Source organism: Oryctolagus cuniculus, chromosome 8 (assembly GCF_964237555.1).
Source record: "Oryctolagus cuniculus chromosome 8, mOryCun1.1, whole genome shotgun sequence".
NCBI classification, from domain to species: domain Eukaryota; kingdom Metazoa; phylum Chordata; class Mammalia; order Lagomorpha; family Leporidae; genus Oryctolagus; species Oryctolagus cuniculus.
The window spans coordinates 139,564,351-139,708,529 of NC_091439.1; the positions used below are offsets into that span (position 1 = coordinate 139,564,351).

At 42.0% G+C, this 144,179-nt stretch overlaps 2 protein-coding genes and 2 pseudogenes across 4 annotated transcripts; 2 read left to right on the forward strand and 2 right to left on the reverse strand.

Moving 5' to 3' along the window:
• Positions 1–5,485: 5,485 nt before the first annotated feature.
• LOC138843607 (zinc finger protein 271-like) lies at positions 5,486–8,442 on the reverse strand. 2 transcript variants are annotated; one of them, XM_070048279.1, is made up of 2 exons: positions 6,308–8,442; positions 5,486–6,135 (listed from the first exon to the last, which is right to left on the reverse strand). In XM_070048279.1, the coding sequence occupies exons 1-2, from the start codon at positions 8,440–8,442 to the stop codon at positions 6,024–6,026; spliced, it is 2,247 nt and encodes a 748-aa protein (XP_069904380.1). In that variant the 3' UTR covers positions 5,486–6,023. The 2 variants fall into 2 exon arrangements, with proteins under 2 accessions (XP_069904380.1, XP_069904381.1); XM_070048280.1 differs by having other exon boundaries at positions 6,016–6,575; positions 6,744–8,442.
• Positions 7,956–102,272, reverse strand: LOC138843608 (zinc finger protein 717-like). Of its 2 annotated transcripts, XM_070048283.1 has the most exons (4): positions 101,244–102,272; positions 11,901–12,027; positions 11,566–11,658; positions 7,956–8,777 (listed from the first exon to the last, which is right to left on the reverse strand). In XM_070048283.1, exons 1-4 carry the CDS (start codon positions 101,244–101,246, stop codon positions 8,581–8,583), a joined length of 420 nt encoding a protein of 139 aa, XP_069904384.1. In that variant the 5' UTR covers positions 101,247–102,272; the 3' UTR covers positions 7,956–8,580. The 2 variants fall into 2 exon arrangements, with proteins under 2 accessions (XP_069904384.1, XP_069904383.1); XM_070048282.1 differs by lacking the exon at positions 101,244–102,272 and having other exon boundaries at positions 8,581–8,777; positions 11,901–12,487.
• Positions 102,273–121,316: 19,044 nt separating this feature from the next.
• Positions 121,317–124,031, forward strand: LOC127485224 (homeobox protein SIX4 pseudogene; annotated as a pseudogene).
• Positions 124,032–125,775: 1,744 nt separating this feature from the next.
• On the forward strand, positions 125,776–128,144 carry LOC100343933 (protein-L-isoaspartate O-methyltransferase domain-containing protein 1 pseudogene; annotated as a pseudogene).
• The last annotated feature ends 16,035 nt before the right edge of the window (positions 128,145–144,179 follow it).

The window sequence follows — 144,179 nt, forward strand, 5'->3', positions numbered from 1 at the left end:
AATAATTAATATTAGGGAAGAAATAAACACAATTGAAACATAAAATAAAAAAGATCAGTGAGGTGAAATCAAAACAGCCTGGTATTGGTTAAAAAAAAAAGAGATGTGTAGACCGATGGAAGGAGTAGAAACTTGAGAAATCATCCATGCATCTGCGACCAACTGATCATTGACAAAGGAGCTAAAATATATCCTTAAATCAAGGGCAGTCTCTTCAACAAATGATGCTGGGAAAACTAGATCTCCACATGTAGAAGTATGAAACAAGACCACTACTTTACACCTTACACAAAAATCTACCCAACATGGATCAAAGACCTACATCTATGATATGACCCGATACCATCAAATTACTAGACTATACATTGGAGGAACTCTACAACATATTGGCAGAGGAAGAATCTTCTTGGAAAAGATCCCAGAAGCACAAGCAGTCAAAGCCAAAATTGACAAATGGGATTACATCAAGTGGAGAAGCCTCTTCCCTGCAAAGGAAAAACTCAGCCAAATGAAGAAGCATGACAGAATGGAAGAAAACATTTACAAGCCAGTAATCAGCACACACAAAATGTCAAGAAATATAACGAGAAGAAAACAAACAATCTGGTTAAAAGGGGGGCAAAAGACTTGAACAGCCTTTTTATCAAGAGAGGAAATTCAAATGGCAATAAACATATGAAAAAATGTTCAGGATCACTAGCCATCAGAGAAATGCAGATCGAACTACAATGATGTTTCACCTCACCACAGTTACAATAGCTCCAATGTGGAAATCAGCAAACAACAAATTCTGACTAGGATGAGGGGGAAAAATATCCTAATTTATTGTTGATGGGAATGTAAACTGGTGCAGTTACATTAAAAGAAATCAGTGTATGAAAAATTTATCTGTATCCTTATGTTCATTGCAGCTCAATTCACAAGGGCTAAGATTTCAGATCAACCCAGATGTCCATCAATTGAAGATTAGATAAAGAAAATGTGTTATATATATACAAAGGAATACTATACAATGGTTAAAAATGATATTTTGTTGTTTGCAAAAAATGGATGCAACTGGAAATCATTATACTTAATGAAATAAGCCAGTGTGATTGTGGTAAGTAATAGAGTACCTAAAAAGTAATCTATAGGAATGAAGTTGACATTTTGAATTCAGTGATTTTTTTAAAGAATTGTTTTATTTATTTGAAAGACAGAGTTAAAGAGATAGAACCAGAGAGAGAGAGAGAGAGGTCTTCCATTCCACTGGTTCATTCCCAAAATGACCACAATGGCCAGAGCTGAGCTGATCCAAAGTTAGGAGCCAGGAGCCTCTTCCAGTCCTCCCATGCAGGTGCAGGGGCCCAAGGACTTGGGCCATCTTCTACTGCTTTTCCAGGCCACCAGCAGAGAGCTGGATAGGAAGAGGAGCAGTTGAGACTCAAACTGGTGCCCATATGGGATGCTGGCACTGCAGGCTAGGGCTTTAACCCACTGCACCACAGTGCCAGTCCTTGCAGTGATTTTTAAGTCTTTGTCTCTACTGTTCAGGTTCAATGCTCTTTTGTGTTTTTTTCTTCATACTATTTGTTGAACTCTACTTAGAGCATGGTTATTTTATGAGTATAACAAATTGAAAATAGATATTTGTTAAAAATAAGAATGGGATGGGGGAAGAAAAAGGGTGGGCACATGTGCTGTATGGAGGGCAGGGTGGAAATTATCACTGTTTCTGAATCTGTACATATGAAGTACATGCAATTTGTATAATTTGAATAAAAAATTATAAAGACTTCTATTTGTGATCTTAATTTTAATCTCATGATAAAATACTTTATATCCCAAATGGTCTAGTCCAAATCTGATGTGAAAATTTCATGGGTTAAATTGTTGTTCACCATTTTGAAAATGCCGTGTTTATTCACTATCTAGTCTCTGGATTTATGGTTGTACAATGCCATTCCTGAGAAGCCATGGTTGACCCCACCCAGAGCATCTTCTCTTTTGGACCCTCAGAGCTGAGCTACTGTATACCTGTCCATCCAGGGCAGACACATAAGAAATCATTGACTGATATTTTACCTTAAGGGGGACAGGGATTAGTAAACTTATGTATTCTTTTGGTTTTTGTAAAATTTATTTATTAATTTGAAAGAGTTACAGAGAGGGGCAAGGCAGAGGCAGAGAGACAGAGGGAGCTAGAGGTCTTCCATTTGCTGGTTCATACCCCAAATGGCTGCAATGGCTGGAACTGAACAGTTCTGAAACCATGAGCCAGGAGCTTTTTCAGAGTCTCCCACATGGATGCATGGTCCAAGCACTTGGGCCATCTTAAGCCGCTTTCCTAGGCACATTACAGAGTGCTAAATCAGAAGTGGAGCAGCTGGCATTTGAATCAGCACAGCTTAAAGCCAGGATGTTAGAACTCAATTTGGTCTTCCAATTTGAATGGCAAGATCCAAATATGTGTAGTATCAGGCAACTAGAATCAGAAATGAAGCTGGACTCAAATCTAGGTATTCAGACATCTCAAGTGCTTTATTAAGCACTGTACCAAAGATCTTTCTCCAAATCAACTAATTTTAAACTTGAATCCATAATATAATACTTGTTCACAACATTTCATTCCTTCAGTCTTGTGGCTAACTGTGTTTCTATTAAGTGGCCCCGTATAACCTGTTCTTCATCACCAGACACTTTTTGCTATAACAAATCTACAAAGATCTTTCATTCATCTAGATTGACTATGCCAGGCTCTCTTAAAGCTCACTAAAGTTAACAGAGCTATAAAAAGTTCACAGACAATATCCAGCAATTCACAATGGCATCAGACTCCAAATCTTAGGACATCAGTTGATAGCAAATTCTTGGCTGGATACAGTTACAATTGATATGGATACCAGCTGGCTCACATTAGCTACCAATTCACCAGCATTTTCTTCTGTGAACTTGCTTCCCCTTCTCATATTTTCTTTTTTTTATTTTTTTTCTTTTTTGACAGGCAGAGTGGACAGTGAGAGAGACAGAGAGAAAGGTCTTCCTTTGCCATTGGTTCACCCTCCAATGGCCACCACAGCCAGCGTGCTGCGGCCGGCACACCATGCTGATCAGATGGCAGGAGCCAGGTACTTATCCTGGTCTCCCATGGGGCACAGGGCCCAAGGACTTGGGCCATCCTCCACTGCACTTCCCTGGCCACAGCAGAGAGCTGGCCTGGAAGAGGGACAACCGGGACAGAATCCAGTGCCCCGACTGGGACTAGAACCCGGTGTGCCAACGCCGCAAGGTGGAGGATTAGCCTAGTGAGCTGTGGCACCGGCCCCCTTCTCATATTTTCTATGCCCTCACTCTTTGTCTGGCATCAAATCCCATATAAGACCCTCAGATATGCTTCTGTCTCAGCCTTGTTTTGAAGAAAAACAAAACTAAGACAGAAAGAAATACAAACAGGTCAAAATATCCCCCACCCTGATCAAGTCATAGATAATCAAACAAAGCCCATAGAGAAATAGACTCCTTAAGTATAGAGGAAAGCAAGACTCCCAGCCAGAAAATGTACAATTACTTGTCATAAGAAATTATGGCATCATCAGTCAGCAAACTAACCAGTGTCTCTTTCAATAGAACTCATAACACATGTTGGAAATTAACACCAAAACAAAAATTCAAAGAAATTAGTGGATTTCTGACAATAACTGTCCTCTCCCAGTCCCTGAGGATTATTTGTAAATAAAATAGATCACATTTAACTTTAGAAAAAAAGAATTTATTGAGGCGTCAGTGATTAAAAACATTGGAAAAGCAAAAATGACACAAAACAAATAAACCGAAAGAATTATATTCCATCCAGAATTAAGAAATGGCTTCTAGAGGCATACCGCATTATTTATATTCCAACAACGATAATTATAAGGACATAATTAGATGTTGATCAGGGAGCTAATTGATCCATCCGTTGACCCTACTAGCAAGTTTTGTCAATTTTCCCAGATATGATCAGTTTTTTTACTTCTACCACCAGATTGTGCTCATGTTTCATGAAATTTCAGTCACTTCCAGGTTAGTAGTAAGAGAATCTGGTTACCTATTGTTACTGTCAAAAATTATCACAAGCTTAATGACTTAAAAAAAGTAAAATGTATACTGTCACTCTTTGAAGGATAAAAGTGAAATCACTCTCTCTGGCTCAAACTGCAATGTAGGGAGTGAGGTCTGTGCTCCAGCCAGTATCTACAGAATAATCTCTTCATTGCCAACTTCAGCTTCTGGTAGCCTCTGTCTTTATGATTACATGACTTTCATCTTTGCCTTCATGATGATATTGATTTTCATTTTGAGTATAAGCCTCCTTTTGCCTTTGGAAAAGGATGAAACACACATTTTCAATAAAAATGAGGGTCACTTTTAGCAGTACGAAGTAATACTACCCAAATTATTGTCTCTGTGCAAGAAATTAAAGGAAGAAAAGTATAAAATAGGGGATTGTAAATGAAATATTTTAAAATGGATTGCAACTCAGTAATCCAAGAAAATTTAGGAGATAAAGAGCAATTTATAGGATTTGAGATAGTCCCATTATATAGTGAAGGTGATGTGTGCAAAAAGTCCTACTTGAATATTCAAACAGACCTCAGGCAGTATAGTCTAATCCAGACATGCACACAGATAACTTGAAAGTTCACATGAGTATACAGGTGACCACAGGCTCATTCCCTATACTGGACACAACACTCATCACCCAGGGCTGGAGTACAGAATTATGGCTGGAACATGTGTCAGTTCAGTTCACATGCCTGTGGTCACATTACTTCTTTGTACTACAATACTACAATAATGTGGGGAAAGAATCCTAGGCAGGTGGTAAAACTGCTATACAACAATAACTTTGTAATTGGTGAAGGTATTCCAAGTAACTGTTGAATCAACTGTTGAATATTTGTTAGCAAAATTTATACATGAAAGCATAGGTCATTTACTTGGTTTCACAATAATGGGAAACTAAAAACACAGGTTATATAAGAGAAAGAATTTCTGAAGAATGGTTAATCTGTCTCAGTCACAATTCATCATGTGAATTGCCTAACACTTGCTGAGGTGTGGTTGTATCTAAGAATTCTAAACACATGACGTTTTCAGAATCTTCTCCCTGTAATCTTGCTAAGTATTGCAGAAGTTTGCCTTACCTTAAAGGTTTTTTCCAATTACATTGCAATCAAAGGATTTTCTCTTTGGTGAGTTCTCAGCTAACCATTGAGAGATGACTTATGGTAATTTCATTTCTGAGTCACTTCTTGTGAACTAAAGACAGATTAACAGGAGATGAATTTTTTTAAACATTCCTTACATTTATTTTTTCCTTTATGGATTCTCTGATGTCTATTGATATCTAATTTCTGGCTAACTGTTTTGTCATATTTTTTGAAATCTGTATCAATGTAAGCATGAATTCCAGGAAAATACTTTTCAACATTCATTACACTTGTAAGAAAACCCCTGTGCGAATTCTTTGATTATAACAGTTGATTTTGGAAGAATGATGTTTTTCACACTAATAACATTCATTAGCTTTCTCCTTTACATGAGTCCCTGTTGTATGGGCCATGGTTTCTAACAAAAGGCTTTGTCACAAAGATTACATTGATTTTGGGAAAAAGCTCTTCCACATTCAGTATATTCTTAAACTATTTCCTTTGTTTGAATTCCATGATGTGTTATGGGGCATTACTTCTGACAAAAGGATCTCTTACATTTATTACACTCAAAAGTCTCTACTCTAAATTCTCTGATGTTATAAGGCATGATTTTGGCAAAGAGCTTTCTAACACTCATTATATCCATAAGGTTTCCCCCCCATGTGATTTCTGATGTCTTAAGAGGTGTGACTTCCAGATAAAGGCTTTTTCACATGCATTACATTCAAAAGGGTTTTCCCCTATATGATTTGATGATGTGCAGTTAGGGTTGAATTATAGTTAAAAAGTTTCTGAGTCATTACATTCATAAGGTTTCTCCTTGTGTGAATTCTCTGGTGCATTGTGTTCTCACTTATTGTCAAAGGCTTTTCCACATACATTACATTCATAAGGCTCCTGTCCTGTGTGAATTCTCTGGTGTTCAATAAGGTCTGATTTTTGGCCAAAGACCTTTCCATTAGTCATTAGCTTAATACGGTTTCTCACCTGTGTGAATTTTCTGGTGTATAGGAGTTGTGATTTTCACAAAAGACTTTTCCAGTCATTACATTCATGACATTTCTCTCCTGTGTTAATTCTCTGATGCATTGAGTTGTGATATATTTCCAAAGGCTTTTCCTCAGTCATTAAATTCATAAGGTTTCTCCCCTGTGTGAATTCTCTGATGCATTATTAGGCTTGCCTTCCGGCCAAAGGCTTTTCCACAGTTATTGCATTCATAAGAATTCTCCCCTGTGTGAATTCTCTGATGTCTAATGAGGTGTGACTTCTGGCCAAAGGCTTTTCCACAGTCATTACATTCATAAGGTTTCTCCCCTGTGTGAATTCTCTGATGCATTATTAGGCTTGTCTTCTGGCCAAAGGCTTTTCCACAGTGATTACATTCATAAGGTTTCTCCCCTGTGTGAATTCTCTGATGCATTATTAGGCTTGTCTTATGGCCAAAGGCTTTTTCACAGTCATTACATTCATAAGGTTTCTCCCCTGTGTGAATTCTCTGATGCATTATTAGGCTTGCCTTCTGGCCAAAGGCTTTTCCACAGTTATTACATTCATAAGGTTTCTCACCTGTGTGAGTTCTCTGATGGTTTCTGAGGCTTGCCTTCTGGCCAAAGGCTTTTCCACAGTCATTACATTCATAAGGTTTCTCCCCTGTGTGAATTCTCTGATGCATTATTAGGCTTGCCTTCTGGCCAAAGGCTTTTCCACAGTTATTGCATTCATAAGAATTCTCCCCTGTGTGAATTCTCTGATGTCTAATGACGTGTGACTTCTGGCCAAAGGCTTTTCCACAGTCATTACATTCATAAGGTTTCTCCCCTGTGTGAATTCTGTGATGCATTATTAGGCCTGTCTTCTGGCCAAAGGCTTTTCCACAGTTATTACATTCATAAGGTTTCTCCCCTGTGTGAATTCTCTGATGCATTATTAGGCCTGTCTTCTGGCCAAAGGCTTTTCCACAGTCATTACATTCATAAGGTTTCTCCCCTGTGTGAATTCTCTGATGCATTATTAGGCTTGTCTTATGGCCAAAGGCTTTTCCACAGTCATTACATTCATAAGGTTTCTCACCTGTGTGAGTTCTCTGATGGTTTCTGAGGCTTGCCTTCTGGCCAAAGGCTTTTCCACAGTCATTACATTCATAAGGTTTCTCACCTGTGTGAATTCTCTGATGGTTTCTGAGGCTTGCCTTCTGGCCAAAGGCTTTTCCACAGTTATTACATTCATAAGGTTTTTCACCTGTGTGAGTTCTCTGATGGCTTCTGAGGCGTGACTTCTGGCCAAAGGCTTTTCCACATTCCTTGCATTCATAAGGTTTCTCCCCTGTGTGAATTCTCTGATGCATTATTAGGCTTGTATTCTGGCCAAAGGCTTTTCCACAGTCATTACATTTATGAGGTTTCTCCCCTGTGTGAATTCTCTGATGCCTCATGAGATTTGATTTCTGGCCAAAAGCTTTTCTACAGACATTACATGCATAATGTTTCTCCCCAGTGTGAACTCTTTGATGAATTATGATGCTTGACTTCCGGCCAAAGACTTTTCCACAGTCAAAACATTTATAAGGTTTCTCCCCTGTGTGAATTCTCTGATGCATTTTGAGGTTTGATTTATGACCAAAGGCTTTTCCATATTCATTGCATTCATAATGCTTCTTCCCTGTGTGTATTCTCTGCTGATTGATGAGGTTGGACTTGTTCAAAAAGTCTTTTCCATAGTCATTATATTCATGAGGTTTCTCCTCTATGTGAATTCTCTGTTGTGTTATGATGTACGGTTTTGGGAAAAAGACTTTTCTACTATCAGTACACTCATGAGGTTTCATCTGTATGTGAATTTTCTGTTGTCTAATGAGATCTGACTCCTGGGGAGTGGTCTCTCCACATTCAATACACATATGGGGGTTTCCCTGTATTTGAGTACTGTGATGGATGTTATGGCAGGACTCACAACTGAAAGATTTTTCACAAGGTTTACCTGCATGGAGTTTTTTCTCTAAATATGGTCTCTGATTTATGGCAAGATGTGATTGGTAAATAACAGGTTCCACATATCTAATATATTCATAAAATTTCTCTCTTATGTGGGTTTGTTGATGCGTACTGAGGTTAGAGCTTTTGTGGAAAGCATTTATTATTTGAGTTGCCTTTCCAACAGTGATAGTTGACTTATTACAGGTTTCTCCCTTATAAACCTTCTCAGATTTAAAGAACATCTTCCTTGTGAAGCCTTTCCTTTGTCCAATATGCTCAAATGTCTGATTCATAGTCTGAATCTTGTGACACTGATTAAGAGGCTCACAGAACTGGAGAGAGTTCCCAGGTACCTTAGTGGCATCAAATTTCTCTTCAGCTTGTAGTTGATCAGACCCCCTTTGGGGATACACATTGTGACATACATTGCATTATTCAGGTTTCATTCTTAAATAATTTCCCTTTCTGATATTTAGTTTTGGAATATGGCTTGAACATAAATTAAATGTTTTTCTTAATTCAACTCTCTTTGGAGTTGATGTGTTGTTATTTTTCATAACATTAAGATTCAGACGTTTGTCCTGACATTCTTGGTTGGTCCTAATCAGGTCATCCCTTTTCACAGCAACTGAAATGAGAAAAAAATAAACAACCACTTCACTGAATCACATAGAACTTTCTCCTTGATAACTTATGTAAATGGAATCAAGTTACTTATTATTCAATTGGCATAAGATATTAACAAAATCAATACGAGAAAGTTATGATTATTATATGGCTTTTCTCCTTAACACATTAATATATTGAATAGTATCAATAGTCTCCCAATGCTCAATCATGATTGTGTTCACTACTTGAATTCTGTTCAGATATGCCAGTTTGAAACCTGACTACTCTGTCTCCAATACAACTCTCTGCTTTGAATATAACTCTCTGCTTATGTAACCTGGGAGGCTGCAGATGACAGTTTATGTGTTTGGGACCCTGTGATACACCAGAGAAGACTAAATAGAATTCCAGGATATTGGCTTCAGACTAGTCAGACCTAACTGTTGCAGTCATTTGCAGACAGTGAGTTAAAAGATCTCTCTCTACTCATTGACATTCTGCTTTTATCAGAGATGAAACAACTACACAAGATTTCAAAGAATAGACAAATATTTAGCAAAAATTTTCACCCCTTGCCTAGAAAACATTTTTTTCCTTGTGCTTTTGCTCCAGTTTATATTTAGAAAAATTGTGTATTTTGGGCTTCTCTAATATTTCAGAAATATGAGAAAGTTTTACTGGATCATTTACTTTCAGGTGAAGAATGAAATGTGTTTGTATTCCAAACAGGATCACATTTAAGGAATAGTATATGAGTGTATGTTTCCTCATGTTTAGTCTTCCCTGGGATTTGTAGGATTTTTCAAATGAAAAACTTTTATCTGCAATCTATGACAGCTTCCCCATATTCCTAAGTAAATCTGACATCTTCAGCTTCTCATATCTGTTACTGGTACAGAAAAGTCACAGTATACCATCTTGGGTATAAACTCGATACCAGTTTAAAGAATTTGTTTCTACAACCCACAGGGTGCTCACTTTCTTTGAAAAGTGTTTTCTTATTTTTTTAACTTTTATTTAATAAATATAAATTTCCAAAGTACAGCTTTTAGATTATAGTGGCTTTTCCCCCCACATATCTTCCCTCCTACCCACAACCCTCCCATCTCCCACTCCCTCTCCCATCCCATTCACATCAAGATTCATTTTCAATTATCTTTATGTACAGAAGATCAATTTAGTATATATTAAGAAAAAGATTAACAGTTTGCACCCACACAGAAACACAAAGTGTACAGTACTGTTTGAATACCAGTTATAGCATTAATTCACATTGTGCAACACATTAAGGACATAGATCCTACATGAGGAATAAGTGCACAGTGACTCCTGTTGTTGACTTAACAAATTGACACGCTTGTTTATGGTGTCAGTAATCACCCTAGGCTCTTGTCATGGGTTGCCAAGGTTATGGAAGCCTTTTGACTTTGCCAACTCTGATCATGTTTGGACAAGGTCATAGTCAAAGTGGAAGTTCTTTCCTCTCTTCAGAGAAAGGTACCTCCTTCTTTGATGCCCATTCTTTCCACTGGGATCTCACTTGCAGAGATCTTTCATTTAGGACATTTTTTTTTGCCAGAGTGTCTTGGCTTTCCATGCCTGAAATACTCTCATGGGCTCTTCAGCCAGATCCGAATGCCTTAAGGGCTGATTCTGAGGCCATAATGCTATTTAGGACATCTGCCATTCTATGAGTCTGCTGTGTATCTCGCTTCCCATGTTGGATCATTCTCTCCTTTTTAATTCTTTCAGTTAGTATTAGCAGGCACTAGTCTTGTTTATGTGATCCCTTGACTCTTAATCCTCTCATTATGATCAATTGTAGACTGAAACTGATCACTTGTACTAGTGAGATGGCATTGGTACATGCCACCTTGATGGGATTGAATTGGAATCCCTGGTACATTTCTAACTCTACCATTTGGGGCAAGTCCGATTGAGCATGTCCCAAACTATACATCTCTTCCCTCTCTTATTCCCACTCTTATATTTAACAGAGATCACTTGAAAAGTGTTTTCTAACTAATTCTGAAAACACCAGCTGTGGTTATCTCCTCTCAATTCTTTCTATAAACACTCTTCTGTGATAATTTGAGTTTCTCAAGGCTTTTGATTAGTTGCCTCCTATTTTCACAGAACACTTCATTTCCTATGCTGTTTTGTTATTTTCTTGTTTTTCAATGACAATGAAAAATAAGAATTCATAATTCAAACTCTTCTCCCAAACAAATCTGAGCCATTCAACATGAACCTATGAGGTTACTTGACCTTGGGATTGAGAAACTCATGAATTTCTTGGTGAGTCTAGGATCACTTATTTTCATGTTCCTATACAAGTTCATGCTTAGCTTTATGATTTTTGATGTCACAGCACAGAGGTTTATTCCTGATCATCTTTTAGCATTTACTCATTTATTAACTTACTTAAAAGCCAAAGAGACAAAGATTGAGGCACAAAGAGAATGAAAGAGAGGGTTGCCAGCCACTGAAGGAGTTAATAAATGCATGAAGGAAAAGGTATGAAAGTGTGGAGAATGACAAGTTAGAATTTGTAGAATGAATCTAACCTGGAAAAAAAAAACCTTTAGTAACATCAGAAAGGCATTATAATTTTTTTAATTCAAGAATATCTTCACCATGAAAAAAAGAGACAGACATTGGTATCCCCAGATATTCTAGAATACTTGATATACAAATCCAGATGTCATCAGGAGTAAGACTTGAGAAAAATTCATGGAAAGAGCACCAGTCAACATCTGCTGCACTGCTTCTACTTTGGCCTCCCTGCCCATTATGTGCAGACTGACCTGGAAGGCTCTGATGCAAGCATTCTTCCACCATCCAGGGCTCTGCTCCTTGCTCCAACTTCAAGATCAAATCAGGTTTGGTCATGCAGTGCCCTATTAATGGAAACAATGTCAGACTTTGTGAAATCACAATGTTGGGTTATTTAAAAGACTAGAGCTTGGTCCAGGTGCTCTGCAACAAAGGTACCAATTTGAATCCTTCCTGGATGTTAGAAATTCAGATTATTCATGTTCTCAAATTCTACACCTTCTAAACATTATACTTTATAAAGTGTTTACTTATTTGTCAAATAGCAGAAAATGTTACCATTGGGAATGTGATGGGTGTCACTCACCCAAGGAGAACAGGATGCTGTAGGTCTCCAGCATCACATCCCTGTACAAGATTTTTTGAGCATTGTTCATGTTCTGCCATTCTTTCCAGGTGAAATACACAGCCAGGTCTTCAAATCCTATCATCACCTGTAATAGAACACCTCTGGTCAACATATGAACTCTGTCACAAAACAAACACTAAAAGCTGTGTATGTTGTATACAGGTATGAAGGAAGAAGGAAGGATGTGGTTTCATTTTAGACTTGAGCATTTGGACAACCACATAAGAAGCATTAAACAGGGAGTCAAACTATTGTCTGAAAGCAGTGAAACATGCCCAAGCCAGAGGGAAACAGGAGTTTGAGATCAAAAGGGCTACATCTGTCCAGAGGAATTACATAACAGACTGAAAGCGGGATAATATTAACTTTGAGTGAGCAATGTTAAAGTGAAGAATTTAGAAGTATTTAGGGAAAAAGACAAGATCCTATCAGTGAAGCCTTAATGAGAATGAACACAGAAGAATTTCCAGGAAAACATCATCCATATTCACTTCAAATATGGCAGAGGACAAATATTTTAAAGAGAGGGCAAGCATTTAGTTTAGTGTTTATGGTGCCAGCTAAGAAACCCTAGTTCTACTTCAGAGTGCCCAAGTTGGATTTCCAGTGCCAGTTGTAGTTTCCAGCTCTCAGCTAATGCAGAACTGGGGAAGCAGTAGTGCTGCCACCAAGGAGGCAGGCATAGACTCCATTCCTAACTCCTGGATTCAATCCTGCTAACCTCTGCTTGGATGGTTATTTAGGGAGTGAATAAATGCATGGGAGCTCTCTCTCTCTCTCTCTCTCTCTCTCTCTCTCTCTCTCTTTCTGTCCTTTAACTTCTTTCCCTATCAAGCTCATAAATATTTTTAAATAAGAACATTGAGGTAAGACAGACAATAGAAAATAGCTTTTGGCTTTGTCCATGATTATTCTACCGATGAACATTTGAAGAACTGAAATAACATCAAATTAAAGGAAAACAATGGAATTATTTGCCTAAAAACAGTACTTGGGGAAGTCTGCACTACAATCTGCATTTGTGACTGATTGAGAGAAATGCATAAAGATTTAAGAAACTGAAGTAGGCATCTGCAATGTGATGTAGCAGGTTAAGCCTCCATCTGCAATTCTGTCATCCCTTGTGAGCGTACAATTTGAGTCCTGCCTCTCTATTGCAACCCAGCTCCATTGCTAATACGTCTGAAAGAGTACTGAAAGATGGTCTGGGTATTTGGGCCCCATCCCCTAATATGGGTGACCAAGACGGAGTCCCAGGCTCTTGGTTTAGCCTGGCCCAGTCCCAGCCACTGTGGACATTTGGGAAATGGAGCAGAAAGATGGAAAATATCTCTTTTTCTCTCCCTGTCTCTCCCAATCTCTGTAACTCTTCCTTTCAAATCAATAAATAAATATTACAAAAACAAAATAACCTGCACTAGATTCTTTTCCCCACATTTTGGGATCCTATACCTGAATCAAGTTCAGCTCCTCAGAACTATTAAGGACTGCATTACTCTAAAAATTCAGAAATGAATTTAACGGATATGTGTGTTAGTACTAGGCAATTTTTACCTTTGTAGAATTCTAAGTATTTATTTTCAAGGTAGCACTAAAATGTTGACCACTATGTCATGTATGTGACGATAAAGACTGGGACATCATGAACCAAAAGATTTAGGATATTTTGCTCTGAGATTCAACTCAAACATGTAATATATATTTTGTCATGGCAACAGAAAGAACAGAGACCAAACTGCCCTATCTTAGATGAATGTAATGTTTCATAATCATGACACATTTGTTATTCATCTTATTTGTGGATATTCTCTGAGAACAAAGTTATGTTTATTTTCCTTTTTGATTAATAAACAATTATAGATTTCCTAAAATGAAAGTGACTACAAGCTGAGGAATAATTAAGAAAGCACTGCCTACAAATTTTGTAAAATAATGATAATAGTAAAAAAAATTAAAACTTTAAGGGCGATTATCCAAATAAATGAGGTTATCAAAGAGATAAGCATTATGTTGTCACTAAAATTTACATTAGAGAAAGTCATTTTGAATTCATTCTTTTTCTATGATTTCAAAAATACCATATAGGATTCCATATATATGTGTGTACACTAGAACACTTCTTGTATTTTTAGACCTGAAAGTCTATAGAATGAATGCAACTTACAGCATCACATTTTTGGCCAAAATTGCATTGGAACAAATATACATAATATATATTTAATGTAGTATACTTTTTCAGTAATGATTTCAAATAACACCATTCCCTGTATCCATCCCTTCACAAGACCTTGGATTTCACCATTTCACTTCCTTTACCTATGAGACATCAGGACATGTGAGAGAAACACACATTGTAAAGCATTTGCCTTCTCAGATTTTCCTTATTTGACACAGTTATCTTCAGGAAAACCCTGGGGTCTGCTTGTGGAAGAGATAAGATCTAGCCAAGATTCACTAGAAATTACCATTTGAGTGGCTGCTCCCCTCCTGATTCAATTCCAGCTCCCTGCAAAATCACATACTGAAAAACACCTCCTGGGAAGCAATGCCTCAAGTAGGTGAAGGCCTTTGAGCCATGTCAGAGACTTGGATTGAGTTATTTCTTAAACAAAATTACTTATTTGAAAAACAGAGAGAGAGAGAGAGAGAGAGATCTTCCTTATCCCAAAAACTTACAACCAAAATTCACCACAAATACGGTCAATTTCTGTAGACATGCTTACTGTGGACATAACATATAGTGGAAGATGGGATCCATGAGTTCTCTTGACAAATACAGAGCCTCCATCATTCAGATAGGATGGGGCACTACTTCTCAGCCATATTCACCCAGGACATATTCTTGGCAACAGGAAACTGGAGTCAGAACAAATGAGGATGCCTTGCCCTTCAGTTGGTGGTAGAGAGGAGAAGGATCCTGATGTTTCCATTTCATTGTGTCATGACAGGGGATAAGAAAGCAGACCAGGTTTCAACTGGCACCAAATCTCTTTGCTCTTACTTTCTGTGGTATTTATTTACTCCCTATATGTCTTTGGAGTTTACTAGAATAGCTTCTTATTTAGATTTTAAGGAACCCTCATCAATTTTACTAAAAAACGTGTTCCCACTGCTACACACAATCATTTCCAAATTCTATGAATCATTCAATTTTAATGCTTATATGCTTAATTATTAATTATATTTGTAATTGCCACATACTAATGACAAATTAGCTTAAAAGAATTGAACTCAATCAAATGTAAGTCTCATATCTGATCCATGGTATTATTTCTATGTTTTGGAAGCTTTGTAGATGTTTATTATATGTGCCACTAAAATTCAATTTCATGTTCATTAAACTGGTAAAATTCAGTGCATGTTTTGAAAAACACACATAGTGATAAATTTGGAAAAGCTGTGAAGTACTACAAGTGGTTGTCAAAGAGATGAAAAATCCACAATGACTATTCTTTTTTTTTTTTTTTTTGGACAGGCAGAGTGGACAGTGAGAGAGACAGAGACAGAGAGAAAGGTCTTCCTTTTGCCGTTGGTTCACCCTCCAATGGCTGCCATGGCCAGTGCACTGCGGCCAGCGAACCGCGCTGAGCCGAAGGCAGGAGCCAGGTGCTTCTCCTGGTCTCCCATGGGGTGCAGGGCCCAAGCACTGGGGCCATCCTCCACTGAACTCCCTGACCATAGCAGAGAGCTGGCCTGGAAGAGGGGCAACCAGGACAGAATCCGGCGCCCCGACCGGGACTAGAACCTGGTGTGCCGGTGCCGCAAGGCAGAGGATTAGCCTAGTGAGCCGTGGTGCCGGCCCACAATGACTATTAATTTAGTATCTAGTGTTGAGAAAATCAGAAGTATTTGTGAAAATTTTGCTACAATGCATTACATTTATGATTTTCAGAATCTATCTTTCCTATGTATAATGTAGTTCTGTGCTAGCTTTGAGTAACAGAAATTTAAAATGTGAAGATTTTTCAATATTTTATAAAGATTCAATTTTTATTTGAGGAGCAGCTATGGACATAAAGAAGGAGAGACAGAAAGAGGGGTCTTCTATCCACTGGTTTACTCCCCATATGGCCACAATGGCTGGAGCTGGGATGATCCAAAGCCAGGAGCTAGGAGCTTCCTCTGGGTCTGCCACATGGTTGCAAGGGCCCTAGTATTTGGGCTTTCACTGCTTTCTTGGCCATTACCAAGAGCAGAACTGGAAGTGTAGAAGCAGGCACTTCAATTGGCACCCATATGGGATTCCAGCACTGCAGTTGAAGACCTAACATACTATGCCAAAGCATTAACCCAATGAATGGTTTTGGGAAGACATTCTCCATGCAGCATAGTCTGTAATATTGAGAGGTAAGATTTAGGTTTTATTTCCCATGCTATTTATCTATTAGCAACTATAAATATTGAATATCATATATACATATATTTACATATTTTTGTAGTGGCAGATTTTGTTTTTATTCTCTCCAATACTCTTTTTAATGGTTTGCTAATTTGCCACCTTATGGTTATTGTATTGATGTTACCTATAGATAACAACCATTAGGCATTTCCACTGTAGTATGTGTTTATATGTGCAAGTATTTTTGTTTCTGTGTGTGTGCATGCATGCACAATTTTCAATGGAGTTAGCTCTGAAAGTAATACTGTAAGAATCCTAACACTCATTTCAACATCTCTATCCTCCCCAGAGATAGCTGTCTTTGAGTCAGACCATGTAGCCCATATAAGTGTTATGGACTGAAATGTGCCTCCCTAAAACTCATACCTTTAAGTGCTAACTGCCAATATGACTCTACCTGGAGAAATTGCTTTTGAGCAGAACAAATATTATCATATGTGTGAGGTCCATTGGGAGAAAGGCCTCTAGAAGAAAATCAAGCTTGTTATGACTTTGATCTTGTGTTTTCAATCTCCACAACTCTGAGAAGTAAATTTCTCTGATTAAAATGACACTATCTGTGGTATTTTGTTAGCAACCTAATACAGCCTCATTTCTGCAAGCATTCTCTGCAGTCACCTAGAAGGTCCCCACAGTTATCAGGGAAACATAGAAATTAAAACTATGACTTCAGTTGGCCAAACATATAGAAACACAATAAAGATATCAGATAAGTAACCTACTATCCTTCTCAAGTACCCAGAAAAAACAAGAATAAGTCAAATCCAAGGGCAGTAAAAAATGAATAATAAAGATCAAAGCAGAAATAAATAAGGAAGAATCTTAATCAATACTAAAAATAAATAAAATGAAGAGGGACAAGCATTGTGGCATAGCAGGTAAAGCCACTGCCTGTAGTGTTGGCACCCCATATGGGAGACAGTGCAAGTCCTGGCTGCTCCACTTCTGAACCAGCTCTCTGCTATGGCCTGGGAAAGCAGTAAAAGATGGCCTAAGTCCTTAGGCCCCTTAACCCACATCTGAGACCTGGAAGAAGCTCCTGGCTCCTGGCTTTGAATGAGTGCAGCTCTGGCCATTGTGGCCATTTGGGGAGTAAACCAGTAGATGGAAGACTCTATCTCTCTCTCTCTCTCTCTCACTCTCTTTCTCTGCCTCTACTTCTCTGTAAGTCTGCTTTAAAATAAATAAATCAGTCTTTTAAAAAAATGAAGAGCTGATTCTTTGAAGAAAATAATTTTCTAGCTAAATTAAGAGAAATAGGAAATGATTCAAATGAATACAATCGAAAACAGAAAATATCCACTCAAACAGGAAAGTAAGAATTTAAATTTATATTTCTGTTTGCAGATAACATGGTTCTATATGGAAATAAATAAGAACATCATCAAGAGAATTCTGGAACTGATAATTTAATAAAATTGACAATACAAAATGAATTCAGTAGCACTTTGGTATATAATAATGAACTTAGTGGGAAGCAAATTTTAAGAGCAAACATATTTACAATTGTCACAAGAAAATCAAATATCATGCAATAAATTTAATCCAGGATATGAAAGCCTTCTACAATAAAACCTCTAAACTGATGAAAAAAATATATAAAAATTGGAAAGTTGTCTCATTATCCTAGGTTGAAATAATTTGTATGATTGAAGGAGGTGAAGAAAATTTTATTCTTTTCCTAGTGGATTTGTTAGATTCTTGACCAGTGCCTGTTAGCCTTGCCACAAACTTTTGTATCACGCTACTTTCCTTCTGCTGAACTTCTATTTAGTCTCTTCTCTGTGGCTTTAAAAATAGTATACCTGCTGTATACCAAGGATATTTTTTGTTTTATTCCTTATTACATTTCTCCAAGAAATTGTGATCCTCAAAAGATTCACTCATTTATACAGTCTGTAGTTTTCATGAGCCATGGTTTTCACATGTGAAGTAGTATATTAAGGGCAAGGCATAGAGCAGGAACTGAGCAAAAGTTCACAGTGATTAAAGCAGAGTTGGGGTCAGGGGCCACTGACAAAGATGAAGATGAAGAAGTAGGCAGAAGTGAGATGTGGAAGAGTCATGTGGTGTAGATGAAGATATGAAAGAGAAATAAGGTGACAGCTATTGTGTTTAATTTGCTGCTTGGGGAATGGACTGAAGTTGAGAGCGAGAGTGGGAACCATCTTAGATAACTATTGTAATTTCATTTATGTAGGTGACAGCAGATATAAGGAAGGTGGGACCAAGGAGGTAGCAGGTAGAATGAAGAGATTTGAAAAATAGGTAAGGAATACACTCATCCAGTCACAGGTAAGTGAACAAAAAAGGGAAAGAATTGATTATTCCCAAATATTTACCTTTTATGGAAAGTGGAATGTTGGTGACATATTCTGAGATAAGGTTTACCAAGGGGGAAGCAAGTTTTACTTTTACTTTTGTTCATATTGATTTTGAGGAACTGTGAAGCTCATAGTTGCATATATATGTGTTCTATGCTCAGGAGAAATGTAAATTTATTTAAAGTAACATAAAGTATGATGTCATGAGGAGTAGATGAGTTTAGCCAAGCACTACATGTATTTGTAAAGTGTGTAGACAACCACTGCAATGGTAAACATCTGAGAAATATCAATATTTGATTTTAAGCACATGAGACTGCAAATGGACTTAAAAGGAGTAATCAAAAGTACAGAGGAAATTGAAGGAGATGTGTTACAATGTATGCTGAGGGAGACAGTGTTTGAAGAGGGAGCTAGGAAATGTGTCAGATGATGCCTTCTAAACCCATTCTTTGTTCTGATTAGTTACTTATCCCATTACTATGCTTCATTTTCATAACACAATTTATTCTCAGTGAAAGTGTACTTTATGTTATCTTGTGAGCATGTTGTCATATTAACCCTTAAGAGAAAAAGAGCCTATATTTTGTGCCTAGAAGAGGGTTTGGCATGCAGTAGAACTTTACAAAGTGCACTCTGTAAATGAGGAATTAAAAACAAAAATTCCATTTAACAAACACAGTAATCACTAATGACCTTGGGAAGAGCAATATTAGGAATAGTGGAAATAAAAATAAAACTTCAATAAATTGAATAACAGAGAGAAAAGGAAATGGGGTGAATGCTGATGTTAATGACTTTTTGAGGACTAAAATGATAGGGAGAGGGGCTGGCATTGTGGCATAGTGAGTAAACTGCCAATTGTGAGGCCAGCATCCCATGGGAGTGCCAATTTGACTCTGAACTACTCCACTTCCAACTCAGACACCTGCTAATGCACCTGGAAAGACAGCAGAACATGGTCCAAGGACTTGGGCCCCTGCTTTTCATGTGGGAAACCCAGAAGAAGCTCCTGACTTGAGCCTGGCCCAGCCCCAGTTGTTGCAACTCTTTGTGGCGTATGCTATCAGATGAGAGATCTCTCTGCCTTTCCCTCTCTATATTTAACTCTTTCAAATAAACAATGAAATACTTAATAAAAAACAAATAAACAATAGAAAAAACCCACAATATTATAACTTATTCCAAAAATATAAAAAAGAAAATAAATGCTAGAGAGGATATGAGAAAAGAAAACTCTCATATACTACAGGTAAAAATGTAAATTAGTACAGGAGTTATGGAGAACAGTATGGTCATTACTCAGAAGAAAAATTAATCTACATGACATAGCTATCTTACTGCTGGCTATACAGTAAAAGGAAATGAAATAAGAATATCAAAGAGAAAGCAATTTTCCTACAGTCACTACAACACAGTTCACAGCATTCATGATTTAGAACAAATCTAGCTGTCAATCAGTGAGACAGTGGACAAGGGAACATCATTTGGACACAAAAAATAAAATAATTTAAGTATCTCTATGCTTTAAAAGATATAAAAATAACTGAAATAAGCCAGACACAGAAACACAAATGTCACACATTCCTTGTCATATATTGAAGTGACAAAAAAATGGGTCTGAATTGTGATGAGTAGAGGCTGAGAAGGGTGGCAGCTAGGGAGAGAGGGGTATTGCTAACAGGTAGCAAAGCACAGGGAAGCAGAAGTAACTTCTGGTGTTCCATAATACAGTTTGATGACTAGAGTGCACCATATTAGGTACTATGTAAAGAACTGGAGGAGAGGAGCTGGTAGGCTCAAATTATGAAGAGGAAATGGAAAACTAGTTATCTAGCTTAATTAGTTTCTACCGTGTATATGTGTTCAAATATTGCACTATATCCTATAATAATGTATGACTAGTATACATTAATCAAAATTGCTGAAATGCAACTTTAAAAAGCAAAAGCATTTGTACGTACTAATAATGAACTACTACAAAATGAAATTAGTAAAACACTTCCATGTATAACAGCATAACAAACAGTTGGAAAAATATCCTCCAGAACTCTCAGTGATTAATGAAATACACAGCTTAATAATCAAAAAAATCAAGGTGGCCTTCCCACTTTAATTTTTCTGATCAATCCTTACATGATTTACAACCAGATTAAACTGGTATTTTGAAAATGCCATTGTGGGGAAACTGGAACTCAGATGGATCCTTATACTGGTCTATTCATTGCTAATACTGTTATCACTGCTATCATCATGTGGCTTCCTCCTCCCTCCAATCAGACAAGGGGACTGAATTCACCTCCCTGGTGCCTCAAAAAGTCACTCAGTATTTATATACCCCTTGCAAATTTCATATTCCTTATAGGCACTGGCCTGAAGTGCCAGCATCCAATATGGATGCTGATTCGAGAACCGGCTGCTCCACTTCTGACCCAGCTCTCTGCTATGGCCTGGGAAAGCAGTAGAAGGTGGCCCAAGTTCTTGGGCCCCTGAACCCATGTGGGAGACTGGGAAGAAGCTCCTGGCTCCTGGCATTGGATTGGTGCAGCTCCAGCCATTGCAGCCAACTGGGGAGTGGACCATCAAATGGAAGACCTCTCTCTCTCTCTGCCTCTTCTCTCTGAGTAACTCTGACTTTCAAATAAATAAATCTTTTTAAAAAGTGAAAAAAAATATTGTGTCTTTTTTACTTGAGTGAGTTCAATTCCTGGATATGGATATGGCTCCTGAATCCATCTTCCTTTTAAAGCAGACTGTGGAAAGCAGTGGTGATTTCTTAAGTGATTGGGTACATGAAACTCACATGGAAAACCAGGATGGAGCTCTCAGCAACCAGCTTTTGCCATGGTCCTCACCATGGCATCTGTGGGCATTTGGGTAGTAAATCAGTGGGCAGGGATTCTCTAAGTCTCTTCAATAAATAAACAAGCAATGAATTCATCAAAGAAAAAGAGTTACAGATTTAGATAACAGGTCACAAAAAGGAGTGTAAAGTGCATTGAATTTTCCATTAACATTTTGCAGAAGTGGGAACTTTTTTTATTCCAGGGCCATTTGTATATTTATATCATTCATGGACCATATAAAATTACCAACTGAAAAATTAGCATACTGTAGATCGATTATCCATTCCCACCTGAAGTTGCCTTGGCAGGGCCAGAACAAATGATTTCATGGACCTTATAATGGCCCACAGTATGGAAATTCCCCACCTCTGATTTAGAGCAAAATGTTAACTAAAGCTCTGACTTTTTTGCTTTGCTTATTGGCCCAGTCAGAGCTGATGTCCAATAAAGGTCTCTGGAACCAATTGTAGTTAGAAGAAGCTTCTTTCTATTTCCTTTGTTTAACTTTAGCTTGTACATTTTCATAGCCACTGATTTCACTTCAAAAGTCTAATTATGGGGGCCTACACTGTGGCCTAGAGGGTAAAGCCACCACCTACAGTGCCAGCATCTCATATGGAAGTGGCTGCTCCACTTCCAATCCAGCTCTCTGCTATGGCCTACAAAAGCAGTAAAGATGGCCCCTGTACCCACATGGGAGACCCAGAAGAAGCTCCTAGCTTCAGATTGGTGCAGCTCCAGTCATTGTGGCCAAGTGGGGAATGAACCAGTAGATGGAAGACTTTTCTCTCTCTGCCTCTCCTTCTCTCTCTGTATAATTCTTTCATATAAATAAATATATATTTTTTAAAAAAGTCTATTGATGGGATAACATTGTGGCACACTGGGTTAAGCTACTGCCAACAATGCCAGCATCCCATATAAGTACCAGTTCAAATCTCAGCTGCTCCACTTCCAATCTAGTTCCCTATTAATATTCCTGAGAAAGGCAGCAGAAGATGGCCTGGCACTTGGATCCCTGCCACCTGCATGGGAGTCTCAAATGGAGTTCCAGGCTTCTGGCTTCATTCTGACCCTACCCTGGCCACTGCAGCCCATTTGGAGGGTGAAACAGACCTCTCTCTATCCCTCTCTTTCTATCACTCTGTCATTCAAATACACAATGTAAATGTTTTTTTTAAAAAGTAGTTTAAATGAGAAATGGAAGAAAGTTTATCAAAGTAATGATAACACAAGATAAATACTAGGGCTCATTAACTTCAAAAAATATACACTAAATAGAAATTTAATGAAACTCAAATTGTATCCAAAAACCATCATCTACTACAAATTAAAATCTTTATATTGAGAGTCATATCAGAAAAAAAATTTATCCTCCCCTTTGAAAAAACCCACCTGGGGCTGGCATAGTGAGTTAAGCAGCCTCCTGCAGTGCTGACATCCCACATGGGTGCTGGTTCAAGACCTAGCTGCTCTATTTCCAATCCAGCTTGCAGCTAATGCACCTGGGAAAGCAAGTGCTTCAGCCAAGTGCTTGGGCCCCTGTACCCAAGTGGGAGACCAGGAAGAAGCTCCTAGCTTCTGACTCCTGGCTTCAGCCTGGCCCAAGCCCAACTGTTGAAGCCATTTTGATAGTGAACCAGTGGATGGAAGACTTCTCTCTCTCTCTGTAACTCTGCCTTTGAAATAAATAAAGCAAATCTTAAAAAAAAACCTATACAATGTAGTATTTTGGTTATTCCCTCACACAGAGAAACCTTTGATAAACTGTATATGAATCCTCCTGGCTTAATGTAATTCAGAGAGGATTTCCTTCTCCTAACATGTGGTAGACATCAATGACTACCATAAATGGTCAGATGAATGGACATCACCAGAATGCTTCCTCACACGGCACCTTTCCTTAAAGACATCACTGCTACTTACCAGCTTAGGCATCTCATATGAAACATATCTCTTACAAATTTTAAATAACATGCCAGAAACTTATAGCAGTACAAGGAATGATGTGCCAAGGACAGCCAGTTAGCCTGACAAGTCTACGAGTCCTGCTCTTGGCTGTCCCCAAGTCATATTAATGGGCACACAACATGGTTGCTCAGAAAGTGGTCTTACAGTTGTTTCATGAGTGTGAAGCAGCTCTTCCCAGCAGAAACACAAAACTAGTTGTCCATTCACAAGCACTGTGATAGGAAGTACACTGGAGAAAAGGTCACAAACAACATATTGAGGTTGAGAGGAGAAAAACTGTCACACTAACACCTTTGATCCAGGATTCAGTTTCTATTTTTACTTCCTAGATGACCTCATTATGGTAAATGAGATTCATAAATTAGTAATCGGTGGCAACACCACTCTAATAGAATACATGCATCACTTAAACAGTTATTCTTGTGAAAACTTCATTATACTCAAAGACAGCAACAGTTTTCAAGGCCACATCTACACTATGTGGGCAACTCTATATGGGGGATGGGGCACTTTTTCTTTTCCCTCTTCTTTCTTACCCCTCCTCACATTGACAACTTGTATAGAGGCTGGCACAGACCACAGTCGTTATGAAAATCTATAACTAATAGCCTTTCATATCAAAAATGTCATGGACTTAAACACAAAACGTAAAATAAGCAAAGTAACTGGACTTCTTAATTAAAACAGTATGGTCTGTAAGATAATCAGCTTGGGGGCTGGTGCTGTGGTGTAATGGGCTAAGCCTTTTCCTGCGGCACCAGCATCCCATATGGGCACCAGTTCTAGTCCCAGCTGCTCCTCTTTCAATCCAGCTTAGTAGATGACCCAACTGCTTGGGTCACTGAACCCATGTGGGAGATCCAGAGGGAGCTCCTCACTCCTAGCTTCAGATTAGCTCAGCTCCAGCTATTGTGGCCATTGGGAGAGTGAGTCAGGGGATGGAAGACCTCTCTCTCTGTCTCTCCCTCTCTCTGTATGCAACTCTGCCTCTCAAGTAAAACAAACAAATCTTTAAATAGCTTGGTGAAGCATTGGGTGACTGTAAGGAACTGGGCAGAGAAAAAGTTACTTTTCTGTAGTATATGTTTCTAGAGTTCTCCACTTCATCCAAACCCAGATTAAAATAGCTCCAGTTACTGACCCACACAATAGATTTGCATTAACTTTGGTTCACATCTCACTTTGCAAAGAGTTCAGTGGCAGGTAATAAGAGTTGACTTCCTTGCTAACAGAAGAAAGAAGGATGAAGATAGAAACTAAAAAGCAGCCAAATAAATAATCAGCTAGGTTTTCATGCTGCAAACTCCAAATTGATAAGTCTGTTAACAAAATACAGAACAGACATCAAACCACAAAACTTCCGCATACCCATCAAGCTGCACTGCCTAGAAAATGTCAGCTGGGTAAGCAGATCCCAGCTGTCAGGTGTGCCATGGGGACCCCACCCTCTGGGCCTTTGAGGTGTAGGGTAGGGACCAAGGAGCAGAAGCAGATCCTAATCTGAGTCTCCTTTCCCAACCCCCTGCAGCCTTTGGCCCCTTGCCTAAGGCCACTGAGCCCCGCCCCGCTGAAACAACCTCGGGAAACAGCAGGAGGCCTAGCCAGATGGAATTCTGCAACCCATCCTACCTGTGAATCACGCTTATTGAAATATAGAGAATGAGAGGCTCATTGCCTTCCTTGGCTGTCCCTCTGCTTGCCCTGCTTGTAAAGCTCTCCTATCCCATGCCCCCTCTCTAGTAACCACTACATAAGACACATTAAGGAAAGTTTGAGCAAGGTAGCATGCAGGACTGATTGGGTGCAGGGAGGTGGGGAAGCAGTGGTGGAAGACTCAACAGCTCCTACCGTGCCCAGGGAAGCCTCCAGGTTCCCTGGGAAGCAAGCGAAAAGCGTCTGGGATCCGCTGGCCCCACTCACATCCACCCCTCTCCCACACATGCATCTGTGCCCCTTTCTGTTCTCCATACTTACAAAAAAAGTCCCAGGCGCACGTCCCCTTTCTTCAGGACAGACAGGGAGCAAAGCAGGGAGTGGGGGGCAGGAAAAGTCCCTGGCAGTGTGACCTACAGGCGGTAGATCCTGAGGCTTAGTAGCAGAGGGTGGCAGGCTGCAGGATGCCTGGGATTGCACTTCCACAGCAAGAGACCTGGCGAATGCAGGAGAAAGCAGTGCAGCCGCTCAGTGAGTGAACTCCCTCAGTTCCCAATTCCAGGCAACATGGGCAGTGATGCGCAGGTGCACACACTTTCTGCCACATTCACCCTCACAGGCATTTGGAGCACGGAATACGTAAGGACACCGGGGACTCTGGGAAATGGAGTCCATGATAGGGCATACCTAGAGAGACCACTACCACTTTCCCCACCCCAAGGACTTCAGTCTGGGTTGGAGACAGACTGGAAACCAAAGGGCATTTGCTTCTGTTTACATCCCTCCTGCCCTTCCTTCCCATCCCCAAATTTCAAATTGGTGTTTTTCAAGAGTGGTTACCCACTGCTGCTAATTGATCCCCAAATCCTGGCTCCTTCATAACCTCTTGTCTTTTTCCAGAAAAATCTTTCTTCTGAGAGAGCCGGCGCCGTGGCTCAATAGGCTAATCCTCCACCTTGCGGCGCTGGCACACCGGGTTCTAGTCCCGGTTGGGGCGCCGGATTCTGTCCCGGTTGCCCCTCTTCCAGGCCAGCTCTCTGCTATGGCCAGGGAGTGCAGTGGAGGATGGCCCAGGTGCTTGGGCCCTGCACCCCATGGGAGACCAGGAAAAGCACCTGGCTCCTGGCTCCTGCCAGGATCAGCGCGGTGCGCCGGCTGCAGCTCCGGCCATTGGAGGGTGAACCAACGGCAAAGGAAGACCTTTCTCTCTGTCTCTCTCTCTCTCACTGTCCACTCTGCCTGTCAAAAAAAAAAAAAAATCTTTCTTCTGAGAGACATGAGCCTGGATCAAGGTGCAACTATTTTAAAATAGGCCTTCATCTTGTAACTCGGGCCTGACCAGGCCCTGAACCCTGAGCCAGAAGCTCCTAAATAAAATAAATGAACTCCCCTTGCAGTAAACTCTCCCAGCAACAGCCAATTAGCAGATAACAGAGAAATACCTAGAGTTCCTGGTGTCTTCTCAAGGCAATTAAGGTGATTGATAACTTCCCGAGACCCTGCAGTTTGGCATTATACCCCAGCAGCTCAGACCCTATACTTTAGCCAATCACTTTAAGAGACATCAGCCCCAAAGCCATCCAACCACCTTTACTAGGGCCATTCCCACCACTGGATGCACTAATCAATTCTAAGAGATGTCCTTTGAATTTCCCATGGGATGAGATGATTTGCTAAATGGTACTATAATATATAGAATGTCTCTAAAAACCCTATAAAACCCCTGTTAACTGAAGAGTTGGGGCTCTCAATTCAAATCTGCTGTGTTGGTGATAGTTGAGAGCCCAGGCATGGACGTGTAATAGAACTCTCATGTGTTTTACAGTGGTATCGGCTCCTTGGTGGTCTTTGGGGACAATCAAACTGGGCATAACACTTCCAGGAATGATTCTCTCAAATAATAAATGACTATAATTGCAATACAATTTTTAGAGGAGTGTAGATGGAATGGTTTAACATCCAGATTTAAGAAAACAATTTTTATTTGTGTTTTATTGATGTTTAATGTTCGTTTCAAATCATTTGACACCATCCTTTAATTCACCAAGTACAGAAACGAACAGGGGAACTGATACAGAACTAGCATTGCTGAGTATCTTCTAGGAGCCAGGTTAAGATACTGAATGCCTTACATCACATCATTTATACCTTAGGTTAATTTTGGAGGCAGGATTATCATCAGTTTACAAAGAGGAAACTGAGGCAGAAAGAGTTTAGAATTTGCCCATAACAATATAGTTAAAAAGTATATGTTAAAAGCCAACCAAATTCTAATACTGGATTAATAAATCTTTCTTTTTTCTTGGGGTTCAGTTTCTAAATCCCAGATTTCTCATCTGGAAAAAAAAAGAGAGAGAGTACCTACAATGATTATCTACACAGAAAACTGCGTAGGTTTATACCTTGTCTAAAAAAGGAAAGAAATTCAAAGTTGCTATTATTCCAAGATCATTTTTCTTATGTTTAATATCAAGATAGCATACAAATTTTATGTATTCTTAGGTATATGTGTGTTGTTTGTTTCTTAAGTTTTAAAGTAGAAACGCAAATAGTTAACTGGATAACATAGAGTTCTATGTTTATGATTACTTCTCTCAATTATAGTTCATAGGATTAGAGCTGCTGGATTGGGAATGCATAAATCTTTATCCATTCACTTCACACTAGCATTTACTAGATCAGAACATTCTTTGGGTAGATGCTCTTTCTTGCCAGATTGAAAACCTCATCAGGACAAGAAAAATGCTTGCTTTGACATTAAAACTCAGCATCGTGATAAAGTAAGCCTCTTAGTTGAATGAATAAATGAGGATATAACAAATACAAATAAGATTTCTGACCTTCAATAACTATCTAATAGAGGATACAAGGAAATAGAAATCTATTTGATGACTGCCACAATCAGCTGAATATATAATTTGTTGTTCTGAGAAAAGTTTGATCATAAAAGGACCAAGTTAATAACTATACAAGATTGAAGTGTAGAAATAGGAACCATCCAGGACCAATCAGGTTAAATCTTCACCCTAGCAATGTAATTAATGCATTCCATTCATTTATTTAATATGCATTTATTGAGCATTCTTTCATGTGGTGATTTGAAGGAGCTGTTTTACCCAGTATGCCACAGCATACTACCTCATACAGTGCCAGCATCCCATATGGGCAACTTGTTAGAAACCTGCCTGCTCCAGTTTCTATCTAGCTCTCTGCTATGGCCTGGGAAAGCTGTAAATGATGGTCCAAGTACTTGGGCTTCTGCACCCACATGGGAGACCCAGAAGAAATTCCTGGCTCTTGACTTTGAAACAACCCAGCTCTGACTCTTGTGGCCATTTGGAGAGTGAACCAGTGAAGGAAAATCTTTCTCTCTCTCTCTCTCTCTCTCTCTATTTTACTCTGCCTTTCAAATAAATGCATGAATCTTTAAAAAAAAAGAAGAAGAAAGAACTACTACCTACTTGCTTTCACTAAAAATTGGAGTGAGATACTGAGCTACCAAATACAGCCAAGAAGAGTGGGCCAAATCACAAAAGTCTTTGGACACAAAGGTAAAGAAGACAAAAGGCAAGAAAGTCAATTAAAGAGTCCATTAGGAGCCAGCACTGTGGCGTGGCAGGTAAAGCTGATGCCTGCAGTGCTGGCATCCCTTATGGGTGCTGATTCTAGTCCTGGCTGCTCCTCTTTCAATCCAGCTCTTTGCTATGGCCTGGGAAAACAGTAGAAGATGGTCCAGGTCCTTGGGCTCCTGCATCTGCATGGGAGACCTGGAAGAAGCTCCTGACTTCTGGCTTTGGGTCAGCACAGCTCCTGACATTGCAGCCAATTGGGGAATGAACCATCGGGTGAAAGACCTCTCTCTCTCTCTCTCTCTCTGTAACTCTGCCTTTCAAAGAAATAAATATATCTTTTTTAAAAAATCACACAAAAATTAGCATTAAAATGCTTTTAAAAAGTCTATTAAACGTAATTTAGTAGGATCAGAACCAAGGAACTGTGGCAGTGGGAATAAAGAGGCAACAAGTGAGATCTAAAAAGTATAATCAACAGAATTTCAATGCTTTACTTAGGTAGATGAAGGCAGAAGGAATTTGGACTTCATTATTTAAAAGACAAGGTGTTGTCAGTACATTAATGTTCATCAGTAATAAAATGCTTCCTCCAACCAACTTATGGTGTCCCCATAAATCCAGGACACAATCTCATGAGTATATGCTCTCTATAAACTCTATGTCAATCATCAAACAAATATTATAACTGCTACCATATACAATGGCCCTCATTATGATATATTAACTTAGAAACTAGAAGACATACTCAGGGTTGATAACCAGGATCTACAAAGAAATCAAGAAACTCCACAACAACAAAACCAGTTAGAATGGCTCACATACAGAAATCTACCAACAACAGATGCTGGCGAGGATGTGGGGGAAAAGGGACACTAACCCACTGTTGGTGGGAATGCAAATTGGTTAAGCCACTATGGAAGTCAGTCTGGAGATTCCTCAGAAACCGGAATATAACCCTACCATTCAACCCAGCCATCCCACTCCTTGGAATTTACCCAAAGGAAATGAAATTAGCAAAGAAAAAAGCTGTCTGCACATTAATGTTTATTGCAGCTCAATTCACAATAGCTAAGACCTGGAACCAACCTAAATGCCCATCAACAGTAGACTGGATAAAGAAATTATGGAATATGTACTCTTTAGAATACTATACAGCAATTTAAATTCTCCAGTAGACAGCGCTGGGTAAGGCAAGGGTGGAGGTAGGGCTGGGTTATTAAGATGCAGGCTGCTGTATTTTAACCAATGGTTTGGGGAGGGGTGCCTGGAGAAAACAAAGTGACTTCCCTGTTTTGAAACTTGAAATTATTATTTTTGTTTGGTAAAAATGGGAGAAAATTCTAACATCCCTGGCCATAAGGGACCGCTTCCACTGAGAAATGAGCAGTGGGAACTCAAAACTTTGAAAACATTTGAGGAAAGGGAAAATTGGCTTTCTGTTGATTGGCAAATGTTCCAATGGGTCTCTGTTTTTGTTGGGATGTGTTATGTTGTATGTACACATTTATGGACCAGAGTCTACTGAGGTTACAAGGTTCAGGAAATATGAGTGGTAAAATCGGGATTTTTGTTCCTTTATCTCAATAAAAGCCCACTGGAACTACAAAAAAAAAAAAAAAGAATACAGCAGTAAAAAACAATGAAATCCGGTCATCTGCAACAAAATGGAGGAATCTGGAACACATCATGCTGAGTGAAATAAGCCAGTCCCAAAGGGACAAATATCATATGTTCTCCCTGATTGGTGACAAGTAACCGAGCACCAAAAAGGAAACCTGTTGAAGTGAAATGGACACTATGAGAAACAGTGGCTTGATCAGCCATAGCCCTGACTGTTGATGAGCAAGTTAATATGTAATTCCTCTTAGTATTTTTTTTGTCTGTTCTACTTAATACTATTGGTTTAATTCTGTAATTAATACACAGTTATTCTTAAGTGTTGAAATTTAACTGAAAAGTGATCCCTGTTAAATATAAGAGTGGGAATAAGAGAGGGAAGAGATGTACAATTTGGGACATGCTCAAGCTGACTTGCCCCAAATGGTAAAGTTAGAAACATACCAGGGGATTCCAATTCAATCCCATCAAGGTGGCATGTACCAATGCCATCTCACTAGTCCAAGTGATCAATTTCTGTTCACAATTGATCATAATGAAAGGACTAAGAGTCAAAGGGATCACATAAACAAGACTAGTGCCTGCTAATACTAACCAATAGAATGAAAAAGGGAGAGAACAATCCAACATGGGAAGCGAGATACACAGCAGACTCATAGAATGGCGGATGTCCTAAACAGCACTCTGGCCTCAGAATCAGCCCTAAAGGCATTTGGATCCAGCTGAAAAGCCCAGGAGAGTATTTCAGACATGGAAAGCCAAGACACTCTGGCAAAAAATAAAAAAATGTCCTAAATGAAAGATCTCCACAAGTGAGATCACAGTGGAAAGAACAGGTCTTCAAAGAAGGAGTTGAGGGCAGGGCAAGATGGTGGAATAGGGAGGGAGCACATTGATAGTCCAGGAAAAGATAGCTCAATAAAAGTTGAGATTCTGTAGTTTCGGGGAAAAGCCAGTGAAAAAATACTGCAGAGGAAACTCTTTCAGAACTAGTGAGACAAGGTGGACCTGTAAGGAGGGCACAGACATCCACAGTGCAGGACACCAGGCGATGAGTCTAAGCACCAGCACTGGAAGCCAAGGTGAGACAGGGCACTCACTCAGCTCTGCTGCAACAGCTGGTGCCGCCCCTCCCCCAACCCACTCTGGGACAGACACTGAGACATGCGTGACTGAGTTGGGGTGGAAATAGAAAACGGAACAGAGTGTGCAGTGCCTGCGGAAAGAGTACGCGATTCAGGGGCACTAACTGAGGGTCTAAACAAGTGAGGATCCTTTGCTGCCTCCACCTTTTCCCAAATTGGAGTTGCAGTGGGCGGGAAGCAGCCATCTTGTTTGTTTACATTCAGGCTTAAAGGAGAACTGCCTTTGCCTCCACACTAACCTTCGGAGGCGGAGCCCAAAGGTGGAGTGGAGTGACACAACATTCCTCACGCAGGGGCGGGCAGCGAGGGAGGGCAGCTCAAAGCCCTGACACCAGTCTGCTCAAGTTACTAGAAAAAAAAAAAAAACTACCCAGATGGAATGCCAAAAAACAAAACAAAAAACCACAATAAAAATATGGAAGAACATATAAACTCGCCAATGGAGCAGGCTAAACCAACCATAACAGAAGCTGAAGAAGAAGAATTTGAAGCCATGCCAGAAAAAGAATTCCAAAAATTAATAATCAGATTACTTACAAATAATGAGAAACAGTGTCAAGAGCTGAACGAAAAACAAGCCCAAGGATTAGAGATCCTAAAGAGAAACCAGAATGAAATAGTGGAAATGAAAAACTCAATTGACCATATAGAAAACACCGTGGAATCCCTCAGAAATCAGAGGAAATAGAAGACCGAATATCAGGATTCTAAGACAAACTTCCAGAAATAATACAGTTAGTTCAAACACAGGAAGAAGAAATTAAAAAATTAAAAAATATGGTCTGAGACCTACAAGATTCAATCAAATGGTGTAATGTTCAGATAATAGGAGTCCCTGAGGGGGTGAAAAGAGAGATTGGATTGGAAGGTGTTCTCAATGAAACAATATCAGAAAACTTTAAACAAAGGCAGCTGGATAACAACAGACAAATGCAACAGATAGTCAGGACTCCGAACAGGGTAGACCAGAAGAGAAATTCACCGCGACACATTGTGGCAACACTTAGTTCAGTGACACACAAAGAACAAATCCTAAAATGTGCCAGAGAAAAACAACAAATCACATTCAGGGGTAACTTAATCAGACTCACCCCAGACTTCTCATCACAAACACTACAGGCAAGGAGACAATGGCATGATATATTTCAAGTATTAAAAGACAAACAATGCCAACCTAGAATACTATACACTACAAAGCTATCATTTATGAATGAAGGGGAAATAAAGATCTTCCACGACAAACAGAAACTGAAAGAATTTGTATCCACACGTCCAACCCTACAACACTTGCTCAAAGACGTGCTGCACATAGAAATACAAAAACAAGAACTTCACTACAAAAAAAAGTGAATGTAGCCAGTTAGATTGGCTTACATACAGAAATCAACCAACAACAGATGCTGGCGAGGATGTGGGGAAAAGGGGACACTAATCCACTGTTGGTGGGGATACAAACTGGTAAAGACACTATGGAAGACAGTTTGGAGAGTCCTCAGAAACCTGAATATAGCACTACCACAGGACTCAGCCATCCCACTCCTTGGAATATACCCAAATGGAATTAAAGGGGAGAAAAAAAGAGCCATTTGCACCTCAATATTTGTTGCAGCTCAATTCACAAAAGCTAGGACATGGAATCAACCTAAATGTCCATCAACGGATGATTGGATAAAGAAACTATGGGATATGTACTCTAAGGAACACTATACAGCAGTGAAAAACAATGAAATCCGGGCATTTACAACAAAATGGAAGAAGCTTGAAAACATCATGCTGAGTGAAATAATCCAGTCCAAAAGGGACAAATATCATATGTTCTCTCTGATCAATGGCAACTAAATGAGCATCTAAAATGATACCCATTGAAGTGAAATGGACACTATGAGAGACAATGACATGATCAGCCCTTGTCTAGACTGTTGAGGAACAACTTACTATTTTATTCCTTTTAGTATTTGTTGTTGTTGTTGCTCTGTTTGTTCTCCATAAGACTACTGGTTGAACTCTGTAATCAATGTACAATCATTCTATGGTGTTTAAAATTAACAGAATAGTGATCTCTGTTAAACATAGGAGTGGGAGTAAGAGAGGGAGGAGATATATAAGTCGGCACATGCTCACTCAGACTTACCTCCAATGGTGGAACTAGAAATGTGCTAGGAGATTTCAGCTCAATCTTACCAAGGAGGCAGGTACCAATGCCAGTGCACTTGGTAAAGTGATAAGTATAAATACACAACCAATCAAAAAGATAGGGTAAGTGTCGAAGAGATTTCACAAATAAGACCAGTGTAAGCAAACAATGAAGGATGGAATTAAAAGGGAGAATATGATCCTGCAGGGGAAGCAGGACACACAGCAGACTCATAGAATGGCAAATGCCCAAAGCGGCACTCCTGCCTCAGAATCAACCCTTGGGACATTCGGATCTGGCTAAAAGGTCCATGAGAGTCTCACAGGTATGGGAAGCCATGACACGGCGGCAAAAAAAAAAAATCTAAATGAAAGATCCCGGTGAACAAGACCCCAGCAGAAGGAACAGGCCATCAAGGAGGGAGGCGCCTTTCCTGAAGGGAGGAGGGAACCTCCAGTGTGATATGGCCTTGACTGAACAAGTGCAGAGTTAGTGAACTCGAGGGGCTTCCATAGCCTAGACAGCTCATGGCAAGAGTCTCGGGTGATTGCTGATGTCATAAATAAGAGTGCCAATTGTTAAATCAACAACGGGAGTCACTGAGTACAAGCTCTCCATGTAGGATCTCTGTCCTTAATGTGTTTTACTATGAAACGTAAAAACAACACTACTAGTCGAACAATATTGTATACCTTGTGCGGTTGTGTGAGTGCAGCCTGTTGAAATCCTTGCTTAGTATATACTAAGTTGATCTTCAGTATATGAAGATAATTGGAGGGCCACGGGAGGGAGGGAGGTTGGGGAGGGAGCCACAACAATACAAAAGTTGCACTTTGTAAATTCACATTTATTCAATAAAAAATAACTATATAACAAACAAAAAAAGAAAAAAAAGAACTTAATACTTTACCCTTTTAGTATTTTTTATGTTCTACTTAAAACTATTGGCTGAACTCTGTAATTAATACACAATTACTCTTAGGTGTTTAATTAATGCTATAACTAGTACTCAAATAGTATTTTACACTTTGTGTTTCTGTGTTGGTGGCAAACTGTGGACATCTTTACTTAATATATGCTAAATTGATCTGTATATAAAGATAATTGAAAATTAATCTTGATGTGAATGGAAGGGGAGAGGGAGTGGGAGAGGGGAGCATTGCGGGTGGGAGGGAAGTTATGGGGGGGAAGCTATTGTAAACCATAAGCTGTACTTTGGAAATTTATGTTCATAAAATAAAATAGAAAAAAAGAAATTAATTACTAGCCCACCATGTTGTCAAACTTTAAAAAAAAAAGAAGGAGGTACCTTTCTCTGAAGGGAGGAGAGAACTTCCACTTTGACTATGACCTTGTCTAAATAAGATAAGAGTCGGAGAACTCAGAGGGCTTCTACATAGCCTTGGAAACTCATGACTGGAGCATAGGGATATTACTGTTGCCATAAACAGGAGTGTCAATTTGTAAAGTCAACAACAGGAGTCACTGGGAACTTACTCCTCATGTAGGATCTCTGTCCTTAATATGCTGTACATTGTGATTTAATTCTATAACAAGTACTCAAACAGTATATTTCACTTTGTGTTTCTATGTGGGTACAAACTGTTGAAATTTTTACTTAATGTATACTAAACTGATCTCCTTTATATAAAGAGAATTGAAAATGAATCTTGATAAGAATGGAAGGGGAGAGTGGGAAAGGGGAGGGTTGCGGGTGGGAGGGAAGTCATTGGAGGTGGGGAAGCCATTGTAATCCATAAGCTGTACTTTGGAAATTTATATTCATTAAATAAAAGTTTTTTAAAAAGAACAAATGAATTAAAAAAGTTAAATCTCAAATACTGAATGCACAATGAAGCAGGAAGTAAAAACAAATTCCAGAATAGCCAAAATATGCATTATAAAATCCAAGTGAAGTGCCCCGCCACTGACTCAGCATCACAGCTCTTAAATGAAGTCACTCTGTCTTGACAACTCTGGCAGGAGTGGATGGGCACATAGAGAAGAAGAAAGCAATAGGTACGAGCAGTGAATTACTAGAAAGGGCTCCAACAACAGTGCTGCAGAACTCTTTGGCCACTAACTGAAATGCAATATGCAGGCAGACATCTTCATTTCTGGTAGACGGCTAGAAATGAAAACAAGAACTCAGTTGTTAAGAACTGAGCACAATCAGAGCATTCAAGGCCAACATCCACAATTCACTTAGTGATAATAGAGCACAGTAGCTTAGCTTCATGGGTACAACTAAGCCTTATTCGCCTGCTATATCTTTTTGTTTGGAGCCACTGGAACTGGAGAGAACATGGCATTAGAGGAAATATAGGAGTGGGGTGTGTGGGGGTCTCATGGTGGTAGTTGTGCAGAGGGAGCTGTGGAGGAAAAGATCAAAAGCATCTAGCACTATGGAAGTGAGGAGCAGAGGACAGAAGGAGACAGGGATGACTTCTCTCATTATGCCTGGTGCTCTCCTAGGCATCACTGATACAATATGAATGATATGAATATAATGCTTACCCTAAAGGTACTTAGAGTCCTGGGGGACAGATGACAAGGACATAGACAATTATAAAGCCATGTGAAAAAAGCTCTAGGTGCATAATAGAATCACCTACATCATTTGTGGATGTAATGCCCTTGCCAGGTAGGAAATATTGGTTTAAGGTCAGATCTCAGAAGTAGCAGAGCGCAGAAATGACACCACTGTCTGAAATGGAGATATGCATATGGTGGGCAGAGGCTTGGTAACTGAAACTCGGGATAGAACATGGATGCTGACTGACTGGGAGGCTGCTAAACCCATCAATAACCTGGGCAAGACTGAGATCTCTAGTTTCTTTTTCTTTTTTTTTATTGGAAATTTTTTTAACTTTTATTTAATGAATACAATTTCCAAAGTACAGCTTATGGATTACAATGGCTTTCCCCATCCCCACCCTATAACTTCCCTCCCACCCCCTGCCCTCTCTCCCCTTCCATTCACATCAAGATTCATTTTTAATTCTCTTTATATATAGATGATCAGTTTAGTATATATTAAGTAAAGATTTGAACAGTTTGCACCCACACAGACACACAAAGTGAAAAATACTGTTTGAGTACTAGTTATAGTATTAAATCACAATGTACAGTACATTAAGGACAGAGATCCTACATGAGGAGTAAGTTCCCAGTGACTCCTGTTGTTGACTTAACAAATTGACATTCTTGTTTATGGCATCAGTAATCACCCTAGGCTCTTGTAATGAGTTGCCAAGGCTATGGAGGCCTTTTGAGTTCACCAACTCTGATCATGTTTAGACAAGGTCATAGTCAAAGTAGAAGTTCTCTCCTCCCTTCAGAGAAAGGTACCTCCTTCTTTGATGACCCATTCTTTCCACTGGGATCTCACTTGTGGAGATCTTTCATTTAGGTCATTTTTTTTTGCCAGAGTGCTTGGCTTTCCATGCCTGAAATACTCTCATGAGCTTTTCAGCTGGATCCAAATGCCTTAAGGGCTGATTCTGAGACCAGAGTGCTGTTTAGGACATCTGCCATTCTATGAGTCTGCTGTGTATCCTGCTTCCCATGTTGGATTGTTCTCTAGCTTTTTTATTCTATCAGTATTTGCAGACACTAGTCTTGTTTATGTGATCCCTTTGACTCTTAGTCCTATCATTATGATTAATTGTGAACAGAAATTGAGAGATCTCTAGTTTCTATCCTAGTGCCCATGTCTTTACAGAGAGGCATAACCAAGAAAGAGAAACTCACCTCTGTAATTTGGCTGGCTGCGGGGACTATGAGAGCTCCCCACAATTTGAAGCCAGAATAATTTACCCTGAGGTTTTCTCTTTCATAGGAAGGCTCTTTTTTCTTCTTAGTCTAAACATCTCTTGCCACTAGCTCTCTCACAGGCCCACATCAGAGGGCAGATGATAATGACTTGCTGAATGAACAGAATCTTGAGGTGCCATTTAAATAGAAGATACATGCTTTAAGTGGATACTCACATTATGAGTGTATGGCAAGGTGATAAAACTGAGGAAGGGGACATTGGTCATGCTCTAACTTAGAGTCCTACTTAAAAAACAAAATAAATAAATAATCCTTTCCATAGCTCAGAAGTGCCCAGCTGCTAACCTGCTGAGTACATGCTCCTAAAAAACAACAAATCTCCAAAGACCAGACGTGGGCATGGAACTATCTTAACGCCGTAGAAAACATTTCAGGAGAAGAAGCCCCACACCACTAGAACCCATCTGTCAAAGGATCCAGCAGAAGCCTCAGAGGCTAGTCTCATCACACATTTGCTGACAAGGTAGGCCAGGCACAAAACATGTGGTGGGTTGTGGGCATGTTGTGATGACTGCAGCAATTGACCCACCAGGAATTGGTAGTAGTAGGCAGTGGTTTGAGCTAGCCTCGCCTCTGTCTGGCCAGCTGCAGTATGCATGAACTGAGTCTGCACCTGGACTGCCTGCTAAGGCCAAGGGATACCTGGGGACTTGTAATCAGAGAAAGTCTGTTGCACTGGCCTCAAGATTGGAGAGTTGCCATAGCAACAGCATTTTCAGGGGGTGATGTGTCAGGGGCAGCCCTGGGGAGGTGGGCTGGTCTCTTGATCTCATGTTTTTCCCCTTATGCCCCCCTAAATTTTTGTGAGCCTGAATTTAATGCAACAACCTGTATGGGTGATGCTGAGAAGCCACAAGGTGAGATTCTGCTTGGTCCTGCAGAAACAATTGTATGTCATGGAAGAGATGATATGTGACTTCTGAGGCTGTTATAAAGACCATTCTCATCTGCCTTGGATCCTTTCCACTGGGGAAAATTCCCATGCTGCAAGGACACTCAGGAAACCCTGGGGAGAAGCAAGTGTTGTATAGAAATTGGGCTGTAGCCAAAATGCAGTGACGACTCATCAATCATGTGAGTGAGTTTTAAGTGAGTCCATCAGCCTCAGTCAAGCACTCAGATGATTATATCTCCAGTCAAAATCAGGAGAGACCCTGCACCAAACAGCTACTCAATCTTCTGCCACATTCCCAATTCACAGGATCTGTGAATAACAACAACTTACCATCTAATGATTTTTTAAAGTCACACTTGGGATAATTTCTTGAGAAAAGCATTAGGTAACCTAAATAAGTACACTTTTGGTTGTTGGAAAGGAAAATTTCTTGGCTTGCTTATTTCTTTTGTGACCAACTAAGCTCAAAGACTTTTCACCTCATACAGCAGTACTCCCAGAAGCCTGGAATGGCAGTAGAGAGGCAAGTGCACTGTGATCATGAAGTGCTTGGTGTTTACTTTGAAGGGTAACTTGGGGGAAGCTGTGGTAGTTACTGCATTGTGAATGCCTTGGTGGTGTCTCTAGGATTATGACTATCCTGCAAGGCTACACCACTGGGATGCAGACATCTATTGCTTTGGAAGATGCTTCCTTAGTAGGCAGGGGAGGGAGAAGAGAACCTCAACACTGGTCACTTTGGTAATAGGCAGGAATAGGACCCATTCAAAGAAAACTGGACCCCTGTCCTTTCTAGTGCTTTATTTTTTATTTGTGTTTATTTGTTGAAAAGACACAGATACAGAAAGAAAAAGAAAAAAAAAGGAGAGGTAGGGGAGAGAGAAAGAGATAGAGAGATAGAACTTATATCCACTTATTCACTCACCAAAAGGCCAAAATAGCTGGAACTGGGCCATGTCAAAGCCAGGAGCCAGTTCCTTCATACAGGTCTCCCACATGGATGGCAGGAGTTCAGACATATGGGATATACTCCACTGCCTTCACAGGTACATTAGCAAGGAGCTGGATCAGAAGATGAGTAGTCAGAACTCAAACTAGTACCCATAAGAGATGCTGACACTGTGGCCTCTGTGTCAGCCTACTGTGGCTCAGACATTGGGCTCATTTCTCGGAACTGATTTTCTGGAATATGTCTTGAGGAAAGTAGCCTATTAGGGGGCAACTTTACTCATCTGAAATTTGCCTACTCTCAGATGTGTAATCTTTAGAAAAGTATTTAAATGTAATCTGAATTTAATTTATGAATACTGAAGCAAAATCCTTCAAATTTAAGAAATTTTCTAATAATGACAACTACCTCTTGATTTATTATTAATACATTTAAGGCACACTTTTAGTCTAAACATTCACAAACTTAAATTTTACGTTAATGATTTTGTTGCATTTTAGGAAATAGTAATGCATGATGGTAGCATTAAATTAGTAAATTAATATTTGATGGTAGCATTAAAAATAAACATGAATTTTAGCAGCAAAATTTAGATTATTTTGTAAGTTTTATTTGTTCATAGTTGATAATTTAAAGTTATTTTTTCAAGATTTATTTATTTATTTGAAAATCAAAGTTACAGAAAGAGAAGAGAGACAAGAGTCTTCTGTCTATTAGTTCACTCCCCAAATGGCCAGAATGGTTAGGGCTGGTCCAGGCCAAAGCCAGGAAGGAGCAAGAGCCTACTTTCAGTTGGCAGGGACCTAGGTACTTATTCCATCTTTCTCTGATTTTCAGGTTTAACTAGCAGGGGCTGGATCACAAGTGGAGCAGCTGTGACTCTAACTGATGCCCAAATGGGTTGTCAGCACTGGAGATGGTGGCTTCACTCACTATGCCATGGTGCCAGTCCCATTTAATTGTTGTTTTTAGATCTTGTTTATACTCCTGTGGAACTGTGGTCTTTCTAGTTTTTACTTGTTAAGTATTATTGGTAGTGGTGTGTTAACCCTGTGATTATAGAGTGGATTGGAATTATAGTTTTTATAAAAGTAAAAAAAAAATCATAAAGGAAGGAAGGCATGGGATTGAGGAAAGGAGAAAAGGAAGAAGAGAAATATGGTTATCACCTTAGAATTGTACCTATAAAAACATGTTCTCTTTATATTAATAAAATTTTAAAAGAATATTTTATCACAAAGACAAAATACAATATTCTTTGAACACTATTGTAATGAAATAATGTCTGGCTTCTATGTCTTATGAAGGCATAAAGGGACATGTCTTTCTAGTTAACTGTTGTACTCTCAGTACCTTTCATGGTACCATACACTTAGCATACATTCAATAAATATTTGTTGTTTGTGTAAAAGTTACTTTTAAAACATGTACATGACTTCTGTCCAGAGGCAACACACTAGCTGCCCTATGACAAATAATATGCTCAATGACCAAAGCAGCTTTCAGAAAGGAACATTGATTCAGATGAACACTGTAACATCCATTTGTGAAGAGAGTATTGGTAGTACCTCTCTTTGTTACAGTAGTTTTTCCAATTAGTTTTGAAAAACATACAATCCTAGGTGTTTGAAAAAGAAAGATTTTAAGCAAGGGTTTGAATCACCAGTGTTTTAGGACACATGGGATCCTGCAACACTGTTCAATCACATGAAGCTCTCAAATTACATAAATTCTGAGTCACTGTGAGAACTGCTTATTTTCTGTAATTGCACACCCAGGTATGGCCCTAGCTCCATTCCTAGAGATGACCCTGGAATGTGTTCCTAAAGACAGCAAGATTCAGGGAAAGAGATATAATGTGAAGATGCCCAAGTCCATTTTTGGGAAACATAGCCCCAGTACTCAGGATGATGCATGAAATTTGATGTGGGAGGACTGCCTAGCACCCTGTGGACAGCAGCACACAGCAGTGGAAACATGGTAAAATAGCCAATGCAAAATGATCACAAAAAAATTAACTGAAAGAGTGGAGAGTCACATTTCTGCTATACAAAGCATAGATTGCACCTTCCTCCAGAAAGGGGAGCAGTTGAGAACCTAGTATTGGATAGCAACTCTGGAGCAAATTTCAGGGTCACCTAATAGCGCTGGATTAACATACAACCAGATGCAAGGTGCCTCAGATGTACTTTCCCACTCTGTCAGCCATGACATGGGGTGTGATCATAACAGGGCCACCAGCTTACAATTTGTTTCTTCCCATGATTCTATCCTTATACATCCATTCACCTCACATACAATAGGAGAGAATGGCACTGCCCAAGTGGGCTCATGGTGGTGGCCTGCTCCTAAGACACCTGCCTTGCATCAGTCTTTATCCTGAATTATTTTTAAAGATTGTGGGATGGTGATCTAAAGCAGCATCTGAAGTAAGTGTTGGAAAAGCCTTTGACCCTATGGCTTTCTGGCCATAACCTCTGGGAGTAAGTAGGATTTCAACATCAAAGCACCATGTCCACATTGTCTCTGATCAAGTTAGCTGAGTGGTGATTATCTCTTGATATGTACATGCCTGGTCACCAGGGTTCTAAGTTCTGTTGTCTTTTATCACTAAGAAAGTGGTATCAACCTGGACTCCTTTTATCTGACCACTCTCCTCTGCCAGGGTTGTGGGGTGGGAGTAGGGGTGGGCAGAGCAGGGCAAGTAGGCTTATTGTGACCAGGACCTTTCCATTGCCAATGCACCTAGTTATAATGAGTGACGTACCAGCAGGGGAAAGAGGACACAGTGGCAGAGCAGTGGAAAGGAGGAAGAAACTTCAACCTCTGGTTGCAACTAGAGGATTCCCAGGTGGGCAGGAAGGGACACAAGAGGTCTCTCCAGTCAGGATCTGAATCCAGATTGTGTAAAAATGGGGCAAGCCCCTGGGAGCAGGAACTCAGGGAACTTTGAGTCAGGGGCCTGGACCTAGTGACCCACAAGGCACTCCTATCCAATTGGGGGGCTCCAGATGGTCGGGATCCCTACCTGTGTCTGTGGGGACCTCTAGGAACTAGTGCTCGATAATGGTGCAGAGTCTCACTGCAGTGTCACCAGGGAAAGACTGAGTGCTCCATTTTCGCTGCTGGTGTTAATTTTTATGTCTTTATGTGTGTGTACACTGGGATTATGGGAGAGTAAAGAAGTGTTGGGAGGGAAGAGGGTTGGGGTTGTAAGGCAAGGCTGGGGAAGTGTGGGATGACTCTTGATCCTAAGTGGGAACGCTACCTGGAGCCAGATCCCCTTCCAGAATGCTGCACTGGGCCTTTTGGGGCTTTCCACTTAACAGAGAGCAGACCTGTCTGCTTCAGGATAGATGGGGCCCCCAACAACAGCAATTCAGCTTCTACCAGCAGCCCAGGGAGGGTCAGTGATACGGACATAGGAGGAACAAACTCCAAGGCTTGAGAGATGTGGGTGGAGGTGAGAAGCCACTTCTGTTCCCTTTCCTTCCTGGAGGTGACCAGAAGGGGATGTCTGTCCCTTGGGTGGGCCTGCAGTACCTGCTGGAAGCTCTGTGCTGGGCTCCAGTTCCCAACCGCACATGTGGTTTGTGATGGGTACTTCAGGGCCCTGACATGGATACAGTGCCTACTGAAGGAGATACCTCATGGGGGCTGAGGGTTGGATGCCTGGCCAGAACTGGTCTTTTCTACTCTTCCCCAGGTTCTGTGCTTGCCTGGTGGGAGCTTTGTTGCCCTAGGGGCAGCTGGACAGGTCTAGCACATGGTCACACAGCTCCATGCCTACAGCCTGAGTGCTGCCATGCACCAGACACCCAGGGCACCCTCCCACCTTGTGTGGACCCTACATGCCTAGACCATGGTCCTGGCTGCTGACTACGGTGCTGCCAACCCCTAACAGCAGCACATTTGCCTGACCATGCTGTTGGTCATAATGAGGTAAGCATGAGCATCATGGATAAGGACCTGGTGAAGCAGAACCAGAGGGGAGCAAGATTGCTATGCACAAATTCATGCTGGTGAGACCAATGCTTCCTGCTGGTGTTGTGCTATTTGGCATCATGGACCAGAGTCAAGGTGTGTAGGTCCAGCAGCAGCTACACCATGGTCTTCTGGTTCCTGTACATCTTCGTGGTGGGGGTCAAGCTCTATTCTATCTTTCATAGGTGCTGGGTGGCACAGCATGGCATGGCTGATGCAGTGGCTTACAATGCTCTGACACTCTTGCTGTCGGTGTGTGTGCTGGTTATCTTCTTGCTGCTTGAGGCTTAAAGTACCATCATAAAGAACACTAGGTTTGAAGGCTTACTGCTAAATCATGGTCCACTTAGAGCCCAAGGAAAAAGCTTGTCCCCTTGTAGTGGGGTGACATAGCTGATTGATGGAGCTGTGCTGGAAGAAAGAATGAGCCAGCTCAGCTTCAGGAAGACAGTGTCTCATTTTCCTGCAGCTGACTGATCAGAATGGAACTGAAGAAGAAAATGATAAAGAGGAGGGGATACCAGGAACTACAGTGGGAACTAAACTAAAACCATTTATGCTCATTTTATTTTGCAATCATTAAGTTATTAATGTTTATCCAGTTCTGATAAGGTTTATTATCAAACAAGTGCAATGAGATTATGGGAGGTTAACCTTTTTATGAATTTTTAAAAAATATTTGCTCAAGTTGATTCACTTTAATACACTACACAGTATTTAATCAGCATCTTATATTTTTAAATAAAAACAAGTTTAAATTCTGCATGCCCTTCAAAGTCATAAAACCTGAATCTTCATACTTAATTTGAACAGACTCCTGTTCAAATGATGTTCACTCCAAATATATCACAGAATATTAAGTCGGCATCTTATATAATGTTTCAGTAAATATTAAATATTAAACAATGTTAAATATTAAAGACAATCCTAAAGACCCTATGGCCTTCATAGTTATAAATCTTCAAACTAGCATAAATCCAAACATACATATCAATATTATAAACTTTTTATAAAATTAGTAATTTCTTCAGGGCATAATTGGATTAAGTGTAAATTTTAGGAATGCCTTTTTATATGTCTCCATATTTTAGTATAAGATAGATAATTCTCTGAGCTACATGCTGTAGTAATCATTTATCTGAACAGTGGTTAGTTATGAAATCAGTTGTACTATTATGACAAACTGTTTTACATTTTAAAACCTGACACCTTTTCTGTTTTTCAGATGATGCTAATGAGATATCAAGCTATATTTTTCTTTAAAAAAGATGCACTTTGGGTGCTGGCACTCTGATGTAATGGGTAAAGCTGCTGCCTATGGACCAGGTATCCCATATGGGTGTCAGTTAAAGTCCCAGCTGCTTTACTTCCAATCCAACTCCATGGCCATGCTCCTGGAAAAGCAGTGCAAGAGAGCCCAAGTGCATAGGCTCCTGCATCCACAAAAGAGACCCAGAAGAAGCTCCTGGCATCAGACTGGCCCAGCTAAAGCCATTACAGCCATTTGTGGAGTGAACCAGCAAATGGAAGATTTCTGTCTCTCCCTCTTTCTCTGTATCTCTTACATTCAAATAAATAAATCTTAGAAAATGCATTTTTGGCATAAAATCTTGGAGTATCCTTTTATCTATAATGCCTCTATTCAAAGGTGTCTTGAAAATATTTTAACTCCACTACTTTTTCATGAACATCTATAAAGCTGAGTGTTTTCTTGAACTTGAATGTTGTAAAGACATCTGCATTCACATGCTTCACTTAAATTTACTGCTTTTCAAATAAATTTTATGCCATTTGTGTTTATTTTAATATGTTGACTGCTTTCTTAATGATGATGTAAAGGATTATAAAATTGCACTTATCATCTTTTTATGTCTTAAATATTAAATTTTTAAATGTAATATCACTTTTCTTTTTTTTTTTATTTGACAGGTAGAGTTACAGACAGTGAAAGAGAGAGAGACAAAGAGAAAGGTCTTCCTTCAGTTGGTTCACTCTCCAAATGGCCGCAATGGCCGGAGCTGCGCCAATCCAAAGCCAGGAGTCAGGTGATTCTACCCGGTCTCCCATGTGGGTGCAGAGGCCCAAGCACTTGGGCCATCCTCCACTGCTATCCATGGCCATAGCAGAAAGCTGGACTGGAAGAGGAGCTACCAGGACTAGAACCAGCACCCATATGGGATGCCAGTGCCATAGGTGGAGGATTAACCTAGTGCACCATGGCACCAGCCCCCGTGTAATATCACTTTTCTATCTCCTACCATTTTTTAGAAAGCTTTTATTTAATGAATGCAAATTTCATAGATACAACTTTATTAATATAGTGGTTCTTACCGCACCCTCACTCTCATCCCACCTCCTACTCCCTCTCCCATCCCATTCTTCATTGTGATTTATTTTTAATTAACTTTATATACAGAAGACAAACTCTATACTAACTAAAGATTTCAACAATTCACACCCACACAAACACACTAAGTATGAAGAACTGTTTGAAAACAAGTTTTACAGTTAATTCTTATAGTATAACTCATTAAGGACAGAGATCCTACATAGGGAGTAAGTGCACAGTGACTCCTGGTGTTGATTTAACAATTAACACTGTATTTATGATGTCAGTGATCACCCAAGGCTCTTGACATGAGCTGTCAAGGTTATGGAAATGTTTTGAGTCCACAAACTTTATCAGTATTTAGACATGGCCATAAGCAAAGTGGACATTCTTTCCTCCCTTCATGAAAATGTACATCCTTCTTTGATGCCCCCTTCTTTCCACCAGGATCTCACTCACAGAGATCCTTCCTGTAGAATATTTTTTGCCACAGTGTCTTGTCTTTCCATCCCTGAAATGCTCTCATGGACTTATCAACCAGTACAGAGTGCCTTGAGGGCTGATTCTGAGGCCTGAGTGCTGTTTAGGGCATTTGTCATTCTATGAGTCTGCAGTGTGGACTGCTTCCCATGTTGAAAATTTCCTTTTCATTCTATCTATTGTTATTACCAGACACTGGTCTTATTTATGTGATCCCTTTGACACTTAATCCCATCTATATGATCAATCACATACTTAATATGATCTGTTTAACATGTAAGATGGCATTAGTACCACCCATATTAATGGGATTTGGATTCTCATGACTAGTTTTTAGCTTTATCCTTAGGGGTATGTGCATGAGCATGTGTGAAAAACATACAACTCCTCCTTCTCTTATTCCCACTCTTATTTTTGTTTAATGGGATCTATTTTCAATTGAATTTATACACCTATGGTTAATTCTATGTTAAGTAAAGAGTCAATCAATGGTATTAAGTAGCATAAAAATAATAAAAAATAAAATAATAAACTGGTCCTTGACAGTCAAGACAAGGACTGTTCAAATCATTGCTTCTCATAGAGTCTCTTTCACTTCTACAGGTTTCCTTTTAACTTCCCATATTTCTTAACTGACACTTTCCTGAGCAGTTTCCTTAACTGATTTCTCTTACCTGATGTCTCCTGCTAAAAATTTTTGTAAATTAAATATTTCTTTTTTAAACTTTGCTTATGGTTTTCTGATTTCTGAGAGAATTGAGAGAAAGAGTTTTCTTTTTTTTTTTTTTGACAGGCAGAGTGGACAGTGAGAGAGACAGAGAGAAAGGTCTTCCTTTTACTGTTGGTTCACCCTCCAATGGCCACCATGCGGCCAGTGCGCTGCAGCCGGCTCACCGTGCTGATCCAATGGCAGGAGCCAGGTACTTATCCTGGTCTCCCGAGGGGTGCAGGGCCCAAGGACTTGGGCCATCCTTCACTGCACTCCCTGGCCACAGCAGAGAGCTGGTCTGGAAGAAGGACAACCGGGACAGAATCCGGCGCCCCGACCAGGACTAGAACCTGGTGTGCCAGCGCCACAAGGCGGAGGATTAGCCTAGTGAGCCACGGCGCCGGCCAAAAGAAAGGGTTTTCTTAAATCATTCCAGCTCCAGTTCTATAATGTATTTCAGGTTTCGAATACACTATTTTTCTAAATTGAAATTATAAAATTTGGGAAACCAAAATAGTCTCATTAAAATTTATACCCTCGGCAATAATTCCATATTTACTTTTGTATCAAAGTTTGGGTAAAAATTTATCTTACTTGTCATTTTATAATTTTTCTTCTACTCAGATTTTAAAAAGTAGGTTTTATATCAGTATGCACTATGAAAACCATATATAAAGTCTCTTTTTCATATGTGAAAGACATGTACTCAGCAAGATTTTCTGTTGTTTTCCTTCATAATAGTGGTACCAAATTAAATGATAGTTGTACAAATTCTACTCTATTTATTTCATAGGCCAGTATAAAACACATAATTCACTTACAAATAAAATTTCTGCAGTTTCAGAAAATAAAACTGGTAAGATGTCAGAACATTTCAACAATAAAAGTCAGTGTGGGCCTGTGCCATGGTTCACTAGGCTGATCCTCTACCTGCGGCACTGGCACCCTGGGTTCTAGTCCCAGTTGGGGCGCCGGTTCTGTCCCGGTTGCTCCTCTTTCAGTCCAGCTCTCTGCTGTGGCCCAGGAAGGCAGTGGAGGATGGCCCAAGTGCTTGGGCCCTGCACCTGCATGGGAGACCAGGAGGAAGCATCTGGCTCCTGGCTTCGGATTGGCACAGCGTGCCAGCTGTAGCGGCCATTTGGGGGGTGAACCAATGGAAAAGGAAGACCTTTCCCTGTCTCTCTCTCTCTCTCTCTCACTGTCTAACTCTGCCTGATGCCAGTGTGGTATCAAACTAGAAAACGGATTAAAAAGTTTTGGAAAAGTTAGCTAAATGCAAGCAAGTTACTTTTTAAAAGATGTATTAAATATCCTCAGGGAGTTTTATTTATGTATTAATTTGAAAGGCAGTGTTACAGAGAGGCAGAGGTAGAGGTAGAGGTAGAGAGAGAGAGAGAGAGAGGGAGAGAGAGAGAGAGAGAGAGAGAGAAAGCTTCCATCTACTGGTTTACTCCCCAAATGGCTGCAATGGCTGGAGGTAGGCTGATCTGAATCCAGGGCCCAGGAGCCTCCTCCAGCTCTTCCACATGGATGTAGGGGCCCATGCACTTGGGAGATCTATTGCTTTCCCAGGCCCTAGCCAAGAGCTGGATCAGAAGTGGAGCAGCTGGGTCTCAAATCAGCATGCATATGGGGTGCTGGCACTCTAGGCAGTGGCTTTACCCAGTATGCCACAATGCCAGCCACCCTTGAAGATTTTTTAAGTCTGTTCTGCATTACAAAGAGTCTAAGCATATTATATTTTATATGATCTGCAACACATAAAATCATAAGTATCAGGAATTTAGCTAAAATGATTTCTAAATGAGTTTTTATCAAAGGAGTAGCAAATATTAACTCTCCTAGCAGAGATTATAAAAGATACTTGCTGTATAGTCTCAGAATGATAGTGAACTTTGTTGCAAGATAAGCTGATTGACATGAATTTTAATTTGAGGATGCACATTATGTAACTAAGAAAGTTTTTTAAGTAGTTTTAGATGTGAATTTTAATCATAACCAATGCCCATGTCATTCTCTCTCTGTTTAAAAGCATTGCTTATTGAGCATCCAAGTTACTCTTTGAAATACTAGATATTTGTATGTTTGAAAAACTTAGAGTTCTTATAAAAATTTCACAGATGACATGTATTACCAATGTGAAAGTACAGTGAAAATCAGATATTCTCTGAAGACATGGAATATTTGTATCCTGATGATAGCTCTACAACTTCTACAAGTGCAACTTTGAACAGGTTATTAATTCCTACACACCTTTATTTTCATGTATATTAAATCAATAAAGTCAAATTCATGTTTTTAAAGGAAAGTTAGACAATATAATATATGACTAAATTGTGTAAATTTACTTTTCCTTCTGTCTCCAAAATAAATCAAATGAGTACCTTGCATGATCTCAAGAAGAGAAATTATATGTGGTTCCTATTGTCTTTTCTACTTTCCAATTCTCCACAAATATGTTTATATTACTCTTATATGAAAACAAAATATTAAAAAATAATATTCTAATGTTAGTTGCTTTATAGATAGGCATGTGGCAAAAATTCCTTTTTATATTGTGTATTAGAGCTAGCATTGTGGCTTAATGGGTCAAGCCAACACCTGCAGTGAGAAATCCCATATGGGCACAGGTTTGAGTACCTACTGTTCCACTACTGATCCAGCTCCCATCTAATACATTTAAGAAAACAGCAGAAGATGTCCCAAGTACTTGGGCTCTTGTACCCATGTGGGAGACCTGGAAGACTCCTGGCTCCTGACTTCAGCCTGGCACAGCCCCAACCATTGTGGCCATTTGGGGAATGAACCAAAAGATGGAAGATCTGTGTGTGTGTGTGTGTGTGTGTGTGTGTGTGTCTTCCTCACTCTCTATAACTATGCCTTTCAAATAACATAGAATATACCATTTTAAATATTGGGTATTAAAAATTGGGTATAACTTCATCTCCATAGATCTTTCATCAATTAATTCACTTAAAATGTTTTTACTATTTTGTGAATATCTATTTTTTTCTCATGCTAATACTTCACTTTTAATAATTGAACCATATAGATCTATTGCAGTGTTTTGAGGATTCAATAGATAATATAGAGGTAGTGGGTAGACAATCACTTTGGGAATCTAGAATAAAAGCCCATTAAACACATGAACTACATATTATTGGTAAGAATCTAGACTTCAACATCAGATATACCTATATTCAAGTTTAAGTTCTGTCACTGACATCCTGGGATCTTCTGAGGAATATAATGTCCCTTTCTAGTCTCTATCTTCTGTGTCAGCAATCATAGGATAATGGCAACCTATCTCAGAGAGTGTTAGTGAAAATTCAATGAAGTAAGTAACACTTACCAGTAACAGTGTCTGACAAAAATTAAGGACTCATTCATTGAATATTTTTGTGTGCAATCCATTTGAGGTTACTTCTGAGGTTAATTCAGCAGAATGGAAGATCCAAGATGTATGAATAGGGAAAAGAGGTGCTGATTTTGACCACAGGAAGATAACAGAAGAAAAGTAAAGTAGCTGCATTCCAGAGGAGAGTTGGAGAAAGGTTTTCAGGGGAAATTCGACAGAAAGAAAAGAATCTTCTTGAAGGAGTGTGGACACTACAAACACGGAGCAGTGGGCAGTGACAGCACTGCCAACTCCCGCAGCTGAAGGCTGGAGAAGCCATATTCTTGGGACAAGGTGAGAAGAGTCTGTGACAACACATGTCACTGGTGACAAATTTCCTGAAAAGGAATTCAAAATAATGGTCATAAAATTACTCAAAAATACAGAGAAGGAAATTCATAAGTTAAAGACATCCATGCATGACATAGCTGAAAAATGTTGCCAGGAGGTAAAGAGGTTGAAGGGAGATGAAACTGAAATATTACAAATGAGAATTCAGTATGTCAATAAAATAGAAAGTGTTAACAATATAATGTGTAGGAGAGAACAAAGAGCTAGAAGACAAATATTTGGAAATATTTAAGACAAATAAAAAAACTGAAAATAGTGTATGAGAATTATAGGATACTATCACATGACCTAACATAGATTCTTAGTAGTTCCTGAAGGTGTGAGAACAGAGAATGGACTAAAAGACTTATTCAGTGAAATAATGGCAGAAAATTTCTTTAACTGGGAGAGAGATATTGACAGGCAAGTAAAAGAAGCACATAAAACTCCTAACAAACATGATCAGAAAAGAGGTTACCAAGACACATTATTAGACAAACATTCAAAAGTAAAACATAAAGAAAAGATGCTTCAAAAATATCCAATTATACTGGCAAATGGTTTCTCATGAGGAACCCTACTGGGTAGGAGAGAATGGAAAGATATAGTCCAAGTCCCAAAAGAAAATCAACAACAACAAACCTTAACAAAGAACATTATACTCAGCAAAGCTGTCATTTATAAATGAAAGTAAAATAAAGATATTCCAAAATAAGCAGAAATTGTAAGAATTTGTCACCACACATCCAGCCTTACAAATGACACTTAAGAATGTGCTACAAACAGAAACAGAGGAAGATAGTCATTATTATGAAAGAATGTGAGGGAAGAAAAATCTGCTAGTAAAAGTACAAAGGAAATCCAAAGCAAATAATAGGAATTTTTATGGAAAAATGGCAAGACCAAGTCACTATTTATCAATAACAATGTAACTAGCCTAAATTCCCCAATGAAAAGATATAAACTACTGGAATGGATAAAAATAAGACCCATCTATTTGCTGCCTACAAGAAACACATCATCAACAAAGATAGACAGACTGAAAGTAAACGATTAGAAAAAGAGCTTTGTGATATCAGAAAGCAAAAATAAGCAGGAGCAGCAATCCTAATATCAGACAAAATAGACTTTAACATAAAAACAATTAAAAGAAACAAAGAAGGGCTTTATGTAATTATTAAGGGATCAATTCAAGAGGAAGATGTAGTAAATATATAGTGACCAATACCAGGGTGCTTGGAAATTTAAAACAAATATTAGTGGATCTAAAGTGAGACATAGACTCCAATACAGTAAGAATATGGGTAACTTCAATACTGCACTATGATCAATGGACAGGTCAACTAGAAAAAGAAAATCAACAAAGAAGCAACAGTACTAATCTACATTGTGGACCAAAGGTTTCTAATTTATATCAATGGATACAAATTAGGAAAATATAGAAAACCTAAATAGACTAATAAACAAGTTAGAAATTAAATAAGTAATAAATACCCTCCCAGAAAAGAAAATCCTCTTCTTCAGATATTGATCTGAAGCCAGGAGCCAGGTGCCTCTCCTGGTCTCCCACACAGGTGCAGGGCCCAAGGACTTGGCTCATCCTCCACTCAACTCCCAGGCCATAGCAGAGAGTTGGACTTGAAGAGGAGCAACCAGGACAGAACCAGCACCCCAAGTGGGACTAGAACCCAGGTTGCTGGCCCCACAGGCAGAGGATTAGCCTATTGAGCTGCGGTGCAGGCCTTCAGGGAACATTATTAAACTAGGGGAACTAGATATTGAGCCTGGCCTTGTACATGGGTAATACACACCTGGCTCTTCTAGCAAATAACTGTCTCTATCCAACATTGAGGATCCCTACATAAGATGCACTCCTTATTCATCTATCTGGATTAGCAGATTCTATGAGTCACAGCTTTATTTCTATCTATATTTCTTACTTCTCAGATATGTACATTTGTATTTATTTGTGAATGTATACCTTTCCAGAAATAATGGTAGTAATGATTTTGTTCTTAGGATGCTGAAGCATCCAAGATGCAAAGTTAACAGTCACACAGATAAGGAACCATTTATTGTACTTTTAGTGTTTCTCCATTTCTGCTTAAATCTGTGGGTGTTCAGTAAAGATTTATATATATTTCCATAAGTGTATGTAGCCTGATTTTTTCCAAGACGGGAATTTTTGCAAAAGATACTATGTAGATGTCAACCACTCATTGGTGACATCACCCTGGAGACTTTGCTGAGCTGAGTTTAGAGGGGAGCTGTACATGGAAATCCACATCCCCACTCACTGCCAGCAGTTGTGCTAACCATCTTTATGCAAGAGCAGTGGCCCTTACTTTAGACAACCTATGTCAGCATCTATGAGGCTTGCTGGCCCAAACCCAGGCTCTGACCAAATAATTGGTATTAATTTTCGAATTTGAGGTGAATCACTCTGTTGATGCAAACATTAGTGGAGGTGTTTTGAGTGTATCTGAAAGCTGTGGATTGATTTTATACACAAAATTTGGTGTAATTCTGATGATTTTTTTTTTCAAATTGTGCATTGTATTTTACCTACACCAGGTAATCTTTATAGTTTTTTTTTTTTATTTTATGCCAAACTTTATTGAGGTAATATTGACAAAGAAATAATGTATCTACTTTTTGGACTTTATTTATTTTAAAATTTTAAGGTAAAAAATTTAATGTATTTCTCATATATAGGTTTAGAAAAATAGTGATACTTCCCACCCTACCATCCCTCTTGACCATGTTCCAATACTTCTTACTCCTTGATCTCTTATTCTGTTAATTTTTTTGACAGGCAAAGAAGACAGTGAGAGAGAGACAGAGAGAAAGGTCTTCTTTTTGCCATTGGTTCACCCTCCAATGGCCACTGCAGATGGTACACCGTGCTGATCCGAAGCCAGGAGCCAGGTGCTTCTCCTGGTCTCCCATAGGTTGCAGAGCCCAAGCACTTGGGCCATCCTCCACTGCACTACTGGACCATAGCAGAGAGCTGGCCTGGAAGAGGGGCAACCGGGACAGAATCTGGCGCCCCGACCGGGACTAGAACCTGGTGTGCTGGAGCCACAAGGTGGAGGATTAGCCTATTGAGCTGTGGCGCTGGCCTTTATTCTGTTAACTTTTATAATGATCTACTTTCAGTTTACTTCATACTCATAAGGTTGACTCTACACTAAGTAAAGACTTCAACAAATACTAAGAAGAAAAATAAACTGTTACTCAACAGTAGAGACAAGGGCTATAAACAATCACAAGTTCTCAAAATGTCCATTTCACTCATATACCATACATTTTGGTATTCTGTTAGTTACCACAGACCAATGAAAGCATATGGTATTTGTCTTTGAGACTGGCTTATTTCACCAAGTAGAATGGTATCAAGTTGCATCCATTTTGTTGCAAAACACAGGATGTCACTTTTATTTGAGGCTGAGTAGTATTCCACACAATTTCTTTATCCAGTCATCAGTTAATGAATATCTGGGCTGATTTCATATCTTAGATGTTGTGAATTGAGCTGCTATAAACATGGAAGTGCAGATAACTGTTTCATATGCTGATTTCATTTCATTAAGGTAAATTCCCAGGAGTGGGATTGCTGGGCCTTTGGTAGATCTAGATTTTTGAGGTATCTCCATACAGTCTTTAAAAATGGCTGTAGCAGTTTACATTCCCACCAACAGTGAATTAGGTTACCTTTTCCCTCACATCCTCAACATTTATTGTTGATTCCTGTATGGGAGATATTCTAACTGGAGTGAGGTGAAACACCATTGTGGTTATTTGCATTTCCCTGATAGCTAGTGATCCTGAGCATCTCATGTGTCTGTTGGCCATTTAAATTGCCTCTCTTGAAAATTGCCTTTCAAGTCCTTTGCCAATTTGTTAACTGTATTGCATGTTTTATTTCTTTCTTTTTATTTTTGACAGGCAGAGTGGACAGTGAGAGAGAGAGACAGAGAGAAAGGTCTTCCTTTTGCCATTGGTTCACCCTCCAATGGCTGCCGTGGCCAGCGCACTGCAGCCGGCACATCACACTGATCTGAAGCCAGGAGCCAGGTGCTTCTCCTGGTCTCCCATGGGGTACAGGGCCCAAGCACTTGGGCCATCCTCCACTGCACTCCCGGCCACAGCAGAGAGCTGGCCTGGAAGAGGGGTAGCTGGGACAGAATCCAGCGCTCCGACTGGGACTAGAACCCCATGTGCCGGCACTGCAAGGCAGAGGATTAGCCTATTGAGCCACAGCACCAGTGCTTGCTTTATTTCTATTGAGTTTCTTGAGCTCTTTATAAATTCTGGATCTTAATCCTTTATCATTTGCATAGTTTGCAGTTATTTTCTCCCATTCTGTCAGTTGCCTTTTCAGTTTGCTGAGTGTTCCCTTTGCAGTATAGAAGCTACTCAATTTGAAGTAATTCCATTTGTCATATTTGGCTTTGGTTGCCTGTGCTTCTGGGGTCTTTTCCAAAAATTCTTTGCTTATGCCAGTGTTTTGCCAAGTTTCCCCCAATGTTCTCTGGTAATTTTATGATATTACATTGTTGTTGTAGGTGCTTGATCCATTTTGAGCAGATTTTTTCTTAGATGTAAGGTCTAGTTTCACATTTCTACATGAGAAGATTCAATTGTACAGCACCATTTGTTGAAGAGACTACTCTTTCTCCTGGGATGGATTTTATCTCCTTTGTGAAAGAACAGTTGGTTGTAGATGTGTGTATTGATTTCTGGAATTTCTATTTTGTTCCATTGGTGTACATGTCTACTGTTGTGGTGGCATCAAGCAGAGCTAGACAGTGAGAGAGAGAGAGAGAGACAGGGAGAAAGGTCTTCCTTATATTGGTTCACCCGCCAAATGGCTGCCACGGCCAGTGCTGTGCTGATCCGAAGCCAGGAGCCAGGTGCTTCCTCCTGGTCCCCCACGCAGGTGCAGGGCCCAAGCACTTGGGCCATCCTCCACTGCCTTCCCAAGCCACAGCAGAGAGCTGGACTGGAAGAGGAGCAACCGGGGACTAGAACTTGGTGCCCATATGGGATGCTGGCACCGCAGGTGGAGGGTGAACCAAGTGAGCCATGGTGCCAGCCCCTTGTAGTATATTTTATGATCTGGTATTGTGACACCTCCAGCTTTGTTTTTGTTGTTTAAGATTACTTTAGCTATTCAGGTTCTCTTGTTTTCATATGAATTTTAGCACTGTTGTTTTGCTAGATCTCAGAGGAATGTCATTGGTATTTTGATTGATAATTCATTTAATTGGTAAATTACTTTTGATAGTATGGACATAATGATATTAATTCTTTCAATCCATGAATGTCATAGATTTTTCCATTTTTTTGGCTTCTATTTCTATTTTTTTGTAGTTTTAATCCCAGAGATCTTTCACCTCCTTTGTTAAATTTATTCCAAGGAACTTATTTTTTTGTAGTTCTTGTGAATGGGTTTGATCTTAGTTCTTTCTAGCCATGGCATTATCTGTTATACAAAGGCTATTGATTTTGCTGCATTAATTTTATATCCTACAAATGACCAGACTCTTTTCTGAGTTCCAATAGTCTCTTAGTGTATTCTTTCAATTTCACTATATATAGAATCATGTCATCTGTAAACAAGGATACTTTGACTTCCTCCTTGCCAATTTGTATCCCTTTAATTTATTTTTCTTGCCTAATGTCTCTGACTAAATCTTCCAGGACTGTACTGAATAGCACTGGTGAAACTGGGTATCTTTTTCTGATTCTGGATCTTAGTAGAAATGCTTCCAACTTTTCCCCATTCAATAAGATGCTTGTTGTGTTGTTTGTCATAAATTGCCTTTATTGTGTTGAGGAATGTTTTTTCTTTAAGATTTTTTCATTTATTTGAAAGTCAGAGTTACAGAGTGAGGTAGACAGAGAGAGAGCTCTTCCATCTGCTGGTTCACCCCCAGATGGCCACAATGGCTGAAACTGCACTGATCAGAAGCCAGGAGCCAGGTGCTTCCTCCTGGTCTCTCATGTGGGTGCAGGGCCCAAGCACTTGGGCCATTCTCCACTGCCTTCCTGGGCCACAGCAGAGAACTGGACTGGAAGAGGAGCAACCAGGACAGAAACCGGTGCCCCAACTGGGACTAGAATCTGAAGTGCCAGCGCCGCAGGCAGAGGATTAGGCTAGTGAGCCATGGCGCCAGCCTGAGATGAAATTTCTTGATGCAGGCACCAATTTCTATAAACTGCAATTTTAACACTGCTTTCACTGTATCCTATAATTTTAATATTTTGTATTGTCATCTTCATTTGTTTAGGAATATTTTTATTTCCAATTTGATTTCTTCTGCAATCCACTGTTCATTCAGAAGCATGTTGCTTAGTCTGCATGTGTTTGTGTATTTTCTAGATGTTCTTGAGTTGTTTCTCCATTTTCTCCAGCCCCTAGTGTTTCTGGTGAGAAATCAGCTGTGAATGTAATTGAAGGTCCTCTGAAAGTAATCTGGCATGTCTCTTGTATGCATTTTAGAAACTTCTTTTTATATTTTACTGTTAAAAGTTTTACTACAATGTATTGTGATAAGGTGCTTTTCTGGTCATGTCTATTAGGAGCTCTATGTGCCTTGTGTACTTGGATATCTCTTACTTTCTCCAAATTAGGAAAAATTTCTGTAATTGCTTTACTGAATAGGCCTTTTAAACCATTCTCTTTCCACACCTTCAGAAACTCTTATGACCCATAATTTGATAGTATCCCATAAATATCTAATATAGCTTTTAATTTTTCTAATTTCATCTTTTTTTGATCTAAGATATTTCCAAAGATTTGCCTTCTAGCTCAGATATTCTTTCTTCTGCATCAACAAATCTGTTGATAAGGCTTTCCACTGTATTTTTCATTTGACATATAAAATTCTTCATTTCTAATATCTGCTTCTCAATTGAAATCTCAGTCTCATGGGAAATTCTTTCCTCCATATCATATATAGAATCCTATAACTCATGAGTTTGCTTCTCATTGCTTCTGAGTAATCCTATGATCATTCTTTTGAATTCCCTTTAGGTATTTTCATCAATCATTTTCACATTCTAATATTGAAGTGTTGTGTTCTTTTGGGGGAGTCATGTTGTCTTCTTGTTTCTTGAATTTCTGCATTTATTTTTAAGTATTTGTGGAAATATTTGTTACTTTTATATTTTGCTGGATTTTATTTCTAAACCATACCCCCTTTGGCTTAGTGGAATGACTGTTCTTTCAGTTGATACAGAGACATGCTCTAGGAGTGTCCAGGAAGCTCTGGGCAGTGCTCTAGAGTAGGGCAAATATCCAGATTAACACCCAACTTTGGCGTGGTAGATCTCCTCTATTGTCAGCAGGGGGAAGTGTGTGGTCACCTCTGTTGGTATCTTCACATTGTTAACACCTCTCTTCCAAAGTGATCAAACCCAAGGCTTAGACCACAGTGGGTACAACACTCACTTGTACTACCACATGAACCACACAGCAGATCTGTAAAGTCCTTAATGTGAGCATGGATCCCACTGCTGGGGCCCACTGCAGGTAATTGCAGAGCTCTGAGCTTCTGGTCCCAGACATAGTTATTGCCCAGAAACCCAGCTATACATGCCCTATATATATGCCCTATCTTAGAGAATTCTGAGCCACAGCATGCCATGCTCCCACATGGAGAGTGGGAGTGCAGAGGATCAATTCCACCCCACAACGCTGTTCTGTTGACAGAGAGAGCAAAGACGTTTCCAGAGCCAGCTGCCTGTGGGTGCTTCACTTAGAGTTTGAGCCCTGCAGCCTATATGTTGAGATGAAGGGTCACCTCACAGTTCTACATGGGTGCCTAGGCCCTGTCAAACCTCCCAGCCAGAATCAAAGTCAATGAGGAATACACAGTTTTCTCTTTCATAAAATCCCTTGATCATACCCGTGCAGCTGCTACTGGTGTCAAATGGCACCTTCTCCCCACCAGTTGCCAGGTGCCCTTGTGGGGGCATGGGGAGAAAGAATTGTTCTTTTCTTTTGCTGGGTTAGACAGGTACCCTGCCCCCTGTTAGTGCTCCAGGCCAGAATGAAAGACAATGTGATCCTCAAGGTTCTCCCTCTGGCAGTATCACCAGTGGCACAGGCTGCCTCAGTCTCCTGTCACCCCACTCTCCAATGCAGACAAATCCCCCAGCTCTCAACTGCAGGAGTTGTGTGTGGAGTGTGCACTGGTCATTGTGTGTTGGCATCTTCCATGCTGATCCATGGTCTCCCTCTTCCTTCTGCAGGATTTCCAGAGCAAATTTCTCTCTGACTCTCCTCTGCAAATGCACTTCCTCTGCTTTTTGTTGTTGTTGCTGCTGTTTTCCTCTCTTCTAAAGCAGTATGTCTTTTCCCTATTCAGTCACTTAAAATCTTCTTTAGTGTATCTATCTTAAACATTTTTTTAAAAGTATGTACTTGCCATGCAGAGAGAGAGGCAGAGTGCTCTACTCCCCTTAATAATGCCTCAATGTCTGCCGAGGCTGGGGTAGATGAGGGTTGAAGCCATGAGCTGGAGACTCAATCCAGGGTGATAGAAACCTAATTACTTGAGTCATCACCTGCTGTGTCCCAGAGTCTACATTGAAAGGAAGGTGGAACTGGGAGCCAGAGCTGAGACTCAAACCCAGTCACACCTATGTGAGACATTGGTCACATAACTGGTGTCTTAACTTCTAGACTAGATACCTTCCATCTCTATGTTTAATGAGTACATTGCACTAAATATACATGTATATATAAAATATACATACACAAATACACATAAATATTGTGAAATGAGGACTGCAATGATGCTAATTAACCTAACATCTTCCATACTGAAAGATCTACTCTTTCATTTAGGAAATTCTAACACTATGATATTAGTAACTGTAATCAAATTCTAGGTTAAATCTCAGGAACTCATTCATTCTATTTAAATGAAACTTTGTATACTTTGGCCAACACCTCCCAATATCCTTAAACCCAAGCCTCTGGAAGCACCATTCTACTCTAGTTTCTACGTGCTTGATATTTGTCGTGTCTGATGTGATATGTACTTGTTTTTCTGCATCTAGCTTACTTCACTTACTATAATGGGACATCTTTACGGAGTTTAGCATAAGAATTCATTATATGTAGACAATTTGTGATGATCAAATCAGGCTGGTTTACATTTCCAGTTCCCTAACTGTATTTTATATTCTTTTGATTGATATTAAATACTTTCACAGGTTTGGAGTATAGTGCGACGTGTCAAATATGTATAGTGTACATATGGTCCAAATGAGGACCATTAACATTTCCCCTTCCTTATTATGATAAGTTTGGAGCCTTTGAGCTACTCCCTTCTATTTATTCTGTTTATTCCTCCTGGATATAATGGGTTATTGTAAACTCCTGGTCTTTCTTTTCCATGTGATGTATGCATATCTCTTGAGTCATTGGCTCCCCAGGTTCATGCTACCCAATGCCAATGGTAGGATCATTGATCAAGAAAGTCAGCGTGTGGTAGGCAATGATGTCTCTTACTATGCTGCATAAGGGATTTGTGACAGGGTGACAAGTACTTTTGTGTACAGGGTGTGTGCTGCTGCATTTAAACATACATTTTTAAGGCTCATGTTGACGATTGATTAAATCTAATAAAGGTCTGGCGCTGTGGCTCAACAGGCACCACCTGCAGCACCAGCACCTGGGTTCTAGTCCCGGTTGGAGTGCCGGATTCTGTCCTGGTCACTCCTCTTCCTGTCCAGCTCTCTGCTGTGGCCTGGGAGTGCAGTGGAGGATGGCCCAAGTGCTTGGGCCCTGCACCCACATGGGAGACCAGGAGAGGCACCTGGCTCCTGGCTTTGGATCAGTGCAGTGTGCTAGCCGCAGCAGCCATTGAGGGGTGAGCCAACAGAAAAGGAAGACCTTTCTCTCGTCTCTCTCTCTCACTGTCCACTTTGCCTGTCAAAAAAAAAAAAAAAACCTAATAAAGTGTCTCCCTTTGTCTTGCCTATTTAGGCCAGGTACTGAAAAAGACTGAACTTAACAGAGGTTGACCTTTGCTTTCTGACATGGTGCCACACACCTCTCAGAATTTGTGAGTTGATGAGGATTTCTGTTTGTGTGTTACAATGCTCATGATGATGCCAAAGCCTGCAATTTGGTGTACCTATTGCTACTTGGATTGTGTGATAACAGAGATCAGCTTATAATTATGTACAGCATTTAGGATCTCTGTGGATCTAATAATTCTTGGCACGTAAGTGCTGGGACTCCCTTGCATGGTGGTGCTAATTATGTCATGGTTCGAAGTTCACTGCAGTCAGAAGGATCAACAGGGGCACTTAGTTGCCTCTCTCACTTGGGCCATCAAGGTCTTGGGCAATTTGTGTATGTATCATATCTGTCTGAGCTGTGGAAATGTAACTTATCTGTCAGACATTAGGCGGGGATAGGGTTGAATGAGTCCATTACATAAAGTTAATTACATAAAATGATCAGATTCTTCTCTATTTTGAGAAGTTAATCTTGAGCTGTGCATAGGAATGCATTTCCTGGGGAAAACACACACACACACACACACACACTCATGCACACTTTTAAAAGCATACATGATCACTCATGAAAACTTCACAACACTGATGCACATAGACCCACACGATCTCTAAATGACACAGCTACTTCCAGGGCCTGCCTTAGATGCCCATAGCTCTGTGTTGGCCTATCTGTTCCTTTCACCACACCCGAGATCTTGTTATCCACCAGGAAGCTGGAATCAGATTGAATCACCAGAAGAGAACAGGCAGGAATGTCCCACTCTCTCATCCCTTCAGTTTTCCTCAACAACTGAGGGATTCCAGAACATGTACAGTTTTCACTGGATCTTGAGTCCATCTGTAATCAGAGAAAGAAAGTCAAGTCGCTATAGGACCACATTCTGTTTGCACACAGGTCTCTTTTTCCCTTGCTTACTGTGGGAAACCTGATGCATGAGGCAGCTGCCCTCAGATAAAGCATAGATGACACTTGTGTGCAAGACATGACCTTTCACAGGTGACACTGCATGTCCATTTTGCTGGCAAATACAAGATGCATTTTTCTAAAAAGATTTTTTATTTATTTGAGAGAGCTACAGATGGTGTGAGAGAGAGACAGAGAGAAAGGTCTTCCTTCTGTTGGTTCACTCTCCAAGTGGCCACAATGGACAGAGCCGTGCTGATCTGAAGCCAGGAGCCAGATGTTTCTTCCTGGTCTCCCATGTGCATGCAGGGTCCCAAGCACTTGGTCCATCTTCTACTGCTTTCCCAGACCCCAGCAGAGAGCTGGACTGGAATAGGAGCAGCCAAAGAATGAAAAACTGCTACTGAACAAATGCTCTGTACCATATAACTTGTAAATGATGCTGTCATTTTTGAAGACCATCTTGAATCAGGTCACAATTAACAGGCATGCACTTCATTTATCTCAAGAAAACTGAGGTAGTCATCTGCAATGTATGTAGTCAGATTTTCATATTTGAGAAAAAACTAATTGTAAACAAAAAACATTTCTGTCTCCAAAATAAAGGTACCAATGCCTTGGCAAAGGATATGGCTTTCTCCTCCACCCTGTCTTTGGGAAGTTCTTGGAGAACACAGGGTAACTGTCAGTAAATTTGCGTTGTGGATGAGTTAGGAAGGGACACTTGCATGAAGTGGACATAGAAGTAGGCTTTGTGGGGTGGTTGGTGAACAGTGAACAACATGAAAAGTTCTGTGCTGCACTCAGTGACAGAGCAAGAAAAAACCCAGCCCTGCACCCACAAATAATTCAGGAAGGTCAACTGATGCAGGCTCTGAACTGTTCTGGACCATCTGAACTTTGGGACCACCCTCATTGATGGATGAAAGAAGGCCAAGAAGAGGGCTGGGAAATAAATAAGAAATGGAGTCTTGATTTCTTGCCCAAAGCAACCAAATCACTATGAAATAGTCAGTTTAGGATTTTTTTTATTTGAAAGGCAGAGATAGGGAGAGAGGGGAAGGGGGAGAGAGAGAATCTTCTACCTGCTGGTTCACTCTCCAAATGGTTACAATGGCCAGGGTTAGGCCAGGTAAAACCAGGAGCCCACAGCACAATCTGGGTCTCACATGTGAGTGGCAGGGTCCCAGCACTGGGACCATTCTCCACTGCTTTCTCAGGAACAGGAGCAGGGGGCAGGAACAGCAGCAGCTGGGACTCAAACTGGAGCTCTGATAGACAGAGGCTTTCCTCATCACATGAGAAGGCCCAAGCCAGGAACCTGGACTCCACCCACATCTCCCACACGGTGGCAGGGGAACACAGGCCACTGCTTTCACAGGTGCATTAACAGGGAGCTGGACCAGAATCAAGGCAGTGGAGACTCGACTGGGCACTCTCATAGGAGATGCTGGAGTCACAGGTGTCAGCTTAACCTGCTGCACCACAGCAATGGCCAGAAACTGCCTGCTTCTATCACTGTCTACAGTGAGGTAACAAAGTTCACTGCCCAAGGCATAAAATGTCCATGTCTCATTTCTCTCCTCCTACACCCAGGAAGAGAAAGCAGCTTCTTCTCTTCTTCCTTCCTCTGCCCCAGATCCTGCACCCCTGGCCCAGCAGGTGACTCTACTCACAGCTACTCCACTGCCTCTTGGTAACAGCTGATTCAAGAGACACCACAGGCAAGCCCAGGGCCCTCCCTGATCCCACCTCCACAACACAATTGCTCCAGGGCTGGCTTCCAAGCTCTGAACTCAAGACATGGTCCACAACAAGAACTCAGTGAACACTGGAAATAACATCCAAAAGTAGACTAACATGAAGCCAGGAAAACTCAAAAGTGTCTGCAACCCAAGCAACAGACCGAGGGTGAAGACCCTTAACATGTGAAAAGTCCCTACCAATCAACAAGAAAATCAGAAAGAGAAATAAAATCACTGGGGGAAGTATCAATGAATGCATAAAAATGCATTCTGGGGCCAGCGCTGTGGTGTAGTGGGCTAAGCTTCTGCCTGCAGCATCAGCATCCAATATCAGTGTCAGTTCTAGTCCCAGCTGCTCCTGTTCTGATCCAGCTCCCTGTTATGGTCTGCAAAAGCAGTAGAAGATGGCACCTATGTGGGAGACCCTGGAAGAAGCTCCTGGATCCTGGCTTCAGATCGGCACAGCCCCAGCTGCTACAGCCATTTGTGGAGTGAAAGAGCAGATGGAAGACCTTTCTCTGTCTCTCCGTCTCTGTAACTCTACCTCTCAAAGAAATAAATAAAATCTTTTTTTTTTTAATGCAGTTGTGTTTCTACGGTCACCTCAATAACAACACTATAACATTTCCACACACCAGAGAGGCAAAAATTCTAAAAATCAATAACATCCAGCAGTGTCAGGATAGAAGAAATTATTTTCTTTTTTCCTATTTTTTTCAAATTAGACAAAGTAATATATGCTCATTTTCAGTAGTCAAAAAATGCAAACTGTTAACGTATTTCAAAGAGACACATGCACTGATTTGATTTCCTGATACCATACCACATAAATGTGTTTGTGATTCTGCAAGTGAACTATTTAAATACTTTGGAGAAATTTCAATGGCAGCGGAGAGATCAATCTCAAGCTTCCTCCAGCTGAATTCCTCCACACAGGGTGTGCTCAAATGTATTCCACCAAGACTTGGCCAGAAGAATCTGCTTCCAGACTGCTTTCCCCCAGTGTTAACACACAGCTGAGCATTCCTTTTTTTTTTTTTTTTTTTTTTTGACAGGCAGAGTGGACAGTGAGAGAGACAGAGAGAAAGGTCTTCCTTTTTCCGTTGGTTCACCCTCCAATGGCCGCTGCAGCAGGCGCACTGCGCTGGAGCCAGGTGCTTCTCCTGGTCTCCCATGGGGTGCAGGGCCCAAGGACTTGGGCCACCCTCCACTGCACTCCTGGGCCACAGCAGAGAGCTGGACTGGAAGAGGAGCAACCAGGACAGAATCCGGTGCTCCGACCGGGACTAGAACCCGGTGTGCCGGCGCCACAGGCGGAGGATTAGCCTGTTGAGCCACGGCGCTGGCCCACAGCTGAGCATTCTGACACGTGACTCTGTGGGAAGGGTCCCTCGGAAGGGACTTGCTGAGGCCAAGGCAGCACAGCCCAGCAGATTCCCACATCCTCATGTTTCCAAGTTCTGCTGTTCTAGCCCTTCTCAGGTGAGGACTTGGAGGTTAGCCCTTGCCCTGGGGTCAGGTGATGGCTGAGCCCAATCTTCAGCTCTTCTCCCATGCTCGCCAGCAGCTGGACACTCCCGCCTTAGCAACTGCTGCCAAAGTGGTCAGCAGGGAAAAGCAGCGAATGGGGGGAGGGCTGAGACAAGGACATGAAGCCACCCCTCCCCATTCACAATGTCATAAAACTCCCCGTGCAGAACCAGGCAACTGAGCTTCCATGGTCACGGGGATGGGGGGTGCAGCCCTCACAGGAAAGGCCACAAGCAGGAAATCTAATGTGTAATGTGCAGGCCTGGACCTGCCCCAGCATCACACAAGAGAGGAGACGAGCGGGCCATGCAGACAAGCCCTGCCCTCCATCCGAGAAGAAACGCCAGAAATGGCGAGAGGGGAGGGGATTGGCACTGTTGGCCCCAGACCATGCCCCCAGTGACCACCTGAGTCCTTGGGGACACCCTGGGGACAGAAGGCATGGGGCCCACCTGGGGCACCCCGCTGAGCAGCAGCCTGGGGGTGGGGGAGTTGTCCACGCAACCCTCGCCCGGTTGCCGTAATCCATGTGGCTGGGCCGTGGCATTGTCCACTGCTGGTAGTACAGGGACTGCTCCGTGGACGTCATGGTCTTGCTGAGTAGCGGGCGGAAGAAGCTGGCCCACATGACCGAGGGGGAGGGCAGCATCGAGGCAGCCTTGGGCAGGCTGCTGCTGTCAGTGGCCAGGAACATGTCTGCAGGAGCTTGGGCAGGAAGATGATGGGCGGCTGCCGGCAAGTCTTGGCCAGGAAGCACTGTGGGGCCTGCAGGATGAGGGTGCTGCTGGCGGCGGCTGTGGACAAGGAGCATGAGCCCGAGGAGGACGGCTGGCCAGATGAGGTGACCACCACGTGCAGGCTGCTCCACCCAGGGCTGTGTGTGCTGGCTGCGGGTGGGGGATCCTGGCTCACCTGGCTCCCCTGCTTCTCCCTGGGGACCCTGCCCTCCTCAGAATGGCAGCTGGGCAGGGGTGAGCTGGCCTGCTCTCTCTGCAGGGGCCCCACAGGCGGAGCCCCAGGCTTGCCAATGAGCGTGGAAGCTGAGGAGAGAACACCGGTCAGGCGCGTCCCATGGGAACCTGTGCAGAGCCTATGCAAAGCCTGCTGGCTGCTTCCACGTCTACCCAACTCCCTGAGCTGTTTCTGGTGGCAGGAAGTGGCCCACTGGTCGGGGGCTTGGAGCCTGCTGGTCACGGCACTGGGCCAGCCACCCAGCTCACTGCTACCCATGGGCCAAGTTAGCCAAGAAGAAGAAAGGCAGCCAAAGGCCCCCCTGCGCCCTGCCTCAGGCCATGCAACAGGGTTTCCCAGTGGCCCCAGCCAGCCCCTTGCACCCCAGGCTGGAGCTGCTGGAACTCCCAGAGCCCAGGCCCTGCACCCCTGCCCTTCAGCAGCTCCTCTGCTCAGGAAGCTCCTCCTACTTGGGCCACTTCCTCCAGGGCTGGGCCAGGGGACACTTAGGGCAAGGGCCAGGGGAGGAGTTTTTGTTCACAGCCCTTCTCCTCTCTGCCAAACGCGGTCTTTGGCCTGAGGCCACAAGTCCTAGCAGCGAAGCCTCCCATGTCCATTCACCTGGACAGGGGACACCTCATCCTCACCCCTACTCCCAGCATAGGTGCTTCCCAAATCAGTAGCTTCACTGAGGACATGGCCACCACTCCCAAGATGGCCCTGGCCAGGGGCAGACCCCATGGTCCTCTCTGGGCCCAGCCCTCCCCAAAGCATCCAAGCCCTTGGATCCCAAGTTCACTCCCGGTCTGCTCCCTGGAGGACCCACGTCTTCAGAGACTCCCTCCTTTTTCAGGACCCCATGGAGCTACACCAGTGCCAGCGAAAAGCACCTCCCCATGTCTTCATTCTTGGAAACCTCAGCCCTCACCCAGCGCGAACCTCTGAACGGGAACTCACAGGACGCCGTGGAGGATGGGGTGAGGACGCTGAGTCCTGGGAGCAGAGCCTTTCCATTGTCACCGGGCTTACTCACTCCCAGGTAGAGCCTGTTTCAAAGCATACAGGCAGCTGTGACCCTGCTGCATGCCCAGCCCTTCACACATCATCTCCTCTCCCCTTATCCACTGCTGGAGCATGGAGGTGGCAGAATGAGAGATGTGGAGGTGGCCATGGGTGCTCCCAGACCATAGGCTCCCACCCAGGCGGTGCAGCACAGAGGAGGACCACGTGGCCAGCAGGTGGCGCTGCAGCCATCTCTTCCCACTCTACAAAGGCCTTGCATTTTTCATGTGCTTGGCCTTTTTCTCATCCCCCTTGGCCACAGCCAAACACCCTCTGCCACTCTCATTTGTGTGGTCTATGGGAGACCCAGTGTCGGGCTGCAAGGGGCTGCAAAGGAGACCAGCCAGCTTGCACAAACTGCGGTCATGGACAGCACAATGGTGGCTCTGTTGGTGTAGGGGCAGAGAAAGAGGGAGCCCCACACGGGAAGGAATGCAGCTAACAATAGTCTCAGCCTAGCCCTAGGAAACCTCAACGTCCTTCTCAGCCTCCAAGAGTTCTAGGGCGAGAAAGAACCCACGGGAACTTCCTATTCACCCCACCAAAACACGAGAGCAAAACGTGAATTGAGCGAGCGCTGCTCTGGAGGCTCCCAGCCCCACGACCACGTGGCAGGGACCCCAGGGGGACAGGTGGGCCTCACCTTAAGTCCCTGCTCCTCCTCCTCATTGTTCATGCTGCTCAGCTTCTCCGTGTCACTCTCCAAGGCCTTGCTCCTGGGCCCCTTGTCCAAGGGCAGCTCACTGCTCACAAAGTGGGTGGCCGGCCCAGCTCCTGCTCCAAGGCACTTCTCACCAAGCACGAGTTGATCAGGTGCAGGTCAGAGACCTAGGAGGTGGCACAGGCCAGGCCTTAGGGGCTGCCCTGTGCTGAGCAAGCACCCAGGGAGGCAGCAACTGTGGACTCCTGCCCTCCTCCTCATGATGCCAGGACCCGTGCCGGTGGGAAGACAACCACGCTTCTGTGAGACTTCAGAGCAATGCCAGCTTGCCGGCAAGGCTCCAGGGCGCCTGCTGCATTTCCGACTTGGCTGCATGTGATTGAAGGAGCAATGATTTTAGGGTCAGGCGACACAGGGCTGGAATCCAGCTCAGCCACATCCACATGACAGAACCTTCTATAACTGTGCAACTTCTCTGAGGCTTTGATTTTAAAAGATCTGCTTATTTACTTGAAAGGCAGAGTTTCAGAGAGAGGAGGGGGGAGATATCTTCCATCTTCTGGCTCATTCCCCAGAATGGCCACAGTGGCCAGGGTTGGGCCAGGCCAAAGCCAAGAGCCTGGAACTCCATCCAGGTCTCCAACGTGGGTGCAGGGAGTTCAGCAGCAGCCCCACCCCTAACCCACAGGTGCCTTTCTGAGAAGTGGGAAAAAGCTGCTTGTGCTTCTGATGAATCTCATTGCCATCTGCTGGAAACCCCTACGAATTACACCATCTACCATGACCATAGCTGACAGTGAAGGGTGCCACCTGGAGCCAGGCCATGGTAACACACCTGGCCTCACCAGGGCAAGGACTCCCTGAGCAGGTCCACCCCACTGAGGAAGAGGATGCAAGGCAGGCCCTCCAATTCCAGGTAGGTCTGGGGTCTCCATGCTGCATCCTCGATGTTCTGCCACATCTGCAGATAGTTAGAAAGAGATGAGGTCCAGAGGCTCCTTCCTCCCCCCGGGCCCAGCTGCCCAGGACCCGCATGTTCTCTGAATGATTTAAAGCCCTCACCATGCAGCTCTCTGCACTGCAGACAAGAACACCATCCACTTTGTTTTCCATTAGGTGTGAGCATCCTATCCCTTTCTGTACTTTATTCATTAATTTTAGAGGCAGGGAGGCAGAGGAGGGGGTTAGGATGGGGGAAGATAAAGAGTGTGCTCCTCCACCCACCAGTTCCCTCACCAAACACCTACAATGGTGGGGGCTCGGCTGGGCCAGGCAGAAGCTCAATTCAGGTCTCCCATGTGGGTGGCAGAAACCCAGTCAGCTGAGCTCTCACCACGGCCAGGTACTCCAATGTGGGATACAAGCACCAACCACTAGGTTAGATGCCCAGTCATGCCTTATTCTTGAACACTCTAACTGGGCAGTCTGAGAGTGTCCATTCAGAGTTCTCTGGGAGGGAGGACCTGTGGGTTCTGTCCCATGGCTCACTATTCTGTCATGTGCTACTCGCTTGTTCATTCATCACCTGCTCTCTAACCCCCACCTTCTCTCCTGGCCTGGTGACAACTCTGATGGGTAAGGAATTGCGCTAGGTTTCCAGGCAAGCCATGAGGGATAGTCTTTGTCCCCAGTGCCTGGAGGAGGGGCAGGGACTGCAGAGACCTGGGCCCAGCCCCAGCAGTGGGGGAGGGTGTCCTTGTGAAAGGGGAAATGACATTGAGCTGGGTCCCGCAGCAGAAGGAGAAATGGACCCCAGGATGCAGGAAAAGCTGGGACAACCCTAGGGGTGTGAGAAAGGTGGCCCTGGGTCCAGGGGAGCAGCATGGAGAGCTGCACAGTGGAGAAGTGGCCCTGGGTTGGAGGAGTGGTAGGGTCCCAGGAGACCAGCAGGCATTGTGGCACCCACCATTAGCTGCTTTACAAAGTGCTTGCTCACCGTGACGCCCATGCTGGGGGTGCCCCGGATGATCTGGAAGCACTCCTGCAGTGCCAGGCACGCACACACGTGGGCCAGGGACTCCGAGGCCATGGTGGCCAGCGGCTCACAGGGCACATGCATCAGCACCATGAGCCCGTGTCCACAGGGTCATTGTGCAGAAGCACGCAGCAGGTGCTGTGTGATCTCCAGCTTCTCCACTGACATGTGGTTCCTCCTCTGTGGCAGGCCACTCCTGGCCATCAGCACAGCTGCCTAGTGCTGCAGAACAAAGGTCTGGATCGCCACCCTGTGCAGGTGGGGAATCAGACACACGGATGTGGTGTCACTTTGTGCTTCCCAGCCCCTGGCGCCCCGAAGCAGCATACTCAGCACGTGCAGTGAGCAAACAGATGGAGGAAGGAAGGGCCTGTGCAGCTCTCACTGGCTTCTGGAAGGCTCCCCAAGGAGGCAGGTGAAGCTCCCAGGGCTCCCCCTAGCATCAGGAGAGCCTGCAGCCACCAACAGGCAGAGGCAGCCCCTGCCCCTCAGACCCAGGGCCCATCTTCCACACACACCTTTGTTTCCATTACAGAAGTCACGTTTGACAGATGAGTCTTAGAACACGTGAAGTCAAGCTGACATTTACCATGCATCCCCACAGAGCTGGTGGCTCCAGGAACAGCTCTGACCCACACATCAGGAACAGGCCCCAGGTGCTGCTGGAAAAACCCAGGTCCTCCTGGGTTACTGTGTGCCTCCCAGGAGCATACAAATATATGTGCTCCGTTTTTTTGAAAAGATTTATTATTTATTTGGAAGGCAGAATTACAAATAGAGGGAGAAGGAGACAGACACATACACACACACACACACAGACACAGATCTTCTATCCACTGGTTTACTCCCCAAATGGCTGCAATGGCCAGGGCTGGGCCAGTCCAAAGCCAGGAGCCAGGAGCCAGGAGCTTCTTCCGGGTCTCCCACGTGGGTGCAGGGGCCCAAGCACTTCTGCCATCTTCCACTGCCTTCCCAGGCCATTATCACGGAGCTGGACCAAAAGTGGAGCAGCCAGGTCTGGAACCCGTGCCTATATGGGATGCTGGCATCACAGATGGTGGCTTAACTTGCTATGCCACAGTGGTGGACCCAGACATCCAGTTTCCAAACAGTGCCCTTGTGAGTTCCTGTAGCTGGAGTGAGTCCCCCTGAACCTGCAAAGCTAGGAATCATGCAGTAGCCAGGCACTTGTATGTGCTCTTAGAACAGCCAGCTGACACCTAGATGACATTCTGCTCCCTCCTCTTCTTCATTCTTCCCTGAGCAGGGCAGCTTCTTTGGGTTTTTTTTTTTGGGGGGGGTGGTTTGTAAACTGGAAGGCTGGCCTAGTGGACTTGACAGGACTTAGCACAGATCCAGTAGGGCATAAGTGGTTCATGGGGTCTGGCACAAGGGGACTCAGTGGCCCAGGGACTTCTTACCCTGCCCCTGGTGCCCAGCCAGATGGCAGGGAGGGAGGGAAGGACAGAGGGGGTGGGTTAACTCTCTTCTGCTCAAGGGCAAGCAGAGACTTCCACTTCTGGCCATGACAGAGTTGCAGGGATCAGGTTTATCCTCCCAGGGGGTGGAACAATGGTGTAGCAAGACCTTGGTTATCTGAGCCTCCAGCCCCTGCCTGCACAGGAAGGGAGAACCCAGGCAAAGCCCAGGGGTCTCCCCGAGTTGAGCTGAGATGTCAGATTCCAGGGAAACCAAGGCAGCTGCGTGGCACAGCCAGAGTGCCAAGGAGGAGAGAGCTGCATAGACAAGGAGAGCTCCAGAGATCTGCAGCGCCCACCCCCTCGAGTCTTCAGCTGAGCTGTGGTCAGCACTGGTTAGGTGAGGAGGCTGCCCAAGGCAAGGAAAGGATGTGCTGCTGTGAGCCCCCGGGATTGGAGGCAGTCCCTCTTCCCTCCTGAGATGTGGAAGACCTCAGAGGCAGGGGACACTGCCTGCTGCTCTGCTCCTGCCTGGCAATGTTCAGCGGCAAGGCCAGAAGGACTGAACTGTTCCAAGCATCTTCACTGTATTCCAGGAAGAAAAACCAAAACTCACTATTTCTAAGAATACCAACATATGTAACACCCAATAAGGTAAACTTCACAATGACTAGCATCTCTCAAAAATGATCAGATCAGAAAAGCAACAGAAAAAACAAGCCTAAGGAAGAGGAGGCAAGCCAGTCAACAGAAACCAACCCAGAAATGCTACAGGTGAATCAGCAGACAGGAAACCTAACACAAGCATCCTGCCTGCGTTCTGTATTCAAATAACTAGAGGAAAAATGGAACATGCTAAGTGGAGATGTCTTTAAAAAAACAAATTACAGAGGTGAAAGCTATTTCTAAATAGGACCCTGAGTTCTCCCCAGGAGCCGTTGTCTCTGTCCATGGTCTCACCCTGCCAGCCACAATAAGCTGGCTCAGGAATGGGAACCTGACCCAACAAGGGCCAACAACATCTTTCCAGGATTATTCCCCCTGAAGAAGTCAAAGACTGTGAGGTCCACTGACAACCACAGGCAATGCTTTTCAGTCCCTGGACGATGCCCATGGGTATAAGCTATGTATAGTAAAGCCAGCCCAGAGATAGCCAAGGCAGGATGGCACTGTTGTGACAATGGGTGAACACCTAACACAACTACTCTCAGAACCATCAGTGACTCTGCTTAGCTTTTTACTTCATGAGCCAATACATCCCTGTTCTTCCTAAAAAGTTCAAGCTTGGTGGTAGGGTGGGGGCAGCACTGCAGCATAGCAGGTTAAGCCTCCACCTGCAGGGCCGGCATCCCATGTGGATGCCAGTTCCAGTCCCAACTGCTCCACTTCTGATCCAGCTCCCTGCTAATTCACCTGGGAAAGCAGCAGAAGATGGCCCAGGTGCTTGGGCCTCTGTACCTGCATGGGAGACCTGGAAGAAGCTCCTGGCTCCTGGCTTGACCCTGGTCCAGCCCTGGCTGTTTCAGTGATTTGGAGAGTGAAACATTGGATGGAAGCTCTCTCTCTCTGTAATTCTGCCTTTCAAATAATTAAATATTTTTTAAAAATTAATAAACTTGAAAACAGCAGCAGAAACCAAACTGACTGAGGAAAAAAATGAAATGGAGGCAGGGATCCAGCTTCAAGCAGCCTGATCCTTGTGTGATTGTTTTCCTCTCTGATAGAGGTGGGTGGGAGACAGAAAGGCTGAACTTTTGAAGAAAGGCTGAACTTGCTCAGATGTGATGAAAACTCAAGCACAAGAAAGATGAAGAGAATTATGCCCAACCATGCCGAGCTTGTATGGCTTTAAATGAGTGAATGTTTTAAAAGCTTCCAAGCCACCAGCAGGGACAGGGGAGACAGCAGAGAGACACAGCAGGGATGATGTTTCGGGGCTGAAATGACACAAGACAGAAGACAGCAAAATAGCATCTCTAACGTACTAACAGAAAAAGTCGGTCTAGCACTTATGAGGCCTTCCAGGGAAAATCGCTCTAGAGAATGATACAAAGACAGACTTTTTCAGACATACAATAGCTGAACAAATTCATCACTAGCTGACCTGCTCTATAAGAAATGTTAAATGAAGGCCTTAAGACAAGGAGGAGACTGAGCTGTGGTGTAGCGTCAAGTCTCTGCCGGTGACACCAGCATCCAGTGAAACCAGAAGATAGCCCAGGTATTTGGGCCCCTGCTACCCAAGTGGAAGACCTGGAAGAAGCTCCTCGCAGCCATCTGAGATTTAACCAGTGATGTAAGTCCTCTCTGACTTTCAAATAAATTAAATCATTTTTTACAAATGTGCAAAATGGAATTAAAAGACCAGGTTTTTTGGTGCAAAAAAAAAAAATGAAATCCACTCACACTTTCTTCCCACTACCTATTCTTTTTAAACTTTTCAAAGTCTCCTCAAATGCATGGACTCTAGAGTTTACTTTGGTACAAAAAGAATTTATCTTTTAATTCCATTTTCCACAAAATTTTGAACACTCTCATAAGCTGCTGAAAGAATCTTAAACATGACCTGAGGGCACAGTGTGGTTAGATGTAAACCATACATGTAAGGCAGCCATGAGAGAGAGTGCAGCAGTTTGTATCAGGTAGTATAAATAATCTAGAGATAATTTAAAGTATACTTGAGAATGTGCATAGGTTCTATGCAAATACTGTACAATTTTCCATAAGGACTTGAGCATCCATGGATTTTGATAATTGCTGGGGTTCTAGAAACAACCCCTCATGGACATGGTTGGATGTCTGTATTTATCTTGCAAAAATAGTATCATATTATCTCTCAAATTTTGTGTCTGTGAGTGTGCATGTCTAAATAATATCATGGTGTTCTTTGCACATTTTTTAAGAAAAATTTTATTTAATAAATATAAATTTTGAGGGGTGGTTCCAAGATGGCGAACTAGGGAGGGAGCTTACTGATCTAGTCCAGCAGAAGATACTTTAATAAAAGTGGAGATAGTGTAGTTTCAGGGAAGAGTTAGGGTAAAAATGGCAGAGGAAACTCCTCCGTAATTGGAGGGACAGAGTGTACCTACGTGGAAAGTGTGGGCGTCCACGGCTCAGGACTCCAGCAGCTGAGAGCCTCCGCACCAGTGCTGAAAAGTGAGGTGAGACAAGACCACAGTAGCCCAAAACAATGGCAGAAAAGTGGCAGGAAGTGCCTAGAGGGAACGAAGCTTGAAGCCCCGTGGGAGAAAGTACACCAGCCTAACTATAAAAGGGAAGGTACAAACACAATTCTCTCTCTCCTGTCACCTTACAAAGGCCCAATCACCTTACAAATGCATATGGGCCAATAGAGCAGGCACCATTTTGGACATATACAGCAGCTATGCCAGCTTGTTGTCTGAGCCTGGCAATCAGCCAAGCAGAGAAACCTGACTCTGGTGGGGAGTAATAGCAGGCAAATAAGACCTGGGGATTGTGTGGAGCTTCTGAACTGGGACTGTGAAAAAAATAAAATTGAGAGTGTGTGGGAGAACTCACAGTGTGGCTGAGACTTTGAGTAGTCTCAGTGGGAGATGCCACAAGCTTGGGCAGTCCTGGCTACCTGGTGAGAGACAGTGCTGGGGAATCTGATCTTACACTGAGGACTACACAGACCCTTTGTATGGTCCTTGGGACAGAGAAGATGGATATTAGATCCACTAGGGCTAGCCCTCACGTACTGATCACCATCAAGAAGAAGAGCTCAGCTGAGCAGAATTACTTCCCTTCTAATTCAAAATAAAAGAGAGAGAGATAGAGAGAGAGAGGGGGGGGGATTTACAGTGACAAACCTGGATGTGTCACATTAGGCATGCCCTTAACCCTGAAGAACTGAACAAAGCTCTCTGGCCAGACCCACCACAAGCCTTTAGAGATTACTGAAAGCAGACAGTACACTTATCTACAGAGTCACAGTACAATGAAAAAAGCAGCCACAGCAGAAAAAAAGGAGAAGAAACCAATGAGTATCTCCACAAATGCCGAACAATGAACACAACAATCCAACAAACAAGAATAAGGAAGACAACATGACACTCCCAAAAGAATGTAGCAATTCAATACAAGATTATGAAGATGATGAGATAGAAGAAATGCAAGAAATGAAACTCAAAAATTTATGATAAGAATACTTAAAAGTAATCAAAAACAAATCCACAAACTACTGAAATTCATGCAGGACAGGAAAGAAAATCTCTCTCATGAAAATGACATCTTAAAGAGGAATCGAAATGAAGAATTCAATAGCACATGAGATTGAAATATTGAAGATAAATCAATGTGAAATGAAAATTCAATAGAACAAATAAAAAAAGCAGTTGAGAGCCTTAAAAACAGAATCAGAGAGGCAGAATAGACAATATCGAACTTAGAAGACAGGGTACAGGAAAGTATACAGCCAAATCAAAGACAAGAAGAGGAAATTAGAAATCTAAAAACTATTGTGAGGAATCTACAGAATACTATTAAAAAAGCCAACATTCGAGTTCTAGAAGTTCCCTGAAGTCATGGAGTGAGAGATAGAATTAGAAGGCCTTTTTAGTGAGATACTAGCAGAAAACTTCTGGGTTTGGATAAAGAAAGTATGTCCAAGTACAGGAAGCATACAGAACTCCTAATAGGCATGACCAGAAAAGACCCTTGCCACTACACATGGTAATTAAACTCACCACAGTGAAACACAAACAAAAGAGCACAAGAGAGTAATGCAAGATTACTCTCAGAGGATCTCCAATTAGACTCACAGCAGACTTATCAGAAACCCTACAGGCTAGGTGGGAATGCAAGATATAGTCCAAGTACTAAGAGAAAAAAACTGACATTCCAGAATATTATATCCTGCAAAGCTCTCATTTGTGAATGAAGATGAAATAAAGACCTTTCACAGCAAACAGAAATTGAAAGAATTTGTCACTACTTGTCCAGCCCTGCAAAAGATGCTTACAGATGTGTTACATACAGAAATACAGAAAGACAGCCATCAAAGTAAAGGAAGAAAATCTCTCAGTAAAACATCACAGGAAGTCAAAGTATATATTAGAAATATTGTTGGGAATTTGGCAGGGCAAAGTGACTACTTATCAATAGTCACACTGAATGTAAATGGCCTCAACTCTCCAGTTAAAAGACACAGACTGGCTGAATGGAATAAAAAACAAAACCCATCTATTTGCTACTTGCAAGAAACACATCTTTCCACAAAGGTGCACACAGACTGAAAGTGAAAGGTTAGAAGAAGATATTCCATGCCAACAAAAACAAAACAAAAAAAAATAGCTGGCATAGCCATCTTAATATCAGACAAAATAGACTTAAAAACAAAAACTGTTAAAAGACACAAAGAGGGGCACTATATAACTTAAGTATGGAGGCCTTTATTAATCCAGGCTGATAAAACAATATTCCCATTACTCATTTACTTCAAGGCAAATTATTAAGAATATCAATTTTTACCACACCCCCAAAGCATATTTCATATGCCTGGGCAGTAGGAAAAGAACAGTTTTTTTTTTTAAAAATATTTATTTATTTATTTATTTCAAAGTCATAGGAGAGAGAGGAGGTAAGGGAGAGAGAGACTGATTTCCATCCATTGGTTACTTCCCAAATTACTGCAACAGCTAGCACTGGGCCAGGCTGAAGCCAGAAAGTTTTTCCAGATCTCCCACATTAGTGGCAGGAGCCAAATACTTGCACCATTTTCTGATGCTTTTCCCAGGCTATTAGCATGGAGCTGGGTAGTAAATGGAGCAGTTAGAAATTAAACCAGTGTCCACAGGGGATACTGGCATAATGAGTGGTGGTTTAACCTGCTATACCACAAAACCAGCTCCAGAAAACAACAATTTAATATTCTTCCATGAGATCCTTAACCTCATTTTTCATTGAAGTTGAAGGAAATTTACCATTTTTCACCAGAGTTTGAAGAGCTCTGTATCGTATTTCTGAGCCACAGTTTTTATCAAAAGAAAACTAGATCTCTGTGGATTTGGAATCTACAACTTGCACCTTTGGTTTTCTATAAAAAAAAGTATTAAACAGTACCTACACACAAAACTTTAGGCCCAAAAATGCCTAAATCTCTGGTGATTGAGTCTTTCATCTATCCAGGAACTTCCCCAGACCATTGTAGTTAGAAGAAGAGAACAGGGGAGATGCAAGCTGGCTGACTAGAGAAAAGCTGTGCTGATTCAGACCACAGGAAAGTAACAGAATAAAAAGGGAACTGCATTCCCAGGGGACAGTTACAGAGAAGTTTGCTGTGGAAATTCTACAGAAAGAAGAGACATACCATAGAGCAGCAGAGATGGCACAATCACATAATAGGGAGCAGAACACTGTCAGTGACTCCTGCAGCCAGTGGGGGTCAGGAAAACCACTTTCCAGAAGCAAGGTGAGAGGAACTGTGGCAACCCATGTCACTGGTGATACTGCCTTTGGGAGAGATTCACAGACCCCACTGACTTTGAGTTTGGACTGGAGCATGAATGGGGGAAGGGAGTGTGCCTGCAAAACCCCATGAAGGGAGAGCACATTGCTTTCCTCACATTGCCCCACAAGGATGCTCAGTAACTAGCGAGGATGTAGTACCATCTTCATAAGGTGAGTAGACTGATGCAGCCCACATGCACTTGCAGGATTTTATAGGAAGGATAAATCTGTGGCCCCCACTGAATGTCATTGTGTTCTGAATGGATGCTGTGGGTGGAGCACCCACTTAGGACTGTAAATTGCCCCCCTCTCCTCGCTCAGTCAAGGTGCCTAGACTCAACGTGGCAAGGCATAGCACCAACCACCTTCTATTAGGCATTCAGATGGATTTAGAAAAACTGTGGCTCTCTCCATGCATGGGATAGACTCGAGCTGAGAGTGGTTCACCTACTCTCTGTTACTGCAGGAACACACTCTTTTTGACTGTGAGAATTCTGTGACTGTGCAAAAGGGTGTGGAGTGTGGAAAGATCTTAATACAATCACTGTATCTGGCTTCAGAGGCCCAGAGTTCCCTGAGTGCCCGGAGTGGGTCATGACAGAGGTCCTGCACTCACACTGGGGAGACCACAGATCCTTATGTAGTTCAAGCACCTGCTTGGGTGGGTACATAGACACTGAGGACCCATCCTGGAGAGTTTGTTAATATTGACAAATAGGGGCTGAGACTGTGTGCACACCAGGCAACGTGATCATAACCCTACCCCTCCTTACAGTACAAGAGATCCACAATTCCTAATTTGAGAGACACACTGGGCACTTTCTCTAACCTCAAGCACTGCCTGGAGTTCCCTGGCCATTCCCAGCACACACCACTGGATATGCAAAGGAGCAGACATTCCACTAAATCATAGAGGCATATGTCAAAGAAAAAAGCCCTCAGAGGAGAAAACCAAGTGTTTCCACCAATGCCTAAAAATGAATGTAGAAATATAAAAATGATAGCCAGCGCCGCGGATCACTAGGCTAATCCTCCGCCTTGCGGCGCCGGCACACCGGGTTCTAGCCCCGGTTGGGGCGCTGGATTCTGTCCCGGTTGCCCCTCTTCCAGGACAGCTCTCTGCTGTGGCCCGGGAGTGCAGTGGAGGATGGCCCAGGTGCTTGGGCCCTGCACCCCATGGGAGACTAGGAAAAGCACCTGGCTCCTGGCTCCTGCCATCGGATCAGCGCGGTACGCCGGCCGCCGCGCGCCGGCCGCGGCGGCCATTGGAGGGTGAACCAATGGCAAAGAAAGACCTTTCTCTCTGTCTCTCTCTCTCACTGTCCACTCTGCCTGTCCAAAAAAAAAAGAAATATAAAAATGATGAACAAGGAAGAAAACATGACTCACATAATATTTCACTATTAGAATGTGAAGAGGAAGAGGTTAATGAAATGCCAGAAAGGGAGTTCAAAACAATAGTCACAAATTACTCAAAACACAGAGAAACAAATATATTAGTTAAAGAAATCCATACCTGACATCAGTTAGAAACTAGGGTAGCATAGAGAGATACTGAAGAGAAATCAAACTGAAATATTAGAAACAAAGAATTCAATATGTTAACCAAAAAATTCAGTGGAAAGCACTAACAACAGACTTGTTGAGCCAGAAGATTGAAAAGCTGAGCTAGAACACAAATCCTTAGAAATAGCTCAGAGAAAACAAACAGAAAAGATTACAAAAACTGAAGATAATGTTTTAGACTTACGGGATACTATCAATCAAACATACATATTTGGCTGAAGAGTTTCTCCAGGTATGCCCTTTATTAGAAGGCCTATTCAATACAATAACAGCACAACAATTCCCTCATTTGGAGAAAGACAGGGTCATCCAAGTACAGGCAGCACACAGAATTCCTGAAAACAATTATCAGAAAATATTTTAACACAGCACATTGTAGTCAGATTTGCAAAAGTAAAACATAAGAAAAAGATTCTAAAAGGTGCAGAAGAAAAACACTAGATTACATTGAAAGAATCTCCAATTAGCCTGACAGCTAATTTTTCCTCAGAAAAGTAAAGCAACCACATGCAGTGCCAGCATCACATATGGGCACCAGTTTGAGTCCCAGCTGCTCCACTTCTGATCCGCCTCTCTGCTATGGCCTAGGAAAGCAGTAGAAGATGGCCGAAGACGTTGGGGCCCTACATCCAAATAGAATGAGAACTTGAAGAGGTTCCTGGCTCCTGGCTACAGATCGGTGCTGCTCCAGCCACTGCAGCCATCTGGGAAGTGAACCAGCAGATGGAAGGCCTCTCTCTCTCTGCCTTTCCTTCTCTTTCTGTGTAACTCTGACTTTCCAATAAATAAATAAATCTTAAAAAAAAGAAACACACACACAGCGAGGTTTCACTTCACACCACTAGGAATAGCTTTCATCCAAAATCAAGCAATAACAAATGCTACCTAGAATGTGGTAAAAAGGGTATCCTAATACACTGTGGCTGGAAATGTAAATTATTACAACATAGGATGCTTGGGGCTGACACTGTGGCATCATAAGTAAAGCTTCCACCTGCAGTGTCAGCATCTCATATGGGTGCCAGTTTGAGTCAAGGTTGCTCCACTTCTTCTTTTTTTTGAAGGCAGAGTGGAGAGAGAGAGAGAAAGGTCTTCCTTTTGCCATTGGTTCACCCTCCAATGGCCGCCACGGCCGGCACGCTGCGGCCTGTGCACCACGCTGATCCAAAGGCAGGAGCCAGGTGCTTATCCTGGTCTCCCATGGGGTGCAGGGCCTAAGCACTTGGGCCATCCTCCACTGCACTCCCTGGCCACAGCAGAGAGCTGTCCTGGAAGAGGGGCAACCGGGACAGAATCTGGCACCCCAACTGGGACTAGAATCTGGTGTGCCAGTGCCGTAAGGCGGAGGATTAGCCTAGTGAGCCACGGCACTGGTGCTCCACTTCTAATCGAACTCTGCTATGACCTGGGAAATCAGTGGAGTATGGCCCAGATTCTTGGGCCCCTGCACCCACATGGGGGGCCTGGAAAGATGCCCCTGGCTCCTTGCTTCAGCCATTATGGCCATTTGCAGAGTGGACCAGCAGATGGAAGACTTCTCTGTTTCTGTCTTTCTGTGGCTCTGCCTTTCAAGGAAATAAATCAGTAATTTAACTTTGTGTATCTGTGTGGGTACAAACTGTTGACATCTTTACTTAGTATATACTAAGTTGATCTTCTGTATATAAAAATAATTGAAAATGAATCTTGATGAAGAATGGAATGGGAGAGGGAGTTGGAGATGAGATGGCTGTGGGTGGGAGGGAGGTTATGGAGTGAAAAGCTGTTATAATTCAAAAGTTGTACTTTGGAAATTTATATTTATTAAATAAAAGTTGAAAAAAATAATTTAAGAAAATACAGTATGGCAATTCCTCAGAAATCTGAAAACAGATTTACCATCTGACCCAGCCATTCCACTCCTGAGAATTTACCCAAAGGAAGTGATATCCACATAAGAAAGTATTATCTGTATCTCCATGTCTCTAGCAGATCAACTAAAAATAGCCCAGATAAAGAATCAACTACATGTCCATCACGTTAAGACTGGATAAAGAAATTATGGGTATATATACATGATGGACTACTACTTAACCATAAAAAATAGGATGAAATCTTGTTTTTCACAACAAAATGTATGCAGAGACTATTAGGCTCAGTGAAATAACCCAGTCTCAAAATGATAAATATGTTTTCTTTATTGGTGGGAATGGGTATTATGGAAACTGACATTTTAATAATTTATTATTGCTTATAGATTGCCCTTGAGGAATAGTGCTTTTTTCTACTTACTACTTGTTGATTTCTGTATTTAACAGAGTATTAAGTTTGTGTTTATAAAAAAAAAAATTAAAAGTGTGTCATTGTAAAAATTAAAAGAAAAATGGGAACTGAGGGAGGATGGGTGTGAGGGAGAGAGGAAAGGTAGAATGGCAATTATCACTATGGTCTTGAAACTGAATATATGAAAGACATGATATATGTGCCTTTTTAATAGTTTTTTAAAAAGTAACAAAGGAGAATAAATAAATAAACCTCAATAATCAGGCCCCAGTACAAACAATTGGACAAGTGAATTTAATTATCATAACTCATAGACTCTCACTAAAGCTTTGTTTATTCTTTCTAATTGAGACTGCCAGGGGGCAAATTGCTGAAATAATCAAATTAGGATACCTGAAATGTTTGTGTCTCTAGAACAGCAATGTAAAATAAAAGTCATGTTAACATTTAACCTTGGATGGAATTACAGTCAAATCACATGCTTTTCTTGCCTGTGAACAGAAACAAGCAAGAGGTTTTGCTGATCATTTATTATTCATTGTGGATACAAATTTAAGACTGATAATGTGGGACCAGCATTGTAGTGCAGTGGGTAAAGCCACCACCTGCAATGCCAGCACCCCATATGAGCACCAGTTTACGTACTGTATGCTTCACTTCTGATCCAGCTCCCTGCTAATGCACCCAGGAAAGCAGTAGAAGATGGGCCCCTGCAACCATGTGGGAGAATCAGAAGAAGCCCCTGGGGCTCTTGGCCTTGGTCTGGCCCAGCCCTGGCTGTTACAGCCATTTGGGGAGTGAACCAGTAGATGGAAGGTGTTTCCCTCTCTCTAACACTGCCTTTCAAATAAATAAAAAATAGCTTAAAGCACTTATGATGCAGAACATTAATTGGGAGAAAATAAGCAAAAACACACCAAAGTGGCTCCCAGTTTGTAATTATAAAATAGACTCATAAAAATATCATATGAAGGTACCCCCAAGAATTTGTTGAAAATGGAATTCAAAGATAACTTTATTTTGGGACAGATATTTTCAAATCCATATTTTTTTAATAATATGCACTTCCATAAACTTTTTACAGATCCCTCATACATAAGAAAAAGAAAAGGAAACAAATATGTATGAAGAATAGTCGGCCTAAACCAACTTGATTGCAGAGCTGAGGTTTCAACTTCTTAAGAGAGGTTTTCAACACTGAGAGGAGAATCCAAAATGGACAATTTTCCTTATAATCTCCTTCCAGTATCAGGATAGATTTACTCATACACACTTTCCCTGAGGATGTAGCCATTTAACGGTCCTGGCTTATGCAGCTGTCTCATTTCCCATTAAAGCCCAGGAGCCAAAGGCATGTATTTTACCTCCATACAGCTGGTAAAATCCAGTCCTCTGAGCAATGGAAGAGAATAAAGAAAAATAAGACTGTTTCTTCCTGTTCTTGTTTTCTTTTTTTAATTTTTATTTATTTATTTTCATTGTGCTTGAAAAGCAGCCTGACTGAGAGATGAGGGAGGGAGACTGTTCATATGCTGGTTCATTTCTCAGGTGCCTGCTACAGCTGGGACTTGACCAGGCTAAAGCCAGGAGCTCAGAACTCAACCCAAGTCACCAAATGGGAGACAGGGACCCAGGCACTTGAGCTATCACCTGTTGCCTCCCAGGGTGCACATTGCCAGAGCTAGGAATCAAAGTCAGGCACTTGGATATGGGATGCAAGTGCCCCAAGTGGCAGCTTAGCTGCTGCTCCAAATGCCCTCACTCCTCTACTCTGACTCCAGAGAAACCATTTAAACTCAGCAATGCCTTTAAAGGGATATTTAATATACTTAACTCCAATGTGCTAAATGAATTGTAATTGAAACTTTTTCAGATTATCTAATTTATTAAATTGCTGGAAATGTAAGTACTCAGTAAAGAGTGTTGAATATAAAATTACTTAGTAAATACATGTGTTAGCTCTTCATTTAAAATCACAGAAATGAATCTGTATAGTCTCATTTGTGTATGTGATGAATATAAATGTCTGTATGTATGTCTATGTCTTTGTATATGTTTGTGTACGTGTCTATGCATGTGTGTGTAAGAGTGTGCATGTGTGTTTGTGTGTATATGATTATTACATATCCACATATATTTATTGCAATAAAATTTAATTACTTCATAATTCAAAAAATAAATAAAATAGTGGGAAAGGGAAGCATTTCTGATTACAGCTTTTCAGTCTTCTAAGTATGCAAGATAATACCCTTTTCTAATAATTCATGCACATATAGACCTGTTCCAAATTAAGAAAATTATATAGTTATACTTGACATTTCAACTAAAAGCGCTATACGTTATTTTTCTCTTTGAATTAATTATGATTGTAGAAAATGACATTTAAGGGTTTGGTACAAATAAGGGATCCACAGATGGCATTTAACAACCAGCATTAAACTTACTTGTTCACTAACTCCTGCTTGACACCAGTGCAGATCAGATAGCGCCGGGTAAGCAGTAAGTATTTGATACTAAGCATGGTGCTGGTCATGAGTGAGGAGTAAGACTGCCATTGGTATGCCTTCCAGATGGGTAATCAATAAGCACATGATGGTGTGAACGTAAGTTATGCTTGGTTGGAATGGCAGAGATCATGTGCAAGGGGACTGATTAATGAGAGAATCTGTCCTGTAACGAGGGTAAAAAAATACTCCAGAAAACAGACAGTTATGCTCGACTTCAAAATGAGTAAGAGTTATCACAGGAAGAGAGGGATGTAAGTGTGTTCTTCTAAAGGAAACAGCATGGGCAAAAGCTCTGAGTTGGAAGAATGCATGGCATATCCATGGTATCATCCTACCAGATATTGCCAGCCAGACTCCAGAGGTTGTTAGGATTCAAATTCTACCTCGACCAATCACAATTTTTGTTATCTTAGGCAAAATATAAAACCATGATTAGTACCCTTCATCTGTAAAATTAAGACAATTATTGTACTTACTTCAATAGGCAGATTGGATCAAACAAATTAACATATAGACAGTACATATCTAGTAATGTTATTATTGTTAGATATTATTGTTACAAATATTATATGATTTGACATTTTCTACTACTTGTCTAGATAAAATTAAAACATGATTATTCTCTCTTCTGTTAAAGGTAAAAAGACCGTGCATACACTTTAATTTTTAGAAAGATAAAGCAGTTTCTGTATATCCTATACATAAATAACCATGCACTCTAACAGTGCTGTCCAGTGACTTTTAGTAAATGTATGCAGGGGGAAACCAGCACAGTCCAGCTTTAGGAAATTCCCATCACTCCAAGGTTCCTACAGCATTTCTGAGTCTTTCTCCAGTTTTACCCCCAAACACATGTAAGTCATGATTTGCTTTCTCTCCATATATATTTGCCTTTTCAAGATAAATGGGATCATAGAACATTTTAAAAAAAGACTTTGGTAGAATGAGGTGTGTGGTTGAAGAAGGCTTGGGGGACAGTGGTTTTATGCTGTGCAATGCTCCTATGAAAAGAAACATCAGTAGAGTTCCAGCTTATTCTTTCCTCCCTTTTGGAATCTCCCAAGCCCATATCAATAAAACCATGAAATTGCCATCATTCTATTATTTTTACAGCAACATGTTGTAAGCAATGACCAGAATCACAAAACCATCTTTGAGAATTGTGAAATTTACTTTGAAACATGAAAGGAAAATATTCCATAATGCAGTTCCAAGGGTACAAAGTAAGAACTAATGCCAATTACCTGACATGAAAGACCTAGAACATATTTTCAGTACAAAAGCCATCATACATTTTATGTAGAAATTTAGTATGCCCCTTACTTCATTCAATAAGCCTATAAACTCCTAAAGTACAGGACTGAATTCATAGACTAAACTTGTTACACTACAGCCATGGGCAGACACACATATTTTCAATAAATTCTTTCTGAGTTTATGAGTGAACTTTACCAAGAAGCTAAGCAAACACAGTTTTCTGATTAGATCAAGCATTGAACAATAGGATTGGGATGAATTGAGTGATGCACCTGGCCTTACATATCAGTGTGACTCTTTCTTGAGAGGTATAGAAATCTTTCATACCAACTCTAATGAAAATTGCAAGTGAGGTGGAATTCAGTGTTAAGTCTAAGAAACAGCAAAACAGCTTTGTAGGATCAACATTAAAATGGAGTCCTATTGCCACAACACCTATGTCACATTATATTGTGATTACCAAGAGAAAAATACAGAGTATATTCATCCTAAAACTAGTGAGAAAACATGTAAATGAGCTATTTAGCCAGAATACTTTCCAATGACTCATTTTGCAAAAGTTTCTCCATTCCTCCTGGTTCCCCTCTGCCTCTGGGTTTATGTTGCCCCATATTCAGTCCATCCCAATCTTGCTTTACATGTGAAAATAGAATGACGATCTTTCTAATGTGACTGGAACTAGATATTTACATATTAAAATATATTCATTCATTCAACATTTACTGTTTACCTATTTTAAAGCACCATTTGAGATGTGTAGGATAAATGAATAAAACTGATACAAATCAGTGGCTTTCTGAACCTTACATTGTATGAGAATCACAGTTTGTCAGACACTGAATCATTTGTTTTTATTTATTTAATAGGCAAAGTAAGAGATGAGGAGGTAAAGAGAAATGGGGGAGAGTGTGAGGAGGAGGAATAGAGGGAGAGACCATCCAATCACTGGCTCAACCCTCAAATGCCCACCTTTAAGACTGAATCAGGCCAAATTCAAGAGCTGGAAGTCCATCCAAGCCTGCCACAGGTGTGGCAGGACTCAAGCCCTTGGGCCATACTCTAGTGCTTTCCCAAGTACATCAGTGGCTAGCTGGATGGTGGTTGCTGGCACTCAAACCAGCACTCCAATATGGGATGTGAGCATCCCAATCTTCAGCTTAACCTGATGAGAGGCAATGCTTACTACATACACATTGAATTATTTTACACAAGTTATGTATCCCTCACAACAAGGAGGTAGTTGCCTTTATCATCCACACTTGATAAGAAACTGTAATAAATGCTTAAATGCATGGCTACATGTCCAGGTTTACACACAGCAACGAGTCCAATCCAGGCATCTAACTCCAGAGCATACAGACAACCATGACAAAACTGCACACTTTATGAAATGCTGGTAGCAAACAAATATGTAGCAAATGAGGCATACTATACAATTAGCCCCTAACATGCTAACTTGTAATTGTCCTAATTAAGTTTACTTCCCACAAAAAAGCACACTTTGTGAGCCAACCAGACTTTATAGTACAGGAGTGAAGGGTATACCGTACTGTATGTTGTCCAGCTGGTTGGCCTCTTTTGGCCTCGGTTTCCTTATAGATAAAATAAAACCTCAGTGTCCAACTCACACAGTAGCAGCAAGGATGAACAACAAATGTGTGCAGGATGCTTGGTTCACAGGAATCACAATAAATTGCTGCTGCTATCAGTGTTCTTAGACACAACACTGCTCCCACAGCTTGCAGCCAAAGCTGGGTATACAGTAACTCACTGAAAAATTTTGGGCTTTTGGGTTTTCTCATGTCTTTCAGATTTCTTGGATATTTCTCCTCATTCAACAAATATCTCAGCAGTTTCTATTCCATGCCAGGCTGTTCAAAAGGGTGAACCAAATAGAAAAGTTGTCTTCTACTCATTACATAATGCTATCGTTGTCACTCCCCAGCTTGCTTTCCTTCCTAATACAAAATTAGAAGGCACACACCTTCTCCAGGCAAATTTACCAACATATTAAACATCTATCCCTAATGCCACTAGAATTACTTTATCACATTCTTGCAAATCAATGCAGTCTGAAAATGATTTCTTTGTTTAATCTGCAAAAATAGGCTGGTTGCGATCAGGGATGTGAGGCAGGATATTAAACTTCCACCTGTGGTGCGAGCAACCCAGATCAGCACCAGTTCAAGTACTGGCTGCTCCTTTTCTGATTAAGTTATCTGATGTTGGCCTGAGATGGCAGTGGAGGATGGTCTAAGTGCTTGGGACCCTATACCCATGTGGGCCCCTGTAGCTCCCCCTCTTTGCGGAGGAACAACACTAAACCCTGCCTATGTTTGCTATCCGAGTCACGGCACCATTATGTCGCTCCCCCTCTTCACGGAGGAACAACACAGGACCCTGTGCTGTTCTTTTGTCTGCTCGGCCCTCCCCGGGTTTGCTGCTGGTTCTTCCCGGGTTGGCTGCCGTCCCTCCACCTCCGTGGAGGGGCGGGCCCCACTGCCACTTTCCCCACTTCCACAGGGGAGTGGCACACCACTGGCCGGCTCTCTCGGGGGCTGCTCAGATGTTATCCGGGTGTTCCCTTTAGATGTTCCTGGTGCATGTTGTCTCTCTCTTCCTTTATAGTCCTCTTCCACCAATCCCAACTCTGCTACCCACACGCCGAGTATGCTGCTCTCCTCCAATCAGGAGCAGGATCAGCTCCTGCAGGTCATCACTCAAGTTGGTGAGAGGCAGCTGCGTAGAAGTTGTTTACTCCCTTCTCAGCACCATATTGTGGGAGAGCGGATGCATAGAGTAAGTCTTAATTCCAGTAACTTAGTCTAGTCTGAGTTGCTCCCCACAATTCCCCCTTTCTTTTTATTTTTGGCGTTGATATGCGCCTGTCTTTGGTGCCCCGCGGCACACACTCTGCTCTGCTTGCTGGAGTTGCCCACAGGTGCTTACAAGCCCTACCAATCAGGCAAACTGAATCCGGGTCCTCTCTTCGCCATGTTGTGAGGAGGTTTTTAGGCGCTGATGCGTGCTTGTGTTTGGTGCCCTGCAGCGCATGCTCTGCTCTGCTAGAACTGCCTGCAGGTGCTTACAAGCCCTACCAATCAGGCAAACCGAATCCGAGCCTTCTCATTGTCGTATTGTGGGGAGACTTATTGATGTTGATTCGTGCCTTTCTTCGGTGACCTGCGGCACCTACTGCCTGCAGGTGCTTATCGTCTTACTAATCAGGCAGACCGAATCCAAGCCCTCTCATTGCCGTGTTGTGGGGAGGACTTATTTTTCTCTATTTCTCTATCTCCGGGCATTCCTATTTCTCCTATTTTACTTCTATCTGCCAGCATTCCTATTTCTCTCATTTTACTTCTAAACTTCTGTTTCTCTTATCCCCGCAGCTTCCTGGCGCCCGCCCCGAGGCAGCTTCTCAGCGACTCGCCCGGAGGCGGCTTCCCAGCTCTGAGTGGCTTCAGCCCACGCTTCTCTCATCTGCGTGGCTTCCCGGCTTCACGCGCCCCTTCTCCCCCACACCACGGCCTCCTCGCCAGCCCCGCACTTCCTATCTACTCACGCCCCGTGCGCCCTCTCCGCTTGTGCCCTGCACGCTTTCTCTGCGCACAGCGTCTTCCGCGAATCACACAGCCTAGCTCATGTTTCCGCTTCTCAGTTTTCAGTCTAAGTTCCCCGGGCTAACCTGACAAAATCCAACCTAGCTTACATCTCCGCCTTTCAGTTTGGCTTCCCGTCTTTTGCTCCCCGGGCTAATCAGATGGATTCCAACCTAGCTTACGTCTCCACTTCTGGTTTTACATTTTCGCCTTTTGTTCCCCGGGCTGCCTTGATGAATCCCAACCCAGCTTACGTCTCCGCTTCGGCCTGCCCCCGTGACTTCATCCTCCCTAACACATTTTTCTCTACCCAGTATGTTTCCTAACTTTTCTTCCAACAATATTCCCCTCTCATTCCTGGCTTCTCCCCAGTCCGTATCCGAGTCTAACATTCTTCTAGCTTTCACTTTCACTTTCTTTTTTTTTAACTTTTATTTAATGAATATAAATTTCCAAAGTACGACTTATGGATTACAATGGCTTCCCCTACATAACTTCCCTCACACCTGCAACCCTCCCCTTTCCCAATCCCTCTCCCCTTCCATTCACATGAGGATTCATTTTCAATTCTCTTTATATACAGAAGATCAGTTTAGCATACATTAAGTAAAGATTTCAACAGTTTGTTCCCACACAGAAACATAAAGTGAAAAATAATAGATGATTTTTTAAATGATGATGAAATCAGATCAGACCTATTGCCATGTTTAATCCCAGTGAGAGTCAAGATGGGAATTGATAATTTCTTCTTTTTTTTTTTTTACAGAAGATCAGTTTAGTATACATTAAGTAAAGATTTCAACAGTTTGCACCCCCATAGAAACACAAAGTGAAATATACTGTTTGAGTACTCGTTATAGCATTAAGTCTCAATGTACAGCACATTAAGGACATAAACAAGTCTAGTACCTGCTAATACTAACAGATAGAATAAATAAAGGGGAGAGTGATCCAACATTGGAAGTGAGATACTCAGCAGACTCATAGAATGGCGGTTGTCCTAAACAGCACTCTGGCCTCAGAAATAGCCCTAAAGGCATTCGGATCTGGCTGAAAAGTCCATGAGAGTATTTCAGGCATGGAAAGCCAAGACACTCTGGCAAAAAAAAAAAAAAAAAAAAAAAAAACCACCTAAATGAAAGATCTCTGTGAGTGAGATCCCAGTGGAAAGAACAGGTCTTCAAAGAAGGAGGTACCTTTCTCTGAAGGGAGGAGAGAACCTCCACTTTGACTATGAGCTTGTCTAAACAAGATAAGAGTCGGAGAACTCAAGGGGCTTCCATAGCCTTGGAAAATCATGACTGGTGCATAGGGAGATTACTGATGCCATAAACAGGAGTGTCAATTTGTAAAGACAACAACAGGAGTCACTGTGCACTTACTCCTCACTTTCGCTTTCAATCCTAGCTTTCAATCCTAACTTCTTTCCCACAGTCTGTATCCGAGTCTATGCCTAGGCTTTCGATAGCTTCTTCCGGCACCTTTTCCGTCCGGCTTTCCCCTAGGCTCTCTCTAATCTCTCTCCAGTATTTTCCCACTTTTTCCCTCTTCTTCCCTCCTAGGTTTCCTATCCGAGTCACGGCACCATTATGTCGCTCCCCCTCTTCACGGAGGAACGACACAGGACCCTGCACTGTTCTTTTGTCTGCTCGGCCCTCCCCGGGTTTGCTGCTGGTTCTTCCCGGGTTGGCTGCCGTCCCTCCACCTCCGTGGAGGGGCGGGCCCCCCCTGCCACTTTCCCCACTTCCATGGGGAAGCGGCACACCACTGGCCGGCTCTCTCGGGGGCTGCTCAGATGTTATCCGGGTGTTCCCTCTAGATGTTCCTGGTGCATGTTGTCTCTCTCTTCCTTTATAGTCCTCTTCCGCCAATCCCAACTCTGCTACCCACACACCGAGTACGCTGCTATCCTCTAAACAGGAGCAGGATCAGCTCCTGCAGGTCATCACTCAAGTTGGTGAGAGGCAGCTGCGTAGAAGTTGTTTACTCCCTTCTCAGCACCATATTGTGGGAGAGCAGATGCATAGAATAAGTCTTAATTCCAGTAACTTAGTCTAGTCCGAGTTGCTCCCCACAGGCCCCTGTAACCATGTGGGAGACTGAGAAGAAGTTCCTGTATCCTGGGTTTCAATCAGTGTAGCTCCACGTGTTGCAGCAATCTGGTGAGTAAGCCAAATTGTTTCTGTCTATCTCTCCTTCTGTCTCTCTGTAAATCTGACATTCAAATAAATATTTTTTAAAAAGAGCCATAGAGCAAATGTTTTTTTAAAAAATTACAGCATCCGGGGGCTAGCATTGTGGCATAGCGGGTAAAGAAGCCACTTGCAGTGCCGTCATCCCATATGGGTACTGGTTCTAGGCCTGACTGCTCCACTTCTGATCCAGCTCTCTGTTATGGCCTGGGAAAACAGTGGAGGATGGTCCATGGCCCAAGTGTTTGGGACCCTGCACAGATGTGTGAGACCTGGAGAAAGCTCCTGGCAACTGGCTTCAGATTGGCACAGCTCCAGCTGTTGCAGCCACTTGGCGAGTGAACCAGTGGACTCTGACTCTCCTCCTCTCTCTGTATTACTCTGAATACCAAGTAAACTAATTTATTTAAATTATAATATCTAAGAGTATCAGATGAGACTCAATCATTAACAAGGTTAATCTCTCTCTGTGTTACTCTGAATTTCTTTTTTTTTTAACTTTTATTTAATGAATATAAATTTCCAAAGTACAGCTTATGGATTACAATGGCTTCCCCCCATAATGTCCCTCCCACCCACAACCCTCCCCTTTCCCACTCCTTCTCCCCTTCCATTCACATCAAGATTCATTTTCGATTCTCTTTATATAGAGAAGATCAGTCTAGCATACATTAAGTAAAGATTTCAACAGTTTGCTCTCACACAGAAACATAAAGTGAAAAATACTGTTGAGTACTAGTTATAGCATTAAATCTCAATGTACAGCACACGAAGAACAAAGATCCTACATGAGGAGTATGTGCACAGTGACTCCTGTTATTGACTTAACAAATTGACACTCTTCTTTATGGTATCAGTAATCAACCTTGGCTCTTGTCATGCATGAGCTGCCAAGGCTATGGAAGCCCCCTGAGTTCACCGACTCTGATCATATTTAGACAAGGCCATGGTCAAAGTGGAAGTTCTCTCCTCCCTTCAGAGAAAGGTACCTCATTCTTTGATGACCTGTTCTTTCCACTGGGATCTCACTCCCAGAGATCTTTCATTTAGGTTTTTTTTTTCCCCAGAATGTCTTGGCTTTCCATGCCTGAAATACTCTCATGGGCATTTCAGCCAGGTCCACTTGCCTTAAGGGCTGACTCTGAGGCCAGAGTGCTGTTTAGGACATCTGCCATTCTATGGGTCTGCTGTGTGTCTCACTTCACATGTTGGACTGTTCTCTCCCTTTTTTATTCTATCAGCTAGTATTTGCAGACACTATTCTTGTTTATGTGATCGCTTTGTTTCTTAGTCCTATCATTATGATCAATTGTGAACAGAAATTGATCACTGGGAGTAGTGAGATGGCATTGGTACATGCCACCTTGATGGGATTGAACATCCCCTTGTATGTTTCTAACTCTACTGTTTGAGGTAAGTCAGCTTGAGCATGTCCCGAATTGCACATCTCTTCCCTCTCTTATTCCCACTCCTTTATTTAACAGCGATCACTTTTCAGTTAAGTTGAGCACTTAAGAAGAATTGTGTATTGATTACAGTATTCAACCAAAAGTATTAAGTAGAACAAACAAAAAAAATACTAATAGGCATAACATATTGAGTTGCTCATCAACAGTCAGGGTGAGGGCTGATCAAGTCACCGTTTCTCCTAGTGTACATTTCACTTTAACAGGTTTCCTTTTTGGTTCTCAGTTAGTTGTCACCTATCAGGTAGAACAAGTGGTATTTGTCCCTTTGGGATTGGCTTATTTCACTCAGCATAATGTTTTCCAAATTCCTAACAGGGATCACTTTTCAGTTAAAATTTAAACACCTAAAAATAATTGTGTGTTAATTACAGAGTTCAACCAATGGTACTAGAACAAAAAAAATACTAAAATGGATAAAGTATTACATTGTACATCAATCGTCAAGACAAGAGCTGATCAAGTCACTGTTTCTCATAGTGTCCATTTCATTTCAACAAGTTCCCCCCTTGCTGCTCAGTTAGTAGTCGCCGATCAGGGAGAACATATGATATTTGTCCCTTTGGGACTGGCTCAATTTACTCAGCATGATGTTTTCCAAATTCCTCCATCTTGTTGCAAATGATCGGGTTTCATTGTTTTTGACTGCTGTATAGTATTCTATAGAGTACATGTCCCATAATTTCTTTATCCAGTCTACCATTGATGGGCATTTAGGTTGATTCCAGGTTTTAGCTATTGTGAATTGAGCTGCGATAAACATTAATGTGCAGACAGCTTGTTTGCCTATTTTGTTTCCTTTGGGTAAATTCCAAGGAGTGGGATGGCTGGGTCTAATGGTAGGGTTATCTTCAGGTTTCTGAGGAATCTCCAGACTGACTTCCATAGTGGCTTGACCAGTTTGCATTCCCACCAACAGTGGGTTAGTGTCCCTTTTTCCCCACATTCTCACCAGCATCTATTGTTGGTAGATTTCTGAATGTGAGCCATTCTAATTGGGGTGAGGTGGAACCTCACTGTGGTTTTGATTTGCATTTCCCTGATTGCTAGTGATCTTGAACATTTTTTCATGTGTCTGTTGGCCATTTGGATTTCCTCTTTTGAAAAATGTCTATTGAGGTCCTTGGCCCATCTCGTAAGTGGGTTGTTTGTTTTGATGTTGTGGAGTTTCTTGATCTCTTTGTAGATTCTGGTTATCAACCCTTTATCTGTTGCATAGTTTGCAAATATATTTTCCCATTCTGTTGGTTGTCTCTTCACTTTCCTGACTGTTTCTTTTGCAGTACGGAAACTTCTCAATTTGATGCAATCCCAAATGTTAATTTTGGCTTTGACTGCCTGTGCTTCTGGGGTGTTTTCCAAGAAGTCATTGCTGGTACCTATATCTTGCAGGGTTTTTCCAATGCTCTCTAATAATTTGATGGTGTCAGGTTGTAGATTTAAGTTTTAATCCATGTTGAGTGAATTTTTGCGTAAGGTGAAAAGTAGGGGTCTTGCTTCATGATTCTGCACGTGGAAATCCAGTTTTCCCAGCACTATTTATTGAGTAGACTGTCCTTACTCCAGGGATTGGTTTTGGATTCTGGATCTAATATGAGTTGGCTGTAGATGTTTGGGTTGATTTCTGGTGTTTCAATTCTGTTCCATTGGTCTATCCATCTGTTTCTGTACCAGTACCATGCTGTTTTGATTACAACTGCCCTGTAGTATGTCCTGAAATCTGGTATTGTGATGCCTCCGGCTTTGTTTTTGTTGCACAAGATTGCTTTAGCTATTCTAGGTCTCCTGTGTCTCCATACGAATTTCAGCATCATTTTTTCCAGATCTGAGAAGAAGGTCTTCGGTATCTTGATTGGTATTGCATTGAATCTATAAATTGCTTTTGGGAGAATAGACATTTTGATGATATTGATTCTTCCAATTCATGAGCATGGAAGATTTTTCCATTTCTTGGTATCCTCTTCTATTTCTTTCTTTAAGGTTTTCTAATTTTCATTGTAGAGATCCTTAATGTGCTTGGTTAAGTTTATTCCAAGGTATTTGATTGTTTTTGTAGCTATTGTGAATGGAATTGATCTTATTTCTTCCTCCACCATGGCATTGCCTGTGTATACAAAGGCTATTGATTTTTGTGCATTGATTTTATACCCTGCTACTTTGCCAAAATCTTCTATAAGTTCCAATAATCTCTTAGTAGAGTTCTTTTGATCCCCTAAATAAAGAATCATATCATCTGCAAAGAGCGATAGTTTGAGTTCTTCCTTCCCAATTTGTATCCCTTTAATTTCTTTTTCTTGCCTAATAACTCTGGCTAGAACTTCAAGAACTATATATTGAATCACAGTGGTGAGAGTGGGCATCCCTGTCTGGTACCAGATCTCAGTGGAAAGGCTTCCAACTTTTCCCCATTCAATAGGATGTTGGCCATGGGCTTTTCATGGATTGCTTTGATTGTATTGAGGAATGTTCCTTCCAAACCCAGTTTCTTAGAGTTTTCATCATGAACGGGTGTTGAATTTTATCAAATGCTTTCTCGACGTCTATTGAGATAATCATATGGTTTTTCTTCTGCAGTCTGTTAATGTGGTGTATCACATTGATCCTTTTGCGCACATTAAACCATCCCTGCACACCAGGGATAAATCCCACTTGGTCTGGGTGGATGATCTTTCTGATGTGTTGTTGCATTCTGTCAGCAAGAATTTTATTGAGGATTTTTGCATCTATGTTCATCAGGGATATTGGTCTGTAATTCTCTTTCAATGCTGCATCTTTTTCCGGCTTAGTAATTAAGGTGATGCTGGCTTCATAGAAAGAATTTGGGAGGACTCCCTCTTTTTCGATTGTTCTGAATAGTTTGAGAAGAATTGGAGTTAGTTCTTCTTTAAATGTCTGGTAGAATTCAGCAGTGAATCCATCTGGTCCTGGGCTTTTCTTTGTTGGGAGGGCCTTTATTACTGTTTCAATTTCTGTCTCAGTTATGGGTCTGTATAGGTTTTCTTTGTCTTCCTGGTTCAATATAGGTAGGTTGCATGTGTCCAGGAATCTATCCACTTCTGATAGGTTTCCCTGTTTGCTGGCATACAAGTCCTTGTAGTAATTTCTGATGATTCTTTTTATTTCGGTGGTGTCTGTTGTTACGTTTCCTTTTTCATCTCTGATTTTATTGATTTGGGTCTTTTCCCTTCTTTTTAAGTTAGTTGGGCCAATGGGGTGTCAATTGTGTTTATTTTTTCAAAAAACCAGCTCCGCGTTTGGCTGATTTTTTGTAATTTTTTTTTTTTTTGGATTCCGTCCTGCTGATTTCTTCTCTGATTGTAATTATTTCTCTTCTTCTGCTAGATTTGGGTCTGGTTTGCTGTAGATTTTCTAGATCCTTGAGGTGAATTGAAAGCTCATCTATTTGGTGCCTTTCAAATTTCTTGATGTAGGCACCTATTGATATAAGCTTTCCTCTTAACACTGCTTTTGCTGCATCCCATAAGTTTTGGTATGTTGTGCTGTTATCCTCATTTACTTCCAGAAAATTTTTGATTTCTCTTTTGATTTCTTCTATGACCCATTGTTCATTCAGGAGCATGTTGTTCAATCTCCATGTGTTTGTGTATGCTCTTGGGATTCCTGAGTTGCTAATTTCCAACTTCATTCCTTTATGGTCTGAGAAGCTGCATGGTATGATTCTAATTCTTTTGAATTTGCTGAGCCTTGCTTTATGGCCTAGTATGTGGTCAATCCTAGAGAAGGTTCCATGTACTGCTGAGAAGAATGTAAAATCTTTAGCAGTAGGATTGAAAGTTCTGTAGGTATCTGTTAGATCCATTTGGGCTATAGTGTCGTTTAAATCTACTGTATCCTTGTTGATCTTCTGTCCTGTTGATCTGTCTGTTTCTGAGAGTGGAGTATTGAAGTCCCCCAGTACTATTGTATTGGGGTCTAAGTCTCCCTTTAAGTCCCTTAAGAAATCTTTTAAATAAACTGGTGCCCTGTAGTTAGGTGCATATACATTGATAATTATTATATCCTCCTGCTGAATTGATCCCTTAATCATTATATAGTGTCCCTCTTTGTCTCTCTTAACATTTTTTGTGGTAAAGTTTAGGTTGTCCGATATTAAGATGGTTATGCCCACTCTTTTTTCATTTCTGTTGGCATGGTATATCTTTTTCCAGTCTTTCACTTTCAGTCTGTATGCATCTTTGTTGGACAGATGTGTTTCTTGTCAGCAGCAAATAGATGGGTTTTGTTCCTTGAGCCAATCAGCCAATCGGTGTCTTTTAACTGGACAGTTCAGGCCATTAATATTCAATGTGACTAATGAAAGGTTGTAACTTTGCCCTGCCATTATTAGAGTATTCTCACAACAAACAATGAAATAAATAATTTTTATGGCTATTTTACAGATGTGAAAAATGACCTTAGAAAGTGTAAAGTTTAAACAACTTATATAATGCATACAGTGAATTAGAAATAAGGCCAATGATGTACTTCTTAAGTCTATCTCCAAAGCTTCCATTATTCTTCATTTCCTCTGAAATGGAGAGGGAGAAGAGAAGAAAGGCCATACATAGGGGATGGATATAAGGTTTTACAATATGGTACAAGGCAGGACATGCAATGGACTGAAATTTCACATTTCTGTGGCTCTACGATATTATCATCACTCTGACAAGGCCAAGAGTTCAACTGCAAATGTGAGGCCTAATTATGCACATTCCTCTTGGTTAACTTTCTTTTTCTTAATAAGATGTATTTATTTATTTGAAAGTCAAAGTTATACAGAGAAGGAGAGGCAGAGGGATGGGGGGGTGCTCTTCCATCTGCTGGTTCACTCCCTAATTGGCCGCAACAGTCCAAAGCCAATCCAAAGCCAGGAGCCAGGAGTTTCTTCAGGGTCTCCCACACAGCTGCAGGCACCCAAGAACTTGGGCCATCTTGTATTGCTTTCCCAGGCCATAGCAGAGATCTGGATTGGAAATGGAGCAGCTGGGACTTGAACTGGTGCTCATGTGGGATGCCAGCACTGCAGGTGGAGGCTTTACACAGCACTGGCCCCTGGTTAATTTTCAGAAGGAAGTCAATCAGATAGTGTCACAAATGGATACCAGGTAGTACTTAGAGGTTAGGCAGATACTATCAACATAGACAATGAACCAGTGGGGGACTACTGAGTTATGCCTCAGAAGCTTCATAAAGCTGTATCATTGGCTCCAAATGTAAAAGTGAATGAAGCCTGTCACAGACACCAAAAAAGATATTGTTTCCATGTCAATAATGCAAACTTAAGGCAGAGGCGTCTGAGCATCTTAGAAGATACTAACACTGACTGGTAAAAGGAGGTGTGACCTTGCTTAGGTTGTGGTAATCAGAAGTATTCTTCTTCTTTTTCTCCAGCCTTGACAAGGGGCAAAACTGGTAAGTTACAGACACAAATTTCAGAACACGGGCTACCAATATGTTGTGATTCACAAAGCAACTTCTACCATGGCCTACTTGAGTGCTGATGTTGCTGAGGGGCTGGAGGAAAAGTGCAGGCTATGAGCCCAGTAAACAGGTGACTGTCACCCACAGAGGTGCCCATGGAGTGCATGAACTACTGTGCCAAGGGACCTGCTATGGAGACTGGAGGGATGAGCCACATCAGTGCCAAGGAGTATCTGAAACACATGAGGTTCACCTGAAATGAGACAACTTGGGATCTCCCTTTAGCACAGCATCCAGTAGTGATCACTTGATGAGGATGGCCAGGTGTGGTACCAGCATGTGGAAAATGGATGAAGAGATGTCAGGGAGAACAGCACCTGATGCACACCTCTAGCTGCACAGTTCTGGGTGATGAGCACAACAGGAAGCTGCTGCTGTGAACACTCCATTGGGTGGTTGTGTTTGGGTATTTTCTATGGTGTTGAGGGTCTGCATAGCTTAACTTTAGGGACTATAAACATCAGGGCCAGCAGGGTTGGTTTGGACTGTTACAGGAGTCCTCTTAAAATAATAGAGGGGTGAACATTGGGAAACAGCATGTAATATGGCTCTTTAGAGACCCACATCATATATTAGGATATGTGGGTTGATTTCCACTCCACTTCCAATCCAGCTTCCTACTAAAGTGCACCCTAGAAGGCAGCAGATAACAGCTCAAATACTTGGGTCTGTGCCCACCCATACTGAGTTCTGCGATCTTCACTTCATAAAACCTGATGTTTTCACATCACAACCTGGTTCAATCCCAGGTATTGTGAATATCTGGAGTGAGAACAGTGGCTGAGAGATCACTGTGACTTTAATATGAATAAAATTAATTTTCAAAATTTAAATAAACCTCCTGCATCCATGTGGTCAGAGTGGGACTATTCCAGTTGTGCTCCTTCCCTGTGGGGATGGCAGCTGCACAGACTAACTGAAAAATGCCTAAATACCTGAGTGGCCTCCTTTTCTCAGTTGTGCATCATTGTTTGACATAAGGAAGTTCATGATGGAGTGTGTCATTTTCCAGATCACCAACACACATTGCAGCAAAGGAACACTTTATGTCCATCCACTCTGCATGGAGGACCCCATCAGTTCTGCTTCCCAGATGATATGAATCTTCCATGTGGGTTATAGGGACACACATACTTCATCCACCACTCCCTCCAAAAGTGAGTATTGGCAGAAAGCTGGAATTGAGAGTCTGTGACTGTAACAAGGCACACCAATATGGGATGCGGACATACTAAGCAGGGTTGTAACAGGTGCCAAATGTCGATCCCTCGATGAATTTTGGAAGTGCCTCCATATATCCAAGGATTTCGGAGAAAGGAGACAGAGCCTTCTGGGCCCAGCCCCTTTACTACATGGTTTCTGCTTCTCCCCAACATTACACACTGCTTCACATGTCTCTCTCTGTGCATGCTCATGTCTGAGGTCTATAGATGCAGACAGGGAAGAGCAGCAGAGCACAGCAAATGGGTCTGGGAGACAAGGCAGATTAGGGAAAACTGGACTGTGACAGTTTCTGCCTGGATCCTGCCTTGTTAGAGGCACATCTTTGGGGGTGCTGGGTCCAGCAAGTAACACCAGTTACCAAGTGGCTACACACTATTTAGTGACCACATCTGAAGCAGAGGCAAATTGGACATCTACATGCAAAAACTGAAATATAGTATCTTTATGTTACACCAGGCATGAAAGTCAACTCAAAATGAATTGAAGGCTTACATAAAAGGTCTGAGAATATAAACCCCCTTACAAATGGAAGCAGATTCATTGATATTAGTCTCAACAATGATTGTTTACATATGACACTAAAAGCACAAGTGAAAAAGCAAAGGCTGCAAAAATCTAAGAAATATTCTTCATACGATAGGAAAAACAGAACAGATAAAGCAAGGAATGGAAGAAAGTATTGGAAAGCCTGAGTTTGAACACAGACAACTCAAAAGCAAATACTGTAATAAAAATCGCACAAAGGATTGATCAGTTTTCAATTAAATATATACAAGTAGTCAACAGGTAACTGAAAGGGGGCTCCAAAACTGCTAATGAAGAGTACAATGCTAATCAAGACCACAATGGTTATCATCTCATATATGTTAAAATGATTATTATCCAAAATCAAAAAGATAACATTGGACCAGGTAGGAAAAAATATAAAAATTGTTGCTGCGAAAGTAAATTGGTATATCCAATATAGAAAACACTGTGTAGGTCTTCAATCAAAATTAAACATAGAACATATGACAAAGCAATCCCACTACTGCATATGTATACAAAGGAAATCAAATCAGTATCTCAAATAGGCACATATCTCCACATTAATGGCAATATTATCTACAAGAAAAAGATACGGAAACCCCATTGTTAACAGATGAATAAAGAAAATGTGATACACACATACACACACACACACACACACACACTGAAATCACAGCCAACCTTAAAAAGGAAATTCTTCCATTTTGTCAGAACAAGGATCCAAAAATATGAATGTGGACATTAGGCTATTTGAAATAATGCACAAAAAAAATGCCACACAATCTCACTCATATGTGTCACCTAAAAAAATCACACTTAATCACAGAACAGAATGATGGTTATCATGGGCTGAGAATGAGGACATGGGAAAATGTTAGCTGAACACACATTTGCAGCTACGAGGTAAATTAACACCTCAAGACCTTAATATTCAACACAATAAGTAGGTGAGTATGATATCACATACTCACAACTTGCTAATATCTTACATATTCTTTAATAACACAGGGGTGTAAGGTGATGGATATGTTAGATTGTCCTAATAATTTCATAATATAGACATACAAGAGGATTCCAGAAAGTTATTAAAAATGTAATCAAAAGATAATGTGAATTGTCCATGATTTTTTAAAAATATTTTTTCAAAATAACTTAGTAAACTCGACATATCTTCGGGATTGAGAAGGCTTTCATGGAACAGAAATCATTTTTAAAACACACAAAAATTTGAGCAGCCAAAATTTCTACTTTGAAAGTGCAAATACAGATGGCATCTGTTAGGAGGAACTGTAAGGGCTACGATGATACCTAAGTACCAAATTACAGGGGCCTCCTGCCCCTCTAAAACCTGGGATTAAAACTTTGAGCCAAATAAAACTTCGGTTTCCATCTTACTCAGTCTATGTTACTGTGTTACTGCAAACAGAAAACGGCCTGAGACGTCCCAGAAACAGCTACGTGAAGAGGTCAGAGCCCTGGAAAAGACCCTGCAGCCACATATTTAGAAATCTCGGGGGGAACCAGGTCCGTGTGGGGAAGGGAGGAGGAACCCACAGCGCCTGCCCCGCATGAACCGCATAACCGCACTGCACACAGAGCCGCCTTCTCCTTAGTGACCACCCCGTGACCCCTGCACAACCGGGGAGAGCGGAGCTGCAGCCACACAGCTGCCCGCTATGGCTCCGGGGTCGAGAAGCCTCTGCGGGCAGGGAAGGGGCAGGACCTCGGGGGTCCTGGGTGCTGGCAGAGCCCCCACCCCACAGGTCTGGGGGGCCGAGGGATCCCTGAGCCAGCGCCAACACGGAGTCCACGGCGCTGGGCCCGCGTCCTCCGGCCTGCGGCTCCGGGTTCCTCTCTCGGACCCCAGGGCCACACACTCACCATGTCGCGGTGCCCGGCTCCCCAGGTGCCCGCGTCCCCGGGGAGCGAAGGTCGACAGAGGCAGAGCCCGACTTCACCTGGGAGCCTCGCAGCGGCCACTCTGCCTCCTCTGACCTTACTCTGCAGGAACGCTAAGACGACTGTGACGCCAAGGCCGCGTGCTGACGCAGCGTGGACGGCCCCGTGTCTGACTGGACAGTCTGCCGGCCCGGCGTCACGCAACGTCACAGAGGACGGAGCCAATCAGCACCCCCACAGCAGGACCCCTGCTGTCAGGTGTCCTGCACGGGAACAGGAGCGCAGGCCTGGGCAGGTCTGCAGTGGCCGCCCCAGGGCGCGCACTCCCAGCTCCTGCCGCCCGCTGGCCTCGCCCTGGGTCCAGTCCTTCTCCCTGTGGAGCCTGCCTGGCGCTGGCCGGCCTGCCTCAGTGAGCGCAGTTCTGTGCATCCGCTGCCGGAGCCTTCGCTTTCCTCGTATTCTGCTCATTTTCCTGTTGGGCCATTGTATTACTATGTGATATTGACTGGAATAGTACTTAAAGAAATAGCGTACTTTAATCAGTCTGTCTCTTGTGTCCTGTGAATATTCGTTGTCCACTCTGCCTGCTGACCTCTGATAGCGTCTATTGCTTTCTTTCTTTGGTAATCTAGTGGATTTGTAAACCACTGATCTTTCCCGCAACCTCATTAAATTCATTTATCAGTTGTGTTTGTTTCTAGATCTTATGGATTCTCTCTAAATAAATATCTCCACTATACTGACAATTTATTGTTTAGAAATTACACATTATTTTTCTCTTTGCTCTCCCACCCCCACTACTCCCCCAGGAAGAAGCTGGAGGTAGTGGAGACTTCCTGGTCTAGGTTTCCTTCCAGGGAAAAAGCTGTCAATTATTCTGTATTAATTGTGCTGTTCGTTGTAGGAGCCTTTTAAACAATCTTGATCAGAATAAGAAAGCCACTGCTTTTTTACTATACTGCTAGCAAGTTTTTAATTACGTGCGGATTTTTAATGTTTTTCAAAATTAAATTGTCATGTGATTTTCCTCTTGAATTTTTCACCTACCTGGAAAATTTACATGGCTTGTTTAGAAATGTTAACCACTTCTTGTATTTTTTATTATATGTCACTTATTATTCATATTTTCATATGTGGTTTAATTTCTTATAAAATACTAAAGATTTATACCTCTGTATGTGAAAGAGAAGTTCATACTTAATTCATATTTCAAGTTCTGGTCAACTTACAGCATAATCAATGTAATGCTGGCTTTCTAAAAGAAATCTGAAAATATTCTCCGCTTGTTTATACTTTGGCGCATCTGGGAAATATAGGTTTTTTTTTTATTTCTTAAATGTTTGGAATATTTTGTCTTTCTATAACTGAAGGTTTGCTTCTGTATCTGTTTTAGTGGTTAGTGGTCTTCAAATTAGGATTCAACTTGCTTGGTTTAATGTGGAGTTTTCCTATTTTACATTTGTTATATTGGATTTTAGGAATTTATATTTGTGTTTGTGAATTTGATTTTCAAAGTATAGTGGATTTTTTATCTCTAGTCAAATTTTTCCCCTACGAGTTTTACATTTTTTCCAGATCTTGACAAGGCTATTTTCTCTGTAAACAATGTTTTAATAACTGAAAATGGACACTAGTGTTACTTTTCCCTGTGTTTCCTCAATTACTTTGACTCATAGTGTATTGATTTTGTTAACATTAAAAAGTATATCCTGGGGCCAGTGCTGTGGCGTAGCGGGTAAAGCCCCGCATGCAGTCCCGGCATGCATATGGGCAGCAGTTGTTGTACTTGTACCAGGTGGGTTGATCCTAACTGCCCTGTCGGATGCCTTGAAATCTGGTATTGTGCTGCCACTAGCTTTGATTTCCTTGTGTAAAATTTCTGTAGCTGTTCAGGGTCTCTTGTACTTCCATATGAATTTTAGCATTGTTTTTATATTTCTAAGAAGAATGTCATTGTTGTTTTGATTTGGATCACTTTGAATATGTAAATTGCTCTGCATAGTATGAACATTTTTGTAAATTAATTCTTCCGATCCCTGAACATGGAAGAACCTTTCATTTTTTGTGTCTTCTTTGAGTTCTTGCTATAATATGTTCTAATTTTCATTGCTGAGATTTTTTATATCCTTGGTTAAATTTATTCCAAGGTATTTATATATTTTGTAGCTATTGTGAATGGTACTGATCTTACAAGTCCTTTCTCAGCCATGTCATTTTTTGTGAATACAAAGGTATTGTTTTTTGCATGATTATTTTATATCCTGCTAGTTTACCAAAATCTCTTAGTACTCTCAATAGTCTCTCTTTTTTTTTTTTTTTTGACAGGCAGAGTGGACAGTGAGAGAGAGAGACAGAGAGAAAGGTCTTCCTTTGCCGTTGGTTCACCCTCCAATGGCCGCCGCGGCCGGCGCGCAGCGGCCGGCGCACCGCGCTGATCCGATGGCAGGAGCCAGGAGCCAGGTGCTTTTCCTGGTCTCCCATGGGGTGCAGGGCCCAAGCACCTGGGCCATCCTCCACTGCACTCCCTGGCCACAGCAGAGAGCTGGCCTGGAAGAGGGGCAACCAGGACAGAATCCGGCGCCCCGACCGGGACTAGAACCTGGTGTGCCGGCGCCGCAAGGCGGAGGATTAGCCTAGTGAGCCACGGCGCTGGCCCTCAATAGTCTCTTAGTGGTGTATTTTCATTTTCCTATGTATAGGATCACGTCATCTGCAAACAGGGATAATTTGACTTTCTCCCTTCCAGTTTGCATCCCATTGATCTCTTTTTCTTGCCTAATTGCTCTAAAATATGAAAGCATTGTGAGATTGGGCATTCTTGTCTGGTTCTGGACCTTAATGGAAATTCTTCTAGCTTTTCCTGATTTAACATGATGCTGGCTGTACTTTAGTCATGTATTTCCTTATTCTGTTAAGGATTGTTCCTTCTATATCTATTTTGGTTAAGGGTTTTATCATGAAAGGATGTTGTATATCAAATACTTTCTCTGCATCTACTTGAGATAATCAAATAATTTTTATTTTTCAATTTGTTAATGTGATTTATCACATTGATTTGTGTATGTTGAGACATCCCTGCATACCAGGGATAAATCCCAATTAGCCTAGGTGAGAGGTCTTTTTGATGTGCTGTTGAATTCAATTAGCTAGTATTTTGTTGAGGATTTTTGCATCTATGTTCATCAGTGATACTGTTTTATCATCCTATTTCTTTGTTGTATCTTTTCTGGCTTTGTTTAGGGCAATGCTGGCCTCACAGTAAGAGTTTGGGAGGATTCTGTCCATTTCAGTTGTTTTGAATGGTTTCAGAAGGATTGGAATACGTTCTTATTTAAAAGTCTTGTAGAATTCAGCAGTGAAGTCATCTGGCTTTGGACTTTTCTTTGTTGAGAAGGTCTGCATTATTGATTCAATCTCTGTCTTGGCTATTGGCCCATTTAGGTTTTCTATATCTTCATGAGTCAATTTTGGTGAATTGGATGTGTCCAGAAATCTATCCATTTCTTTTATATTTTCCAATTTGTTGTTGTATCTCTGTAGCATTTTTTAAAAGAATTATTTATTTATTTGAAAGTCAGAGTTACACAGAGGGAGGAGAAAAAGAGAAAAAGAGAGAGAGAGAGATCTTCCATCCAATGGTTTGCTTCCAAATTGGCCACAATGGCCGGAGCTGGGCTTATCTGAAGCCAGGAGCCAGGAGCTTCTTGTGGGTCTCCCACGTGGGTGCCGGGGCCCAAGGACTTGGGCCATCTTCTACTGCTTTCCCAGGCAATAGCAGAGGGCTGGATTCAAAGTGAAGCAGCTGGGTCTCGAACCAGCACTTATTTGGGATGCCAGCACTTCGGGCCAGGGCATAACCCACTGTACCACAGTGCCGGCCAACTTTGTAGCAATTCTTAATGATTCTTTTCATATCTGTGGCATTCACTGTAAAATCTCCTTTTTCCTGTCTCATTTTTAATGAATCTACTCCCTTTTTTGGGTAAGTTGGGCCAATGGTGTATTTTTTTTTTATTTTTTCCAAGAAGCAACTCTTCATTTCAAGGAATTTTTGTATTTTTTGGCCTTTATTTTGTTTATTTCTTCTCTAATTTTAATTTTTTTTCTTCCAAGTTTATGTTTTGTCTGTTCCTGTTTTTCTAGGTCCTTGAGATGTATTCTTATATCATTTATTTAATATCTTTCAAGTTTCTTGATGTAGGCACTGGCTGCTCTCGATTCCCTCTTAACACTGCTTTTGATGTTCAATTTCTGGCTCTGCAATCTACTATGACTGAGAAACTCCTTGCAGGGAATGGTTTAAGGGAGTGGAAGCCTGTATTAGGTGTTAGTAGAGGTCAGGGAAGCAGTAGCATGGTCCAGGGGACCAAAGAACACAGCCAGGTGTGGAGCTAGGGCAGTGATAGCAAAGCCAGAGGAAGGCTGTTTTGGAATGAAAGTGGGTGGGGCAGAGTGAAGGTGGCTAGGATTCAAGGCCACAGATTTGGACTTCATCTGGTTTACCATGTGCAGAGGGACATCATGAAACATGTTTTCAGGTTTTCAGGAAACGTGGCCCATGGACAATGGGAGAAAAGTTTAGAATCTGAGGTCTAGGAACTTGGTGTTAGGAGACAGCCCCTTGGCCTGAGATGGTGAGAAGAAGAAACAGCAGCAGGAAATGTCAGGGTGGAAAGAGCCTGAATAGGCAGGAGGGTGAGGTTTGATGCTGCAGGCAGCAGGAGAACTGGCACTTAGGTGGTACTCTATTGGATAGGCAGTGGGCCCTGGGAGATTGTTGGTCCAGAGGTTTCCAGAGTGAGGAGAGGCAGTAACCAAACTACTGTGTGATGACACAGGCAACAGAGGGAGTTCTTTCCTCAAGATTCTGTGGATCAATGTTGGGAGATGGAGATGAATGGAGCAAGCACCACTTGATACATCACTTACAATGTGTGCATGGGCAGAGTAGTCTACACTGGGGATCAAGTGTTTGGGCTTAACTGGTTAGACAGCTAAGGCTTGGGTTGCTCACTGCAGCTGAGGGATCTTAGTCAAGACAGCTTGCCCTCCATTTTCCTCATGTAGAAAATGGGCAAATACTAGAAAGACAGTCAGAGATAGGCTGCTGCATGTGAAGACACTTGATACACATAGGGGTTCATATAGGCACACTTGTGTGCACAGAAGTGCTCAGACAAGTGCATGTGCAATTGTGGATATGAGCCTAGTACACGATGGTGCTCATACACACACATGTGTATGCACATTCATGTGCTTTGTATACAAATGTATTAGTAAACAGACATGCACATGCACAGACGTGTGCCTAGTACACACATGTACTTACCTCTGCATGTAAACACACAAAAGCATGCCTCATACACAGAGATGTACACACAAGCACATGTGAATTCATGGATATGTGCTTACTACACAAAGGTGCTCACACATGTACATGTGCATCCATGGCCATTTGCTTGCTACACACAAACTTTCATCTTGCCATGTACACATATGTTCCCAAAGATGGAGGTAGACATAGGGTGTTTTGGAAACCCAGGTGTCGCTCCCCCTCTTCGTGGAGGAACGACACAAGACCCTGCACTGTTCTTTTGTCTACTCGGCCCTCCCCACGTTTGCTGCTGGTTCTTCCCGGGTTGGCTACTGACCCTTCCACCTCCGTGGAAGGGTGGTTCCCCCTGCCACTTTCCCCACTTCCGCGGGGAAGCGGCACACCGCCGGCTGGCTCTCTCGGGGGCTGCACAGGTGTTCCTTCAGATAGATGTTCCTGGTGCATGTTGTCTCTCTCCTCCTTTATAGTCCTCTTCCACCAATCCCAACTCTACTACCCACACGCTGAGTACGCTGCTCTCCTCCAATCAGGAGCAGGTCCTGCTGCTTATTGGTTGAACTGGAGGCAGCTGTGTAGAAGCTGTTTCCTCCTCTTCAAGTGCCATATTGTGGGAGAGCAGATGCATAAAATAAGTCTTAATTCGAGTAACAGTCTAGTCCCAGTTGCTCCCCACACTCAGGCACTCCCCCAAAAAAAGGAGAGCCCAGAAATCCAGCTTAGGCTAATTAGGTAGAGTGGCAGGCAAGAGATTTCAGAACTCTTTGGCACACAGAAGATACCAAACACAACTTAGCCCTCTTCAGCCTGTAGAAAATATGTGACCCTCAGACCATGCAAGCCACATTTTCTTCCCATAGGATCTGCTGGAGCAAACAACCTGCAGAGGGAACACTTTACAGGCTCCTCAGGTAGTGGGCTCATTTTTCCTTTGATTTCATCTGTTCTGTTGCAGAGGATGGTGCTTTCCTCAATCCATTAGCAGGGATCTATCTGAAGTGGAGCAGCCATGACACAATCAGCACCCATACGGGATGCCAGCATTGCAGGCAGCAACTTTATGTGCTATGTCACAATACAGCCCACAATGACAGGCTTTTTGTCTGCTTGCTTGATGCACTCTTGTTTAATCACAATGAAATTCTTTCTTTCATTCTAGCCTGATTCATTAAATTAAAAAAATACAGGATATACTGGTAAGTTTAGTTTCTTCAAAGCAATGAATACTTTTTAATATAAGTTTGGCTCATGCAATACGTGTGAAAAAAGATTGTGGTTTCTTTGAAATTCAAAATTAACTGGGAATTCTGTATTTTATCAGCAATCATATGTTGCTTCCTGCAATCCATGAAGCAAAAGTGGGGCTAACTACTCACATTCTGGTTAGTGAATTCCCTTGGAAGTAAAGATTTTGTTCAATACCAGGTACTAGGAATAAACACTCCTTCTCACGTTTTATTAACAAAGAATGAAGAAGTGGCATAACTCACCAGTAGATTATATTTCCCAGATTATTGCAAATAAATTATTTAAATACATAATTGATCCCATTACCTTGAAGCCTTTCTTGAACACTTACTCATTTGGGGATGCCAGGAACACAGTTAGAGGGACTATTGCAAGCAGGCACCTTGTACCCCTTTCCCTATTGTAGCCGCTAAAAGTGAGCATGTCAACCATAGCTGCTCAGTCATCTTCCTAGAGAACAACATCAATGCCTTTTGTTATAATTCAGAATCCAGAAATTTTATATTCATATTACATAATGTGTTTCCCATCTGATTGTTTCTTGGTACTTTAGTTTTTATTTATAACCCAAAGAAACCAGCACCATGGCTCACTTGGCTAATCCTCTGCCTGCGGTGCCAGTACCCTGGGTTCTAGTCCCGGTCAGGGTGCTGGATTCTGCCCCGGTTACTCCTCTTCCAGTCCAGCTCTCTGATGTGGCCTGGGAAGGCAGTGGAGGATGGCCCAATTGCTTCGGCCCTGCAGCTGCGTGGGAGACCAGGAGGAAGCACCTGGATCCTGGCTTCAGATCAGCGCAGCGTGCCGGCAGTGGCAGCAACTTGGGGGGGGTGAACCAATGGAAGGAAGACCTCTATCTCTCTCTCTCTCTCTCTCTCTCTAACTCTGCCTGTCAAAAAAATAATAATAATAACCCAAAGGAAGATTTATGGAGACAGATCTTAACCCTAAAGTCATTATATTGGAAAAAAAATTCTCTAAGAATAGTGAAACAAGCCATGGATTGTCCAGTTGGAAGAGGGCCTTGCATGAGTCCATTACTAGATGAAAGCACATTATTCATTTCAGAGAAGCATTTCTCTAATAGGGGAATTTGAATAAAGCATCACCTGTAACTAGACAACTCACAAGCAGCTGGCTCAGCAGGTGGACAGCACATTCATGCAATAAAATGTGCCAATTTTGTGAAGAAGAAGGCCCACAGGCAGGGTGGATGCTATGATGAGCAGGGTACAGGCAGTATTTCAGCCCCTACTTTCCCATTTTGTGTTGTACATAAACTAAACGACAGGATCAGTGCCCGTGATCATATTAAATAAGATGATGATGTTACAAAGTGGTGGAATTTTCTGCTGAGTAGCCTAGGGGGTGATGGAAGTGTAGCTGATTGCAGCAGTATAAAGCGGCTGGAGTTAAATAAGAAGAGATAGAAAACATATCACCATAAAAATGGTAATTGTGGGAGCACCGTGTTTTAAAATGGTTTTACTTCTTATTTTCTAAAATATTTGTAATATTTTGAATGCTAAAACATAATTTAAAAAGAACAATTTCTTCAATGGATTAAATTAAAGATATTTTGGAACTTTTATGGAACCAGCATTAAGTCTCAAGAAACACAAAGCCTAAAAAAGTAAACAAGAACCAACCTTAACAAACACTGGGGCACAACCAGCATTCTAAGTTTTATCAATAAACTGGCAAATGAGTTGCTTACATGAGTTCCTCTGTTGACCATAGCTGATAAACTGGGCTGGGCAACTTCATCTGTGACAAGGAATGTGGCTGCATCATGGGTGAGGGCAGGATAGATGGGAAGGCCATTCATGCTGAGGACGAATGATAAGATAAAGGAACAGAAGCAGGAAACCATGTTTGTGTAATTAGAGGAAGGCTATTTGGGAACTAGCATCAAAGTACATGCATGGGGGAGCTGGAGCAGTGCGGGGTAGACCAAGCCTCTGCCTATGGTGCTGCCATCCCATATGGGCACCGGTTTGTGTCTTGCTCCATTTCCTATCCAGGTCTCTGCTTTGGCCTGGGAAAGCAGTAGTTATGGCCCAAGTGCTTGGGCCCTTGCACCCATGTGGGAGATCCAAAAGAAGATCCTAGGCCCTGGCTTTGGATCAGCCCAGCTGAGGTCGTTGCTGCCATTTCAGGAGTGAACCAGCTGATGGAAGACTTTTCTCCCTGTCTCTCCCTTTGTCTGTGACTCTGCCTCTCAAATAAATAAAATCTTGACAAAAAGTACATGCAGGTATCCCAAAGTGATGCACAACAACCCAACCCATTAGCTTGTGGAGATAATTAAATAGAATTTGTGATTTTTTTCCCTGTAGAAGTACAAGTATAACCTGCTGTACATGCTTCTAAGTTAAATGTGTCTGTCTTTTATGGAAGTATGAGTATAGTACACACATCTGTAGAGCTCTGCATGGCAGACCAAGGCCTTATTGAAAAGGCTGTTGAATCTTCACCTGGTATTAGGGCAACATCCTCAACCCTGATAATATCTTGGCCTATTTAGCCCTAACATGGTTTGCCTTTATCAATTTTTAAAAATGTTTTTATTAATTTGTTAGAGCAGGAGAGAGAAAAGAAGAAAGGAAGCCAGCAGGGGAATGGGAGACAAAAGAAAGAAAAGAAACAGAGTGCTCCCACCCATTGGCTCACTTTCATGCCTTCAACAGCCAGCAATGGACCAGGACAAAGCTAGGAGCCAGGAATTCCTTCTGGTTCTCCAGTGTGACAGGGACCTTAGTACTTGAACCATCAGCCACTCCTTCCCAGGCCATGCATTGGCAGAAACCTGGAGTCAGGAGTTTGAGCTGGGAATCAAATCAAGGCACTCTGACACACAGCACAGGTTTCTTAACAGGCAGCTTAAAAACTAGGCTAGATGGCTGTCCATGTTTTTTTTTTTAAAGTAACATTCTGGAAAATTAGAGTTTATACCTATTTGTGGAACCTACATGTTTTCAATTCAGCTTACTTAGGGCAGTCCTAGACATGGTCTATTCTGTTTCATTCATAGTACCATATGGAGATGCTATTCTTCCTCCATCTCCACTTTTTCTAGCTTGTGTGCAGCATGAAAGAACAGAGAGGGTACCATAATTCGCAAGGCTTGTGTACCCTCACCCTGCCATTCCTGTGTTGAAATCATGACCCACAATATTTCAAACTGTGACCTTATTTTGAAAGAGTTTGGCCTGCACCGCAGTTCAATAGGATAATCCTCCACCTGCAGTGCTGGTATTCTGGGTTCTAGTCCCAGTCGGGGCACCAGATTCTGTCCCAGTTGCTCCTCTTCCAGTCCAGCTCTCTTCTATGGCCCAGGAGGGCAGTGGAGGATGGCCCCAGTCCTTGGGCCCTGCACCCACATGGGAGACCAGAAGAAGCCCCTGGATCCTGGCTTTGGATCAGAGCAGTCTGCTGGCCGCAGCAGCCATTGGGGGGTGAACCAATGGAAAAGGAAAGCCTTTCTCCCTGTCTCTCTCTCTTTCTGTCTACTCTGCCGGTCAAACAAAAAAGAAAGAGTATTATTATGTTATTAGTTAGGATGAGGTCATACTAGAGCATGGTGGGCCAACATCCAATATGGGTGATGTCTTTATTAAAAGGGGATGTTTGGAAACAGACATGGGCACAGGCAGAACACCATGTGAACATGAAGGCAGAGATCAAGGTGTTGAGTGCATAAGCTAGGACATCACAGACTGCCAGGAACTCACCAGAAACTAGAATGAGGCCTGGAACAGACAGCACCCCTCAGCCCTCAGTCGGAGCCAGTCCTGCTGAGCCTGAGCACAGACCTGCAGTCTCCAGGACTACAGGACAGTGCACTTGTTGTGGTTCAATCCACAACACTGGTTCTAGATCAAGTACATGGCATTTAATGTCTCTTCAAATAGAGAACACAAGGGAACAAACCAAGGCAACTCTTTAGTGGTATCTTAGTGGGAATGCTTCTGAAATTACTCCATTCAATAAGATGCTGGCTGTGGTTCATCATAAATTGCCATTCCTATGTTGAGAAATGTTTCTTCTATACTCAAGTTCTTAAAGTGTTTTTCATAAAAGGATGCTGTATTTTATCAAATGCTTTCTCTGCGTCTATTCAAATAATCGTATAGTTTTTGTTCTGAAGTTCTTTGATGGAATGTATAATAATTACTGATTTGTGAATGTTGATACATCCCTGCTTACCAGGGATAAACCTCACTTGGTATGAGTGGATGATCTTTCTGTTGTGTTTTTGGAGTTGATTATCTAGTATTCTGTTGAGGATTTTTACATCTATGTTCACAAGGGATATTGGTCTATAGTTCTCTTTCTCTGTGTATCTTTTTCTGGCTTAGGAATTAGGGTTACGTTTGGTTTATAGAAGGAGTTTGAAATGATTCCCTCACTGTCAATGGTTTTAATAACTTGAGAAGAATTGGAATTAGTTCTTTTTTCAATGTGTGATTGAATTTTACCAGTTAAACCATCTGGTCCTCGACTTTTCCTGGGAGGGTATTTATTACTGATTCAATCTCTATCTTCTTTCTTTGTCTGATTAAGTTTTCTGTGTCTTCATGACTCAATTTTTTTAGATTGTATATGTGCATGAATCTATCCAGTTCTTCCTGGTTGACATACAGTTATTTGTGTAATTCCTGGTTATTTTATTCCTGATGTATCATGCTACTTTTCATTTTTCATCTCTTATTTTGTTGATTAGAGTCTTCTCCCTCTTTTTTGGTTAGTTTTTCCAATGGTTTATCAGTGATTTTTATTTCTTCTTTAATCTTAATTATTTCTTTCATCCTACCAATTTTGGGTTTGTGTCGCTCCCCCTCTTTGTGGAGAAACGACACAGGACCCTGCGCTGTTCTTTTGTCTGCTCGGCCCTCCCCGGGTTTGCTGCTGGTTCTTCCCAGGTTGGCTACCGACCCTTCCACCTCCGTGGAAGGGTGGTTCCCCCTGCCACTTTCCCCACTTCCGCGGGGGAGCTTCACACCACCGGCTGGCTCTCTCGGGGGCTGCTCAGGTGTTCCTTCAGATAGATGTTCCCATTAGATGTTCCTGGTGCATGCGGTCTCTCTCCTCCTTTATAGTCCTCTTCTGCCAATCCCAACTCTGCTACCCACATGCCGAGTACGCTGCTCTCCTCCAATCAGGAGCAGGATCAGCTCCTGCAGGTTATTGGTCGAACTGGAGGCAGCTGTGTAAAAGCTGTTTACTCCTCTCCCAGCGCCATATTGTGGGAGAGCAGATGCATAGAATAAGTCTTAATTCCAGTAACTTAGTCTAGTCCGAGTTGCTCCCCACAGGTTTGGTTTGTTTTTCTATGTCCCTTATATATATTGAAAGCTTAATTATCTTTCCAATTTTTTGATATTTGCAGTAATTGTTTTAATCTTTCCTGTTAGCACTGCTTTTGCTGTGTCGCATAAGTTTTAATATGTTGTATTATCTTCATTCTCTCTTTTTATCTCTTTTTATTGATTATATTGCCCACTGTTCATTCAGGTACATGTTTTGCAGTGTGCATGTGTTTGCATATGTTCTAGAGATTTTTGAGTTGTTAATTTCCTACTTCATTGCATTGTGGTCAGAGATGCATGGTATGATTCAGATTTTTATTGAATTGTTAAGACTTGCTTTATAACATTGCATATGCTCTATCCTATAGAAAGTTCCATACAATGATGCAAAGAATGTGTTCTCCAACTGTGGAATGAAAAGCTCTTTAGATATCATTTAGGCTTCTAATGTCATATCTACACTATCAATTAGCTCTGTCGTTTTATTTTTTGTTGTTGATTTTCTGTCTAGTTGATCTGCCCATTGAGAAAAGTGAGTGTTGATTCTATGTTATGGGAGTCTATGGATCCATTTAAATCCATTAACCTTTCTTTTAAAAAGCCAGGTGCCTTGGCATTGGGTTCATACACATTTATTATTATGTCATCTTCTGTTTAATCAATCTCTTAATCACTACATAGTGTCCTTCTTTGAATCTTTTAACAGTATTTTGGTAAAAGTCTATTTTGTCTGATAACAGGATGACCACAACTGATCTTTTTTGTTTTCCATTATTATGGAATTACTTTTCACATCCTTTCACTTTCAATTTGCATTTCTTGTTGTTGAGGTGTGATTCTTGTAGGCAGCAAATAAATGGGTTTTGGTTTACAATCCATTCAACCAGTCTGTACCTTTTCACTGGAGGGTTTCAGGCCATTTACATTAGGGTAACAACTTGGCCTTGGCATTTTTTTCATGAATATGCCTATTGTTTGTTTCATATTTCATTTATATATTCACTTCCTTCACATTCTTTCATAATGATGACTGTCTTTCTGTGTTTCTGTTTGTAGCACATCCTTAAGCAAGTTTTGTAAGGGAAGGTCTTGATTTTACCTTCATTCATAAACGATAGCTTTGCAGGGTATAGTACACTAGGTTGACTTTTTTCCGTAAGACTTGGACTATGTCTCTCCTTTCTCTCCTAGCCTGCAGAGTTTCTGATGAGAATTCAGAAGTGAGTCTAATTGGAGACCCTGTGAAAGCAATCTGGTGTTACTCTCATGATCATTTTAGAATTTTTTTATGTTTTATTGTTGAAAGTTTGAATGCAATGTGCTGCAGTGAAGATCACTTCCTGTCATTTATATAAGAGATCCGTGTGCCTCATCTACTAAGAGTTCCCTTTCTTTTTCTAAATTAGGGAAGTTTCCTGTAATTATTTCACTAAATAGGTTTTCTAATACATTTTATCTATCCATATCGTCAGGAACTCCTAAGACCCAAATGCTGGGTCCTTTGATGTTATCCCAAGAGTCTCCAACACTGTTTTCAATTTTTCTAATTTCTTCTCCTTTTTTTGTTGTTCTCACTGAAAAGTTTCAAATGATTTATTCAAGCTTGGGAATTATTTTTTCTACCTCAAGCAGTCTGTTGTTAAGGCTTTCCACTTAATTTTTATTTTGCATATTGAGCTCTTCACTTCTAATATTTCATTTTGATTTCTCTCAAAATCTCAATTTGATAGGAGAAGTTTTCATTCATGTCATTTATGGATTTTTTAAATTTTTGAACTTTTTCTTATTGTCACTGAATAATCCTTTCATTAATTGTTTGAATTCCATTTCAGGCATTTCATCAATCTCTTCTTCTTCAAAGACTAATATTGGAGTATTTTTGTATTCCTTTGGGGAGTCATGTTGTCTCCCTTGTTCTTGTTTCTTACTATATTTTTAGGCATTTGTATAGAAAATTGTTGGATCTTTCCTCTGATGGCTTTTATTTTTCAACTATGCCTCTGTGGCTTGGCGGAGCATCTGCTCTTTTAGTGAATATCCAGATGCTTGAGCTGGGTGTGGACTGGGGTTTCTAGTATGTGCTCCAGGATGGGGTGAGTATCCCATCCTGTAACCCATGTTGGATGTGGTACATCTTCTTTATTGTCAACAGAGAGGAGAGGATAATCACCTATGTTGGCATCATCACACCCTCCCCTCCCCTCCTCTCTTCTAAAGTGATCAGTGCCTGGGTGTTGGGTCTCAGGGTGTAACCCTCACCCATGCAGATGCATGAACTGCACAAAGGATCTTCATAGTCCTCAGGATGAGCATAGATCCTGCTGCGATGTCCCACCCAGTCAGGAGCTCAGAATGTGTGGATCTGTAAACAGGGATTGCCCAGAAATCCAGCAACACCGTGCACCCACTCAAGCAGTCACAGAATGCACAGTGTCAGCCCACAGGACACCCACAGTCATTTGTGCAGAGGATCCACTCTGTTCCACTAGCCTGGTCCTAGTCAGAGAGAGGCTGAGATGTTCCCAGAGCCAGCTGCATGTGAGTATGCTGCCTAGGCAATTTGGGCCCCAGAGTCAGTGATATGTTAAAAGGCTGGGGCACCTCACAGTTGTACATGGGTGCCCAGCCCCCTGTCAATCATCCCAACAGACTCAAAGTCTGTAGAGAACATGTACATTTCCCTCTGGTAAAATCCCTGAATCCCAAACATGCACAATAAATGCTGGCTGCAACCTTACTTCTTTCAAAATAATGCCTTCTCCCCAGCAGTTACTGGGTGCATACAAGAGTCTCTGCAGCCAGTACAGATGTCAGAATGGCACCGTAACTGTACTCATTGCTGGGAGCTGGCAAAATGGCATCAGTCCTTGCCAGTTGCTGGGCAAGCACAGATGAGTTGCTGTAGCTGCTACATACTATGTACAAAATGACACCCACCCTCTTTCACCTGAGTGCAGGCACTGTTGTGAGGAGGGAGCTGAGATGAGTAGAAAGAATACTGCCCCTTTTTTTTCCTGGGTGAGTGTGCATCTTCTTCCGCTTGGGCACCAGGCAAGATTCAAAATGTAGACCTCTAGGTTCTCACTCCACCTATATCACCAGTAGCCTGGGGCACTGCAGTCTGATCTCACCTCACTCTCCAAAGCTGATGCTTTCTCCAGTTCTCAGCTTCTGCATTTGTGTGCTATGTCCATGCTCATTGCTGTACATCTGCGCCTTCCACACAGATCCACAGTGTCTCTCCTCCTTCCACAGAATCTCCACTGCAGTTTTCCCTCCAACTCACCCCTGAGAATGCACTTTCTCTACTTTTTTTATTATTTTCATCTTCCCTGTAGTAGTCTGCTCTTTCCCTATTTTGCCACCTTGGAATCCCTGCCAAAGTAATTTTGATTTGAGGTGTATAATTGTTTAGCTGTTTGTCATGACTATTTTTTGAAATGAAATATAAAACTTAAAAAATTAAATTCTTGCAAATAGATTTTGGTAAATGTTCTTTCAGTATGAGAAAAAGTGAGAACATGATATGTAGTTGTTGGAGAACAGAATAAAACATATAATAAAGCTCTTTCTGTAAGAAAATAGATGTTGATCAAGATATGCTACATAAGATTAAGAATGGAAAAGTGATTCATGACATGGATATCATATAATTGCTTCTACAAATCAAATTTGAAAATCAGTTCTCCGAGTTATTAACACTACTCCAGCGTGTATTCAGTGTTTTAGACTAAAATGCTAATGTTGTGTGTTTAATAACTATGGGTATTCAAAAAACTTTCCTTCAGTGCATATGTATCCAATTAGAAAAAACTTATGTATCTAATTAGAAAAAATTTTCCAGCATCGTTTATTTGATAAAGTTGGCAACCCTAATTGCTTTGGTGCCATGAAATTTTAAAAAACATATTTTAGATGTGAATTTTGATACTAGAGGTCCGGTGGACAGTGCTGCTGATCTAGGCCACCTTTGCCTAATCTTGCCTGATCTTGTGCAACATATCAGTCTGCTATTATAGGATGGCCTCATGTTTTTATGTTTTTCATCATTGAGTGGGTATTTGGAACACATGTTAAGTTACTTCTTGGTGTTACTTCATCTCATACATGAATGCCTGGGTTTACATCCTGACTCTGCTTCAGATTTCTGCTGTTGTACACTCTGGGATGCAGCAAGTGATAATTCAAGTGATTGGGTGCTTGCTCCTTTCATGAGATACACTGATTGAGTTCCTCTGATTGTGACTTTGATCCAACTTAGCATTTGTTGTGAACATTTGGAGAAATGAACTAGAGGATGGAATATTTCTCTGTATCTGCCTGTGCCTTTCAAGCAAATACAAATTTAAAACAAATGAATTCATGTTTGTTTGATATTTGTGTAGTTGAGACAATTTTATCATGCTGCCCACTGTGAGGCATGAGAACAAATGGAAAAATACTTCAGATTGGAAATTATCACATGTTTATTAGCATTTTATTGAATTCATAACAGGTTCTATGTTTAATGGAACCATTAGTTCAGGTGATAAAAACTTACTTACCTAAAGTCATATCAACACATCTATTCATTAAACTCAAAAGACTCATAGGTTATTGTGCATCCCCTATCTACTAAAATATAGCTTTTCTTATTTTTTTATGATCTTTGAACCATTACTTGTCAAGATCATGCACCATAATTGCTAGGATTTAGCTCCTGTTGATGGTTACCTAAGCTGTATCTGAGTTTCCCAGCAATCCTTCTGATTCTTGTCTTTCCTCATTTACAACTTTGAGTGGGGACACAGAATCTTAAGACATTGCCACCTTAATGCTCACAGTTTCCCCCATGAGTATGCAGTTGTCCCTCAAACTGTCCTAGTATCCTAGATGGTTTTCAGGGTGACCACAGTTTGTCTCAGGTAGGAAGTTGCACTGCTCTTCCAGTCAGCTAAACAACTGTAGTTCACCTTCTAGCTTCCCACAAAACACCTCACAGCAGGATTTACAATTACCAAGAACATACTGAAGGTTTCAGGATAAGTAGGAACATAACACAGGTACGCACCCATGCACAAACATCAGGGAAAACAACCTAAAGCTTCCCCATAAGCCTACATCAAGTTAGAAGACACCTCCATCTTATATTGTAATGATTCCATCATCCTACACCAGGAAAACACCAGGCTTTGGAAACCTGCATAATTTGACTCTAGTCTCAGGTTGGAAGAAGAGTTACATGTTTGTTTGTTTCTTAAGCACAGTTTCAAAGCCTGCTCTGAAATTCTTGTTCTCTGGATCATATTTCTCCCAAAATGGTGACTCCCCTTGGGCCCTTCCTTAAGAGACTTAACCTGACCCCTTGAGACTCAGGGACCCACTGGACCCCTTCTGACCACTGGCCATGATTAAGAAATAGATTCCTTTAACCCTGTGACACACCCTCTATAATGGTGCTGGAAAAGGCTGGCTATATCAGACACAGGGTGAGATCCTCAGAATGACCCTCCCCTCTTGCAGAAGAGGCCTCAGCCCTGCATAAACCACAAAAACCTCATATCCAGCTCCATCCCAGCCAGTCACCCTGGGTCACTCACCGGGTCAGTCAGCTCTAATCTAATGTTCACCAGGATGAGCACTGTGATGGCAGCCAGAAGGAGGGTCCCAACCTTGTGGAGACCTGTCTTATCTCAAGGCAGGTGTTTCTATTCTCACAACTAGGATGAGATGCAGACAGAGGGCTCGCTCACTGCAGGACCCCCAACCGTCTATGACTAGGCAGAGGCTCACATCCTTCTCCTCCCTAGGCCCCACCTGCTTCCCTCCTTTGCAGTGCTGCAACCAACAGGGGGATCAGGTGAATGATCAGAGGCACACAGAGTCTTGGGGAAGCAGGGCGGTCTGTCTGTTCTGAGGGATCCCAAGGCCCTGTGTCCACAAGCACAGCACAAGGTTGGGTCCTTCCTCCTTCATGCAGTATCCAGGTCTGTAACTGCTCATCCTTGGCTATGGTGTCTACTCACTCCTTTGCCTACCATATTCAGGGCTCACAGCTGCTAAAAGCTGCAAGACAAAAATCTGTACATAAAGCAGTACTGGATGACTACAGGGAACTATTCCTCATAGAGGAATAGTTGTCCATTTCATCAAAAGAAGATTTAGATCCACAGACAGGTGTACGGCACCTGGAATCCAGTTCCCAGAAAGGTGACTAATTTAAAGGACAGAGACAAAGGGAGTATCAGAATCCTTGTCCAACTCCCTTGGCACACAAGAAGACCGCTCCTCACACAAATTGGGCCACATTTTCCATCGTGAAGGGCCATCCCCACTCCATTACAGGTCATGAAGCCTATGAGTCTGGTGCACCCACAGCACTGAGATCAGTGCTGACTGCAGTGCCTCCCTAAGGACTCATGTACCTCCACAGGCCCATATAAAGGGGAAATTTGCACCCATCCCAGGAGTCAGAAACAACTGTATTCATACTCAGCATACAATGGGCACCACTGAGAGTACAGCAAATAACACCTTCCACAGCAACCAGGAGAAATCAGGGCCACCCACCTTGGATTGACTGTCCCAATTCATCAGGAAATGAAGAAGGCGGGTCATAGTCACAGGGGTCCTGAAATTATCCTTCTGTGCCGAATTAACTTCCTGAACTAAAAAACAAACCCCAAGTCAGTAAATCATCCACAAACCAGTCTCCTCTAACTGCAGGAGAGCATAGAGGAAGGGGCACTGGACAACAGTGACATCATGGAACCGGCCCTGTCACAATGGTGCACTCCACAGATACTAGGGCCAGGGTCAGTCTCCTCAACCCACTGAATAAGCAAAAACTCTGTCTCTCTGCTTCTGTCTCTCTGTAAATCTGCCTTTCAAACAAAAAATAAATCTTTAAAAAAGAAAAGAAATGATGTTTGAAGAGTTAGATTTGTTCACTCTGATTTGAATGTTATGCAATGTATGTTTCAAAATAGCACATGGTATCCCATAAATAAAAATATAATTTTATTTTTATTCATAAATATTATACTTTTTATCTCAGTTAAAAAATTAAAATATATAATTTTTAGAAACTGGAAAATAACCCCATATTAAGCACAACCAAATTCATAGAGAACACAACAGAATATAAATAAAATGTCAACCTGCTTACAATAGAAAAATTAAAAGTTGAAACATAAGGACACATTAATATCAGAATTTAAGTGTTATCTTTTTCTCAAAAGATTTTAGGATCATGATAAGAGAATATTTGGAAAAATATAAAATAAATTCAATGTATTAGGGAAAACCTCAAGAAGGAAGGTGATCATGCAAAATTCAATGAAATTTGTTTTAGGAACAAATTAAATGAAGTAAAACTATTTACAAAAGCATTAAAAATATAAAATACTTGGGGACAAATAACAAATGTTATGTAATACCTCATACCATGAAAAATAAAATATTACTGGTTGTATATAAAGAAGATCCAAGAAGTGGAAAGTTATAATACATACCTTGAAGATAAAACTCAGTGTTGGGGTGGTCATTGCCATGCGGTGGGTTAAGTTGCCATTTGGGGTGCTAATGTCCCATATCAGACTACTTGAGATCAAATCCCACCTCCACATCTGATACAGATCTTTACTAATGTGTCTAAGGGGCAAAGATAACACACTGAATGCTTGGGGTCCTGCCACCCACGTGGGAGAGCTAGACAGATTTGTGTGTGTGTGTGTGTGTGTGTGTGTGTTGGCTTTACACAGCTGTATTTCAAATATTTGGAAAGCAAAACTGCAGATAGAAGATTTATCTCTATATTCTCCTCTGTATTTCACCCTGACATTAAAAAAAATAAAGAAAATTCAATAATTTGAGGCATTAATTCCTCCAAATTTATTTTAAAATATAAAAAAATGCCATCATAATTCCAACAACTCTGTATATGTGTCTCTCTGTGTGTGTGTCCTTTGCTCCGGTCACCACCATTTGCCAAGGCTGGAGGAATGCTTTCAGGAACATATCCGCTTTGTGAACTCTACTGCCATGATGGCATTTTGTTCCCTCCCATCCTTGGAAGGGACCAGGCAGAGACCTCACTCTCCAAGTACAGGAAAAATAGATCAAATGAGGGGGGAACTGCAGGAAGCAGCTACCCGTTTACACTATGCTCTAGCAGCTATCCTGATCGCAAGTGCGGCGGACATCAAGCAGGAGAGTGGGATGGAAAGCACGTCAGAAGGGCAGGAGGGGCACTGAGAAGTGGTGGGGGCGCGGCGGGGCTCACACCGCCCCCTCCACCCCAGCTCCAGCCCCTTTCCCTCTGGAGCCCCGGGACTCAGCGGCCGCCGCCACCAGGGCGAGCACAGAGCATGGGGCAGCGGTGGCGGCGATGAGCAGAGCGGTGCCCGATCCACTACAACTCCACTTGGAACTTCTGGGCCAGCACCATGCCATCGCCGCCGCCGCCGCCGCTGTCGCCACCGCCGCGGGCGCGCAGACCCCTTTGGCCTTCTCGCCTGACCATGGCGCGCGTGTGTGCACGAGGTGCTGCAGCAGTGGGGCAACCTGGACCACCTGGCCTGGTTCCTGTGGTCCCTGCCCCAGAGCGACCTGCTACAAGGCAACGAGAGTCTGCTGAAGGAGCGGGCGCTCCTGGCCTTCCACCAGGGCATCTACCCGGAGCTCTCCAGCATCCTGGAGAGCCAACGACCCGCTGCTGCAGCAGCTCTGGTACAAGGCGCGCTACACCGGACCGAGAGAGCCCGCGGCCGGCCGCTGGCCACCTTGGACAATTACCAGATGCACAGGAAATCCCCCTTGACCCACATCATCTGGGACTGGGAGGAGACGGTGTACTGCTTCAAGGAGAAGTCACGCAGTGCGCTCAGGACTCTACAAGCAGAATCCCTCGCCTCACCCGTGAAGAAGCAGACCTGGCCAAGATCACCAGCTTCTCCCTCACCCAGCTCAGCAACTGGTTCAAGAACTGCTGGCAGCGCGACCAGAACCCGTCAGAGACCCAGTCCAAAAGTGAGTCAGATGGCAATCCCAGCACCGAAGATGAGTCCAGCAAAGGACAGGAGGCTCTATCTCCTCACCCTCTCCTGGGTTCCTCCAATGGTGTCACCAACCTCAGCTTGTCCAGTCACATGGAGCCCAGGTACATGCAACAAATTGGAAATGCTAAGATATGGTTAAGCTCTTCTGGGTTTTGTTAACTGGAATCTGAGTACCTACAAGTACTTCACCTGTTTTCCTTACTGGTAACTCTTTCATCCAGGGACCCAGTGGAGTCATCCTAAATGGATTAAATGTGAGAAACACACAGACAGTGTCCTTGAACCCACCAAACATGTAAACCAGCATTGTAAGCAATGGTATCCACATGATGTACATCCTGGGGCCTACCTCCCAGGATGTGAAGGAATTCAAAGTGCTGCACAGTTCTGCAGCCAATTCAGCAGCCACCACCTCCTACAGCCCCAGTGCCCCCGTGTCATTCCCAGGCAGTGAAAAGAGAAGATATTCAAACAGTGACTTCCCTGGAGGGAAACTCTACGGTGACTTTCACTAGCCCAGTGCAAGTTAAACAGTATGGCATTGTCCAGATCCCCAATTCCAGAGCCAGTGGCCAGTTCCTGTCTCAGTGGCAGCTTCACCAGGTAATAGTTCCGTAAATTCAAGAACTTCAGACAGGAGCACATTCACCAGCAAGTCTGCTCCAGTGCAGCAAGGCAGGGTTTTCTTTCTTTCTTTTCTTCCGCACCCCCCACCACCACCACCACCACCACAGGCAGAGTTACACAGTGAGAGAGAGGAGAGGCAGAGAGAAAGGTCTTTTTTTTTTTCCGTTGGTTCACTCTCCAAATGGCCATGCTATGGCCAGCACTGCGCCGATCCAAAGCCAGGAGCCAGGTGCTTCCTCCTGGTATCCCATGCGAGTGCAGGGCCCAAGTACTTGGGCCATCCTCCACTGCCTTCCCGGGCCACATCAGAGAGCTGGACTGGAAGAGGAGCAACCAGGACAGAATCTGGCACCCCAACCGGGACTAGAACCCAGGGTGCTGGTGCCGCAGGCAGAGGATTAGCCTAGTGAGCCACGGCGCCAGCCGCAAAGTTTTCTTGAGCTCTCTCAGTCCCAGTGCAGTGGTATACACTGTTCCTAATTCTGGCCAGACTGTAGGATCTGTGAAGCAGGAAGGCTTGTAGAGGAGCCTGGTCTTTCCCCAGTTGATGCCCATCAAACAGAACGCCAGTAAATGCAAACCTGCCATTTGAAAATCTTTCGGGGCATGGCCTCCACCCTCTGGCCTCTCGTTGGTGAATGTGTCCCCAACTCACAGTTTTTCCCTGACTCCTTCTGCACTGCTAACTTCCACTGAGCTCAACCCTGACGTTGCTGATAACCAGCCAATGGCTGTACCTGTGGCAGGCAAATCTACAAGGACGGCTGTCAGCAGTGCTAACTATGCAGCTCTTCATAACTTCTCCCCATTACTGGTCAGGACCTGTTGTCCACGCCTCTGACTCAGACTTCCCTGGGGGAAATTGTTCCTACCTCCTACCAGGTGGGCCACGTCTCCATGGCAGTGCACCAGGATTTTGTAGAACACCATTTGGTTCTGCAATCAGTAGCTAACTTAAAAGAGAATTTCTTACCAGATTCTGAGAACAAAGCAATGAGCAGCCTAATGATGCTGGACACCAAATATGAACATGTCCTAGATGGCAAGAATGAGACTGTGTGTGAAGATCTAGAAACAGACAAAAAAAAAAAAAAAAAAAAAAGAGCTTGCCAAGCTCCAAACTGTCCAGCTGGATGAAGCTATGCAAGATTATAAACTTCCTGTGCCTCTCCCCTTCCTTTTTGGCATAGGGGCAGATGTTTTCCTGAAGCTTTGATGACACAAAGCATTTACCCTTTCAAAGGAAAGCACTACTTTTGCAAACAAATGCATTCAAGAGACTTTGGATCTGCATAAAGATCACACTTAAATATATTGAGTAGAACTGGGTTACTGTAGCCTTTTTATTCACATACAATGATCTCTTTTCAATAGATGGAGACAAAAGAATCAGATGAAATGTCTCAAGGCAAAGTGTACCCTTTAGAGGACAATATCATTCTAAAATGAACATGGAACTTGATAATTTTAAAATTAAAAATGTACACATGTAACATAGAAAACTAAATATAGCTGCAGACCATTAAAAACCATGCAATTATTTTGTTTACTTTTATTCCATGGGCATTGATAAGGTTAAGCATAAATGGTACTCCAAACTGTTCTAAGGGTGTCTTTTTAAAGTTCAGTAGCTTAATTATATATTTGTGTGTAGGTAGACAGAGACACACTTCTCTTTTTCAGCATTTTTGGTTTAGGTCTCTACACATTTCCAAATGCGATTGTTTATAGCTCAGTGTGGCTGAGCAACTTGGAGACCCCATGAGAAACTATGAAACAAACTTCAGCGTGAATGTAAATATATCACTTCTATACACAGACTTTAATTACAGTGAATTTTATTTCTATTGTATATGTTCCTCTTGCACTGCAGGTGCTATGAACTGAAACTTCATTCTAAATGTTTTTGAAACAGTTGTTATACAATGATATGTGACTCTGGCTTGCACTATACTTTCATGTCTTCTTTAAAAGTAAATATTTTGGGTTTCTGTAAAAAAAGAACAATAGAAGAAATATGTGTTTTAAACAGTAAATATGGTATATAAAATAACATCATGTGACATTTAAAAAGATTACAAAAGCATTTTTAGAATTGTAATCTATATATATATATGTCATTTGGATACAATAACAAAATGGAAATGAGTAACTTATTATTCTGTTGTTGGTTCTGAAACAGATATTGAAGTATAAACTCATTTATTTGATGTGTGGAATATCTCCGAAAGAGTGGAGACTGAAGTGATATCATGCACTGCCTTTAAGCGTGAATACATACATAATTGAACAGCAAGGAAGATTGTTTTTCACTATGTTTATATCTTACAAAGCTAAATAAAATGTTTAAATCATTAAATTTAGAGCATCTTATCAGCACCGTCACACTGCACTACCTGTCAACCTCTTAAATTCATCATCTCTGTATATAGGAAAATGACTTTTACTTAAAATTATGCACACTATAGGATAACCTTCATTTTTAATGTCTATTTTGATCTTCTGCTTTGTGTCATCTTGTCTATATTTTCAAATACACTTATTTTCCATCCATAGTCAGATGCTTTGGCCCTATGCTTTTAATGTTAATTTTCCATGTTGTACCTTCAAATGTATAATTATTTGATTATTGTTTTCAATTCATATTTGGCTTTTCAATTTTATTTTTAAATAGAGAACAGAGTGAATTTTGAACATTTTGCTATATTTTTTCATGTGTATCAACATGACTTATGTAAAATCTGTTAGCATATCTTGCTTAATAACTGTTACTGTAGTTCACAATTCATATCAAAAATATCTGTTGTGATGTATTCTCTTGAAAAATAAGATGAAATCATTGAGATGGTTTTGTTGGAATGCTCATTATAAATGAGAAAGCTTCAGCTGCAAAATGATTTTCCTTATTCCTGCCTGAAACACAGATAGTATATTAGTCATACAGCAGCTACTATGTTACCATGAGGTAAGAATATGGAGACTATAAGCCACATTGTCAGGATCATGTCAATGTTATACTCTCAGACTACTATATTAGTCCCAGATCATATAATTTAGGGGGCTTGTTACATAGAAAAATAAAATGACTTAGATAAGCCTATGACTTCAATTATCTATTATACTCAAGTTTATTCTTAACTGAATGGAAAGAGTACTTTTTATTATATTTAGTTATTTAATTATAATTATTCTAAATCACCCTCCTTATCTCTTACGCAGATTGTCCCTTATGGTAATTTAGTCTCCAAGAAATGATGCATTAAGTCCCTCTGGTGTTAAGGAAAAGATTTCCCAGTGGCTGTCCCTTCTCAGCTTCAACACAATCCTAACATTACTTCAGGAGTATAACTTTGAGAAAGATTTAACAAGTTATATAGATATTTTGCAGACTATAATACATTTTTAAAATCTAAAATGGTGCTTGTTGTTCCTCTTATCTGTTCTATTAAAAGCCACTATTGATTATAATTAATCTAAACCAAAAACAACAGTATTATTTTTACTTCAGTATGAATTCATTGTGTTTTTTTCTTTTTCTACAATAAACAAAAGTATAGAGAAAGCAATTTTGAACACATTGCTTACAATTTTCCCTTTAGATTAATAAACAGATGGCAGTCAGAAAGCAGGAGAAATTAAGAAAAGGTATTATAATTTCAATTAACACCTATGAAGGGGCATGCTAACACTTGCCTGTTAATTGCACATGTTCAATTCCTGCTAGTAAGGCTTGGCTCATTTTGTCATCACTTATTTTACCCACAAAATAATTGTTATCTTAGGGTAACTGCTGTAGCACATCAGGTTAAGCTGACCCTTAGATGCACCCATCAATCCACCTTCCTGATGACGCACTTGTGAAGAAGCAGATAATAGGCTCAGCTCCATGGGTTCCTGACACAGACATAGGAAACCTGGGTGGAGTTTCTACTTCCTGGCTTTGACCTGTCCCAGCTGAAGCTACTGAGGGCACTTGGGGAGTGGAACTGGAAACAAGTTTCATGCTCATTCTCGTTCTCATTCTCATTCACTTCTCTCTCTCTCTCTCTCTCTCTCTCTCTCTCTCTTTCTCTCCCCCGTATCTACCATTCTGCCCTTCTAAAAAATAAATACATTTTTTAAATTTATTTTATTTGAAGGTGGAGTTACAGAGAGGCAGAGGCAGAGAGAGAAAAAGTCCTCCATCTGCTGATTCACTCCTCAAATGGCTTCAAAGGCTGGAGCTAGTCTGATCTGAAGCCAGCAGCAAGGAGTTTCTTCCAGGTCTCCCATGTGGGTGCAGGGGCCCAAAGACTTGGACAATCTTCCACTGCTTTCCCAGGCCATAGCAGAGAGCTGGATTGGAAGTGGAGCAGCCAGGACTAGAATCGGGGCCCATGTGGGATGTGGGCATTGCAGGACACCCACTATGCCACAGAGCAGGCCCCAGTGAATACATTTTTAAAAGAATACATTTTTATAAGGCGGCAGTGTAGTGGTGGTGGTGGCAGCCAGCTGCTGGGGTCTTGGGAGTCTGGCGCTGCACGTTGCTGCTGTGGGCTGGACCAACCACCATGCCACAGGTCTTTTGGGATAAATCATGGGATGCAGCTTCATTCTGATGTGGTAGACTATGCCAAGGAAAAGCTGGAGAACTTCATCAAAAATAGTAGTAGCTTTGATAAATTTGAGTTCTGTGAACCTGCATTTGTGGTTGCTAACTGACTCCAGAGATCGTCTGAAAGTCATCCTTATGATCAAATTTATTGTGGTGCTGGAGTCCAGAAAGACCGTGAAAACTACATGAACGTTTTACTGAACATGGGAGCATACCAGTCATGCTTATAGAAAATCAGTTAACACAGATTATGCTAACTGGAAAAGTCAGTGGGAAAGTAAAAATAGCCTTGCTGTTTCATTTGCTCCACTGGTGCACCCAAGTGAGAATGATTATGGCACGCTTGCCTCTGTGGGACTGCCTCCCTGACCTGTCAGGAGCCTGCAGACTTGTCCTGTATTTACATTCGCTGCACACTTAGAACTTGCATAAATGATGAGATGCAGGCCCAAGGGATTTCCCAAAAGGCTCCACCCAAAAGGAAAAGAGAGTGAAACAGAATTAATAGGCACATCCTTGTAGGTAATCGGCTTATTCCTCAACTTCTAGACAGTGAGGAGGATGAGAAAATGCAAGATCACAAAGAGGAGACAGACCAGAGTGAAGACATGGAGCCAGAAGAGCCTCCTCAGAATCCACTGAGGGAGAATCATGACGCTGCCCCTCGCTGAGTCTGTAAAAGCTCACTTGACATATTTTAGGAACAAATTACAGAGTGATGAGAAAGAATGACTACTGATAATTCCTGTAGCCTTGAACCTGTAGAGTTTGTTAGGAGTTAAAAGAATTATTTCTTTCACCAGAGTGAATTATAGTAGGGTAAAAAGTATAACTTGTTCCTCTCAGTAACAAAAATGATGTAGTCAGTCATTAAAAAGAATCTCTTTTATAAAATCTATTTTTTTAAATCTTGCAAAAATGCCATTTTATCTGACTGATTTGAAAGTGGAATGCCACCATAGTCAAGACCTTGTGACCTATAAATCCCTTTTTGACTCCCTACGGATTTATAATAGTGAAGCTTAGATGTAATTTTATGCAAGGTCTAAATCATTGTTAAGCATATAAATCTGATTTGAATAGGAGTTATTTTATTTCCTCTACAAAAACTTTCTTATGAGGAAATCAAATGCTTTGTAGACCGGTTTGCCTTACTTTTATTACAATCACTATTTCTGAGTTGTTGCAGATTATTCCAAGCTATATATGTATACACTAATAATGCAATGTATCAAGTAATTTAGCTTTTAAAAATCACAAATTTCATGAAATTATACATCCCTGCAACTTTTGCTATTGAAACTGATGCCACAAGACCTGGGTAGGGGTGGGTGGGGATATCTGCTTCTCTCATAGAGATTTTTAAGAGCACAACAAGTGAATACTAGAAAGTATACACTTAATATAACTCTTAGTTTGCATGGGCCATTTGCATTTTCAGTATTTAAAGTTAATGAAGTCATCTTGAGACTCAAGATTTTCAAGGTCTATTAAGCATTATTTTTAATATAGTTCACTGTAGAAAGTATTTGGTTTAAGAGCTCCAGAATTGTGTGTGACTCATAGCAACACAGTGACTGAGTGAATGAGTGGAATAAGCACGTGTGACTGCCACTTTCCTGACAGCTCCAAGTTGCAGGGCTACAGCAGGCATGGACAGCAGATGCACTTTAGTAAATAGGACTTCCAGTTTATCTGAATATTTACCTGTGACAAGGGAGGGCTGAACTCACTATATTTGCTTTGGATCTTTCTAATACAAGAAATATTCACAGAAATTGCATGTAGACACCTTTTGTTTTGGAAAGTTGGTTCAGATTCACAGTGTAAACTTTGGGACCTACATCATGCTCATCTAACAACTCCTCTTACTTTTTTTAAAAAAGATTTTCTTTTATTTGAGAGAGTTGCAGAAAGTGAGAGGGAGAGAGAGAGAAAGAGAGAGCGGGGGGGAGAGAGAGGTCTTCCTTCTGTTAGTTCAATCCCTAAATGGCTGCAATGGCCAGAACTGCACCCATCTGAAGCTAGGAGCCATGTGCTTCTTCCAGGTCTCCCACATGGGTGAAGGGGCCCAAGGACTTGGGCCATTTTCTATTGCTTTCTCAGGCCACAGCAGAGAGCTAGATTGGAAGAGGAGCAGCAGGGACTAGAACTGGTACCCATATGGGACGCTGGGACCTCAGGCGGAGGATTAGCCTCCTGTGCCATGGCGCCAACCCCATCCTCATACTTTTTAATGTTTCTTTTGGCAAAATTTTAATGGTTTTCATTTCACTTAATATTTTCATTTTGCTTAATACTTAATGCATCCATTATGAGAATTTTGTTGTAGCTTGATAAAACTGGGAGAAAATGCCATTCTGACTTTTTTTCCAAAGGAGGCTTATAGACAGTCATGTCTTCTGAGCAAGCTCTGCAGTCCAGCCAGCTGTCTGGAGCCATTTCTCCCTGTTGGGGATCCCAGCACCCCGAAGCACACTAGACTTTTTAAGCCTGTGTAAGCAGGCAGGAGGCCAATTTTCAGCCCAAGGGCCCACCACCCAAGGCACAGCTGGGTAGAGAGATGAGTTTTCCCAGGCAGCGAGGCTTCCTCCATCCACTGGCCACCCAGGGTTTCCTTTCAATGTCGGGGGCAGGGAGATGACACAACTGCCAGTTACCAGTGCCTGGACTAGGCCCAAGTACCATCATAGAGCTACAGATAAGCCAGAGCCACATCAACCAAACAGGGTTACTGGATGGAGCAGAGTGTGCTTCTGGTTTACTAATCCACTGCCCAGCCTTTCAGTGGTTCCTGGGTTGAGCATCAGTCCATGGGAAACAATGGCAAACCCTCCAACACTCTGCCATGATTGCAGCCATTTGCCGTACCCTAGGATGTCTCACAGCCATAAGGGCTGGGCCCAGCCAGCAGGGTCCACACCAGGCTCAAGTGATACAGGGATCAGGTGATCAGGGAGCCACATGGATCTGGCATGGAATCCATGCTGAGGAGGATTCTGTCTAAGATGGTCACCAACATGTTGGGCAGGAGGACACAAGCAGACTCCCTCCCCACACACAGGCACTAGGTGTCACAGCACAGTTCCATCAGTTGAGGGAGGAGGAAACTGGTCACCATATGCCCCATGCATCCAACCAGTGGACATCTGGTACCATGTGACATTCACATTTTATTGTGGCCTGGGGCATTGGTGTTGGTGCCACATGGGTGTCACCACTCTGAGAGGCAGGGTGTCTGGGCACCAAGGGGCAACTGTGATCAGTGGCTACCAGGAGGAGGCAGCTCAGAGAACCCTGATCTCTCTAGGCCTCAAATAGGGCACTGTTGGCCTCCCCTGGGAGAGCCCCACACACCCACTTAGGAGGGTGCTAAGGTGCCATGTGGAGCAGCATGTTCAGCTGAATGCTCGAGGCCAGGAAGAGCTGGCAGGAGCTTCCCATGCAGAAGTCACCCTCAACCTCCTTTACCCAATGTAAGAGCCTCTCGAAGCCCGGGTCTGGGACCCAGCCACAGGCCCAGGACACTCCTAGGATGATGTCCTCATGGGCTGCCAGTGCAGCCCAGCAGTAGTCTGTAGTGTACTGGGATCTTCAAACCTTTGCGTTTCTTGCTATTTGCTGCTATCCAGGCAATCCTGATCACGTCATGGCTACAAGGGCTGCTGGAAAATATGTTGCCTGAGGGAAGTGGATTCTCCTGTCAATGTGAGACTTTCTAAAAAAGTGTGGCTCTTTGGGGCCAGCGTCGTGGCTCACTTGGCTAATCCTTTGCCTGCGGCACCAGCATCCCATATGGGTGCCTGTTCTAGTCCCGGTGGCTCCTCTTCCAGTGCAGCTCTCTGCTGTGGCCCGGGAAGGCAGAGGAGGATGGCCCAAGTATTTGGGCTCTGCACTCGCATGGGAGACCAGGAGGAAGCACCTGGCTCCTGGCTTCGGATCGGCACAGCACTGGCCATGGTGGCCATTTGGGGAGTGAACCAATGGAAGGAAGACCTTTCTCTCTGTCTCTCTCTCTCTCTCACTGTCTAACTCTATCTGTCAAATAAAAAAAGTGTGGCCCCTTACTTGTGCTAGGCATGCAGACAAGATGCTCTTCCCTCACCATCAGTGGCTCTAGGCAGCCCTGTCTGTAGCTGCTGTCAGGCTCAAACTGAGGGTGGAGGTCTTGGGGATGTTGGTTGAGTAGGTGACAAATTTGGATGGCTTCTTTTGACTCCTGATCTAATTGGCTCAGTTCCCACATATGCACTTCATATATGACATGACATTTCCTAGGTGAGATAGGAGAAAAAATGTCAGGGTAGGAAGGGAGTCATGATATCATCTCTGTGTTTCCACAGAGGTTTCACTGAGAAAGTCTTACAGATCCCTGCAAACAGCAACACTGACGGGTGTGACTGCCTGTGGTGAGGATAAAGTAAGAGCCTCCTCTGTATTAGAGAGGGGGACGCTGTACCATTCCTTGACATCCCCTCAACTCATGTTCTGTCCACTGTACCAGGACTCTTCCTTCATCCCGCTCAGAGAGCTGCTCCTCCAGTTGCTCACTTCAACCACAGGAATTTCCATGTAAAAACACAGAGCATGTTGTGCACTGATGGAACACAAAGGCACACACAGATGCCATGTGTGACTCAGGTTCATGAGAAAGAGGTTGGCAAGGCTGATCAAAGTCAACATACTCAATTGGGAGGTGATGGTGAGCAAAGTGAGTGAAATGGTGAGGACACACCATGTGTATACCACGTTACTCACTATCCCTTGTTCAGTTTATTATATGAATTTGAACTCGAGAGGCTCCGAATAACCACCACAGCCCATCATTTGGTATTTTCATTGATATCCACATGTTTTACAAACACAAGATGCATCCCCAACATGTCAATTCCTGCCCTACTCCTGACCCAAGTCTCAGTTTTCCCAGCTGAGCTGCCCCAGTTCCAGACACACACACCTTCTCACCCACTTACCCTGCATGCGACTTACCATACTTGAAGTCAGTAGACACCAGCATCTCAAGGCTTCTCCCCCAGTATGGATGCAATCATATTTAGGCACTCTTCACAATCTGAGACAGACAATGACAGACATGCCTGCCTTTCTGGACAGCTGGACATACTGCTGAGGCCACTGTCTCCAGGGAGGAGAAACTCTACAACCCAGATCTAATTTAGGATTTCCTCATCTTGATTTCTCCACCACCAAACAAAGGGACGTCTGATAATTCCCAGGTTAAAGATGAGCAGAGTGCCAAGGGACAGAGTGACCTGACCAGGTGATTCAACTGGTATCCTACAGAACCACAATTCCCTTCCCCTGAGCTGTGACTGAGTCATGGGGCAAGGTCATTACACACTGTGCAGCTTGTTAAGTCAAACACTGAGTTGGGGTAAGAAGCAGATTCCCTGGATGGTTGGAAAGGTGCCCTAGTACTAGGAACTAACAGTTCCCTTGTGCTGAGAATTCCAAGCTTTCATGTTTGGGGAGTTTCCAAAGACAAAAATTCCCAGCTAGAGAGAACTGTGTAAAACAGAATGCTTAACACCTGAAGGCCTTGAAAGACATACACGCTTATACTAATGAAGTTCCTGTTAAATGAGACCTAACAAAAGATAGTGAATAAATCTGCTCCATGCCAGCAACCATACTAGGAATTTCACAAGAAATATGTCTTTTATTTCATAGCAACAATTTACAGAGATAGGAATTACAACAGCACTGTGGGAGCAGATGAGGAAGGTCAGGCTACCTGGAGCAGAGCCCTGGGGAGGGGCCCAAAGTCCCTGCTCTACACTCTGCTCTGTGCCACTCAAGAGCTTTCTTCCTCGCAGGAAGAGCTTGTGCTCCTGGAGCAGATCTTCAACCTCACCCGGGCAGTCTCTGGTCCTGACAGTGTCACTCACAGACACCACAGTTTCAGTGCAGAGTGGACCCCTTTAGCACCTAGAAGGGAGATTCTGTGTACTCTTTACCATATTTCCATATGTGACTAGCACAAAGATTTGCTGATTGAAACTCCAAAGTAGCCTCAATTGAGTGAAAGTTCGTTAATCCCAGACATGAAAACCACACCATCTGGTACTGGATACAGAGGCAGCTAATCACTGACAACCCATCCTACACTTCGATGAAAACTTGGAAAAGTTGTTGAATTTGTGCCTCAGTTACTACACATTCAGCAAGTGAACACCAAATACTAATGTCTACCTTTCTCAGAGTACGATCGTGATAACATTTCTTTTAATGAAGAGAAGAATCAAATCTAGAAAGCATTTCATTTCTCAGAGGAACAAAAGATAATAAATCATTCTAGTGAGAGGACCTATTGAACTCACCAGGGTTATCTTGTTGGATGACTCGATAGAGATGCCGAAGAATATCTTTGAGGTCTTGCAATTCTCGTTGTTTCTGCTCCAGTTCGTAGTGCAGTGCGAGGTTGTTCACAACCATGTTCTTTGTATCGGTTAGGTAAGATGGAGGAATAGGTGGTACTGTCATCCTGATGTTTCTGGCAGAAGAGGTAGATCTGGAGGCTAGGGTGAAGGAACCCAAGCACAGAATTAGTTACAACAAATAAAATTCAATGACAAGAACTCTATTTCTAAACTTAATGTTGGGAAACACCCCACAGAACTTGAAAGTCTTCAATCACAATCCTATCAACGTTAGGTAGTCAGAACTCAGCTTTTAAGTGACTTCTCATAACTTGGTCACTAACACAAGTAAGGCCACTAAGGGCCCTGCCTGCCAAGTAACCGTTGGGAGTAACAGTAACAGCATTAGAAGGTGGGGGGTGTCATGGAATGTTAGGAGCTCCTGCCTCCCATTTGCCTAAGCCTGGCTGATACACAAGGCCACCTGGTATCTTCTTAAAGGTACCACTGAAAGGACCCCCCCACTCATCCTTCAGACTCAAGAGTAGTGTACCCTTGTGCTGATACCAACGACCTGCCTTTTCCCCTAAAACAATTTAAGCACATTTCCCCTGTCTGTCCCTCTCTGTGGTTGAAAACACTAAGGCAGAATTAGTTTCTAAACAAGTTTTCGTTTCTCAAGGGCTGTCAGGTTCAAATGGATCTCCAGGTTTTTCCTCCAGGGAGACAGGTCACATTATAAACTGCCATGAGTTTCTTCTCCGGTTTCTGCACACTTTTCTGTACAGTTAAATAGCATAGGACTAAAAAACAGAATACAACACTAAGTGAATGAATAATTCATTTTCAAACTATTTTGTGTCCTGTCTCAAAATACCTTTGGCTGTACTCAAGTGCTGTATTGACTTCCTTTCCCTCACACAGGTTGCATGTTGCCATTTCATTCCACCAAAAGCCACTTAGACATCCCTCCCTACATTGTAAGTCCTTCCTGTGACTTGAGTGGTTTTGTTTTGCTTCCAACTTCACTGAACAGGACATTTCATGCTTGTCACAGTTTTTGTACTAGCTCCACAAGAGCTCTTTTTTGAGATATCATAGGATTGAAATCCTTTATGTACAATCTCCTACTAATACGGAGTGGCCATCTATTTCTGGAAGACTTAGAAACCTATGCTACTATTTAAATGTTTTCCTTCTGTACATCCACATGGTGAACAGAACAGGAACCACTGGCAGTTCTTACGGGATGTTGCCTGATGGATTTCTTTTGTGGCCAAACCCCATTGAATGATGGCTGAATTCCACTAACATGATCAGGACTGAGATAATGACTGTATGGTGCCTGGTGATCCACAGTGCATATGTGCAGTACAAGCTGATGCTGAAGCAAGAGCAGCCACCTCCTCCCTTTCTTAGCTTCCATCTTCACTTAGTTTTTGTGGACCTGAGACTTTGAGGACTCTCCTGGGCTCTGAAACACTTCAGTTGTTGGACTTGCCTAAGTTGAGAAGGCAAGGGTTTTGACCATGGGGCAATGGATATTCCTCAAAAAGTAAAGTAAGTTTAATCAATCAGCTGTATTGGAAAGATTCTCTACCTCACCCCACTCACACCATCTTCCAAAGATACTGCTTGATGGTGTCAGTTTGTGAGTTGAATGAAAGAGTTTTCTAAAAATTTTTTTTTTTGTCTGGTGTTCGTGGACTTGACATTCACTGGCAAAAGAATTGTCAAATCCTTCACTGTAAAAATGACAAACTTAAATAGCACAAAGTTTTACATGTCTTAATTTACCTCACACAGGGATGAGTTTGGGCAGTGTTAATAAAAAAAAAACTGTAATAAGAGTGGCCACTACTTGCATGGATTACACCACACACTTGGCTAAGTGCTGTATACATGAGGGCATTTCATTTTCACCAAATCCTTGAGATAACAGTATTAAGTAGAAGGAATAAAACCTAAAGAATAGGGACAGTGAGTAACTTATTTAGCCATATTTACATTTTTATGTTCCATTGGTTTTTGCAATCAAAGTGAATCAAAGAAATACACATTACAGCATCACTTTCGAGGACAGATGAGTGCCCGCTTGGACCAGCAGGACCAATGTGCACAGACACCTGCAAGCATTCTTTCACACTATGTGAAACGACCCCTACGACCTAGACATTCACCAGTCCTTGGGGATATCAAGAGAAACACCAGATTTGAGTCTTCATTTAACTGGCTGTAATTGAACCCTCTATTTAATATTGGGCTTCTCATGAAGACTTTTGCCTTTTTAGAACCACAATAAATGCATAATGGGGAATATTTTACTCTTAGAAAGATGAAATGGAAATAGTGGCTTTGGTTTTCTTCCTTAGATTTAGAATTATTCTGATTTTAGTGCCAGCACTGTGGCACAGTGGGTTAAAGTCCTGGCCTTCAGAGCTGGCATCCCATATGGGCAGCAATTTGAGTCCTGGCTGCTCCAGTTCTGATCCAGCTCTCTTCTATGCCCTGGGAAGACAGTGGAAGATGGTCTAAGTTCTTGGGCCCCTGAGCCTCTGTGGGAGACCTGGAAGAAGCTCCTGGCTCTGAGCTCCTGGCTCTGGGCTTCAGCTCAGCACAGCTCTGGGCATTGTGGTCATTTTGGGTGTGAACCAGAAGACAGAAGATCTCTCTCTCTCTCTCTCTCTCTCTCTCTCTCTCTCTGGCTTAATCTCTCTGTAACTGTTTTTCAAATAAATAAAACAAATCTTTTTTAAAAAAGAATATTCTGATTTCTACAAAGACTAAATAAGTATAAAAATAATGCTTGTTGTTAGCTCTATGAGCAAAGGAGTTATCAGTTTGGAACCCACTGATGTCACTGACCTAAAACTTTATGGGATGATTATTTCACACACGCTCAGCTTGTGAAGAAAGCATTACATTCCCATGCTTTGCTGCTGAGGGACATGATTTACAGGCTCATTTCTTTCCAGGAGTCTGTAACTTGCCCAAGATCCCCTTGCTGTGACTGCTGGAGCCAGATACCAGGTACAGACCTCTCTACCCTCAACCCTTGCCACACTTTCCAATTGAGTTGACATAAGCCTTTCCACATAGATGTATCACTTACCAATAACTCATTTCTGCCTGAAACCATTTGGAAATCCAGTGGTTTTATTGGATTTTTTTTTTTTTGGACAGGAAGAGTAAGACAGTGAGAGAGAGACAGAGACAGAGAGAAAGGTTTTCCTTTTTCCCTTGGTTCACCACCTAAATGGCTGCTATGGCCAGCACGCTGTGGCCAGCGTGCTGTGCTGATCCAAAGCCAGCAGCCAGGTGCTTCTCCTGGTCTCCCATGGGGGTGCAGGTCCCAAGGGTGCTGTGCCTTCCCAGGCCACAGCAGAGAGCTGGACTGGAAGAGGAGCAACCAGGACAGAATCCAGTGCCCCAACCGGACTAGAACCTGGGGTGCTAGTGCCACAGGCAGAAGATTAGCCTAGTGAGCTGTGGCACAGGCCTGATGTGTTTTGTCACAACAAGCATTCAGTGCCATATTCTGGCCACTCACTGTTTACTGAAAATGTAGTGTGTGATGTGTGTGATTAAAAATACAGGGAGCAGGGTAAGGGTAAGGGTAACATTTAGTACAAGCATTGAGATGCAACCTGGAACACCGAACTCCACCAAAATCAGATCCACTACAGCAGCCCCAGCCCCCCCATCAGGTGGTGACTAGTGGAGACTAGATTCCACAAAAGCGCCATCAGAATTGATAGACCAGTTCAGTACAGTTGCAGGATACAAAAACAGCAGACAAAAACAATACTATTTTTATGCACCAACAATAAAGTCTCTAAAATAGAACTTGTAAAGGCAATCCCATTCACAATAGCTGTAAAAAGAATAAAACTCCTTGGATTTCTGTTAATTAGGGATGTGAAAGACTTATACATTGAAAACTACCAAAAAAATCAAAATAATGTGAAGACACCAAAAAATGTAATACCTCCCACGTTCATGGACAGGAACGATTAACATTATTAAAGCAAGAATATTGCCAAAGGGATGTACAGATTCAATGCAACCCCCTACCAAATACCAATGACATTCTTCACATAACTGGTAATACAACACTAAAATTCATGTGGAAGCACAAAAGACTGCATGGACATGGCAATCCTGAACAATACCAAAGATGAAGACGTCACAATACCAAATTTCAAGATGTACCATAGAACCAAAACAGCACAGGGCTATTAAACACATACTAACAGAAGAGAATAGAAATCCCAGGAATAAATCCACATAGCTATAGCTGACTTACCTTTGACAAAGGTACCAGAAGCCTATCTTGGAGAAAGGACAATCTTTTCAATACATGGTGCTGGGTAAACTGGATATGCACATGTGGATGGCTGAAACTTGTCCATTATTTCTCATCCGAGACAAAAATAAAGTCAAAGTGAAGTAAAGATCTAGATGTTTCTTCATGGAACTATGAAATCACTAAAAGAAAAGTAAGGGGAAACACACAAAGACACTGGCATTACAACAATTTTTTTGCTAAGATCCCTAAAGCACAGAGGATAAAAGCAAAAGTAGACACACGAGATTATGTGAAACTGAGCAGCTTATATATAGCAAAGGAAACAATCAACAGTGAAAAGGCAACAAAAGCATGGGGCACAATATTGGCAAATCATTCTTCTGAATGGATTAATATCTGGAACATGTAAGGTGCTTAAAAACTCAATAACCAAAACAAATAATCCAATTAGTAAGTGGGCAAAATATCTCAATAGCTATGTCTCAAAAGAAGAAATACAAATGACCAAAAATACATGAAAAATTGCCCAATAGCACAAAAATTAGGGAAATACAAATTTAAGCCATAAGGAGATCCCATCCTACTCCAATCAGATTACCCTTTACCAAAAATAAAAAAAAAAAAACAGTGATGGTGATGATATGGAGAAAAGGGAATCCTAACACATTGTTGGCTGGCATACAAATTTGCATATAGACCTTATGGAGAACACTCTGGAGGTCCCTCAAAAATGAAAAATAGATCTGCCATAGGTCCTAGTTATCACAACTCTGGGGATATATTTGAAGGAACTGAAATAAGCCCACTAAACATCAACCTGTACTACCAGGTTCATTGTAGCTCCACTCACAACAGCCAAGATACAATATGAATCTAGGTATTCATCAATGAATGAATGAATGGATAAAGAAATATGGTATGCATAAACAGTGTAGTGTTATTCAGCCTTGGAAAGAGAAATCTTGACATTTGCAGAAAACATGAGTAGAATTGGAGATTGCTATGATAAGCAAATCAGCCAGATATTTCTCATATAAGGAAGTTCATCTATAGTTGATTTGAACGTTAAATAGTAACTACTGGCTGGCGCCATGGCTCACTAGGCTAATCCTCCACCTGTGGTGCCGGCACCCCGGGTTCTAGTCCCGGTTGGGGCACTGGGTTCTAGTCCTGGCTGCTCCTCTTCCAGTCCAACTCTCTGCTGTGGCCCGGGAAGGCAGTGGAGGATGGCCCAAGTACTTGGGCCCTGCACCCACATGGGAGACCATGAGGAAGCACCTGGCTTCTGATTGGCACAGCATGCTGGCCATTGCAGCCATTTGTGGGGTGAAGCAATGGAAGGAAGACCTCTTTGTCTCTCTCTCACTGTCTAACTCTGCCTGTCAAATAAAAATAAAAATAAAAAAAAACATAAAAAATAGTAATTATTAGAGCTTTGGAAATCAGGGGGTAGGGGAGGTTTGAGAAATGGGTATCTTGGGGCTGGTGCTGTGGAGTAGCAGCCGCCTGCAGTGCTAGGATCTCATATGGGCGCTGGTTTGAGTCCCGGCTGCTCTACTTCCAATCCAGCTCTCTGCTATGGCCTGGGGAAGCAGAAGATGGCTCAAGTCCTTGGGCCCCTGCACCCATGAGGTGAGAATTGGAGGAAGCTCCTGGCTCTTGGCTTCAGATCAGCAGCAGCTCCAGCCATTGTGGCCAATTGGGAAGTGAACCAGGGAATGAAAGATCTCTTTTTCTCTCTGCCGCTCCTCTCTCTGTAACTGACTTTCAAATAAATAAATAAATCTTTTTTAAAAAGAAAGAAAAATGGATATTTCATGACACTTAAGTGAAGGTAGGAGATTCTGGTTTTGCAACACAGTGCGGCGACTATAATTCACTTGGAAGAAAGGAGCCTGTAGATTCCAAACAAAGAAAAAGTCAGAAAATGAAAAGGCTAATTTCCTATTATGACTGGTTTGCATTATGCTTGTGTGTTTAAGTATTGCACTGTATCTTTTCAAATGTACACTTACTACATGTTAATTCAAAGATAACATAAAATGAAGCTATTTTTGAAAATGCAAGGAAAAAATAACAGAGGTAGGCATTTAGTCTAGTGGTTAAGACAATAGTTCAGAAGCCCCTAAGAGTACCTGTGTTCAGCTCTCAGATCTGCTCCTGACTCCAGGTTCTTGTTCATGTGGAGCATCTGGTGATAGTTCAAATAATTGGATTCCCGTCACCTACATGGATGACCTGGACTGAGCTGCTAGTTGTTGGCTTCAGTTCTGGCCCAGCCCAGGCATTGTGGGAACTTGAACACTGGACTCTCTTTTTAATCTGTTGCTCTTTTGTTAAATGTTTGTGTTGCAGGCCCTACATAAATAAAAATAAATAAATAATTTTAATGAAAGAAAAATCTCCAGTATATAGACACTATTGATTCAGGACTTCCTATAAAGCTACAGTAATGAAATGCGGTGGGATTGATGAAAAAAAGAAAAAGAAAACTGATGTATAAATCAATGGAAAATGATGCAGACTTCAGAAGTGGACATCCATGAGTGTGTCAACTGATTTCGCACAAAGGTGTACAGACAATTGGGCAGCAGTGACAGAGTGATAGTCTTTTCAAAAAAGGTGCCAGTACAACTGATCATCCCTATGTTCCAAAATGTCAATCGAGACCCAGATCTTCTTACACTTTTCACAAAACTGGTTGAAGCCTCCTCAAGATAACATATGAGAAAATTGGGCAACCTTAGACTTGGTGATGGCTACTTAGAAACACCACCAATAGTGCAAAATGAAAGAAGAATGTAATAAGATGAACTTCATTAAAATTAGAAACTTCCTCCCTATGAAAGACACTATTAAGAGAAAGAAAAGTCAAGTCACAGGGCCCAGTGTTGTGGTACAGTGGTAAAGCCACTGCCTGTGAAGCTGGCATCCCATGTGGCACCAGTTTGCGTTCTAGCTGCTCCACTTCCAGTCCAGCTCTCTGCTAATGGACTGGGAAAAGCAGTGAAAGATGGCCCTAGTGCATGGGCCCCTACACCAATGTGTATATAACATTCAAAGATGAAAAGAAATGAGCTATTCAATAGGGAAAGGACATGAGGGGACTAAATACATAACTCTAGAAAGTCTAGAAATTGACATACTGGGTGATTCCACTTATAGGAAATTATAGAAAAATCCAAACTATCAAGATAGCAAAAGATCAGTGTTTGCCTAAGGTGAAGGGAGGCAGAAGGGACGACATAGGGATTCTTTAAATTATGCCATCATCTGTAGACTGTAAAGGGGATTCTTGACATTTATTTGTCAAAACTAATAGAAGTATACCACACAAGAACTTTTTTTTGACAGGTAGAGTGGACAGTGAGAGAGAGACAGAGAGAAAGGTCTTCCCTTGTCGCTTGGTTCACCCTCCAATGGCCGCCGTGGCCAGTGCACCGCGCTGATCCGATGGCAGGAGCCAGGTGCTTCTCCTGGTCTCCCATGGGGTGCAGGGCCCACGTACTTGGGCCATCCTCCACTGCACTCCCTGGCCACAACAGAGAGCTGGCCTGGAAGAGGGGCAACAGGGACAGAATCCGGCACCCCGACCGGGACTAGAACCCGGTGTGCCGGCACCGCAAGGTGGTGGATTAGCCTAGTGAGCCACGGCACCGGCCCCACACAAGAACTTTAATATAAACTGTGGAATAATTAATAGTAATGTGTCCAGAATGTAGTCACGAACTCTGAACCATAATTAAGCAAAGATACCAATAATAAGACAAAATATGTGTGTGTTGGACAGTGGAGAGCAGGGAGAATTCTCCACACCATTACTCACATTAGCTGTCAACCTAGAACTCTTCTAAAAGTCATATCTATTTTCCTTCACGTCAGAATGTGATTCACCCAAATAAAGATATTGATGGCATTCTGGGAAAGATTCGTTAATATTGAATAGTAAGGTGTACCAATCTGGAGTCCAAACAACTGCTGAATTCTATTCATGCATTTTTACCTGCAAGCACCAAGAATACCACTGCAATTCAGTGTGTGGATCAGTTGGGTCAAAGCAGCCTCACTCCAGGGTAGTGCAGGGGGACTGGGGCATCTGGTAGAACAAGGAGAAATCATGGATCCTGTGAGGACACTGTGGAAACTTGCAGTCAATGAGACCCCGGCTGCCTGAGCAGCACCCACATATCAAAGCAGGAGATTGGGAAGACAGGAGGAATACAGAGTGAGCGGCCTGCCTGGAAGACAAAAGCAGCTCCAATTTTGAGAACCATCAAGAACCTGAATAAGAACATAGGTGATGATTAGAACATCTGAGCTCTAGAATAGTCTGTGGTTTGTGCTACCAACCTTACCCTTTAAGGCTCCAAGGCTTTAAGCCTGGCCCGGCATGGACCATTGTGGTTGTGGCCATTTGGGGAGTGAGCCAGTAGATGGAGGATCTCTCCCTCTCTTGTCACTCTGCCTCTCAAATAAAGTATTTTTTTTTTCAGAAAAGGGGTCCTGGGGCTAGAGCTGTGGTATAATGATAAAGTCATCTCCTGCCTTATCAGCATCCCATTTGGGCACCAGTTCAAAACCTGGTTGCTCTATTTCTGATGCAGCTACCTAGTCATGTGCCAGGGACAACAGATGAAGATGATCCAAAGGTTTGGGCTCCTGAACCCACCTGGGAAAACTGGAACAAGCTCTTAGCTCCTGGCTCCTGGCTTTGGCCTGGCCCAGCTCTAGTTGTTTCAGCCCTTTGGGAGATGAACCAAGGATGGAAGATATCTCTCTCTCTCTCTCTTTCTCTCTCTCCCTCTACCTTTTAAATACATATAATTAATATTTAAAAAATACATAATGGGACCCTGCTCTGCTTTCTTGCAGCAAGTAGGAAATCCCCCCTCTACTGAGAGGAACCTGTGTGCTGATCCACATACCCAGTGACACTGGCCTGTGGTAGCCCAGGTGAAAATGACTGTTGTCAAGGAAAACCTTCATGGGCCACCCTACCATGAAGTGAATGTCTACTTCAGGGTATCCCACCTGACATGGGACACAACGAGGAACCATCCTCCCACCGTCTGTGTGTTTGCTACTTCATTTACTTACTGCAAGCCTGGGAAGCCTTAAAGCCAGGCATTCTGTGGATAATTTTTAAATATGGTAATGTTTACAATGATATCCTGTTATGAAGAAAACACATTCTTACTGAACTCATGCAATCACATTGCCACAAAACTTAGAACACTCATAAAAGCCTTTCAATTTTGGACGCATTAAGTGAGAAAAAAGTAGTTTTGTATTCTTTGTTTATACAGCTATACCAAAGCATTGTAATCTTTCTGTGCTTCTATTAGATTTTCATAACACAATTCTCATGTTAATGCAATATTAATGCAAAAATGAGAACATATTCCATGTAGTTCATAGATACAGTTCTAATAATATAATGACAATTCCCTTGCTCCTTCCCAGTTTCTTCTTCCTTTCTTTCTCTTTCATTAAAGTTGTTGTATCTAGAAAGGCTAGAATTTGCAAATAATATCAAGGGCAGCTATAATTTAATAAACACAAAAATGAACCAACTTGCGATATGGATGATAAATGTAATCCAGTTAATGCCCACAACAACCCTATTATATAATTCCACTCACAAATGAAGAAACTTAAGACCAGAAAGATTAAATAATATGATGAAAGATAGCTAATAAGACTCTGAGCTACAATATCTGAACCTCTGCTTCCCAAACCTAACTTATACCTCCCCACCATGTTAACACAGTCTCTCTTAAACAAGGACTCCACCTAATTTTATATTTTCAAGGGTTAATTTGATAATGTACCACTATAGTAAAAGAGATGATCCTTACTGCCACTTCTTGAAGGCTTGTGCCAAGTGCTTGGCTGAAGGATCTAGACACCTTAACCCTTTTGTTCCTCATCACAGGTTTCTGAGGTTGCAACCATGGTTATCTCTACTTCTCAGTTAACACATGACAGACATGCCATGAGTAACTTTACCTTAGTTACATGGGATATGGGTGACAGAGTCAGAAAGACACCCAGGCAGTCTGCTACATATATGTATGTATA

Bases quoted from the DNA above. Each gene is read 5' to 3' on its own strand.
- LOC138843607 (XM_070048279.1), bottom strand. From the start codon at position 8,442: ATGAATCAGACATTTGAGCATATTGGACAAAGGAAAGGCTTCACAAGG. The intron at 6,136-6,307 runs ATTTAATGACTG...TAAGCTAATGAC, and splicing joins ACAGGGGAGAAACCTTATGA to TAATGGAAAGGTCTTTGGCC.
- LOC138843608 (XM_070048282.1), bottom strand. From the start codon at position 12,054: ATGTTGACCAGAGGTGTTCTATTACAGGTGATGATAGGATTTGAAGAC. The intron at 11,659-11,900 runs GTGAGTGACACC...TTCCATTAATAG, and splicing joins CAGCATCCTGTTCTCCTTGG to GGCACTGCATGACCAAACCT. The intron at 8,778-11,565 runs GTCAGTCTGCAC...TTCTCATTTCAG, and splicing joins CTTGCATCAGAGCCTTCCAG to TTGCTGTGAAAAGGGATGAC.